Below are 144,179 nucleotides of genomic sequence, written 5' to 3' on the forward strand. Positions count from 1 at the left end.
AATGAGAAGCTGCCACATGGCAGCTTCTCATTGGCTGGCGGTCCGCGAGCCGTGATTGGTTCACGCCAGATTTTAAAAAAGCCGCCCCTTTTTTTGATTGGTGCTGCAGCCGGTCTGCGAGCCGGGATTGGCTGGCGGCCGCTGCCACCTTTGCAATGCAGCAGGGACCTGATGCTGTGGCCGGGCGGAGGCGGAACTAGTTCCGCCTGCAATTAGAGGTGACGGAACGCAGTTCCGCCCCGTTCCGCCCCACTTTAACCACTGCCCGGGACTGTAGCCTACCAGCAGTTTATTGTGACCTCTGCGTTCCGGTGAGGACTACCTTGACATCTGTGGGAAGTGATATAGAGATTCTATATGCTTTTATCCTTTTATGTGATGTAAGTGCGAATTTGTCAAAATAAAAATCTGTACACCTTTTTAAGGACGTCTGCACTATAAGTCTTTTTTTGTTCCATGTGTGTGAGCCATTGTGTTTTACCTTTGTGGTAGACACATACACACCATATATAGGTTGGAATTATGGAGAAAGAAAATTAATCCTTCTCTGAAAGTCGACATAAGAGAAAGAAATTGTGATGAGCTCATTTTTACAAGTTGCCTTGTGAGTGTACATTTGTCTTTTCAGACCCATTGGGGTAAATTTACTAAGGTCCCGATTTTGACCGAGATGCCGTTTTTTCATCAAAGTGTCATCTCGGTAATTTACTAAGCAATAATCACGGCAGTGATGAGGGCATTCGTAATTTTTTGGAAGTCCAACAAAAAAAATACGAATGAATACACCATCGGTCAAAACGCGGCTGTTTAAGTATGAATCTCGGGAATTTACTAAGAAGTGCAAAGCAAAAAAAAAACAAACACTGCCGTGAAAAATTACAACTCGTAAAAAAGTGCTAAAAAAAAACAGACCTGCTTTTTTAATCCGTGATTGTATAGGCATGCAGGGATCCATGAGATCCGTGAATGTATATCAGTGGGAAGGGGTGGGAAAGTGGTTATTTTCTTTAAAAAAATTGCGTGGGGTCCCCCCTCCTAAGCATAACCAGCCTCGGGCTCTTTGAGCCGATCCTGGTTGCAGAAATATGGGAAAAAAATTGACAGGGGTTCCCCCATATTTAAGCAACCAGCATCGGGCTCTGCACCTGGTCCTGGTTCCAAAAATACGGGGGACAAAAAGAGTAGGGGTCCCCCGTATTTCTAAAACCAGCACCGGGCTCCACTAGCTGGACAGATAATGCCACAGCCGGGGGTCGCTTTTATATAGTGCCCTGCGGCCGTGGCATCAAAAATCCAACTAGTCACCCCTGGCCGGGGTACCCTGGGGGAGTGGGGACCCCTTCAATCAAGGGGTCCCCCCCCCCAGCCACCCAAGGGCCAGGGGTGAAGCCCGAGGCTGTCCCCCCCATCCAATTGGCTGCGGATGGGGGGCTGATAGCCTTTTGTGAAAATGAAAAGATATTGTTTTTAGTAGCAGTACTACAAGGCCCAGCAAGCCTCCCCCGCATGCTGGTACTTGGAGAACCACAAGTACCAGCATGCGGCAGAAAAACGGGCCCGCTGGTACCTGTAGTACTACTACTAAAAAAATACCCAAAAAAAGACAAGACACACACACCTTGAAAGTAAAGTTTTATTACATGCATCCACACAAACATACATACATACTTACCTTATGTTCACACGAGGATCGGTCCTCTTCTCCAGTAGAACCCATGGGGTACCTGTTGATTAAATTCTACTCACCAGATCCAGGGTCCCAGGCTCCTCGTAGCATCCATTTGTAATCCACGTACTTGATTAAAATAAAAAAACGGAATGCCGAGCCACGCACTGAAAGGGGACCCATGTTTTCACATGGGCCCCCTTTCCCCGAATGCCAGAAACCCACTCTGACTGCTGTCTAAGTGGGTTTCCTCAGCCAATCAGGGAGCGCCACGTTGTGGCACCCTCCTGATCGGCTGTGTGCTCCTGTACTGACTGACAGGCAGCACGCGGCAGTGTTACAATGTAGCGCCTATGCGCTCCATTGTAACCAATGGTGGGAACTTTGTAGTCAGCGGTTGACCGAAAGTGACCTCACCGCTGACCACAAAGTTCCCACCATTGGTTACAATGGAGCGCATAGGCGCTACATTGTAACACTGCCGCGTACTGCCTGTCAGTCAGTACAGGAGCACACAGCCGATCAGGAGGGTGCTACAACGTGGCGCTCCCTGATTGGCTGAGGAAACCCACTTATGCATCAGTCAGAGTGGGTTTCTGGCATTCGGGGAAAGGGGGCCCATGTGCAAACATGGGTCCCCTTTCAGTGCGTGGCTCGGCATTCCGTTTTTTTATTTTAATCAAGTACGTGGATTACAAATGGATGCTACGAGGAGCCTGGGACCCTGGATCTGGTGAGTAGAATTTAATCAACAGGTACCCCATGGATTCTACTGGAGAAGAGGACAGACCCTCGTGTGAACATAAGGTAAGTATGTATGTATGTTTGTGTGGATGCATGTAATAAAACTTTACTTTCAAGGTGTGTGTGTCTTGTCTTTTTTTGGGTATTTTTTTAGTAGTAGTACTACAGGTACCAGCGGGCCCGTTTTTCCGCCGCATGCTGGTACTTGTGGTTCTCCAAGTACCAGCATGCGGGGGAGGCTTGCTGGGCCTTGTAGTACTGCTACTAAAAACAATATATTTTCATTTTCACAAAAGGCTATCAGCCCCCCATCCGCAGCCAATTGGATGGGGGAGACAGCCTCGGGCTTCACCCCTGGCCCTTGGGTGGCTGGGGGGGGAGGACCCCTTGATTGAGGGGGTCCCCACTCCCCCAGGGTACCCCGGCCAGGGGTGACTAGTTGGATTTTTGATGCCACGGCCGCAGGGCACTATATAAAAGTGACCCCCGGCTGTGGCATTATCTGTCCAGCTAGTGGAGCCCGGTGCTGGTTTTAGAAATACGGGGGACCCCTACTCTTTTTGTCCCCCGTATTTTTGGAACCAGGACCAGGCGCAGAGCCCGATGCTAATTGCTTAAATATGGGGGAACCCCTGTCATTTTTTCCCCCATATTTCTGCAACCAGGGTCGGCTCAAGGAGCCCGAGGCTGGTTATGCTTAGGAGGGGGGACCCCACGCATTTTTTTTCGCCGTTTTACAGTGTTTATTTAAAAAAAAAAAAAAAATGAACCCCAGCACGGATCACACAGATCCGGCCGAGATTCATTGTGATAAAGTCGGCAGTGTTTTGCTAATCACTGCCGTAAAAAAACTGGAAAAAAACACGAATGACATCGACATCGGAACAAATGAAAAATCCGAATACGACAGCTTAGTAAATTAGGCGTAATAAATTCAAAAAGTTGCAGTTTTACACTGTCGATGTCATTCGTGATTGAACTTTGACCTGTTTCCGAAAATTACGAATGTTAGTAAATATACCCCTCTGATTCTAAAAAAGGTCTCTGCACTATATTGTTCTTTTCTCTTTTTTCTGTGAATTACATCCTCTTAAATTGGATGTAAGATATATATAGGCTCTAAGAATATGAAGATATTCCTATACATGTAAGCCTAGTGAAGCGCCAGAGTGGAATACTACTTGTTTGTATTGAAATTCACTTATTGAGGGTATAAATGGCATCCATGGCTTTTTCCCCCTTATACCCTGAGGAAGGATAAACAAACCAAAACGCGTTGGTCCTGACAGGACCTCTCAGGTTTCATCCTACCACTGTTTTATACTATATTTTAAAGCTGCCAAAAGCATTCCTTTTTCCTTTTTCCATCAACTCTTTCCCGGGATAAGAATGGAAGATATGGTATAAGGTGGAACAAACCATGTATGTCAGGGTGAACTCTTTTATTGATTGAATGTTTTATTCATGTTTTTTTAAACTTTTACATTCTCATTCTGATGATTGCTGACAGTGTTGGAACCATTATTTTCTGTAAATAAAATCTTTTTTTGGGCTACCACGAAGGACTGCATTTCTATACCTGGGTGAGGATTTATGACCATCTGGTGTGCGGTCCCTGACTAAAGGTACCTTTTGATGAACACAATACCTTATGTATTGGTGAGTGTATTTCTGATAGCTGAATGCATGATGGTATTGGTGAAGAGTACAAAAGCCCCATTAGCCTGTATTGAGGTGAGTTCTAGAGTTGATCACTGGATATAAAAAAAAGTGCTGTTAACCACCATTGATGAGACTTCTTTGTTGTTCTGCTGGAGATTTTAGAAAAAGTTTCCTGAGGAATTTCATAAAAAGGAAAAATAGGAATATTCTGTGTATTTACTAAAAGCACTTGTGGACCATTCACACTGTATATTTTGAGTATGTGGTGTTATGTGAGGTTCTGTGAGTACGTGTAAGTATATGTGAGCGTGCGTGTGTATATGAGTGTGTGTGACATCCCCCCCACCCGTACAGTGTCACCCCCCCCACAGAGCCGAATGCTTGGAGAACTACATCCCCAGCAGCCTTTGAGCCTCCTAACAGCCCTGGAGCCTCCCAGCAGCCCCCTCCTCAGAGGAAGATGGAGGAGAGAAGACTGCAAGTCGTGTAGACCATCATAGAGCGCCAGGCAGGTATCTTTTTTTTTCACGTGGTGCAGGGTTTTCATCGCTGAAAACCTGTGACCTTTTTAAAAAAAAAAAATGGATATTGTGGGTATCAGGAGTGTGCATGCCAGCGGTCATCCAAAATGGGGCATGAGGTATGCAAGTTTTTTTTACCTAGTTAAACCTCAAACCCAATTGAATCCCCCCTATGTTTCTAAAGGAGGTATTTAAAAAATCACGGAGAGAGATAAAGTGGAGACAAATAAAGTACTAACCTAATCAGTTCCTGTAATTTTTCAAACAACCTGTAAAATTATAGTTAGTAGGTGATTGTTTAGTGCTTTATATCTCTCCACTTTATCTCTAAGCTTTGATAAATACTCCCATAAATAAATTGTGATACAAATTTCTTAATTTTCTTGTTTCATTAATGACGTTAATTTTTAGGTGAAGGTGAAATCGGTTGGGGTGAAGTGAAGAAGAATCATAATGAATATGAGGAGAAGTTGGGGTAAAGAAGAGGTGAAGTCATAGTGAATATGAGGTGAAGTTGGTGAAGAAGAGGTGAAGTCGAGGTGAAATCAAAGTCCTATAACATTGCCTGGAACTGAATTGCTCCCATAATGTTTACATTTCTGCATTAGTCTTACTTGCAATTAATACATTTCGACTATTCAAAAAAAATAAAGACTATAGATAAGTGAAATATGTTATGAGAATTTGATGGCATTTGAGTGAAGATGGAGGGTATGCAATTAGCTCTGATCATTTTCGCGCTGTTGAATTCAGACTGAGATGACCCAGCATTCTGTACGGAATCCGGCCAGGATTACGGCAGTCAGGATCCCTGCAGTTGAAATACTGGTGCAGAAATCCCAAAACAGCTCGAAATGCCAGTGGCAGGATCCTGACATTGATCGCAATCCCTGAGCCAGGATCCCAAATGAGGGTTTGCCGGGCCTGCAAAGAGGTAATGTGCGGGGGTAAAGGCGGGGAGGATAGGTTTAGACTGTGGGGGAAGGGTTAGGGTAAGGCTACTTGGAAGAGGAGGGTTAGGCTCCGGGGAGGGGGAATTAGGGTTAGGCCCCCCTGGGGAGGGTTAGGTTGCAGTGGTGGGAGGGTTAGGTTTAGACTGCGGGAAGGGGTTGTTAGGGTTTGGCACCACCGGGGAGGGTTAGAGTTATGCTGCGGGGGTAAGAGGAGTAGAGTCATGCTGCAGAAAAGGTTAGGGGGTTTGGGGATTACTGATAGAATACGGGATGCCGCTATCAGTATCATGACTGCTGACATCCCAAGCGACTGGATTCCGATAATATCTCTTCCATACTAGTAATATATACTGTATATAAATCAACCCCCCAAAAATGGATAGCTAAACCATGTCTGGTATGTAATATAATGTGCTATATCACTGCTGCCATATATATAAAGAATCATAACATAAATGTTTTTCATTGAACATAATTTATCATATCATCTAATATGGAAGTACAGTACACTGTCAGCTATGGCACAGGGTATGTCAGTTGGGATCCAACACTCTGGATATTCTCCCATACATATTGAATTGGGGAATTATATTTACTACATTAGAAAGTTTGTATGGACTTTTGCAATATCAGGGATGGGAGGCAGTCAATTGACCTCCTGTCGGGATCCCGGCGGTCAGGATACCGACGCCGGAATCCCAACACCAGCTGAAATACCGGCGGTCTGAGTTCTGACCGCCAGCTGGTTACCCCTCTTGGGTGGGGGTTCACGCCACCACCCAGAGGGGAATAGAAACCTGTGGCAACCTAAGGTCACCACCAGGCCCGCGAGGGGACACGCTGCACTCGCTGCCGGGATTCTGGCTGTCGGGATCCCGGCGTCGGGCTCCTGACCACCGGGATCTTGTACTGATCCCTCAGGGACTTATCTTTTATGATGGTGATCAGATGTCAGGACACAATTTTCCTGTATATGAAGCAAACTGAAAGAAGCCTAAACATTGTATACGCCATGCGGGAGCCAGCTATCTGGGCCAACAAACGTCCTCTGCCCACACCTTATTCCAGCCCTGCGTACTCTAATCTCATCTTTCATAGGACTTTTGAAAGGTGGATGGGAATAATGGACATTCATTTTCATCAAGTGGTGAAAGCAATCACATCATTACCATACTAGGGCATGTGTACAGATACTATCTACATATGTGGGAAAAAGGGAATGAGAATTAATGAAGAGAAAGAAGATTGCAGAAAAAATATGGACAACACATGTTGGATATAATAATAAAACAGCTGAGCAGAGCAGTTTGGATTTCCTGCAAGTAGTGCTATTAAGTAAAATGTAGGCAATTTAACAAAAGAAGAATATTTACCAAAACGCCTTCTCCTTCAGACAATCCAACACAATAATTTTTTGCAGAATGTGATATTCAATGGAAAATTACTAATTCACCAAAGTTTCCATTCCACACTTCTGTTCTGTTAGATAACTGAGTTATGGAGCAATGCAGTATAATGGTCCTCAGACAGCATAAGAATAAATCATATCTAGGGCATTTCTACATATCAATGAACGTACACTACACAGTCTAATCCTCACACACTCTTTATAAGGGATACATATGTTATCTCGGCAGACGGGATGCCGGCTGTCACTATACCGACATCCCGTCTGCTGGAATCCCAGCAGCGAGTCCCCTCGCAGGCTCGCTACATTCGCCACGTATTGGGCTTGGTGGCTTACTTTGCTCACCACAGATTCTATTCCCACTCAGTATTTCACCGACTGTCAGGATTCCGGTGTCGGTCTCCTGAACGCCGGTATCCTGACAGCCAGTATATTGACTGCACCCCCCTTATACCTCCTCACATTACGACAATATTTTTTTTGGTCCCTTGTCACAACCTTTATGGGCCCAAATGTAATTGAATATGAGATGTGGAAACTGGTGAAATTGGTTTCTTTTGCATTGTAACATTGCTACTTTAAATCTTAAAGTTAAATCGCCCAAATCTTGACACTGACAAAATCTGTCCCTCTATTACATTTGGGCCATGGTGTTAAAATAAGATTTTACTTACCGGTAAATCTATTTCTCGTAGTCCGTAGTGGATGCTGGGGACTTCGTAAGGACCATGGGGAATAGACGGGTTCCGCAGGAGACATGGGCACTTTAAGAAAGAATTTAGATTCTGGTGTGCTCTGGCTCCTCCCTCTATGTCCCTCCTCCAGACCTCAGTTAGAGAAACTGTGCCCGGAAGAGCTGACAGTACAAGGAAAGGATTTTGGTAATCCAGGGCAAGATTCATACCAGCCACACCAATCACACCGTATAACTTGAGATAAACATACCCAGTCAACAGTATGAACAACAACAGAGCAACAGGTCAACCCTGATGCAACCATAACATAACCCTTATTTAAGCAATAACTATATACAACCATTGCAGAAGAAGTCCGCACTTGGGACGGGCGCCCAGCATCCACTACGGACTACGAGAAATAGATTTACCGGTAAGTAAAATCTTATTTTCTCTAACGTCCTAGTGGATGCTGGGGACTCCGTAAGGACCATGGGGATTATACCAAAGCTCCCAAACGGGCGGGAGAGTGCGGATGACTCTGCAGCACCGATTGAGCAAACACAAGGTCCTCCTCGGCCAGGGTATCAAACTTGTAGAACTTTGCAAAAGTGTTTGAACCTGACCAAGTAGCCGCTCGGCAAAGTTGTAATGCCGAGACCCCTCGGGCAGCCGCCCAAGAAGAGCTCACCTTCCTAGTGGAATGGGCCTTAACTGATTTTGGCAGCGGCAATCCAGCCGCCGAATGAGCCTGCTGAATCGTGTTACAGATCCAGCGAGCAATAGTCTGCTTTGAAGCAGGAGCACCAAGCTTGTTGGAAGCATACAGGATAAACAAAGACTCTGTTTTCCTGACCCTAGCCGTTTTGGCTACATAAACCTTCAAAGCCCTGACTACATCAAGCAACTCAGAATCCTCCAAGTCCGTAGTAGCCACAGGCACCACAATAGGTTGGTTTATATGAAAGGATGAAACCACTTTCGGCAGAAATTGTGGACGGGTCCGCAATTCTGCTCTATCCGCATGGAAAACCAGATTGGGGCTTTTATGTGACAAAGCCGCCAACTCTGACACACGCCTAGCCGAAGCCAAGGCTAATAGCATGACCACCGTCCACGTGAGATATTTCAACTCCACCGTTTTGATTGGTTCAAACCAGTGGGATTTCAGGAAACTCAACACCACGTTAAGATCCCAAGGTGCCACTGGAGGCACAAAAGGGGCTGAATATGCAGCACTCCCTTTACAAACGTCTGAACTTCAGGTAGAGAAGTCAACTCCTTTTGAAAGAAAATGGATAGGGCCGAAATCTGGACCTTAATGGACCCAAATTTTAGGCCCAAATTCACTCCTGACTGTAGGAAGTGAAGGAAACGGCCCAGCTGGAATTCCTCCGTAGGGGCATTCCTGGCCTCACAACAAGCAACATATTTTCGCCATATACGGTGATAATGTTGAGCTGTCACGTCCTTCCTAGCCTTTATCAGCGTAGGAATGACCTCCTCCGGAATGCCTTTCTCCGCTAGGATCCAGCGTTCAACCGCCATGCCGTCAAACGCAGCCGCGGTAAGTCTTGGAACAGACAGGGCCCCTGTTGCAACAAGTCCTGTCTTAGAGGAAGAGGCCACGGGTCCTCTGTGAGCATTTCTTGCAGATCTGGATACTAAGTCCTTCGTGGCCAATCTGGAACAATGAGTATCGTTCTCACTCCTCTTTTTCTTATTATTCTCAGCACCTTGGGTATGAGAGGAAGAGGAGGAAATACATAGACCGACTGGAACACCCACGGTGTCACCAGGGCGACTACAGCTATCTCCTGAGGGTCTCTTGACTTGGCGCAATACCTCTGTAGTTTATTGTTGAGGCAGGATGCCATCATGTCCACCTGTGGCAGTACCCACCGACTTGCAGTCTGTGCGAAGACTTCCTGATGAAGTCCTCACTCTCCCGGGTGGAGGTCGTGTCTGCTGAGGAAGTCTGCTTCCCAGTTGTCCACTCCCGGGATGAACACTGCTGACCGTGCGCTTACATGATTTTCCGCCCAGCGAAGAATTCTGGTGGCTTCCGCCATCGCTACCCTGCTCCTTGTGCCGCCTTGTCGGTTTACATGAGCCACTGCAGTGATGGTGTCTGACTAAATCAGAACCGGTTGGTCGCGAAGCAGGGTCTCCGCTTGACGTAGGGCGTTGTATACGGCCCTTAGTTCCAGGATGTTGATGTGAAGGCAAGTCTCCTGACTTGACCACAGACCTTGGAAATTTCTTCCCTGTGTGACTGCTCCCCACCCTCGGAGGCTTGCAACCGTGGTCACCAGGACCCAGTCCTAAATGCCGAATCTGCGGCCCTCGAGAAGGTGAGCACTCTGCAGCCACCACAGGAGAGACACCCTGGCCCTGGGGGATAGGGTGATTAACCGATGCATCTGAAGATGTGATCTGGACCACTTGTCCAGTAGATCCCATTGAAAGGTCCTCGCATGGAACCTGCCGAAGGGAATGGCCTCGTATGATGCCACCATCCTTCCCAGGACTCGAGTGCAGTGATGCACTGACACCTGTTTTGGTTTTAATAGGTTCCTGACCAGTGTCATGAGCTCCTGAGCTCTCTCTATTGGGAGATAAACCCTTTTCTGGTCTGTGTCTAGAATCATGCCTAGGAAAGGCAGATGAGCCGTAGGAACCAACTGCGACTTTGGAATATTTAGAATCCAGCCATGTTGCCGTTACACTCTTAGAGAAAGTGATACGCTGTTCAGCAACTGCTCTCTTGATCTCGCTTTTATAAGGAGATCGTCCAAGTACGGGATAATTGTGACACCTTGCTTCCGCAGGAGCACCATCATTTCCGCCATTACCTTGGTGAAGATTCTCGGGGCCGTGGAGAGACCAAACGGCAACGTCTGAAATTGGTAATGACAATCCTGTACCGCAAATCTGAGGTACGCCTGATGAGGTGGATAAATGGGGACATGAAGGTATGCATCCTTTATGTCCAGAGACACCATAAAATCTCCCCCTTTCAGGCTTGCGATGACCGCTCTTAGCGATTCCATCTTGAACTTGAACCTGTTCAGGTATATGTTCAGGGATTTTAAATTCAATATGGGTTTGACCGAACCGTCCGGTTTCGGGACTACAACATGGTCGAATAATAACCCCCTCCTTGTTGAAGGAGGGGAACCTTGACCACCACCTGTTGAAGATACAATTTGTGAATTGCAGTTAACAACACTATTTCCCTCTCGTGGGGGGAAGCCGGCAGGGCCGTCGGTGAGGGGGCATCTCCTCAAAGTCCAGCTTGTATCCCTGAGACACAATATCTATTGCCCAGGGATTCAACAGGGAGTGAACCCACTTGTGGCTGAAATTTCGAAGACGTGCCCCCACCGGGCCTAGCTCCGCCTGTGGAGCCCCAGCGACATGTGGTGGATTTTGTAGAGGCCGGGGAGGACTTCTGTTCCTGGGAACTAGCTGTGTTGTGCAGCTTCTTTCCTCTGCCCCTGCCTGTGGCAAGAAAAGAAGGCACCTCGGACCTTCTTGTTTCTTTGTGATCGAAAGGACTGCATTTGATAATGTCGTGCTTTCCTAGGCTGTGCTGGAATATAAGGCAAAAGATCAGAATTACCAGCTATAGCTGTGGAGACCAGGTCCGAGATCCCTTCTCCACACAATCCTCAGCCTTGTAAGGTAAACCTTCCAAATGCCTCTTAAGTCGGCATCACCTGTGCATTGCAAGTTCCACAGGACACGTCAAGCAGAAATCGACATAGCGTTGACTCTAGAACCCAGTAGACTAATGTCTCTTTGGGAATGTTTTATATATATATATCTAAGACAGCATCTTTTATATATATATATATATATATTTACATATATATATATATATACATACTAGGGTCTCAATCTCTGCTGATAAGGTATCTGTCCACGCTGCTACAGCGCTATAAACCCATGCCACACAATCGCCGGTCTGAGTAGTGTACCAGAATGTGTGTAAATGGACTTCAAAGTACTTTTACTGCATGCTATCTGCAGTATCCCTGAGGATAGCTGTTAAGTCAGCGCTACCTTTTGGGCAAACGTGACACCCTAGGGGAAGATTCCCATCGTATCCTGGCCCTAGTAGGGAAAGGATACTCCCTGAGAATTCTTTGTGGGAAACTGCAGTCTCTTGTCTGGAGATTCCCGCTCTTTTTCTTCATAAGAGGAGGGAAATTTACCTCAGCTTTCTTCCCCTTAAACATGTGTACCCTTGTGTCAGGGACAGATGAGTCATCAGTGATATGCAAATCATCTTTTATTACAATAATCATATATTGAATACTTTTCTGCCATTTTGGCTGTAACTTTGCATTATCGTAGTCGACACTGGAGTCAGACTCCGTGTCGATATCAGTGTCTATTATTTTGGATAGTGAGCACTGAGAGACTCTGAAGGTCTCTGCGACATAGGGACAGACATGTGTAGATTCCCTGTCTGTTCTCTAATCTTTTGTGCAATAAATTTACCTTAGCACTTAATTTTACATATCCAAACAGGTGTCGGCGTTGTCGACGGAGACACCATACCCTCCAACATTTTACACAGAAAAATCGGTACAAAAAGGGGCGTGGCCGCGGGTAAAGGGGGCGTGACCACGCCCCTTTTCCTATACTTTCAATGGAAGTTTGGAGATCCCAAAATCGGTACAGACCATAAAAAAAAGGTACTGTACCTATTAAAAAGGTACAGTTGGAGGGTATGAGACACCACTCACACACACATTTGCTCCATCTCCTCCTTAGGGGAGCCTTTTACCTCAGACATGTCGACACACGTACCGACACACCACACACTCAGGGAATGCTCATCTGAAGACAATTCCCCCAGAAGGCCCTTTGGAGAGACAGAGAGAGAGAGAGTATGCCAGCACACACCCCAGCGCTATATGACCCAGGAATAACACAGTAACTTAATGTTAACCCAGTAGCTGCTGTTTATATAGATTTTTGCGCCTAATTATGTGCCCCCCCTCTCTTTTTACCCTCTTCTACCGTGTATCTGCAAGGGAGAGCCTGGGGAGCTTCCTCTCAGTGGAGCTGTGGAGAAAAAATGGCGCAGGTGAGTGCTGAGGAAGAAGCCCCGCCCCCTCGACGGCGGGCTTCTGTCCCGCTTAAATATACATTTTCTTGGCGGGGGCTCATACATATAATATACAGTGCCCAACTGTATATATGTGTACTTTTGCCAAACAAGGTCCATATGCTGCCCAGGGCGCCCCCCCCTGCGCCCTGCACCCTTACAGTGACCGGAGTATTTGAGGTGTGTGGGAGCAATGGCGCACAGCTGCAGTGCTGTGCGTTACCTCAGTGAAGAACGGAGTCTTCTGCCGCCGATTTCGAAGTCTTCTTGCTTCTCATACTCACCCGGCTTCTGTCTTCCGGCTCTGCGAGGTGGACGGCAGCGCGGCTCTGGGATCGGACGACGAGGGTGAGATCCTGTGTACGATCCCTCTGGAGCTAATGGTGTCCAGTACCCTAAGAAACAGGACCTAGCTTGAGAGAGTAGTGCTGCTTCTCTCCCCTCTGTCCCACGATGCAGGGAGTCTGTTGCCAGCAGAGCTCCCTGAAAATAAAAAACCTAACAAAATACTTTCTCACAGCAAGCTCAGGAGAGCTCACTGAACAGCACCCAGCTCGTCCGGGCACAGTCTCAAACTGAGGTCTGGAGGAGGGACATAGAGGGAGGAGCCAGAGCACACCAGAATCTAAATTCTTTCTTAAAGTGCCCATGTCTCCTGCGGAGTCCGTCTATTCCCCATGGTCCTTACGGAGTCCCCAGCATCTACTAGGACGTTAGAGAAATCTGGAGGTTGGCAAGTACACATGAATGTTATAAAAATGTTCTCAAAGCTACTGTAGTACTTTATATTTTCTTCAAACAGGTAGTCGGTCATTTACGCTGTTATATTGACAAGCTATTTGTTTGAAATACAGTACTATCTCCTTTTGATTTGCTGATATACCTCTTAAGCATTTTTGCATATTATGTATGTCCGACTATTTTGAATAATAAAGAGATTTAAAAAAAATGTTCTCAAAGCTATGAGATTTGGAAATAAGATGCATGTCTTCCTTGCTGGGACGGATCTGCTCAGTAAGTAAGACAGCAAAATTTATTTCTCCTTTGGGCTAATTCTTGTCCTCTGATTTACTGTACTTGCTAATGCCTCATTAGATGTAAAATACAATACATAAAGCACATTGCGGAGTACCATTTTTTCTTTTGTGCTTTTTTTTATTTTGCACTTATTATATTTTATTAATACCATACTGACAATGGTTATATAGATTTAAATATAAACATCCTTTAAATTAAAATTAGTTATTATTATTAGTAATAATAATAATAATTATTATTATTATTATATGATGACATCATCATTATATGGGACAGAGACTTTTTATGCTTTTATTAGTTTAAATATTAATAATGGAACAATGGAATTTCTGGTCATATTCTTAGAGGAAATGAGAGTAAAATGCCTACACATGATTATATAAAATCAGTGGATACTTAGGGGCTTATTTACTATAAACCACTGCTTCCTGTGTCTTTAAGCTGGAATTTTAAAGGTCATTGCTTTAAATAAACTAATTAAAAGACCTATGGGGTCTGCTTTTGCATTCAAAAAGGGGGGCCTGCAGCAGATACTGTGGGGTAAATTTATTAAAGCTTCTAAAAATGAAAAGTGATGATGTTGCCCATAGCAACCAATCAGATTCTATAATTTTCTACCATGCAATGGAGAAATGATAAACAGAATCTGATTGGTTGCTATGGGCAACACCACCACTTTTCAGTTTTAGAACTTTTGGTAAATTTACCCCTGTAACTCTGATATCTACTTTGGCCCACTGTACGTATGTTGAATGTACATATGTGGAATGTAACATGGAATGCTTTATATTTAGCGGTACCCCTCTAAAAACGTCTGGTTTTATTTTTATTAAACCATTACACAGGTTTGGACTGGCCCACAGGGGTACAGGGGAAACCACCGGTGGGCCCCACTGCCGGGACCCCCACCTCCTGCTCTAAGGATCAGTTTCCAGACTGTGCACTTGAATCATACATATGTTACCTTATACTGGACTATAGTGTATTTTCTACAGTGCATTGCTGGTATTAATCTGTTATTAATCTGGTGCAATATCATGCATGAAAGCAGCTGAATTTACTGTATATATTTATGAAAGGGCCCAGACGTTGCACTCTCTAATGGTTAGTCAAACCAATGAGGTGGTAGGCCACACCTCCTCAGCAGACTGGCCACACCCCCTAAACAAAGGGCTCCCACCGCTGCATTCCCCCAGTGGGCCCTACATGCCCCAGTCTGACACTGCCATTACAGGGAAAAGGGAACATAAACTGCACAAATGACCACGTCCGGAAGTATACAATCTTCTACAGTCTTTTATAGTTTTTAGATTTTCTTCATTTTAAGCACTTATGCTAGGCTGTTATCCTCTTTTGATGTATGGTTTGCAAAAGGAAAGATCACTTTCTGGTCAGCAGATGTGTCTGACATTCCTATGCACTCTAGCAATAGGCTTGGCCCACTTGTGTGATATCACTCACTGTGAAAGCAGGACTTGATAGCACACATAACACTTAAGGTCTGTGAACTCTGCCGGTTGTCTGTTTCTTTTCATTTTTATTCTTTCAAAAACAGAAGAGTTGGTCATCGAAATCTGTGAGTTTTTTTATTTTTACAAAAGCCCATCTGGCTGCATTTCTAACATTTTTCTACTTCCTGAGACTATGTAAAATTAATTTAAGACACACAATTATTGATTTTTGCATATTTTTATTATATCGCAGGATAGGAAGAGAATGTATGAGTACATTTGATGAAAACAAATAAAATACACAGGACAGGATACATCAAGCATCAATCACATTTTGAGTGTGATGCATCCCGCCAGTGATCACACGCATAGCTGTCCTTTGCAGTGTGGGGACTTCTGGGTTTGTGACACTGGGTTTGACATCTATTAGCCAACGCCATCATTTGCAATGTATCGAATTCCAGAGCTTTGCGCATATGCAAAATGGTATTTTCGGAGGTCTGTCCACAAAATGACCTCTGATGCTAGACCATGTACTACCTGTTACACATCATGTGGAATAATTCTTTCAATTATTGGAGACAAGGGATGGAAATCCACCCCCTCCACTAACAAAAAAAACAACTAAATAAATAAAAACAATGGACAATTTTATACACAAATGTGATTCCTGCTTGAGGGGAAACTTCCATTCCAGTTAAAGAAACAACATGTAAACCGCTGCATATATGTTTTTTTTCCCCCAAAATATTTTATTGGACATTCACAAAAATTAAGCATACATTACAGTATATATCAATTTAAGGTGATAACAGCGGATCAACATGGTATAGTAGAAAAAATAAACATCATTGGTCAGGCAAAGGAAGAAAAGAGTTACAAACTATGTCAGTTTCACAATTCCTAGAAAGGGGGGCGACCTAGGGTAAGCAATTCAAGATTGTACCAAGTGGTAAGTTTTACAGCCTGTCGAAGGGGGGTTTTGATGGTATCATCGAGCGTCTGTACATATGGGAGCCAAATATCAAAGAATTTCTCAATTTTACATTCTTTATCAATAGACATCTCAAGCCGCTCCATATGAAATAGGTATGATAACCTTGGCAATAACAAAGTTAGGGACAATGAATCAGTAGCTATCCATTGTGACAGGATAGCCTTTTTGCTCGCTGCATATATGATGAGTATTCCAAAGATTTTTTTGAGACATTATTATTATCTTTATCATTATCTTTAGCGTGATACACAATGCCAGTTTTCATGTATGGTGGCCAGACCCCTGAGCAATGGACTTTAGGGACCTCAATATTATGATGTGGACAGGGTACAGTGACATCACCAGAAGGGTGTGTTGGGGATGGGGGGCATACTGGGTGACACCATCCCAGGGGGTGACACCAAAATAGTAGAGCTACTCTACTATTTTGGTGCCACCCCCTCTGATGTTGTCACTGAGCAGCTACACTGTGCAGGGAGACCAGGGGCTTGGAGTTGCCCAGCAGTTCCCGGAGCTCTGGGCAATTGTGACGAGAATGACACACCTCTGAAATCACACACACCATGAGGCGTGGCTTTGTGGGCACAAGGCCATACCTCCTTTTGCGCACATGTGAGAGAAGTACACAGTGCCACACATAGTGATGCCAGCCTTCATGACAGAAATGTTGGGAATAAAGATCAGAACAAATTGGTGTCAATTTATAAACTGTATTCCAAAAATGTGTGCCATGTATATTGAGTTGCTGTGATTGTTATGTATAGTGGGGGGGGTTTCTATTTCCAGGTGGGTCTTGGTATAGTGGAAGACATAGATGCCACTGAAATGATTGCTTAAGATGTTACCCATTTGTGTGTGTCCCCCCCCCCCGATCAGCCAGGTCAAATCCCTGATTACTTTGGCTTCTCCACTCCAACAGGGATACCCCTCATGACCACAGCACAGAGTAGTGGCCTCCCTCTAGTCCTGTCAAAACTAAATCTTAAGGGACCAATGAAAGGGGTCTAAAGAGAGAGAGAGAGAGAGAGAGAGAGAGAGAGAGAGAGAGAGAGAAAGAATCTTGGGTAAGCCAACACTTTCAAAAGAAGGACTATAGCAGAGGATATCCTCAATCCAGAGAGGGTTTGAGTGTTGTTTTCACAGAGATTGGAGTTGGGGTTGTGAATGATCCCTTCCAGCTTGTGCACATATGAACAAGGATATGCCTGACATCACTATTTTGCACTAGCTCCCTCCATCATCCACCATGACACACAGAACGCTCCTGGTTGGACTAGCCTCCTGGACCTCTTATCTAGACTCTCCCAGAGGGGAAATAAAATATGTTGGCAAGTACAAATTTCCTCAATGTCATAAGCAATGTCATGTCATTTCAATGATGTAATGATGTTTGTAATTATGTCATTTGTCATGTCATTTTATGATTGGTTTTGATCAAAATATTTTTTTTAAACAATGTCTATTTTGTCAGAATTCAGAATATGAAGGAATGTACCACCCAGTAACTTCTGCAACTTGCTGCCATCATTGTCCATCTCAGTAGAAACATGATCACCATTAAAACAATTAGATGCATACAGGGGCAGATTTAGGGGTGAGGGTGACCCAAAGCACAACAGTAATGTGCCCCAATTCCCCCAGCTGCATAATTTTATTATTTTTATTGAATGGTTATAAGATCTAATTTGACGATAGCCAATTTAATATAATAATTAAAAAAGCCACTAACTATGATATTCTTTTTTTGTTTTATAATACAGTACAGATGGGTCCACAGTTATCTTGGCTAGTTTGCTGCACCTAGGCACAACATGGTTTATTAACATAAACCCTTCATCTATTGTTCTCAGCTGCAATACAATACAGAGAACAATACAGCAGGGGATTAAGGGGGACATGTACTAAGCAGTGGTAAAAGTGGAGAAGTGAGCCAGTGGAGAAGTTGCCCATGGCAACCAATCAGCACTGATGTAACATTTATAATTTGCATACTATAAAAGTATACAGAGCAGCTGATTGGTTGTCATGGGCAACTTCTCCACTGGCTGACTTCTACACTTTTATCACAGCTTAGTACATGTCCCCCTAAATCATTACAGCAGGGGATTAAGTCCGACTGGCCAGTCTCAGTTAATCCTATTAAAGGTCAAGATAAACATGGACCCATCTGTATATACATATTTACTAAATAGGACAGCTTACAAGGGCAGTATGTCCAACCCATTTACACTCATTCAAGATGGCATATGGTGCAGTACAGTGGAGATATTTAGCAGTTACTTGTACTTTTTGGGCTGACAGTGCCAACACAAGCATCAAGTGCCGTCCCCAAACAAGTGCCGCCCCTAGGCACGTGACTCACATGCCTAATGGGAAATTCGCTACTGGGTGTATAGAAAGCATCTCTGCCAACAGCGGTATACGGTCTTTAGACTTAGGTTGACACTGTCTAGGTCGACCACTATTGGTCAACAGTAAGTAGGTCGATGTGGTTTCTAGGTCGACAGAGACTCTAGGTCGACATGACAAAAGGCTGACATGAGTTTTTAATTTTTTTACATTTTTTTAACTTTTTCATACTTTACGATCCATGTGGACTACAATTGGGAATGGTAACCTGAAGAATGGCGAGCGAAGCGGCGCACTAATTGGGGATCCCAGTCACTGTACAGAGAAAATGGCAAAAACTCATGTCGACCTTCTGTCATGTCGACCTAGTACATGTCGACCTAGAGTCTTGTCGGCCTAGAAACCATGTCGACCTACTTACTGTTGACCAATAGTGGTCGACCTAGACACTGTCGACCTAAGTGTGGTCGACCTTGCATACCATACCCACCAACAGCAATAGGAGGTAAGATAATGGTTGTATCTATCTCCCCTTCAGCTAATGCTTCCTCAGACAGGATCAAACTACATTAATCATGGGACATACCATGTGAACCATCATGGCAGAGGAGGAGAAAGGTTCAGAACATGGGACCCAAAGTGTAACATTGTAACCCAGAGTGTACCCTCGCAGGCTTGTTTCGCTCGCCACGTGGTAAACACTATCAACAGGAAATGGAATTCTGGAAATGTTCCGCAAAGAATAATGTAATGGTGACAATAATTCCCCATGATTAATATACAGTATGTGACAGGGGAAAAAAAATCATTTGAAAAAAAAAAAAAAAAGGTAAAATCATCTTTATAAAAATATTTCACATTGGTTAGCAGGCAATTCAAAATATCTTTATATATATTTTCTATCATGTCCACATACCAGTAGTAAACTAAAAAGAAAAACCTACAGTACTATTATTATTATTATTATTATTATTATTATTATTTTTCTATATTTCTTCTTTTTTTTCTTAATATGTTTATTTAGAATTATCACACATATATGACAACATATGAATAATGAAAAATGCAGGAAATCACAAAATACCTCTGTTCCAATACAGTCCACAATATACAATAATAATACAAAGAACAGTTCAACATGGAGAGGAATGAGCCTGAACAAATTAAATACGTCCAATGAGAAATATAACAAGGAACAATAAGGGACTGTTATATCACGTAGTGGGCCTAACTATTTTGCGTATATGATCTCTAGTGGGTAATGGTAGCAAGGCCGGCTCCAGGCATGTTCCAATAGAGCGGGCGAACAGGGCGCCGCACTTTATGGCGCCGCTAGCTCTGGCCGCCATATTGGAGCCTGGAGCCGTCCCTGCAGCACTGCAGTGTCCGTCTCCCCCGCTAACCGGCGTCAGCCCGTGAGCCAACCAGAGCTCGCGGTCCGGCAGCTGAGGCTGATTGGCTGCCAGACCGCGAGCTTTGATTGGCTTGCGGACCGGCGCTTAGTTGAAGCTGTACACCACCGCGGCCGCCAGAGATTGAGGGCTAGGAGAGGCACACGCTGCGCTCTCCTCCCCGCCCTCAGCTAAAAAGCAGCACGAGCAGCAGCATCAACCTCAGCAACTGACTCGCGGTGAGCAGCACGGGGGCAGGGGGGGGATATCTGGCACTGGGTTCATGTCTGGCACTGGGGGCATGGGACATGTGTATCTAGCATTGGGGGCATATCTGGCACTGTGGGGACAAGTGTATCTGGCATTAGGGGCATATCTGGCACTGTGTGGGGCATATATGTATCTGGCACTGTGTGGACCATTTATGTATCTGGCACTGTGGGGGCATTTATGTATCTGGCACTGTGGGGACATATCTGGCACTGTGGGGGCATTTATGTATCTGTCACTGTGGGGACATATCTGGCACTATGTGGGCATTTATGTATCTGGCACTTTGGGGGCATATATGTATCTGACACTGTGGGGCATATATGTATCTGGCACTGTGGGGGCATTTATGTATCTGGCCCTGGGGGCATTTATATATCTGGCACTGTGGGGGCATATATGCACTGTGGGGGCATTTATGTATCTGGCACTGTGGGGGCATTTATGTATCTGGCACTGTGGAGGCATATCTGCACTGTGGGGGCATTTATGTATCTGGCACTGTGGGGGCATTTATGTATCTGACACTGGAGGCATTTATGTATCTGGCACAGGGGGCATTTATGTATCTGGCACTGTGGGGGCATTTATGTATCTGGCACTGTGGAGTCATATCTGCACTGTGGGGTGCATTTATGTATCTGGCACTATGGGGGCATATCTGCACTGTGGGGGCATTTATATATCTGGCAGTGTGGGGGCATTTATGTATCTGGCACTGTGTGGGCATATCTGCACTATGGGGGCATTTATGTATCTGGAACTGTGGGGACGTATCTGGCACTGTGTGGCCATTTATGTAGCTGGCACTGCTGGGGGGCATGTCACATGTAGCTGGCACTGCTGGGGGGCATGTCACGTGTAGCTGGCACTGCTGGGGGGCATGTCATGTGTAGCTGGCACTGCTGGGGGGCATGTCACGTGTAGCTGGCACTGCTGCATGGCATGTCATGTGTAGCTGGCACTGCTGGGGAGAATATAATGTAGTGTTCCCGCTAGGTGTCTGTAGCTAGGCAATGTGTCTCAGTGCTCTACCTGGCGCAAAGTGTCTAATGTGCTGTGCCTGGCGCAACGTGCTTTGCCTGTCGCAAAGTGTCTAACGTGCTGTGCCTTGCGCAAAGTTTATAGGAGGTTCTACCTGGTGCAATGTGTATTAGCTGCACTACTGTGTGGTGTAATGCGAATTGCCACTATTATGTGGCCACGCACCTTCCCCATGAAGCAACGCCCCTAAATTTTTGCTGCGCACGATCCATGCTTTAGCATATAGGTATGGGAACAACAGGCATAGTAGTATGTACATAATTTTGCCCTCCTAACTTAAAAATGTGCCCTCCCTGTGATCAGCACCCTGCCCTAAAAAGTGAACACTATCATGTGTAGCTGGCACTGCTGGGGGGCATGTCATGTGTAGCTGGCACTGCTGCGGGGCATGTCGTGTAGCTGGCACTGCTTCGGGGCATGTCATGTGTAGCTGGCACTGCTGCTGGGCATGTCATGTGTAGCTGGCACTGTTGCGGGGCATGTCATATGTAGCTGGCACTGCACATTATGTGTATCTGGCACTATACTGGAGACATTATGTGTATCTGACACTATACTGGACACATTGGGTGGGATTCAATTATTTTCACCCCTTTTCACACCTGTTCTGTTTCTGCCCTCAGGGATGTTGTATCATTATTTCAGCTCGCTACCCCCAGAGTAGCGAGGCACCCAACCCTTTACACAGCTAAACCTGATTACTATGGGCGCAATATGCACAATAACAGAGATCATTTTAGAAAGGAAAATGGGCGTGATATATCATTTGAATCTCACCCATTGTGTGTAAGGAACACTACTGTGGCTGTTATGTGTAATGCCGCTAATTGTGTGCGTAGAGGGGGTGTGAAAATATATGTATAGTTTGATGATATAACGTTACAAGGCCACACCCACTCTTCCAGAGGCCACGCCCACTTTTCCAGGAGCGCGCATATGGGGGGGGGGGCACTTTTAAATCTTCTCGCTCAGGGTGCTAGTAGGCCTGGAGCTGGCCCTGAATGGTAGGGTAGCAATGTTAGGCAGCCAAATTGAAAAAAAGGTAGAGGAGCGAGATTCTGCATCTAGAGAGCACTCTACCCAGTCCATTGGGTAAAGGTATGACAATCAAGGAAGCATAAGAGAGATAGGCACCAGGTCTTTGTGTATCCATTGAGACAATATAGTCTTCTTCGAAGCTGCCGCAACACAAGCTAATAGTCATTTAGTTCCCTTAGGCAATGTAGAGAATTAAGTGTCATAACGGTTCTAAAAGGCCCAGGGTAGAGTTCAGTGAAAGGAACATTCAAAGTTACAGTAACATAATCGCAGACATCTTTCCAAAATACTTGAATAACGGAGCAGGACCAAAGACAATGAACTATGGGGGTCATTCCGAGTTGTTCGCTCGGTAAAAATCTTCGCATCGCAGCGATTTTCCGCTTAATGCGCATGCGCAATGTCCGCACTGCGACTGCGCCAAGTAAATTTGCTATGCACTTAGGAATTTTACTCACGGCATTTTCATCGTTCTGGCGATCGTAATGTGATTGACAGGAAATGGATGTTACTGGGCGGAAACAGGCCGTTTTATGGGCGTGTGGGAAAAAACGCTACCGTTTCCGGAAAAAACGCAGGAGTGGCTGGAGAAACGGGGGAGTGTCTGGGCTAACGCTGGGTGTGTTTGTGACGTCAAACCAGGAACGACAAGCAGTGAAATGATCGCAGATGCCGAGTAAGTCTGAAGCTACTCAGAAACTGCTACGAGGTGTGTAATCGCAATATTGCAAATACATCGTTCGCAATTTTAAGATGCTAAGATTCACTCCCAGTAGGCGGCGGCTTAGCATGAGCAAATCTGCTAAAATTCACTTGCGAGCGAACAACTCGGAATGACCCCCAATATCAGCATCAGGTGTGGAACATTTGAAGCAATGGGTATTATCAGCTATACCTGTAAGATATTGAAGGCGGGGAGTGTAATATGGCCTGTGTAAAATTTTTAGATGCATCTCTGCATACAAAGAAGAAACTGAACATTTATTAAGCAATGTGTACCAGTTAATTACAGTTTGGCGATCAGTTCCCGGCAAAGTATCCTTCCATTTAGCCAAACCAGTAGTAAGTCTGGGTAGATCTAGCCTGCGCCTGGTATACGTATATATTGATGTAGAGTAGGGAGAATGAAGGGTTAATCTCAGTTGGTTGTCTAGGGGAAAAGTGAAATCAGCTGGCTGTAAACGTGTAATTAAACGTGTTGCATAGCTTCTCATTTGAAAGTATGCAAATAGAGAGAAGTGAAGATTCGAGAATTTAAGTTTCAGTTGGGACAAAGTAAGGACTTCAGTACAGTTAGTATTTAAAAATTGGAACACTAAGGGGGTCATTCCGAGTTGATCGCACGTTTCAACTTTTTGGTGCAATCAACTAGACGCCGCCTATGGGGGAGTGGATTTTTGCATAGCAAGGCTGCGAACGCTTGTGCAGCCCTGCTATGCAAAAAAGTTTTGTGCAGAAGTAGACTAGGGTAAGAGTTACTCACCCTGTGCGATCACTTCAGTGTTGCAGGTCCCAGAATTGACGTCAGACATCCGCCCTCCAAACGCCTCGACACACCTGTGTTCAGATCTCCACGCCACGAAAACGGTGAGTTGACACCCGGATCCGCTTTCCTCCTGTCAATCTTCTTGCAGTCGCCGATGCGACCGCTTTCTTTGTTGGAGGTGTCGCTGCCCGGCGACGCCCAACGCCGCGCCTGCGCAATGCGGCTGCCGCGCATGCGCAGTTCCGACTCGATTGTTTGGCTGCGAAGAAGCGCAGCGTGCGATCAGGTCGGAATGACCCCCTAAGCGTAAGCCTTGAAGATACCAGCTTCAAACAATTGCATCGGCTTCCCTACCTTGGAAAGCAGGATTATATAGAAGAGGCTGGAATAAGGAGTACGATGCCGTAAGTCCCATACGTTTACGCAGCAGAGTCCATGCTCTACATGGGTGATATAATAGTAGATTCGAATGCAAGGAAGTCGATGCTGATGGATCAGGGAAGTGCAAGATAGAAGGCAAATTACCAAGTGGCAACATGGGGGGTAATTCCAAGTTGATCGCAGCAGGAAATTTTGTAGCAGTTGGGCAAAACCATGTGCACTGCAGGGGAGGCAGATATAACATGTGCAGAAAGAGTTAGATTTGTGTGGGTTATTTTATTTCTGTTCAGGGTAATACTGGCTGCTTTATTTTTACACTGCAAATTAGATTGCAGATTGAACTCACCACACCCAAATCTATCTCTCTCTGCACATGTTATATCTGCCTCCTCTGCAGTGCACATGGTTTTGCCCAACTGCTAAAAAAATTCCTGCTGCGATCAACTTGGAATTACCCCCATGGATTGTTCTAGTGCCGTATTAACATAGTTGTCAGATCCCCCAACCCAGTCAATAGCGTACCTATAATTGTCCACTAAAGAATAATCCTCTGGACAGGGCAAATTCACACCTCCTAATAAAGTTGGCTGTTTTAATTTGTACAGGGCTATACGTAGGTGTTTATTCTCCCAAATAAAGTTTGTAAGGGCTTTATTAATCACATGGATATCACGTTTAGTGAAAAAAAAACGGAAGCATTTGGATTGGGTACAGCAGGCGGGGGAAGGAAATCATTTTGTATAAATGGCATCTACCCAAATATGAAATCGGTAGGCGGTGCCATTTAGCAAAATCATCTTCCATTTTTTTTATAAAATAAGAAGAATTCAATGAATATAGGTCAGAAAGTTTACACGAAAACACAATCTCAAATAAGTTATAAAAAATGGTGGCCCACTTAAAGGGGAACACAGAGCCCTAATCCTATTTTGCCTGGGAGCCTATAGCCAATGCCTCCGTTTTATCAAAACTAACTAGGAAGCCCGATACCAAGTTAAAGTTCTTCAATATAGTCAATAAAGAAGGAAACGCTACAAGGGGGTCATTAAAGTAAAGCAATAAGTCATCAGCAAAGGCAGGCACTTTCACAGAATATGGGCCTACACCTATCCCTTCCCAGGATACTTCATGTATGCAAGTACGAATCAATGGATCAAGGGTCAAATTGAAAAGTAGGGCAGAATCGGGACAGCCCTGGCGTATGCCTCGGAGTAGTGAAAATTAAGATGTGTTCAGTCCATTTATTGTAAGATGTGCCTGAGGATTAGTATAAAGCAGATGGAGAACCCTAATAAAATCCTCTCCAAATTGTTGTGTGTGAAGAACCCGAAGCAAGTGAGACCACGAAACACGGTCAAACGCTTTATGAGCGTCACAGCTAACCACAAGAGCTTTATTAGCCTTTATTTCTATGGCGCAACAAGGGATCCAGAGCACCCAATTACAGAGTACTTAAATTAATAATCAAAACAGGAAAGCAGTGACTTACAGTTGAAGACTATATAGGACAAGTACAGGGTATATAACATAGCTATAATAGTACAGCGCATCAGTAGACAACACTGAAATAAGTATCAGGGTGACAGAAAACCGAGGGATTTGGTGCCATCGAAAGGGAGTATGAAGTAGAAGATAGTTTAAGTAAGAGAAAGATAAGCACATGAGGGAAGAGGGCCCTGCTTGTGAGAGTATACATTCTGAAGAGGAGGGGTAGACAGACAGGGGTGACACAGATGGGGTAGACAGAGTGCGTGGAACAGAGGGTTAGGATGAGATTTGGCTGGGTTTGGGTTTTCGGGTCACAGGTGCCTGAGGCGTTATTTGTATACTATATATGAATAATCACATATCTATGACTTACTTTGACATATAATTGAAAAGTCCATTTGCAGTAGATTGCCCCTGACCCTCATAAAATATAAATCAGCTTTTTGTACAATAATATTTACAATTTTTAATCAACAGGTTCCATTCTATATAAGGCATCTTCTTGTTACTAAGGGCATTTGCATCAGAGTATGTAAAATATTGTAGAAGTATTTGTGTTCTTCTATCCTGTGTTTCATAGCACTATTTATTATATATTGCATGACTGTTGAACCCCTGAACACTACAATTTTCACAAGGAATTTGGACAATGTGGAAAGGGAATACATTTATATTACCAAGGGGCTTTTGGAATTCAATCATCTGTTTGAAATGCTTGGAATGTTGTACTGGTACCAGACCTGTGGCTAGATCCTAGAGGAATGCAGCCCACATCAGTTGACTGATTGTGTGCTCACAAGCTTGTCCCAAAACACAGAGATCAGGTCATCTACATCAGTGTAAAAATGCACCCAGGCCTCATAAAATGTAGCCAAAATGTTGTGTCAGGAAAAGCTAATTGAGTAATCATTTTACTGAATAATGGCTCTACAAACCTAAATGGTATTTTTTCTAGAATCATAATTAAAAATTCATTCTCATTAACAAATATTGGTCAAATTACAGAAATAAATTATGTTGAACATGTCTTAGTGTGATGTCAAACAAGATCTCAAATATCTAAGTGATGAATATTTATTATGTGTTATTATATTATTCTACATAATATTTGTGTAAGGCTGTACCATCTCCTCAATGCTTGTGCCCCAATTGCTTCACTGCAAGGGAGACTAGATAGCCTTGGGAGAGGAGGAACGGCCACCAGTATAGGTCAGGGAGCACATGAAAGAGGGGGGGGGGGGGTTGGGATGAAGCCACAACAGGGGGAGAGGGGTGTGATCGGCATGGAGCTACAGTAAGTAGAGGGGGTCAGATTTGAGCCTCAACAAGGGAGGGGGGCCAGAACAGAGCTGCAATGGGGAGGTGGAGAAGAGCAGCAGAGAGAGGGTTGACCAGCCAGAGAGGGGCAGATGCTAGCGGTTGGCGGAAACTGGATAAAATATATTTAATATTAACTCTGTCCAAAAATGAACCATCACATTAAAAAAATGTCACACACATCCCTAAGGGGTCTATTTACTAAGCCTTGGATGTCGATAAAGTGGAAGGAGAGAAAAGTAGTACCAGCCAACCAGCTCCTGTCATTTCTCAAACACACCCTGTAACACGTCAGAGGAGGTGATTAGTTGGTACTTTATCTCTGTCCACTTGATCTCTCTCCAAAACTTAGTAAATAGACCCCTAAGTGTTCTATTGGATTAGTATGAGAAAGTAAAATACCATTACAAAAGAATACTAATAATATAAAGGTAAATAAATATGATTTAGTGAAAAACGAAACACAAGAGATTAAAAATTAGACAATGATGAATAACAAAATCCACAAAATTAAGGGATTAAGGCAGATTTTAACTCAAGTCACCAATAATTGCATGCACAGAGACAACTGCTGGCATTTGCCTGTACAGAATGCATGGTTATCGGTATCTGTGCAACACCACTGCTCCTATACCTGCATTTAGTATCATAGCAGTTATAATTAGCAACGTGCACTTACACAAGTTCTAACCTTGGCGCAAGAGATCCACCTGAAAATAGGCATGACTCTGGCAATTCCACTGACATGCCCTCTGCACGTCCTCACTACACTTTCCCTACATGTGATCGCTCAATAACACCTTAGGGCCCAAGTAGAGTTGACACTGAGTTCTGTATGGCTCAGCATCCCCCATATGTGTGCGCTTGATGAAAACATGCAAGAGCTGTCTGTAAGACTTTGCACGTAGAATAAACATGCCATGAGCGTACTGGGGTGAGTACACAGAGGTGTGTCCTATTCTGGGATGAGTGTATGCAGAGAACTTTCTGATTTGCCCAATGATGGGGCTGGAGCAAATGGTGATAATAGTGATAGTTGCTCTAGTAAGTGGTATTCTGCGGCAGTGCAATTTGCATAAATGTGTCAGAATACCGGTGGATGTTTGCATGAGATTTCCAATCACGAGAATTTGATAGAATTGCGACTCAGAATCAGGCCAACTTCATGCATACGAAATCTGTTCTAATCACTTGGTAGACACCAATAAAATATAGTGATGACTTCACCTTTTTTTGCACGGGTCCGAGCAACTCGGATCCTCCCGTCCTTGCTCGGTTAACCCGAGAGCGCCCGAACGTCATCATCCCGCGGTCGGATTCTCGCGAGATTCGTATTCTATATAAGGAGCCGCGCGTCGCCGCCATTTTTCACTTGTGCATTGGAGATGATCGTGAGAGGACGTGGCTGGCGTCCTCTCAGTTTCTATGTTCAGTGGGCTGCAAATTGTGCTGCAAATATCTGTGCTCAGTGTGCTGCAAATATCTGTGCTCAGTGTGCTGCAAGTGCAAATATCTACATTCTCTGCATGAAAAACGCTCCATATCTGACTGTGGTCAGTGTGCTGCAAATATCTGTGCTCAGTGTGCTAATTGCTTTATTGTGGGGACTGGGGACCAGCAGTATTATATAGCAGGAGGACAGTGCAGAGTTTTGCTGACCAGTGACCACCAGTATTATACGTTCTCTGCCTGAAAAACGCTCCATATCTGTGCTGCATTGTAGTATATATATATTAGTAGGAGGACAGTGCAGAATTTTGCTGACCACCAGTATAACTATATATATAGCAGAAACGGTACAGTAGTACACTGCTCTACCTACCTCTGTGTCGTCAAGTATACTATCCATCCATACCTGTGGTGCATTTCAGTTTTGCACAGTTTGCTGACCACCAGTATATACTATATAGCAGTACGGTAAAAAAGGCCACTGCTCTACCTACCTCTGTGTCGTCAAGTATACTATCCACCCATACCTGTGGTGCATTTCAGTTTTGCACAGTTTGCTGACCACCAGTATAACTATATATATAGCAGTACGGTACAGTAGTCCACTGCTCTACCTACCTCTGTGTCGTCAAGTATACTATCCATCCATACCTGTGGTGCATTTCAGTTTTGCACAGTTTGCTGACCACCAGTATATACTATATAGCAGTACGGTACAGAAGGCCACTGCTCTACCTACCTCTGTGTCATCAAGTATACTATCCATCCATACCTGTGGTGCATTTCAGTTTTGCACAGTTTGCTCCCCACCAGTATAACTATATATATAGCAGTACGGTACAATAGTCCACTGCTCTACCTACCTCTCTCTGTGTCGTCAAGTATACTATCCATCCATACCTGTGGTGCATTTCAGTTTTGCACAGTTTGCTGACCACCAGTATAACTATATATATAGCAGTACGGTACAGTAGTCTACTGCTCTACCTACCTCTGTGTCGTCAAGTATACTATCCATCCATACCTGTGGTGCATTTCAGTTTTGCACAGTTTGCTGACCACCAGTATATACTATATAGCAGTACGGTACAGAAGGCCACTGCTCTACCTACCTCTGTGTCGTCAAGTATACTATCCATCCATACCTGTGGTGCATTTCAGTTTTGCAGTTTGCTGACCACCAGTATATACTATATAGCAGTACGGTACAGAAGGCCACTGCTCTACCTACCTCTGTGTCGTCAAGTATACTATCCATCCATACCTGTGGTGCATTTCAGTTTTGCAGTTTGCTGACCACCAGTATAACTATATATAGCAGTACGGTACAGTAGTCCACTGCTCTACCTACCTCTGTGTCGTCAAGTATACTATCCATCCATACCTGTGGTGCATTTCAGTTTTGCACAGTTTGCTGACCACCAGTATATACTATATAGCAGTACGGTACAGAAGGGCACTGCTCTACCTACCTCTGTGTCGTCAAGTATACTATCCATCCATACCTGTGGTGCATTTCAGTTTTGCACAGTTTGCTCACCACCAGTATAACTATATATATAGCAGTACGGTACAGTAGTCCACTGCTCTACCTACCTCTGTGTCGTCAAGTATACTATCCATCCATACCTGTGGTGCATTTCAGTTTTGCACAGTTTGCTCACCACCAGTATAACTATATATATAGCAGTACGGTACAGTAGTCCACTGCTCTACCTACCTCTGTGTCGTCAAGTATACTATCCATCCATACCTGTGGTGCATTTCAGTTTTGCACAGTTTGCTGACCACCAGTATATACTATATAGCAGTACGGTAAAGAAGGCCACTGCTCTACCTACCTCTGTGTCGTCAAGTATACTATCCATCCATACCTGTGGTGCATTTCAGTTTTGCACAGTTTGCTGACCACCAGTATATACTATATAGCAGTATGGTACAGAAGGCCACTTCTCTACCTACCTCTGTGTCGTCAAGTATACTATCCATCCATACCTATGGTGCATTTCAATTGTGCGCAGTATATATAGTAGTAGGCCATTGCTATTGATATATTACTGGCATATAATTCCACACATTAAAAAATGGAGAACAAAAATGTGGAGGGTAAAATAGGGAAAGATCAAGATCCACTTCCACCTCGTGCTGAAGCTGCTGCCACTAGTCATGGCTGAGACGATGAAATGCCATCAACGTCGTCTGCCAAGGCCGATGCCCAATGTCATAGTAGAGAGCATGTAAAATCCCAAAAAATAAAGCTCAGTAAAATGACCCAAAAATCTAAATCAAAATCGTCTGAGGAGAAGCGTAAACTTGCCAATGTGCCATTTACGACACGGAGTGGCAAGGAACGGCTGAGAGCCTGGCCTATGTTTATGGCTAGTGGTTCAGCTTCACATGAGGATGGAAGCACTCATCCTCCTGCTAGAAAACTTAAAAGAGTTAAGATGGCACAAGCACAGCAAAGAACTGTGCGTTCTTCTAAATCACAAATCCCCAAGGAGAGTCCAATTGTGTCGGTTGCGATGCCTGACCTTCCCAACACTGGACGGGAAGAGGTTGCGCCTTCCACCATTTGCACGCCCCCTGCAAGTGCTGGAAGGAGCACCCGCAGTCCAGTTCCTGATAGTCAAATTGAAGATGTCACTGTTGAAGTACACCAGGATGAGGATTTGGGTGTTGCTGGCGCTGGGGAGGAAATTGACAAGGAGGATTCTGATGGTGAAGTGGTTTGTTTAAGTCAGGCACCTCTTTTTTTCTTTGCATCATGTGCTGTTTGGGGACTATTTTTTAAATCTGCCATCCTGTCTGACACTGCAGTGCCACTTCTAGATGGGCCAGGTGTTTGTGTCGGCCACTTGGGTCGCTTAGCTTAGCCATCCAGCGACCTTGGTGCACCTCTTTTTTTTCTTTGCATCATGTGCTGTTTGGGGACTATTTTTTGAAGTGCCATCCTGCCTGACACTGCAGTGCCACTCCTAGATGGGCCAGGTGTTTGTGTCGGCCACTTGGGTCGCTTAGCTTAGTCACACAGCTACCTCATTGCACCTCTTTTTTTCTTTGCATCATGTGCTGTTTGGGGACTATTTTTTGAAGTGCCATCCTGTCTGACACTGCAGTGCCACTCCTAGATGGGCCAGGTGTTTGTGTCGGCCACTTGGGTCGCTTAGCTTAGTCATCCAGCGACCTCGGTGCAAATTTTAGGACTAAAAATAATATTGTGATGTGTGAGGTGTTCAGAATAGACTGGAAATAAGTGTAAATTATGGTTATTGAGGTTAATAATACTATGGGATCAAAATGACCCCCAAATTCAATGATTTAAGCTGTTTTTGAGGGTTTTTTTGTAAAAAAACACCCGAATCCAAAACACACCCGAATCCGACAAAAAATTTTCAGGGAGGTTTTGCCAAAATGCGTCCGAATCCAAATCACGGCCGCGGAATCGAATCCAAAACCAAAACACAAAACCCAAAAAATTACTAGTAAAATATCCTGAATTATGAGCTCTGTAGTATATATTCATGTATGAGTGCCATTGGCAGGACAGGAAAAATAGGATTTTGATAACCTACCGGTAAATCCTTTTCTCCTAGTCCGTAGAGGATGCTGGGGACGACATCAAGACCATGGGGTATAGACAGGATCCGCAGGAGACATGGGCACTCTAAAGACTTTTCATTGGGTGTGAACTGGCTCCTCCCTCTATTCCCCTCCTCCAGACCTCAGTTGTAGGAACTGTGCCCAGGGAGACTGACATTTCGAGGAAAGGAATTACTTAACTAGTGGTGAGATATCTACCAACTCACACCCTCAACCATGCTGCACACATGGCATTCAACATAACACACGCCAACAGGCATGAACTAATTGCAGCAACATGCTGAAACCAAGATAACACAACTTGTGTAACTGTAATAACTAAACTGCAGGTAAAGTACACACTGGGACGGGTGCCCAGCATACTCTACGGACTAGGAGAAAAGGATTTACCGGTAGGTTATCAAAATCCTATTTTCTCATACGTCCTAGAGGATGCTGGGGACGACATCAAGAGTGCAGATGACCCTGCAGCACCGATTGACCAAACTTTAGGTCCTCATCGGCCAAGGTGTCAAACTTGTAGAACTTAGCAAATGTGTTTGACACTGACCAAGTAGCTGCTCGGCAAAGTTGTAATGCCGAGACCCCCCGGGCAGCCGCCCAGGATGAGCCCACCTTCCTAGTGGAGTGGGCCTTTACCGACGTCGGTAACGGCAATCCAGCCGTAGTATAAGCTTGCTGAATCGTATTTCTAATCCAATGTGCAATAGTCTGCTTGGAAGCAGGACAGCGAATCTTGTTGTGATCATACAGGACAAACAGAGCCTCTGTTTTCCGTATACGAGCTGTTCTAGCAACATAGATTTTCAAAGCTCTAACCACCTCTAGAGATATTGAATCAGTGAATGTGTCAATAACTACTGGCACCACAATAGGTTGGTTTATGTGAAAAGCAGAAACCACCTTTGGAAGAAAATGTTGGCGAGTTCGCAACTCTGCCCTATCTTCATGGAAAATCAGGTAAGGGCTCTTGTGAGACAAGGCCCCCAATTCTGACAACCGCCTTGCGGGTGCCTATGCCAAAAGCATCACCACTTTCCAAATGAGAAACTTCAACTCTATCTTTTGTAGAGGCTCAAACCAATCCGATTGAAGGAACTGCAATACCACGTTAAGGTCCCATGGTGCCACTGGAGGCACGAATAGAGGCTGGATGTGCAGAACCCCTTTCACGAAGGTCTGAACCTATGGAAGAGAGGCCAATTGTTTTTGGAAGAACACTGACAAGGCCGAAATCTGGACCTCGATTGATCCCAATCGTAGGCCCGTCTTCAAACCATCCTGCAAAAAATGGAGAAAACGTCCTAAGTGAAACTCTTCCGTAGGAGCTTTCTTGGATTCACACCAAGACACATATTTTCTCCAAATACGGTGGTAATGTTTTGACGTTACTCCCTTTCTGGCCTGAATAAGGGTGGGGTTGACCTCCTTAGGAATACCCTTCCTGGCTAGGATACGGCGCTCAACAGCCATGCCGTCAAACGCAGCCGCAGTAAGTCTTGGTACACACACGGCCCCTGCTGCAGCAGGTCCTCCCGAGGAGGAAGAGGCCGAGGATCTCCTATGAGTAACTGCTGAAGATCTGGGTACCAAGCCCTTCTTGGCCAGTCTGGGGCAATGAAGATTGCTCGAACCCTTGTCTTTCTTATGATCCTGAGTACTTTAGGGATCAGTGGAAGTGGAGGGAAAACATACACTGACGGAAACACCCACTGGGTCACCAGTGCATCCACTGCTACTGCTTGAGGGTCTCTCGACTTGGAACAGTATCTCTGAAGCTTCTTGTTGAGACGAGATGCCATCATGTCTATTTGAGGAACTCCCTAAAGTCTTGTCACCTCTGCGAAGACTTCTTGGTGGAGGCCCCACTCTCCTGGATGGAGATCGTGTCTGCTGAGGAAGTCTGCTACCCAGCTGTCTACTACGGGAATGAATATTGCCGACAGAGCTTGTAGATGTTTTTCTGCCCAGCGGATCATTTTTGTCGCCTCTGCCATTGCCGCTCTGCTTTTCGTTCCGCCCTGCCTGTTTATGTATGCGACTGCTGTTACATTGTCCGCCTGGATCTGTACGGAACGGTCTTGAAGAAGATGTACCGCTTGTTGAAGGCCATTGTAACTGGCTCTTAGCTCCAGAACGTTTATGTGAAGGCAGGCTTCCTGTAGTGACCAACGTCCCTGGAAGTTTTCTCCCTGAGAGACTGCTACCCAGCCTCGGAGACTTGCATCCGTGGTTACTAGGACCCAGTCCTGAATCCCGAACCTGTGTCTCTCTAGCAGGTGAGAGCTGTGCAACCACCACAGGAGCGAAATCCTGGTTTTTGACGACAGGATTATCTTTCTGTGCATGTGTAGGTGTGACCCCGACCACTTGTCCAACAGGTCCCACTGGAATACTCTGGCATGGAACCTGCCAAACTGTATGGCCTCATAGGCCGCCACCATCTTCCCCAACAACCGAATGCACTGATGGATCGAGACACTTGATAGTTTCAATATCTGTTTTACCATTTTCTGGATTTCCAGAGCCTTTTCCAGCGAAAGAAATACTCTCTGAACTTCTGTGTCCAGAATCATCCCGAGGAAAGACAACCTTGTCGACGGTTCCAACTGTGACTTTGGGTAATTTATGATCCACCCGTGTTGTTGGAGTATTGACAGGGAGAGGGATATGTTTTGTAATAACTGCTCCCTGGATCTCGCCTTTATCAGGAGGTCGTCCATATAAGGGATTAAATTGACTCCTTTCTGACGAAGGAGGACCATCATCTCCGCCATCACCTTGGTGAATACCCTCGGCGCCGTGGAGAGACCGAAAGGTAACGTCTGGAATTGGTAATGGCAATCCTGAATCGCGAATCTTAGATAAGCCTGGTGAGGAGGATAAATGGGAATATGCAGGTAAGCATCCTTTATGTCCACACTAAGTAGTCCCCCTCCTCCAGACTGGCAATCACCGCCCGAAGTGATTCCATCTTGAACTTGAACCTTTTCAGGAAGAAATTCAGATCTTTTAGATTTAGGATCGGTCTGACCGAGCCGTCCGGCTTCGGAACAACAAAGTGGCTTGAATAAAAACACCGGCCTTGTTGTGACAACGGTACCAGGACTATAACCTGGTCTTGACATAATTTTTGGATTGCCGCTGTTACTGCTTCTCCCTCTGGCGGAGAAGCTGGCAAGGTCGATTTGAAAAATCGGCATGGGGGAACGTCTTGAAACTCTAGTTTGTATCCCTGGGATACTATTTGCAACACCCAGCGATCCAGGCCAGACAGAATCCAATCCTGGCTGAAGAGTTTGAGACGTGCCCCCACCCGAGCAGCCTCCCGCAAGGGAGTTCCAGCGTCATGCTGGGGATTTGGCAGAATTAGGGGTAGACTTCTGCTCTTGGGAACCTGGAGCCGGTGTGGGCTTTTTTCCCCTTCCCCTTCCCCTACCTGCAAAGAAGGGGGAACCTCTCGCCTTTTTGTATTTATTGGGCCGAAAGGACTGCCTTTGCAGGTGATAGGTCTTTTTTGCCGGTGCAGGCACAGAGGGCAAAAATGTTGACTTACCTGCGGTAGCCGCCTAGACTAACGCATCCAGGCCATCGCCAAATAAGGCCTCACCTTTATATGGGAGAGCCTCCATGTTTCTTTTGGAATCTGCATCCGCGTTCCACTGGCGAATCCATAACGCCCGCCTAGCCGATACTGCCATGGTAGGGGCTTGTGAACTCAAGAGTCCAATATCTTTCATTGCTTCCAGCATGTAGGCGGCAGCGTCCTTGATATTCCCTAACTTAAGGAGTATCTCATCTTTATCAATCGTGTCAATTTCTGATGACACGCTTTCTGACCATTTTTCTATAGCGGGACTCACCCATGCGCAGGCAATAGTGGGCCTGAGCAGTGTACCATTGGTAACATAAATGGATTTCAATGTCGTTTCCATTTTGCGGTCTGCCGGCTCTTTAAGAGAAGCCGTGCCAGGAGCAGGGAGAATTACCTTCTTTGTCAACCTGGAAAGTGCACTGTCTAACACAAGGGGTGACTCCCATTTTTTCCTGTCTTCAACCGGGAAAGGATAAGCTATGTGAATCCTTTTGGGAATACGAATTTTTTTTATCAGGATTCACCCACATCCCTTCAAACAGAGCATTTAGTTTGTGTGAAGGAGGGAACGTGACTCTGGATTTCTTTTCCTTACATAAATAAGCTTTCTCCTGAGGTACAGGAGTGCTTTCTGTAACCTCCAACACGTCCCTTATAGCCATAATCATATATTGTATACTTTTTGCCAATTTATGATCTATCTCTCTGGATTCACTATTGTCGACACAAGAATCAGAATCCGTGTCGGTATAGTGTTTACAACATTTGCAAATGGTCTCTTATGTGACCCAGAGGGGCCGCCCGCATAAGGAATAACAGCATCCTGAAAAATCACATCTTCCACAGATTTTCTCCAGCATGCAGCCTTAGATTCAGACTTATCTAATCTACGGTTAATCAGATGCATACTGTCACGTAGCTCTTTCACCCATGCAGGCTCTTGGTGTGCCGGTAGCGCCACCACATTACAACTCTGTGTCCCTAAAATGGCTTCCTCCGGGGAGGAACTCCCTGCCTCAGACATGCCTCACACGTGTACACCACACTCACAGACACACTGGGACTTATTTTGGGGACAGACCCACAGTAAAATCTGTCAGAGGGACACAGGATAGGAGCAGCCAGTTCACAAACCCAGCGCCAGTATTGCCTGTGAACACAGTATGTCCGCAGCTCAAAAGCGCTTTTAAATAGTAATATACACTATCAAATGCACCACAATCGCTTTGTGCCCGCCCCCCCCCTTTATAGCACCCTGTACTTGTCAGAAGTGGAGGAGAGGACCAGCGTGTTCTATGCAGCCTGAGGAGAGAAAATAGTGCTGAGTAGTGTGCTGGCTGCCTGAGGAAGAAGCTCCACCCCTCAGTATCCATGACAATATTTATACTGGCGGGGGTAGGGCTGTGCCAGCGGCATCTTATGCCCCCTTTTAGCCAGTTTGGGGTATTTTTCTTGCTGCCCAGGGCGCCCCCCCCCCGCGCCCTGCACCCTGCAGTGCCTGTGTGTGTGGGCAGCAATGGCGCGCTGCGCTCCCGCCAGCCGCGCCGCACCTCAGCTGTCACTTACTTGATTGAAGATCATTCTTTTCATACTCACCTGTCTTCTGACTTCTGGCTCTGTGAGGGGGTGACGGGGTGCTGTGGGAGTGAGCACCTAGACACAGCTAGCGTTCAGTTCCCTTCAGGAGCTAATGGTGTCCTGTCAGCCAGAAACAGAGCCATGAAACTCTGAGGAAGTTGGTTCTGCTTCTGCCCCCTCAGTCCCACGAAGCAGGGAGTCTGATGCCAGCAGATCTCCCTGAAAATAAAAAACCTAACATAAGTCTTTTCAGAGAAACTCAGTAGAGCTCCTCAGAGTGCATCCAGTCGACCTGGGCACATTTCTAAAACTGAGGTCTGGAGGAGGGGCATAGAGGGAGGAGCCAGTTCACACCCAATGAAAAGTCTTTAGAGTGCCCATGTCTCCTGCGGATCCCGTCTATACCCCATGGTCTTGATGTCGTCCCCAGCATCCCCTAGGACGTATGAGAAAAACTAAATGACAATGAGTACCAGAGAGAGTGCTGGATCCACCAGTGACTGTCCACTGCCCACCACAATACATCTGGGGTTAGTGGAAGTGTTAAACCATAGAGTACTGCATCTGATATGCTTCTATTGCATGCGTTGGCCTCACTCTGACTGTTGATATATAATGGAGTCACACTAAAGGCATGGATATATAGTCAATAAAGTCACTGACTGACGGATACAATAAGACGGTGTAAGGGCTAAAACACACTAACCGGCTTTTGCCGGCCGGGAAAAAGCCGGACGGCTTTTTCCCGTGCCGGCATTGTAGTTAACAGTGTGAGGGGTAGGGTCCCTTCACACTGCACGGCCCCGGCCCAGCTGCCGGGTTGCAGCCGGGTCTCACCACTGAAAGGTCAGGCGGCCGGGCGGCCGCCGGGCCGTCTTTGCAGCCAGTGAACCGTGTGTGTGAAGGGGAGCTTTCACACACAATGGTTTTTTCGGAAGCCGTGTCTGATGCTGCGCATGCGCACAGCATCACACACGGCTCAAAGCCGTCCTGTGTGCGAGACTCTGCCGGTTTCTCCCAGATGGCAAAAAGCCGGACAAACTTTGTCCGGCTTTTTGCCATCCGGGAGAAACCGGCCAGTGTGTTACAGCCCTAATGGTTAGCATTACTGCCTCAGAGCACTGAGGTCATGGGTTTGATTCCCACATTGGCCCTAACTGTGTGGAGTTTGTATATTCTCCCTGTGCTTGCGTAGGTTTCCCCTGGATACTCCGGTGTCCTCCCACAATCCAAAAATATACTGATAGGTTAATTGGCTCCCTACAAATGAACCTTATCGTGAATGTGTGTGCATGTACATGTGGTAGGGAATACAGATTGTAAGCTCCACTGGGGTAGAGACTGATGTGAATGGCCAAATATTCTCTGTAAAGCGCTGCGGAATATGTGCGCGCTATATAAATAACTGGTAACAAATAAATAAGGGATAGGGGACCTGCTAATAGGGTGTGTGCTACAATCAGTGTGTGTGTGTGGGGAGGGGAGTCAGGGCCCTAAGCAGCCGCTTTGGTTGCCTTGTGGTAAATCCGCTACTGGATAGATTTGAAGAGAGCTGTCCATTGCCACTCACCACGGAATTTGACTGAACTTAATTTTGCAAGGAAGAAAGGGCAAATATTCCCCAATCTAGGTGCTCAAATCTGGTAGAGACATTTCCAACCAGATATTATTGCTGTAATTGCTGCAAAAAGTGGCTCTATAAAGTATAAACTACTTGCCTGGAATGGTCAGATGCAGCCACACCAGCAAGTGCTTTATCTGACCAGTCAGATACACAGTGTTTGCAGCTGCAGGAAAGAGAAACTTCCCGATGCTGCTGCTGCTGCTCTCAGAGGGACCGAACAATAGCAGCTGCTGGGAAAGTGTTAATTAATCCCCCCGACTCCCCTCCACCCACCCACTCGGTGTACCTGCTGGCTGTCCCTGGCTTTTAAAATGAAAGCCACAATGGTCGCCACATTTCCGATGGTCGCAATGTTTCCGATGGTCGCAATGCTCCGATGTTGGCACCTGCTTCGTTGTGCATACTTGTGCTGCTTGAAAAAGGGTAATAAACCCGAAACGTTGCTAATGAAGCCGGCTGTTTGCATTTATTGAGGAGACCGCTGAGTGCCATACACGGGACAGTATATATATATATATATATATATACATTTTTTTTTGCAGAGTTTAAAAGAGTTTTTGCAGAGTACAAGAGAACCAGTGAGGATCTGATGGAGCAATATTAGAGATACTATTCAATGTATCTGTTTCATATAAATGTAGAGATTATACAACTGTGGGTCTTTGTGAATGTCTGTAGAGAAGTTACCATCCTTCATATAGTAAACACAGGAGACCCAGTTGGCAGCATGTATGTCTGGAGACACTGGGATATACAAAAACTGTAACAGTTTAATCTCCGAATGTAAACAGTCTTCTTTAGAAATCTAAATAGTGCAAACTGATTTCAGCCATAAAGCTTAGGTGCTTAGTGAAAACTTTCCATGATGCTGCGTTATTACATTATCCTAGCAGATACCTTGCTGTAAAGATTCAAGTTCTCTGGAGAATAGAGAATCAAAATGTATTGCTACATACTAATATATACACTCCCATAACAGACCCTGCATACGCCGGGTCTCCTTAATCTCCGCCCCTTGCTCAGTCCCGCCCCTCTATGGCTGTCTCAGCATCCTCTTTGCTGTCTTTTGTTGTGTTACCACGTCATCCACCAGTGCATTCTTTTATAATGCCTCTTGCATGTTCTGTACAACACTTGATTGTTGTATACTTAACCTATTATAGTTAGGTACATTATTATGCTTTCATTTCTTGCATGAATCATTTTTGTATATGATTTGCTGATATGGTTTGTGTTGTACTTTGCCTGTTAGTCCTGTATGTCTTTGTAACACAAAGCCACTGCTGAAACTTGTGCCATTTTAAATAATACTATGTGAGTGTCTTTTGTCTTCAATTATTTTATCTATCTTATTCTAGAACACTTAAAAAATTAGTCCTATGATACAAGCACGCCTCCTACTTCAAAGAGAAGTTCCTCTTTCAACCCAATGACACATGTCTATATTTCCTTTCAAATTGTAATGATCATTATATTATATCATTATAATAATTATTATTATTGATATTATTATATTATTATTTATATTATTTATTATTTAATTATTAATTATAATGGATTTGTATTAATCTGGATCCGTTCTATAGGTTGACATACATTAGGTCGACCCCATGTGGTCAACAGGCACAAGGTCAACAAGGACAAAATGTCAACTTGTGAAAGGTCGACACTGGAAAAGGTTGACAGGCTCATATGGTTGACACGTTTTTTTGGGGGGGTTCATGTTTTGGGACTTTTTCCATCCTTGGCTCTCCATGTCACATACCATAACCTTCAGTAACCTTGTGGGGAGTGAAGCGAGACACCGTGCCCTATGTGTACCTTGCAAAGCGAGCCCATGAGGGCATACGTTTCTACAAATGGTGGTCCCAGAAGAAAAAACAATCCACACTAACCCCAAAAATGGCAGAAAAGTGCATCAACCATTTTTCTCTTGACCACTGTCATGTCGGCTTTTTGAACATGTCGACCTTTTGTACCTGTCAACCTTGTCCAGTGTCGACTTTTCATATGCCGACCTTTCATAGGCCGACCTTTTGTCCATGTCGGCCATGTGCCTGTTGGCCACATGGGGTTGACCTTATGGTATCCGGACTCCAGGTTGACAACAAAAAGGGCGACACACCTAAGGTCGACACCAATTGGTCAACACACCTTAGGCCGACATGGACAAAAGGTTGACAGGGACAAGGTCAACATGGAAAAAGGTCGACGTGAGTTTTTCACAAATTTTTTCTTTTTTGGAACCTTTTCATACTTAACGATCCACATGGACTACGATTGGAACGGTAATCTGTGCCGAGCGAAGCAGAGCGAAGGCACCATGCCCGAAGCATGGCGAGCGAAGCGAGCCATGCGAGGGGACGCGGTGCACTGATTGGGGTTCCCAGTCACTCTACGAAGAAAACTACACCAAAAAGACATTAAAAACTCCTGTCGACCTTTTTCCATGTCGACCTTGCTCCTGTCGACCTCAGGTGTGTCGACCAATTGGTGTCGACCTAAGGTGTGTCGACCTTTTTGTTGTCGACCTGGAGTCCCAGACCCGACCTAATGACTGAAGACCTACTGAATGTATAGCTTGTGTACCACAAATCATAGTCACTGCCAAGGCCCTGTTTCCATCATTAGAACATACAGGGTTACATCTATAGCCCAAGCATTTGAGGTGTATAATTACCTTGCTTGCTACAAAGAGTCACAAATCATTTTCCAGCACCATTTGGATAAATCACGTTTCCCACATAAATCCTATTACCTAAATCTAAGTACTTATCAGTTTACTATCACATCCCCCCAGTTTACATAGCTTATACCGTCTTTATCCATTTGATACTTCAGTGGTTTGGTTAATGTAGCATGGTTTTGTTCACTTAGCTATAGATCCGAGTAAAAAATGGCATGTGATTCCTGTTAGTTGGCTAAACATTAAATGCTCCATAGCTCCCAGCAATGCAGGAAGGTCAACTGGAAACAGGACAACAGCCTGCAATGAATGTGAAGCATTTTAACCATTTATTATGCTATGTTGTCAATGCATTGTAAGAACATGTCGCTACAATTCTTGTTTTTAGCTTAGATGAGGCCCATAAAATGACCAGAATTGTTAGGTTCAATTTAAGAGCAAGGTATACAGTTACAGAAAATGATATGGAAATTTACAAGGGTCATTTAAGTGGCCTACTTTGGTGGCCTCTGTTCACAGCTGTTTCACATAATTGAAGGGAACCGTCTATGACCTAGTCCTGACAGGTCCTCTGTATGTTATGCAAAGGGGAGTGGCACATTATTTTAGACATGAAAAGCCTGCAAATGGCACAGGGCATTCCCTGAGTGTATTAGCCGCCTTTGTTAGGGCCAGACAATTCAAATGTATTCCTAATATGCTAGCACTATTTGTGAACAATGTTCTAGATTTGATATATTAATTTGTAGTAATGTATATTTATATCACCATAATGTAATGTATATTTATATCTTGATATTTACACTGGTTTTTTTTTGGTTTTTTTAATGTACCGTAAAAATAATTTGTTGTTGTTACCCCTAGCTGGATATTGTGGGATATTGCACATGATAACATAGACAGAGCTTCTTTCTAATATCCTTCATACGTCACAGGAGGTTCTATGTTATCCTATATAATAAAAGTCTAAAGCTGCTCCTCACCTCTGTGGGGGAATTCAAGTGTTTTGCACGCTGGGGGACACTAGATGGTGCTCAATGGAGCAATTCAAGTGTTGCTCCGTTCAGGCGTGCACAGACGCTGGTGCTGATATTACTGTTATGTTGTCCCATCATTTTGACGGGCTGGTAACTATAATATAATGCAAACCCATTGGGTTCACGTGCAAACATGAATCAGGCTCTTTGTGCAATTCGGAATCAGTGAGAATATGTGCGACCTAGATGATACTCCAGAACTTATTCATGTAAATGATTCTCTGAAGTTTGGGGTACTGTATGTTATTTAAGAAAGAATGGTGTTTTAGGGCATAGATACAAGTGATTTCACTTTTATTTATTTATTACATTATTTTTAAGTTATGGATCTGGTCCCTTCTCTACATTAAATTTGTACAGATTAAATAAGTAAAGGAATAATGTTTCATGTTCTTGCTTGATCTTAAAAACTAATATAAAATATAAATGGATCTATTCTGATAGGCTACCTCAGGAAACAACTGTGGGTTTAGAAAAAATATTATCAATGTACTTGAGTAGACTAATAATTAAAATATTATTTCCAGAAGATTAGTCAAAGTACTAAAAAGTACAAACCCCACCTAAACATTAACAGGCTTATACCGTAGGATTTTGCAGCAGAATTCATACTTGGGAATTTATACATTTTTATTTATGGGTCCAAATTTACTGTCATTGACCAGGTCGGTTTATTTGAAAATACCCAGCTAGAAAATGGACAGTTTCAGTTTATTGCTAAGTACTATGGGGGAGATGTATTAAACAGTGCAAAGAGTGGAGAAGTTGCCCTTAGCAACCAACCAGCTTCAAGGCAGAATTAATCAAGTATCTATAAATGATAGGTATAAGCTTGGTTGCTATGGGCAACATTTCCACTTGTCCACTTCTTCACTCTCTGGGCCTTATTCAGGTTTGTTAGCAAACTAAAAAAGCAAGCAACTGGGCAAATCCATGTGCACTACAGGACAGGTGGGGCAGATGTAACATGTGCAGAGAGAGTTACATTTGGGTGGGGTGTGTTCAAACGGAAATCTAAATTGCAGTGTAAAAATTAAGCAGCCAGTATTTACCCTGCACAGAAACAATATAACCCACCCAAATCTAACTCTCTCTGCACGTTACATCTGCCCCACCTGCAGTGCACGTGGTTTTGCCCAGTTGCTTACTTTTTTGATTTGCTAACAAACCTGAATAACCCTCTTTATACATACTATACCCCCCAATGTGTAGGTACAAGTTGATTTAAAAAATAAATAAATCAGCTCTTGAAATAATAGATATGCCAATTTTTTGTATTTTATGCAAAGTCAATTTATTTATTTATATATTTAACATTTCCTAAACATAAGAAATGTATTTAAATCTATAATGCAAACAAAATTACAAGTGCTTTGATTTGTGTTCATAAAGTGGCAGAGTTAAGTCCAACAAACACTATTTACTGTATTGCAGAGGAACTTCATAAGATTGTTTGTATTCTTAAAGGGAAACTGAACCCTAGAATAAATAAGACACCCAGCTGTAGGCTGATATGCACACAGTAAAGATGCCACGCCCCTTTAATTAAAAGTGGATCTCTCCTATATTTGTGTGATCTATATTGCAAACAATGCAGAATAGAACCTTGCAAATAATGGACTATTGCGGAGTATTTTTTGTATTCAATAAAATGGTCCACTTATTCATTAGAGTACAGTTTCCCTTTTTCTCCCTAAAATCTATAAATACTGATTTATATTTACATTTTAACCAAAAAGGTACGCATTTATCCTATGTACTGTATCAATGTGAGAAACCAGTGCTCTGTTAACAAATAGAACAAAGAAGTTTAAGCATCTGAAGAACTTAGATAAGTAAAACAAAAAAAAAAAACTATGATACACATTTTCATGAACACTCACAAAAATATACAATAAACCTGCAATGCAAATCTGCAAGCAATAAAAATGGTGATGCCGTATGTAGAAAATACAAACTTTGCTGTAAATACAAAGGCACATAAAAGGATACTGAACATAAATAATTTAATTATCATCATTGCAATATTTTGTGTAGCTTAAAGCTCGGTATCAAATTGTTTATCAAAATAAAAAAACGTAAAGACACATTACGGAAGCTGATGAGGTCGGCATCTAAAAAAACAGTATATAATAAAAAGTAACATTCCACTAGTAGAAAAAATACAAGTAGGCAAAACAGAAATATCTGCAGTCACAAACAGATATTCAAACTGCCCTCAATTGTACAGTATAACATGTATACTTTCCTTATAAGGGTCTACATTTATAGACCTTCTTGGTAATAGCACAAGAGCTTGTTGATAGCACAAGAGTGCTGTCCGATGCTTTATAAGGTGGGTGATGATATTGCATATCTGGAACCCACACATAGAGGGCCAAACAAGTAATATGATAAAGGTTATGGAGTTCTTAGGTATACTGTCACATAGAAGCCCTTGAGAAATTACTTGGGTCTCTGGATCTGCAGGTTACCAAACAATATCCACATAAATTACCATTCACAGAAGGTCCATCAGCTTTGAAAAAGAATCATTACCACTGTACGTTCTACTAAATATAGTAACTTCAAATGTACAATGGTTACATATTAGATATTTAAGTTTTATACTCCAGTATTGCTACTAACCATGAAAAAAAAAGTATTCCCGGTGTAAATAAGATACACCCAACAAATGAAAAAGAATATTGAAGTTTTGCTGATTGTTATGGTTATCGGATGTTATCTGTGTACCATATGTACCATAAGCACTGTCAATAAATTGGTTTATGGCTTATTCTTGTCCATTACATGAAGAACCTCGTCCAAAAAAGAAGGACCCAAGTCAAGCTGCAGTGTTAGGAGAGATCCGGCCAAGTCAGAAAGAGACTCGTCTGATTTTAAATCAGTATTTTCAATTTCACATGGAATATGGCTGTCTTCAAATAAGTCAATTCCTTGCCAGTCACTGTACTGTTCAGAGAGGCTGGAAGAATGGCTTGACCTTCCATTTGTAGAGCATGATGTGGAACCGCTGACCTTCCATGAGCTTCCACTGTCAAACTGATGCCGGTTTTCATAAGGCTCACACTTCTCCAGCAACTTTTCCTCTAACACTGGCTCACAGCTAAGTCTGGGTGATTTAGAAGGGCTGTAGGAGTCCCTTTTGGAATTAAAAGTCACAGCAGATAACAGGGGAAGGACTAATGCTTGTGATCCGCCAATTGTTGGTAGGGATATTGCATTTTTAAGAACAGGTGAAGATGTTTCTGAAAACATTGAGTCACAAGTGCTATTTGCCCTAAAGAATTCATTGTGGCCATTCAAATGTCCGTTTCTTGGTTTCCCTTGGTTACCAGGCAACAACTCGTAATTACCTTGAAGAAAAGAGATATCACCAAATACATCATGCTGACCATCTTTTCCAATGTGTATCGTGTGCCGAAAATCTCCTAAGGGTGGGCTGATCAAGTCTGAGGACAACACATCTCTTAATTTAAATTTTTTACCCTTTTTGTTGTTTCCAGCCTTCAGGTAAATTGGTGTCTTAGCGGGCATACTGATGAGGTTTAAGCGGACAACACACAGTGAAATAATCAAACTCAAAGATTCTGTTGCAGTAAGATCACATTATTGGCTCCTCTGCTGCTGTGTATAATCTCCCCAACATGCTTTATTTTTGTTGTGTAGATGTGTGGTTACGCCCCTTCAAAACTTGCCAACAATATTTCAGACTTGTGGCTGCTTCCAAAACAAGAGAACCTGTAGAGGAAAAGAAAGGTTATCATTAACAAGTTTTTCACAGGTCAACTCCTTCAACACAATAATTAGTAACAGTACTGACAGTTCCAGTCTGCAGGTTTGCCCTATGATGTGGACTCCCTCTGTTACACAGCATTAAAGTAAATGGTTTAACAAGGTCGTGTTGGCCTTTTTATGACTTGACCAATTTTGAAGTCATTGTGCCTGCTTTGCTCTCTCTGGTCATATTTAATGTGCCAATTTTCCTTCTGCGTCTTTATTGTTGGGGCTTTATATTACCTTCCATGCAGTTGTTACTAATAATTATACATATTAAAAATACACATCTGCATTCATGTTAACAACAAAGGAATATGTGTATTTTAAATTTTAAAATCTATAAACTAGCTTAAGAAAAAAATTGTACTAATAATTACAAATAAAAACTTCTATTTTTTAATATTACATTTTAAATTTAAACTTGGTACTCAAGACACCCTAATAGCCAGTTTTAAGGATATCCATGCTACAGCACAGTTGACTTAATAAGTACCTCCATTCATTTTATTATACCATCTGTGCACAATCATGGATAGTCTTAAAATCTGGACTGTTAGGGTACATTGAGGAAAGAGTTTTGGAAACGCTGGTGTAGGCATTTGTGTATAAGAAGGAAATATATATATAATTAATAGTAATTGTGTTTTATTTGTTTAGGGAGGCTGTCACCATAAGGACTGTCTAAGGCACTTATAATGGCCACTGTGAGCTGCATTAGATACAGTACTTTAAAACAGCGGTTCTCAACCTCAACCCTCAAGTTTTTCCAACAGGTCATGTTTTGAGGATTTCTGTCTGTGAAAGAAGGTGGAAGACTTACTGATCCAGCAAAATAGATTAATGCACCTGTGCATGATACAAGAATTCCATAACGCATGACCTGCTGGTGGTACTTGAGGACTGGAGCTGAGAACCCCCTGCTCTAATTTTTGTGCAATTTTTTAAATTTCTTAGATACTATGGGGTATATTCAATTGATGTCGGATCCTTTCCGACGGAAAAGATTCGACATTTGAGTCGGATTTGGCCGTTCCCGACAATGCCAATCCGACTTTTTTTAAGTCGGATTGACATTGTTGGAAATGAGGCTAAAACCTGTTGCAATTCCGACAAAACACGTGGATCCACGGCTATTCCGTCGATCCACGTGTTTTTTCGACAAGTCGGAAAAACAGCAGCCAAATTGAATAGGTCGGAACAGTTTCCAAACTAAAAAAGTCAGAAACTGACGTCTTTCCGACAAGACGGCACTTTCGACTACAACTGAATACACCCCTAAGTTGTATACATTTAAGCTACCAGGTAAGCAACAGCTGGAAAAGGATATTATACCAAGTCATACACATATCAATATTGGATGATCTGACTCATTGTAATAGCATAATCTGTTTGTGGTATTGGACTGTGACAATGTTTTAATAGCAGAGATCATACAACAACCAAGGAATGGTATGCATGTACATCACACATGTTATCACAAACAGTTTGCATTTATTTCATGTTACCATCCCTTACTAGTTCAATCCCAAATAAAGCTGTACCAGTTTCTAATGCTATATCGTTCCTTGTCCCAAACCCATTGAAGAGATGAAAGGAAAGTACACATTGAGCAAGAATTTGCTCAGTGTGTATGGGTGCTCACCGATCTGATAACCTGTCAATTGGATTGAACCATTTACCCGATAGGTAGCACCCACAGGGTAGTGTGTACCTAGCTTTACTTGAAAGCAAATCTCAGTGGAGGTTCATGGTAATCTGGTCTTTTTAATGTTACTACGGCAACATCCAGCCAGTAAGTGAAATGGCTGCAGTATATACTTCATCCAGCAAACTATAAAGTGACTGTCTAATATATTTCCTCAAAAATGCTCTGCACTATGTCTGATAGATGCTTTTTGTCATATCTCCTATATATGGAAAGATAAATGTTTCCTGAACACACATCTCTTCCAGGAAGCTTTTCAAGCTTTCTAACTACTCTGGTCTCCGTTTCTCTACTGCAAATAAGTAACCCCCTGTCATATATCTCACCTCTCGCCTCATAACATCTTTACACTATACTCCACCACCAAAAGTTTCTTTTACTGTCTAAACTAAATGTAAAAGAGACCAGCAACCTACTAGTAAAGCTGGGTACACACTATACGATATATTGTGCCATCTTGGAACTTTGGATCAATCTGCACAACCGTCTTCATTGTACCATCCCACTGGACGTTCGTCACATCCAATGGGCAAATTCCACAGACAATGTGGTGTTGTTACATGAAGCATGCAATGATAAATACTGTACTGCTTCTTCATATGATGCATCTGTCGTATGCATGGCAATGCAATATATTATTATATCGCATCACCGATTCGCTGGGTTGTACCTTCGTTTAGGTGTGTAACCAGCTTAAGCAGTGCTAGGCAAGAAAAGGAGTTCAGGACATCTGAGCTAGGAGTAATTAGAATCCATTGTTGCATGCTTAGGGGTCTATTCATGAAGCAGTAAACAGTGTGGAGAAGTGAGCTAGTGGAGAAGTTGTCCATGGCAACCAATCAGCATTAAAGTAACATTTATCATTTGCATACTATACAAATGTACGGAGCAGCTGATTGGTTGCCATGGGCAACTTCTCCACATGCTCACTTCTCCACTCTTTTCACTGCTTCATGAATAGACCCCTGAGTACTGCTAGATGTACCAGGCGTTCAAAAATTAACAGCAACCACAAGACTACAGGAAACAGGTTTCTTACATAATTCAGTTGCTACAGTATGATAAATTAAATATTGTCCATAGAAAGCAATATTTTATAATTGATTGAACAAAAGAACAGTCACTGTTTTACAGCACTCCCGTAAGTAAAGTTTTAGAAATGTATTATATATTATTATTGCACCCTGAAGACAGGACTCCAAGCAGCCCAGAAACGTTGGTGACACGTGTGCCTATATAGGATGCTTCTTAAACATGCTATAAATTACCATATTCTGGGCAGTATGCATCAATGTAAAAAATGCTTTTTTGGAGGTTTGACTAATTCCTCATAAACAACAATACCTAATAGGCAACGCGTATAGGCTTCTCTCCACATTGGGCCTAATTCAGACCTGATCCCTGCGCTGCTAATTTTGCTGTCCTGCGATCAGATAGTCACCGCCGAAGGGGAGTGTTAATTCGCCCGTGCAAGTGTGCGATCAAATTTGTACGTCGTGTGAAAATGTCCCTAAGTCAGCAGACAGCTGCAAATACGTTCGCACCTCACTCACCATCGAATGGTTTTCCCACTGTGTGCAGTCTGTGTGCAGCCCTGGACTTAATCCTACAGTGCGAAAAGAACAGGCTGATCGAAGCTGGAGCTGATGTCACACACGTCAATCGATAATCGCCCGCTGTGCGAAAACGCACAGCAGTGGTCAGGTCTGAATCGGGCCCATTGTTCCATGAGAGGGATACAATCGGATTCCTCCCAGTGTCCCCCGCGGCTTTTATCGGAAGTGCTGTCCTTTGAGATCTTACAGTGTACTTAACACCATGCTTGCGATCCAGTGGTGGGATGTATCACATGCAGAATTCGATGCTTGGTGCATTCCCCCTCCAACAGATCATCTCAGCGCTGCTTTCACCTCTTAAGGCCCATACACACTAGCCGATTTTGAGCTCAAAGTAGCTCACTTTTGGCGTTTTTAACTACTTTGAACTCAAACTCGGCCAGTGTGTATGGCCGGGCAATGGGCCTAATTCAGAGTTGATCGCAGCAGGAAATTTGTTAGCAGTTGGGCAAAACCATGTGCACTGCAGGGTGGCCAGATATAACATGTGCAGAGAAAGTTAGATTTGGGTGGGGTGTGTTCAAACTGAAATCTAAATTGCAGTGTAAAAATAAAGCAGCCAGTATTTAACCTGCACAGAAACAAAATAACCCACCAAATCTAACTCTCTCTGCAAATGTTATATCTGCCACACCTGCAGTGCACATGGTTTTGTCCAACTGCTAACAAATTTCCTGCTGCGATCAACTGTGAATTACCCCCAATGAGTGGTTAGTGCTGATGCGCGCTCCCACATCATCGCTGGCCGCCGCTATCCTTTGGGCTGTTTTAACAGCCGAGTGAACCACTTTCCACAGTCTACTACTGTGGAAAGTGGTTCACCCCCGTGAACATCGCTGGGCACAGTGAAAGTCGTTCAGTGTGTATGCACTGAGCTATTTTCCTGCAAGCGATGTTCACATCTTCGCTGTGCATACACACTGGGCAAAAACGCCCACTGTGTATGCACCTTTAGACCTCTGACTTTGTCTGACGTCTGTAATGTGCAATCTGTATAATGCTGATTTGTTACGTGGACTGTTTGGTGATGTGGAGCTTTGTGAGATCTGATACCTCATGCGCCAATATATATTTCTGGGAGGCACCAGCAAAGTTTTTCCAGGAGGCTCAAGCTCTATATAAGCGAGAGGCACCAGTGATATTTATTTCCAGGAACCCATAAAATTTGAACATGGACCCAGAGGGGTATATTCAATTGAAGTCGAAAACTGCCGTCTGTCGAAAATACTGCAGTTTTCGACTTTTTAAGGTCGAATCCTGATTCGACCTATTCAATATTTTGCTACATTTTTCGACAAGCACGTGGATCGGCGGAATAGCTGCCGATCCAGGTGTTGATGTCGAAAACGGGGCCAAATTCGACAGGTTTTGGCCCCCTTTTCGACCATCTCAGTCTGACATCAAAATTATGTCGGACTGAGATGCGGACCCAGAGGAGGCGAGGGGGGCGCAGGGAGACGGGGGGACAGCCGGCGGGCATACAGGGAGATCAGCGCTACAGTAGCGCTGCAGCTGGATGTCACTCAGCCGCCCGACCTCACGGCAGCTTCCACCCGGCTCCAGCACGCTGCTGGAGCCGGGTGGAAGCTGCCGTGAGGTCGGGCGGCTGAGTGACATCCTGCTGCAGCGCGATCTCCCTGGATGCCCGCCGGCTGTCCCCCCGCGGCTCGCCCCCCTTCTCCTCCTCTGCATTCCATCTAAATTCGACATGCAAAAGTCGAATTAAGATGGGATTGAATAGGGGTTGTCGGATCCATTCCGACAAATACATGTCGGAATGGATCCGACTTTAATTGAATATACCCCAGAAACTCTTAAACCACCTATTATGTTACACAAAGGCAAAAAAAAAATCCTTAAAAAAACAGATTAAAGCATGATGCATTAGCGTTTGGTATAAATGAGTAAATATTAAATAGTTTTTAACTAGTGTGCCAAAGATTAATAACAATATTAAAATGAACACAGCTATTTGGAAAGATAAAAAGATGATTTAAGAAATTGTCTCTTTGACTGATCACTATCTGTATGGATTGAGACATTACTGATTGACCCTGGGTAATTTTCTGGTCAATGTGTGTACAAATGACAAGAGAGAGCAACTGACTTACCAATCATCCATGACTGACGAAAATTGGATAAATTACCTAATACGCATGTGACTGAAAACGTGTCAAAGACACATGACGTGTAACGTAAAAGCCTTGTAAACAATAAATGGACATACACAGTTTACATTGGTCACACTGAAAACAAAGCAAAATATATCTACAGGTTGAGTATCCCATATCCAAATAGACTATTCCGAAATACAGAATTTTTTGAGTGAGACTGAGATAGTAAAACCTTCGTTTTCTGATGGCTCAATGTACACAAACAATGCTTAATACACAAAGTTATTAAAAAATATTGTATTAAATGACCTTCAGGCTGTGTGTATAAGGTGTATATGAAACATAAATACATTCTGTGCTTAGACTAAGGTCCCATCGCCATGATATCTCATTATGGTATGCAATTATTCCAAAATACGGAAAAATCCAATATCCAATTTACTTCTGTTCCCAAGCATTTTGGATAAGGGATACCCAACCTGTACTTATACTTCCCTAGAAAGGAAGGCGATAATATGGGCTATAAGGATGCTACCTCAGACCAGAAGGTCATTACTGTCAATAAGACTGTTCCTTTGTATCCATTTTACTGTGGTAGAAAATGGAAAACAAATGAACGCTGACAAAAGGACATTTCCCCTAAAAAATTGCTATCACTAAAGTGCTTTATATCCAGTTTATATTCGAGTACATCCCCTAGCCATGTTTGATTATTTCAGATCTTCTGTAAATAAAATAAAATATATTAATTCAATATTTCTCTCTACTTTGAAATATCTGCACTTTTCAAGCCATTCCATTGTACAGAAGAGCAAAATGTTAAAAAAGATATAGGGCCTAATTCAGATCTGATCGCAGCAGCAAATTTGTTAGCTAATGGGCAAAACCATGTGCACTGCAGGGGGGCAGATATAACATGTGCAGAGAAAGTTAGATTTGGGTGGGTTATTTTGTTTCTGTGCAGGTTAAATACTGGCTGATTTATTTTTACACTGCAATTTAGATTTCAATTTGAACACATCCCACCCAAATCTAACTTTCTCTGCACATGTTATATCTGCCCACCCTGCAGCCAATATTTACCCTGCACAGAAACAATATAACCCACCCAAATCTAACGCTCTCTGCACATGTTATATCTGCCCCCCCTGCAGCCAATATTTACCCTGCACAGAAACAATATAACCCACCCAAATCTAACGCTCTCTGCGAATGTTATATCTGCCCCACCTGCACATGGTTTGGCCCATTAGCTAACAAATTTGCTGCTGCGATCAGATCTGAATTACCCCCATAGTAACCAGTATATTTACCATTGGTGACAATGTGACAGCATTGACTCTCATTATTTATCACTGCATATTGTAGCAATACATAATGACGTACAGCTGCAATTTACCATTCAGCGGTTCCACTGGGGGACTCAGCAATTTACCATTCAGGGGTTCCACTGGGGGCCTCAGCAATTTACCATTCAGGGGATCCGCTGGGGCCCCCAGCAGTTTACCATTCAGGGGTTCCGCTGGGACCACAGCAATCAACCATTCCGGGGTTTCTAGGGGATTATTTTGTCCGTCAGATAAGGAGGCAGTTATGCACAAAGTGATTTGACCTGGAGGGCACTAATGGCAAATATACAACATTCTGAGAAACATTTTGCCACTTGATAAATCGACTCTGTCCCTTCTAGTGAATCAGCGATTTCTATGGGTTTAACCTCTTGATAAATGGTGTGTAGGGGTTACAGAGCCTAGACTCAGAGTTTAGACTTATCACCACTTCATAAATATACCTCTGTGAACTATTCACCTTGTTCTGTATAGGAATGCTACTGTATTCTAATTTAAAGTCTATAAATTCTGCAAAGCAAAACTGGAACTTTACACCCTGATGCAACCAAGGGCAGATTAAGACTGGTGGTGGCCCAGGGACAACAAAGTTGTGGACCCCCCCACATTAAAAATTGCCTTTAAATAGTGCACCCCCTGCCCCCCCACCCCCCACCCCATGACAGACAGACAGACACACCACCCCCCACCTGTACCGTCCACACAGTGCAGGAGCTTCTCACGCTGCCGCATCACGTACACTGTGTCACAGGATTATACCTCACCATCCCGCGATACCTCCTCGGCGGCTGCACTACTCAGACACCAGAGGAGGAAAACTCCACTTAAATCCTGCTGCATGTGGGGGCCCCCAGGACAACCGGCCCGGTCGCCCCTCCCTTAATCCGGCCCTGGATGCAACTCAAAATTTTGCAGCTACTATACAGTAGTTTACTCATTGTTGGCTTGCTTGTATGATGATGAGCAGTGTCAATTTTTAAGTTTATTCCAAAAAATGCAGCATAAATATCCTTCATATGGTTAATTATGATGTTCTTCCTTTTGGGCAAGTGATTCAAATAACAAAAATGTTTTAATAACTTTACTTGGCAAATGTTGGCAACTTCTTATAAATAACAAGGACTGTAATTTCTGGCATGCAGACAAGCCAGACTTCAATTACTGCTTTATTTTAAATACTTTACGGAGATGAGTCATATTCTAGTTTCCACCTTCCTAATTCATTCATATCAAAACATAAAACACTGTAAATGCTCTACTGCTTATTATACAAAGGGAAAACAAAGTTTGGGGACAATATGTAACATAAACTTCAATGGAAGATTAAGGTTATACAGTAGAGCTGCAGATATTCTGCAGATGATTTTAGGAGCAACGTTAAAGGGAAACGATCTGCAGAATCACTAATGAAACATAAAGGATGTCTTTGGGCTCAATCCAATTAGTTGCGTGTATGTGATTGCGAGTTTCTTTCACAAATCTCGTAGACTTCGCACAAATGCATAAACCCCAGATCCAATCATATAGAATCATCTAGAAGGCTGTTAGTGGGCATAAATGAAGTACTAGACGCTTTTAAGTAAAAAGACAGAAACAAAGGCACTTTGGGGGTAATTTGAGGCCACTAACATTTTATTTTTTTAAATGAAAGAAAAAAACAACAACAAACAAGTTATTTATTGAAATACATTTTTTTGATTAAGTTTGGTGTCCATAATAAAAGGAAAAAAAATAAATTTGGGTAATTTGAGGCCATTTTTTTTTTAACCGCCAAATGACATGTAATTATTTGCCTAATTAAGCTAATTGAAAATTTCAAAATGCCTAATTAGTGTTTAGGGGTAAGGTTTTGGCAAGGGGTTCTGCAGCAAGTCCTGACATATTTACTGTATAATAAAGCTTTTCCCTACCTTTTCACACCTTCAGGTGCAAATGTCCTCTATAAAACCAATGCGAGTTTGGAATTGGATTGCAAGTGCAATTCGCAATATGAACTACACTTAATCGCAGTATTGATTGCACCTAATATTGACTGCTAAAACTTATTTAAAATAAGACTGGGCAGAATTATACGTTTCTGGATGGTAAAAGTGTCTACATCTGTACAGTGGACCTGATGCCAAAGAGAACTAAGAAAGTTGGAATGGGATATTCGCAGTGAGCAAGCGCATATGCGTCTTAATAGGCGGAATGCGGCCGCTCTAACATACAGGAGTACAGTCACAGTGTGTTCTCGCAAATGTAAACACAAGCAAACCAAGAAAAAAATGCATTTATTAATTAGAGAACCGTATTTCGAAGTGGTCAGGTGATGATAAAGATGGCATTAGTTAGTTCCTGCTACTTGGTGATTTCTTTTGTTGATTGGGTTTAGATTATATATATCTGATTGCATATTTAAGCAAAACATTTTTTCAGGGAACAGTTCTAGACAACCCCACAATAGCCACAGCAGGGGTGTAACAAGAGGTGTGCGGGTGGTGCTGTTGAACAGGGTGCCCCACGGCCGCTGCATCTAGCTGGCATTGTGCCTGGAACAACACCCTACAGCCACTCCAGACACGCACCCTGCAGCCTGTAAGTCATAATGAGAGCATTCCGGGCAGTGCTGTACCTCCTGATGCTGACAGCCCAGCACATCATCATGCGCTCAAGGGGTAGTGCTATCACAGGGTGCGCTTCTCCCCTATTACGGCGCTGAGAACCAGTATGTTTAGTTACTGTCGGAAAATAAAATAAAATTGTACCCCTGATTCACTAAACACTAGCACATAAATACCCATGTGCTGAGTGAGGCCTACGGTGTACATTACTAATTCTGGGCCGGGTAAAGCTAAAGTACACATTCATTGTAAGAGGCAAAGGAAATCATTGTTCCAGGATATGATTGTATTAGCCAAATGTCACAAACTTCCTCCACTAAGCACAATGCTGTACTGACAACTGTATTAGATGTTTCACCGTTAGTCAGTGCTTGCCGCTGAGCAGCCAGGAAATGACCAGTAACGTTGTATACTAATGACCATTACACCACTCAGGCAACAGAAAAAGAAAATAAGAATTAGATGATTTCCTTTCCCCAGGAGATTTTTTAACAGAGACCACAAAATTCTCTCTCAATTTAGAGAGTTTGGGATTCTTTTATGTATTTGCATATCTGTGCTGTTTGCAGGACATACATGGGGCTCGTACATCAGGCAGCTATTGGGGTAAGTCCCCGTTCTCCTGCCGATACCTGGGTCGGGGGACTGGGGAAATCCAACATGGTGGAAATCTTCGATTTGCTGATTCCAACCAAAATATGATCAGGATCGGTGAGCCAGGGATTTTTAACATGCTTTGTGTCTGCTGATCAGCATTTTTGATGGCGGATCAGTGTAGGCAGAACGGGGAATCAGCCCATAGATATATATAGGCCCCCATTACATGTACAATCCTTATTTCAAGCTAGTTCAATGGACATACAAAGGTAAAATATAAAAAAAACATTTAATAGGTGAATACTAATGCAAGCCTTTTATTAATGTCAAACAAAAGTAAAAATTAAATTGAAGGAAATCCCAAACCGCATTCAAGTTGCGAAGGCTTGCAATTGCTAAGCACTAAACTGCACGCACTATGCAGCCTGTACTGACTTCCTCCAGCACAAGGAGTGTAATAGGCTCCGATTATGCCTAAAATCATAGGGTTTCACCAATTAATCCAGACATTTTTATAACGGCAATCTTATAAAAGGCAAATCACAGAGGCTTAGTACATTTCCTCAAAAAGTATGCAGGTCTCCCTACAATGGCTAATGGCATCAGGTTAGACAGGCTGACATGTTTAAACACTACTAGCAGAGAGTCAGCAAGTATTTGTCACAGCATAAAACAGCCCAGCTTGTTCAGCATCAGGTTCTGTCCTATAGGCGGCATACAAAAAACACGGGGCCATGTCACCTAGACAGTACTAGAACAATTGTGATTATCACTAGGCCCATCCTGGTATTCCTGGTCATTGGGTACCAACATAAAGGCCAGGATGTAATGAAGTTTGAATTCAGCAGCCATGCAGGAGGGCGGCCGAACTCGAGCATTTTTTTAAAGGGGCAATCAAGTACAAGGCATGGTTTGGCCTTGTAAATGATTGCCCCTTTAAAAAAAACGTCCGGGTTCGGCCGGCATCCCGCACGGCCGCTCAACTTGGACTTCATTACATCCTGGCCAATAAGTGTAAATTCTATATTGATAAACAACTTTGGCACAACAAGTGACAGCCAATATATTCCAGAGCTAGTAGAACCACAAGCATCAGCATGCACACAGTGCTAATCATGATAATAATTGTGGAACTACAGCGCAAGCATGCACACGGGAAGCAATGCATGCTTGCACTTGTATTGTCCCAAGAGCCTTACAAAAATACTCAACAAAAAAAAAAAAAAAATCTCTTACAATCCAAGGGCTGCCGTATTTAAACGAAATCGTAGTTATGAAAAATGTGTATGGCAGTGGTTATCAACCTCAACCCTCAAGTTTCCCCAACAGGTCATGTTTTAAGGATTTCTATCTGTGGAAGCAGGTGGGATAATTGTCCGAGCCAATGACCCCATCCACTCTGTACTTTAGGTGGACTTGTCCAGAATTTACTCCTAAAAGCCCATACACACTAAACGAGTCCCCGCCGACGCCGATATTGGCGGTGGTGGGTACCCAGCGGGGTGCCGGCATCGGCAAGTGCATACACACTTGCTGATGCCAGCGGGGAAAGGAGCAACGGCGGGGGGGAGGAACGATGCCCATGCTACATATGCAGCATGGCTGCCATTAATGAGGACCTCCCTCGTCTGTAGATGTTGAGACGAGGGAGGGGGGCGTTAACGATGCACGGGAGCGCGCATAGTTAACGACATTGAGTGTACACATTAGACGAGATTGTAAAAGATCTCGCTCAGATTGGTCCTTCTGAGCGAGATGTTTTACTTTCTAGTCTAGTGTGTATGGGCCTTCATGTGAAAGGTTTGTAAGTTTGCCTGATAGCCATTCACTAAAACATTGTTTAAAGTTACATTATTACTGACGTAGAGTGTATTAGAATCCTAAACAATACATTGACAGCAACTGTTAGCAGAGTAATGCAGAACAATATAAAAGATGAAACCTGATATGTAAGGTTTGCCTATTGCATGATATATAAGCATATTTTATTGTTTAACTATATTCCAGACTGAACAAATGACATAATGCCAAAAAACTGTCAGTGGTCTGGCATTCAAGAAGGAGATCTCCGCCCATTTCTTTTTTCCCCAAATTATTAATACGTTTATATGAAAATCCTAGTTAATAAGTTTCTGCTGTGTTATGATTCAAAAACAAAATCTAAACGTATCAGTTTTTCTGCAGCGCGATTAAAGGTGGCCACACGGACACTCTGCACTGCTGCAGCCAACACTGGGAAGCAATTTCCAATAATGATCAACATTGAGAGGGTTGTTAGTCGCGATGGGGGAACGATATTCTTCAGTTCTCAGTACCAGGCTGCGGTGGAACCATAAATGATCCAGACAATATGCTGGAAGTTCTGAATGGTTACTTTTTATTTGTTTTTGACAAATGCCCTCATACATCTAAGCGCCGATTCACTGACTTTGCCGCAACCACAGATACACCGACTAGATCTGCCAATCAGCGCCCAGCGATGATTGGCAATCTGTTGGGAATCAGGTAAATATAACATGTTACAAATGGCCGCTTTAACAACCCCAATCTGGGAATCAGGATTTTTAAACATGTTTAATATTCCAGAATCCCTGACCCGGCTGCTGGATAATCAGGATATTTCCGTAATTTGTCTGTAATGTATGGGGGCCATAACAAGTTACCTTATTATTTGGAGGAAATTAACCTTAAAAAAATGGGTTGGGTTTGTGTGACTGGTGGTCTCCATACTGATGCCGGGATCCCGGCAGTGAGATGGCCGGCGTGGACACCCACAAGTGGAAATAGTCCCTGTTATTCAGCATGCCGACTGTCGGGATTTTGAGGGGGCCGGATGCAGGCATCGGTATTCCGCCAGTCACATAACTACATCCCAAAAAATAAGTGTTTAATAATTACTGAAACACCTGAACCTGCATCTACCAATCTTTAAGCTCAATTCAGCCATTCATTTTATGAAAACTAGCAACATCTACAACCCTTCTTGCAATCGACACACTAGTATAGAGATTGTGGGCGTGATTCAGAGTTGATCGTAGCTGTGCTAAATTTAGCACATCTACGACCAGGCAAACTGACATGTGGGGGGACATGCCCCGCATGTCAGTCCCTGCCCCGTCGCACAAGTACAAAAGGATTGCACAGCGGCAATGCTTTTGTACTTCAGGAGTAACACCCGGCAAGCGCAGCTCCTGCGCGCTGGCTGGGAGTTACTTGTTGCTGCCAGGGTCGCAGTGGCTGCATGTGACGTCAGGCAGCCACCGCGGCCCGCCCCCGGCACGGTCTGGCCACTCCTGCGCTGGCGCATGTGCAGTTCAGGCCCGTTCGCTGCTGTGAACAGCACTGACCAGCACTGACCAGGTCTAAATTAGCCCGTGTCAAAAATGAACATGAAAAAAGCAGTAACATTGAAACAAGTCTAATAAAAGCCTGAGCAGTTTAAAAACAAGATTAGCGATAACATTTATAGCATTTGTGTTTCCATAGAAAAAGAAAAACACTTACAAGACCGAGCACAGAAAGTATAATTTACAGCTAAGCTTCAATAACCAATATAATCTCCAGCCTAACGCCCCCATAATTCTTTTGAAACTTGGCAGGACAAACCTGCAGAACACACATTTAAACAATAGCAATAGACCGAAGGCATGTTGTCTTTTAGTCTACTTACATTTTACAGCCTGGTGTTACTGCCAAAATATTTTCTATATAAAACAGCTAAATATATTTTGGAAATATTTAGTGACTTGCAGGCAGTACGTGGAGCACAGAGATTATGGGCCAGGATTTGTGTAAGATTGTGACATGTTCCTTATCAATTATTAATCACTAGGTGCTTCATCGCGCCCTACGGGCGCTCTTCACACCGTCGCAAGGGGCTACGCCCCCTTAACCCTTGCATGCCTTTCTGAGGTTTAATATTTGTATTATATGGAGTATTACCTGCATTCCTTTGTTAGTGGTTAAATATTGCACAATGAAAGGGCGTGCGATGGTGAAGGAGGCGCAGCCCCTTGCGACGGCGTGAACAGCACCTGCAGGGCACGATGTACAGAATGTAGCGGGTGCGGGGGGGACTGCGGATGGTGTCTGTAGATGCTGCGGGTGGAGGGGAGGCAGAAGTGGGGGTGGGGCCCGGATGGGGAAGGTTCGGGAGGTGCTGCACGTGGGGGAGGGGCAGAGGAGTGGGGGATGCAGATGGGGGAGGGGTCCGGAGGCACTGAAGGTGGGGGAGGGGCAGGGGTGCCACGGGTGGGAGAGGGGCAGGTGTGGGGATGTTGTGGATGGATGAAGGGTTCCGAAGGTGCTGTGGGATGGGAAGGGACGGGAGTGCCGGGGGTGGGGTAGGGGACCGCAGGCACCATGGGTAGGGTAGGGGCAGGTACGGGTGTTGCGGCGGATGGGAAAGGAGGTCCGGAGGCACTGCAGGTGGTGGAGGGGCAGGTGCGGGGGTGCCATTGGTGGGGGAGGGGTGGGTGAGGGGGGACCGTGGATGGAGGAGGGTGTCTGCAGATGCTGCAGGTGGAGGGGGGCAAGTGTGGGGGGAGACATATAAGGGGGGTGAATGGTGGAAGGGGCCTGGAGGTGCTGTGGGTGGTGAAGGGGTGGAGGAGTGGGAGCCACGGGTGGTGTAGGGGGTCTGGAGGCACAGCATGTGGGGGAGGGGTGGAGTGCTGCATGTGGTGGAGGGGAAGGTGCGGAGGTGTGGTGCATTGGGGAGAGGTCTGGAGGCGCTGCGGGTACTGTATATGCCATAAAAGGTAGTTGGAGGGTATGCAGTAACAGGGCCAGGACAGGGGTGACAGGGTCAGTACAGGGTTGACGGGGCCAGGACAGTGTTGACGGGGCCAGGACAGGGGTGACGGGGCCAGGACAGGGGTGACGGGGCCAGGACAGAAATGATAGGGACAGGATAAGGGTGACAGGGCCAGGATAAGGGTGAAAGGGCCAGGATAAGGGTGGCAGGGCAAGGCCAGGGGTGACAGGGACATGACAGAACGCAGGGCACGGGAGAGATTGGTAATAGGGACAAAACAGTGGTGACAGACAGATGTGTCTTACCGGAGTCACTGCTGCTGGCTGCTGCTGTTCCACTCCAACCTGTTGGGATCTGCTGCTGCTGGAGACTTGGCATGGCTGACTCTCTCAGGCTGGAGTCCTGCTTCCTCTGCCCGTCCGCATCCCTCCCCCCCTCCTCAGTCACACACCGCAGACCTCGCGCAGCTGCCGGGCACTGTGGTAAGGTGAGACTGGAAATGAGCCCCCAGGAGATGCTGCGGCTGGAGGGAGGAGGGGGTCATAGCATGCACGTGGCGCGGACCTCACGGCTTCCGGGCAATGTGGTAAGGGAAGACTGGGAGTGACTGGTTAGCTCCCAGGAGACGCTGCGGCTGGAGGGAAGAGTGGGTCAGAGCCTGCAAGCAGCTCGGATTTCTGCAGCGCTACCCGCCAGCTAAAGTGTGTGAAGGAGCTGGGTGCACCTCACTGCGGGTTGCTGGGGCTGGAGATAACAGAGGCAGTATGGAACCTGCACAGCGGCAGGTGCCCCACTAAACTGCAGCTAAGAAGCGTGGAGTGTGCCAGAAAGTTACGCTCCTCCGCACCAAAGAGACCCTGCTGAGTATGCCGATGTGGGGGGTCAAGCACACAGTGAGCCGGTGCCCGTCTGTCTGTATGACATACCCCTCACACACCCCCATACCTCCCAAATGTCCCGATTTTCGCGGGACAGTCCCATTTTTTGGGGTCTGTCCCGCTGTCCCACCCGCGGGTCGCAGTGTCCGGCGGTGGGGGGGGGGGGGGGCAGTTGGAAAGCTCCTGTACTCGCTGTTCTGCTTAGCAGAGCAGCGGTGAATAGTGGAGACAGAGGGAGAGGGGGCATCAGGGGGTCCGGATTAATGGGGGGTTCCAGCAGCAGATCCGGATTAAGGTGGGGGCAGGGGATACGTACCGTTGGCCCCACAGTTTTAGGGGGCCCCCCCCCGGCTGGAGTAGCTCTGTTCCAGCTCAGAAAGCCCCCCCCCCCCCTCCGTCCTGCCAGCAACAGCGGCAGCATTGTGCTACAGTCAGCACACGCTGCTGCATATTGGCAGGTCTGTGGTGTTGCAGGGAGGCAGCAGCCTCCCTGCTTTCTTCTCCCTGTGCGGGTGTGTAGGGGGGAGCGACCACCTCCTCTGGATTTAGCCCTAGCTGAGGGGCCAAAATCCCATCATAAAAATCGAAATTTGCATAAGGGGGTGTGGCCGCGAGGTCCGCGATTAGGCCACGCCCCCAAACCCCAGCAGGCACAGCAATGAGATAGGGCTCCCCTGTCACAAGTGCCCTGGGCCCCCCGGACTCATAATCAGCCCCTGGGGGCATGACAGCAGCTCACAGAGCGCTGGGCATGCTCCCTCACTGACGAAAACGGGGCCCTCCCGTGAAGCCACGCCCCCTTTTCGCCGAGTGTATTTCCCTCCTTCTGCCTGGATAAAGCTCCTGCAGAAAGCTTGGAGGTCTGCACCCCTGCCTGTGCCATGCCCAATGCCCATGCTATCTGCCTCTGCTCCTAGTCTCCTGTAGATTTGGCCAGATCTCTGTGACTCATTTGACTAACTCCGCCCACTGTTGTGACTCCGCCCAGCGTTAGCAAATGAATCAGAAGGTCACAGAATAGGGCTATTATATAGGAGATTGTTGAATAATTAGACTGATTCACCTTTGCTAATCACAGAGCCAGTCATGGTCAGAAAAAGGAGTACTCATAACCCCAACTCCATCATCTTCTAAATGTGAGGTTGATCGGTGGCAAATTTCCCATTAGGCAAGTGCCTAGGGGCGGCACAGGCACTTGTTTGGGGGCGGCACTTAGATGCTTGTGTTGGTACAGTCAGCCCAAAAAATTACCAGTAACTGTGAAATATATTCACAGTACTGAACCATATGTCTTCTTGGAGTATAAATGGATAAGATATGCACATACTGCCCCGTCATCTGTCCTGCTTAGTAAATAATGTACACATAATCAAAAATAAAAAAATGTCATAGTTATTGGGCTTTTTTATTATTCTATTAACTTGGCTATCATCAAATGAGGGCTTATAAACAATCAATAAAAATAATGATATTAGGCAGGCAGGGGGCGGCCGTTACTATTGGGCCTAGGGGCGCCCTCACCCCTATATCGACACCTGAGGTTAATCTGTCTAAAACTGATGATCCACTTGCACAGCACTTGCCAGTATTGTCATTCTTTCATAAATTATTAGTCCCATGGCATAGTGCGTGGCAATAGTATGCCAAATCAATACAGGTAGGGATAACTGTGATGGCTACATATCAGAGGTCACTGGCACACCCAGCATTGGAGAGAAGCACACAATGGACAGATGTACCTTATGCATATCCTGACCTGTCCAACTGGACTTTTCCATATATTATCTGATTCCTCACACCTCGTTTGGTTATCTGCTGGAGCATCCTACATTTTCCATACTGTAGAGAAGATCCAATAAAAGTAGCAAAATTTACTTGTAAGAAACTGCCAGCAGGGCAGGAAGGAACTGAAGAAAACCATGGACCTAATTCAGACCTGATCGCAGCAGAAAATTTGTTCTCTAAGGGGCAAAACCATGTGCACTGCAGATGCGGCAGATGTAACATGTGCAGAGAGAGTTAGATTTGGGTGGGTTATTTTGTTTCTGTGTAGGGTAAATACTGGCTGCATTATTTTTACACTTAGAGTGACCATATTATCCCTTTTACCTGGGACGCTCATGGATTACACAGGTTCTGTGGCTGGCTGACTTCAAGCCTACATTTCAGCTGGTTTTAATCAGCCACAGAACCTGTGTAATCCATGAGCGTCCCAGGTAAAAGGGATAATATGGTCACTCTATTTACACTGCAATTTAGATTTCAGTTTGCACACACACGACCCAAATCTAATTATCTCTGCACATTATGTGCCCAATTATCTCTGCACATTATGTGCCCAAATGTATAAAGCGCTAACAAGTGATAAATCTGAGATGTCCATAAGGGGAGATAAATGACCAGCCAATCAGCTCTTAACTGCCATGTCACAGGCTGTGTTTGAAAAATGACAGTAAGGAGCTGTTTGGCTGCTTTGCATTGTGACACGTGCACTCTGGCTTACATACAAAGCACCTGACAGTTACTAAGCCCTCAGTTCTAGGCATAGAAGGAACGATGGAGGCCAATGATGAACCGATGGACTGCTCTGATGACGATAATGTTTTCAGTAGCAATTTGTCAATAGTCGACAAAGCGTGGGAGTACTTAGACCCCAACCCTAACATTGAACAGCTCTTTACTGAGTTTAATGACAAGATCTTCGGAGGGAAATTACATGGCGTGACAGTTACATGGAGTAACAGGCTGAAGAAATGTGCCGGAATGTGTGAACATCCTACCCATTACTACGGAGGACCATGTACGATAAAGCTGAGCAAACCTCTCCTAGGGCAGCTGACCAGGAGAGATCTCGTTGAAACCCTCCTGCACGAAATGATCCATGCCTATATTTATAGAAAGCAGCAGAAAGATTCAGGTGAACATGGACCAATATATATAGCGCTCATGAACCTCATAAACCACCTGACTGGCACCAAAATATCTGTACGCCACAGGTTTCATACAGCAGCGTCAAATCTGCGATGCCACCAGTGGCAGTGTGACAGGTGCTACAGAATTGTTAAACGCTGCATGAATAGAGCTCCATCACAGCGAGAGAAATGGCTAATGGCCCATGACAAAACATGTAGTGGCACGTTCTACAAAGTAATGGAGCCTCTTCGCCAAGGAACAACCAGACCACATACTTCAGTCTGTGAAGGAGAAGATGATGTCGGAAGACCACTCAAAAGAACCAAGGTATAGAATATTTAATCTTTGAGATGGTGGATACATCTTGCTAGGACTCCGTTCCTTTAGCATTTCAGGTTCAAAAAGGGTTGAGATTACCTAAAGGATAAATAAAAGGGGCAGACTAAATGGGCCAGTGGTTCTCCTCTGCCGTCAAATTCTATGTTTCTATCTTTTCCAAATGTAGACCCATTTCTCCCATTGCTTGGTAATAATTATAGACTGTGCTGCTGTGCTTAGGGAGGCTTGCAGCTGGTGCACTTAGCTAATAACACTTTGTATTCATTGTAGTGCTGATGCTGCACCATTTTACCGAGCCTCGCCTGTGACCTCTACAACCTGCAGCATAATACAGACTGGCAGCCTTTGGTTCACAGCAGCAGGTGATGGCTTACTGCACAGAGGAAGACACCTCCCAGTCCACTAATGATGCTGGCGGCTATGACTCCCAGTCGGGAGAGCTACCAGCGGATACCATTCATGCGACTGAGGTCATCTGTGCATTGGAATAATTATGCAGCATCTACGGCTGGTGTACTAATCTGGACTATACCCGAATTTACTGTATGCCCAGAATAAATTTTGACATATATTATTGTGAATGCTTTATGTGGGTATAGTGTTTTATGCTTCATTTAAATGTATCAATATATATATATATATATATATATATATATATATATTAAAATTGTGATATATATTTATGAAAACAAAGAAACAATAAGAGTATCTTGGTTCCCTAATTGGCCTGTAAAATGTCACTGCAAATGATTTGCTTAACAAGTTAGATGTTGGAACATAGCTTCATGCATGGTTGCAGTCCACCATAATCTTCCGCAAGGATTGTCAGGAACCTCTAATCACTGTTCTGTGCTCTTTTTATTGCTTACACGCTAGCACCTAGCACTGGCTATATGCTGGCCTGGCCTCTCCTACACAGGGTGTCAGACTCCGTTTGCCATGATCTCCCATTGGAGTCTTAGGCAAAGTGATACTTTGCACTTCTAGGTATTAGGGCAGGTAAACATTGCTTATTTTTCTTCACAACTCTATGGGGCACAACCAAAAATAAGTAATGACTCACACCAGCAATATCCTGCAGTCTCATCATTCCAGGTTCCCATGGACAATGCAATTAATTTAATTCGCCCCATGGACCAGTAGCGGATCTTGCTACGGGCACACGGTACTTTTACCCGGGGCACCGCCATCCGGAGGGCGCCGCCGCCGTGGCAAGATCCGCTACTGGTGGTGGCCCCCCTCCCCCCCTCCCGGTGCCGGTACTGCTGTGCGGTGCGCAATGAAGCCATCACTCACCGCACGGCATTGTGGGAGCGGCACTTAGACACTAGGGGTCATGATTGACCTCTAGTGTCTATGCGGTTCTATGGAAGAAACGTAATGACGTCTCTCCCATATATCAGAGGAGCAGCGCCAGCGGGCAGAGACGGAGGGCAGCAGCGGTCGGGAATCAGGAGTGGGGATGGTAAGTATTATTTTTTTAAATTTTTTATTAAAAAGCGGCACAAACGGGGGCAATACTACTAGAGCCACAAATGGGGGCAATACGACTGGGGCCACAAACAGGGGCAATACTACTGGGGCCACAAATGGGGGCAATACTACTGGGGGCACAAATGGGGGCAATACTACTGGGGGCACATTGACCACACTCCTTTATGAGTACAAGTGATGCAGTAGTCATTGGTTAACCATAGCAAAAACAATGAACACTCACAATGATAGATTCATTTAGCAGCTTTAAAAAAAAAAACAATTGCAGGAAACATTTATGAGAAGGTTCCAAAAGTTCCTAAACAAAAGCTGGTATTGTCTACAGTAACCTGATTGCTTCCATTTTCTAAAATGACAGAATCTGACATGTGCAATATCTACTTTTCTACACTATGATCTACACAATAGTTTTAAAAATTGCATTTATATCGCTTCACTATTAGGTTATTCCCTGCATCATGTGATAGCAGTATTCTAATAAAGGTGGCCATACACTAGTGCAATTTTGCCCGATTTCATCCTATTTCTTAGCAAAATCTTAAAGGGACAGTGTCAGGGAGAGAGAGAGAGGGGGTAGACAGACAGTGTCAGGGGGAGAGGGAGACGGAGAGAGAGATAGAGTGCCAGAGAAAGAGTTAGTGTTAGAGAGGGAGACAGCATCAGGGAAAGAGAGTGTCAGGGGGAGAGAGTGAGAAAGATAAAGGGGGTAATTCCAAGTTGATCGCAGCAGGAATTTTTTTTAGCAGTTGGGCAAAACCATGTGCACTGCAGGGGAGGCAGATATAACATGTGCAGAGAGAGTTAGATTTGGGTGGGTTATTTTGTTTCTGTGCAGGGTAAATACTGGCTGCTTTATTTTTACACTGCAATTTAGATTGCAGATTGAACACACCACACCAAATCTATCTCTCTCTGCACATGTTATATCTGCCTCCCCTGCAGTGCACATGGTTTTGCTCAACTGCTAAAAAATTTCCTGCTGCGATCAACTTGGAATTACCCCCATAGTGTCAGGGAGGAAGAGAGAGACAGTGCCAGCGAGAGATACAGTTTCAGGGCATGAGGGAGAGAGACAGTATCAGGGAGAGAGAGAGTGTCAGGGAGAGAGAGTGAGAGTTATAGTGTCAGGGCATGAGAGAGAGAGAGAGAGAGAGAGAGAGAGAGAGTGCCAGAGAGATAGGGTGAGCAAGACAGTGTCAGAGAGAGGGAGAGAAAGACAGTGACAGAGAGAGAGGGAGAGACAGTGACAGAGAGAAAGAGTGTCAGGAAGGGGATGAGGGAGAGACAGGCACTGTCAGGGAGAGAGGGTGTAGCAAGATAGAAAGTATTAGGGAGAGAGTGAGGTTGGGGGCGAGCAGGAGATACATTACCAGCTACAGCTCTGATGGAGGCAGGGCTTCACCGCATTAGACCCCACCCCTAAATCCCAACGAATCGCAGCACTGCTGCTGGTGCTCGGAGCCTGTGCCAGAAACGGCCTCCCCACCCCCTGCCTTATCCTTCACGCGGCTGCAGGGGGTGCTATCGATGGCGGCCATTCACCCAGTGGGCGGGGGTGAAAGGGGAGTGGCGGGCATTGGAGGCAGCCCGTGACTGGGTGCAGGGGGAGCTACGGGCCCTAGAAGCCCCATAGCAGCTGCACCCCCTGCACCAGCGGTAGTTACGCCACTGCATGGAGATATTTCTGAGATGGAAACGGTAGGACTGTGAAAGGTTCTGAATGTGTGGTTTGAACGAGGGGATGTTGCAAAGATAACTCCAAGACAGCACACTGTGTAAGATCTCTCTACATGGAGACCCACGAAGCAAGATTGGGGTAAGAACTCAGTCAGCAACTTCAATCAAGTGAATGTCTTGTATGCAAGTAACTTGGCCACCTAAAGGTCATATGCAAAGTTTGTAAAGCTAGGATCGATCAGCTGCAGAAGTAAAAGGATCTCAAAGAACCCCTAGTACAGAGGTTCCCAAACTGTGTGCCGTGGCTCCCTGGGGTGCCTCGGGACACTTGCAGGGGTGCCCTGGGTTGGTGGTCCAGGACCAATTCAAATTATTCATGGTTAATATAATAGGCAAAATCAGTGCTGGTGGCTGCCAGTCATAAAATATGTGGCCAAGCAGAAGCAAATCTTGTCCCTCACCACACAACTGACCCTAAGGATGACTTATAAACGCGATCTACTTAATGTAATATTTCTTTCTAAATTTCTCAATAATACATTTTTGGCCTAGGGGTGCCGTGAAAAAAATTCTGATATTCTAGGGTGCCGTGATTCAAAAAAGTTTGGAAACCACTGCCCTAGTATGATTAAACAGGATGTTAAGGGTTCAGATATTGAAGCTGCTTTTAGCACAAGTGTGTATTGGTATGTCATCAAAGTATGCATAGTGTATTGTTGTAGGCACAAGTTATGGAAAGAGTTATAACTAATGGCCAATATGAGATCAGAAGGAATAGAGAAAGATTTCCGTTACTAATCAGTCTATCCTAATTTACTAGAATCGTATCAGTGAAGAATGTACGACTGGCAACCTGTTCTCATGGAATAGAGGAGCAGATGTACGATGATGCGCTATGTGCATTCAGCACATAGCGCATGCTAACTGCTGCTGGTACCGCATCATCACGATGTATGATGCGGCACTTTAATGAATTTACACTGTGCATGGTCCCGCTTCGTCCTGAGTGCTGTGCCTATACCTTTTTGCTGCCCCCGTGACGGCGCGACTGTCACTCACTGCTCGTTAAGTCCCCTCCGTCACTTCGCTAGGTCAGGGCTGGCGCTACAGCACTGCAGGTACTTCAAAGTGTTTTGTTGTTGTTGTTGTTGTTGTAATTTAAAAAAAAAAAATATTGTTTGTGGACAATAGTCCCGCCCGCGCCTCCTCCTCTCTGAGGTTCCTGACAGATCCGGTGGCGGCGAGCGCCCAGCCTAATCGCGCATGCGCCACCGGCTGCCAGCAGCGCAAAGGGCAAAAGGCGAATGCGCAGAGAGCCAGCAGCTGCGATCCCAGCCTAGGCGATGTGGAAGAAGCACTATCGCGGGACAGGTGAGATAACGCCCTCCCACATCGGCAGGCACACATATCATACGTTGTGGCGGCTGCGGGCGTATCACCAAAATAATGTGGTGATAAGCCCCCAGGCACATAACGTCTGTTAGGACGTTTTTCATAAATCACCCACAATATCACAAAGCAAGACACAGGTGTGACACTCAGCATTATCTCAAAGGGAAAAAACAATGATGAACATATGAACTGTATCTGTATGTGGCACAATATTTTGTTTCCGTCGCAGAGGTAATACCCTGCCAATATCACAAAAAGAAACATAAAAATATAATTTGAATAAATAATTTCATTTAAAATATATATATATTTATATTAGTTTAAAACAATTTAATCTTTAAATTGTTTAAAAAATTGATTATTTTAACTTTCTTTACATTTTTTTGCTTTCCTAGTAAAGTAACCCACATTGGTTAAGAAATATGTTTGTGCTTAAAATGTCATATTGCAAAGTTAACAACAATTACAAATATCACAACAAACTACGGGCTAATAAAGACTGGATTGCGGCAACGATCGCAGTCTATATCCCTATGTGCGCGGCGCACCTCGGGAGCCCAGTGAGATGATATTAAAATGTCTCTGTCCTGATTGACAGGCAGAGGCGGTCGCGGGGCATGCAAACGGCATAAAAACGCCGTTGGCGGGACCTGGTCTGGACAACGGAGGCGTGTCTGGACCGTTGCGGGGGTGGGCAGCGGTGGCTGCATGACATCACATGTAGTAGTGGCCCGCCAGCGCGCAGGAGCTGCACTGGCAGGGGGCTACTCTGCGGGTGCAAAAGCAGCGGTGGGGGGTAGGGCCAGACATGCGGGCGTCCCCCGCACGTCTGAGAAACTGATCGTAGATGTGCTGAATTTCCCACTACATTCAATATTATAGTACCACACTGGGATAAAAATAATAAACAAACAAGCAAATTTCAAATGTATGACAACTGACTCTAAAGCTGGGTACACAAGGGGCGACAAATAGGCGGTTCGAGTGAATGGCTGATACATTGCTAGTGAATTGGCAAATGTGTATCCAGCTTTAGAGTCAAATGTTGTTTTTACTCTCTCTCTCTCTCTCTATATATATATATCTTGCTATATCGCCCATCTTCTGTGCTACACAGACATATCACTTCGCCTGTGCAGCACAGCAGATGGGCGATCATTTCTACAGATTTATCAGTGTATCTGGCTGTGTGTACGGGCGGCTGACACACTTGCTGCAGGGACGGAAGTCAAAGCTGGGTGGGCAAATTCAAATGCCCGTCCAGCTGTGACATCAGAAAGACATATGGAGTGGTCGATTGGCAAGTGTATATACTTACCTAGATATGTTGCGACAGTGGGTCCATTGATGCGTCGGTACAGTGTGTACCCAGCTTTAGACAATGAAAATAATGAACACTGTTACCAATATATACTTACGTTATAACATTAGAGGAAGATTGATAATTATTTGGGTCTTTGTTCCCCATTTGAGGTTTAAAATTGAAGGTAGTGAAAGTAGCAGAATTAGTTGACACTTGACAAACGTTAAGTTCAAAAGTGTTTTGATCATGTTTTGGGGTCTTTGAGGGCAGATGTACTAAAGCCTTAGAGAGTGATAAATTGATGAGAGTTAACCTACCAACCAATTAGCTCCTGTCATTTTTCAAACCCAGCCTGTAACATGGCAGTTAGGAGCTGATTGGCTGGTACTTTATCTCTCTCCACTTTATCTCTTTACAAAGGTTAGTACATAGACCACTCTCTCTCCACTTTATCTCTTTACAAGGGTTAGTACATAGACCACTTTATCTCTCTCCCCTTTATCTCTTTACAAGGGTTAGTACATAGACCACTTTATCTCTCTCCCCTTTATCTCTTTACAAGGGTTAGTACATAGACCACTCTATCTCCCTCTAAGGCGTGGCAAATTTTTTAAAATCCTCTTATTACTTTAGAAAAAGTCAAAAGAATTTTCCCATTTTTCCTTCACCTTACTAGGAGCCAGCTTTATTGTGCTCTCCCATTTGCCTAGAACACTGCTGACAACAAAAATAAAGAAATAAAAAGAGAATACAGTATTTGGAACGAATGTCCAGCATGACTTATACCCTTTTTACACACCGCCAGCTTCTAACATAGGTTATTGCACATGAGCGTGCATAACCGTGTTGCTGTTTGGTGCAAAAGGGCCCAGTTGGAATAATCCAGGTCAAGTGACCCGGTATTCCAACTCGGTTAGTTTGCAGGGTTGAACACGGGTTCAACCTGGCAAACTGTGCTGTGTAAACGAGAAGCCGGGTCACATCGACACAGTGTATACACGGGCGTCAATTGAAGATCACGTGATCTCCAAGCGCCGCCCACGGCGTGTCATCGGCAACGTCAACAACCCTGGCAACATGCCGGGTTGGAAACAGCGCAGAGAGGGTCCTGAGGCGGGTCGTGTCCGGAAAGCTCCCGTGTCAGGCTCCCCTCCCGAGTGAAACCCGCCATATGTGGTATAAAAGTGGTATTATATGGCATATTTCTCACACTGTGAATGATTGCTGCTATAAAACATAGGTGTGCGCAGGGGGGGTGCCTGGTGCGCACAGGCACCCCCTAATGTCTGGCACCCCTATCTCACATGGCTGATGCAGTGATTGCAGAGCAGGCTGATTACTGTCCCCTCTGTTCTGCACACTGTCAGGACTGCATTACTGACCGGATGCCTGGGTTAATAAAGGGTGCCACTGCCACCGGCTTTCAAACTCCTAGCTCCACCTCCATGTACAAAAACAGCATGATGTGATTACGGCATGCTGCTCGCACGCCCACCTGTCACACCGGCCACATGCCCACCTCTCTCCTATGCTATGCCAACGCCAGCCACTGATGAGGATCAGCATGCAGCTAGTGTTCCTCTTAGGAAGACAAATTCAATACTGGCAGGAGGTCGGCAGCAACATGGACACGTCACTAGTTTTTCCAGCAGCAGCAGTACTAGTCTGCGACTGTCAGTGTCAGTGAGTGACTGACTTGTAAGTAAGCTGTTGCAGCTTGCAGGGGAAAGAGAGGGGGAGCCAGACCAGGCTGAGGAGGAGCAGTGTAATTGCAGTGAGTGCCATCAGGAGTGTTTGTTTGGAGCACACCACAACATCTGACAATCTATCTGCTTTATTAGAATTGGTACAAGGGTGTATATTTTATATTGCGTTGACTGTCAGTAGATGGTGCTAGACACGCCCCTCCGACAGTGCACCCCCTAATAAAATGTGCTGCGCACGCCTATGCTATAAAATATGTGCTCACTCTGTATAATTACTGAATGCACTGCAATGTAGCATATATACTTAACTGAAGAATTAGTGGTAGTGGGGGGGATTCTGCAGAACAATTTCTGGGTGAAATGGGTTATGATGGAATACACAGTATTGTGAATGAAGCAATAAGTACAGTATATAGTAGTCTGGTGCAGACGAGTGAGGCGGCTGGGAATGTTAGGCATTTTAAAATTGAAGGTCCCATAAAGTAGTTGTAGGAATGGAAGATAAACACTGCGTTCAAGCTGCTATGCAGCGATTCTGCCCTTTCTAGTCTGTCACTTCACCTCGTAGATTTATTATAGGGATCACTGTTCCCAACTCATTCAATGGGGGGAATGCAAATGTTTGAAAAGTCGGTTGGGTGTCTGTTTTTTCCTGTCTATTAGATAGGAAAAAGCAGTCACCCAACTGACTTTTTAAACAATTGAATATCCCCCCATTATGTTTGCATGAAAAGTTTTACTTTTAAAAAAGTATATTTTTTTATACATGGCCCAAATGAGTAAAACAAAGATGTGTGATAACTCAAAGATACTTAAATGATATCAAACCCTGATTTTCGTTATTTTTGGGATGCTAGACTAGTATAAATATTCCATTGCTTGTTGTCATCTCAAGCGATACGGGGGTCTCCAGTGGTGACTGGGGCCTCCAAGGGTGATTCGGCCTAGGGTCAATGGCTAAGTCTTTATAAGAAATTGAATTTAAACTGAACAGGTTTATTCTAATATCATGACATGATTTCCACTATAAGTATTTCTTCACAATATCTAAAATAAGAGGCCGAGACACTTAGATCCCAATCACAGGCGCATGCAGTGCCGATGTTCACGTGGTTGGCCAATAATTTGCAAAGGCGCATGCGCAAGAAATTCAGAAAACCCCTGTGGCGCATGCGTTACACAGAGTGAATGCACCAAGATGCTGTTGCCATCCGGACAGATGGTATCAGAAATGAGGCAGCAAAGTGATGGGTGTCCGCCCTGGGCAGAGGCTAGAAGTGAATGGGCATGTTATGGGAGTGTCACACCCATGTCAGTTATAGCGCTGCGTGCCGCAAACACAGGGGCCATAGTCAGATGGAGAAACTGCACCTGGTTCAAGTGTCGATGGTGTACCAATGGGTATGGGTCATTAGGTCGACCACACTTAGGTCAAAAGTCATTAGGCTGATCACTATTGGTCGATGTGCATTAGGTTGACATGGCCACTAGGTCGACATGTACTAGGTCGACATGGAAAAGGGTCAACATGAGTTTTTTTTAAACTTTTTTTGGTGTTGTTTTCTTCGTAAAGCGACAGGGAACCCCAATTAGTGCACCGTGTCCCCTCGCATGGCGAGCGATTCGGGCAAGGTGCCTTGCTCCGCTACCGCTGCACTCGGTAGAGGTTACTATTCCCAATCATAGTCCATGTGGATCGTAAAGTATGAAAATTTTAAAAAAATAATTTTTTTTGAAAAACTCATGTCGACCTTTTTCCACGCCGACCTAGTGACCATGTTGACCTAATGCATGTCGACCAATAGTGGTTGACCTAATGACTGTCGACCTAAGTGTTGTCAACCTAATGTCTGTATCCCGTACCAATGGTGGCATCTACAGAATCACCAGCAGTATTACAGAGCGCAGAGACACTGAAAGTGCCCATCTCAGTCCTTGTATATTCAGACCCAGGCTGCTACACCAGGGGAAGGCTGATATTAGCATTTGAGTAATATCGCAGCCGAGTCTCCAGAAACAGACCCAAGAGCGTATGCAGGAGCAACCACCACGGAATCAGGCCCTTAGGCTGGTACACAGTACAGCAATGTCGGCATGATTTGCTATGCTGCCATGAAAAATCATCTACATTGGTATGTGTGTGCCCGTGATTTGTGCACTCCCATGGTCGCTAGTGTCATCCTCCGGTCGGCCCAGCTGCAGGCCAACGGAAGATATCTCTGGGGACCTGATGCAGTGCAAATGAAGGGTTTAGTCCTTCATATGTATACAGCCAGTCCCCGGAGGTCCAGGACAACTGGCCATCACTCAGGTGTGTACCTGGCCTTACTGTGTAAAAATCAGGAAGTTTCATGAAGAATCTGTGTCAAATTGTTTCCACTTAGCTGTAACACATGACACACTCAGCAGATTGCAATCACTTTACTGGGTTGGATATGTGTTACCATTAGGTGGTTGAATTGTTTGCTGCTTTGGTTTAGTCCAATGTGGTTGTTGCGTAAGCTAATAATATGGCATGGATTTCCTTGTATATAATAGTCACTTATGTGCCATTATCCTCATTCAGTCTGAGAATTATATTGTCTTTCGTTCAGCACATGTCAATAGGTTGTCAGCATGTTGCACTCCATAATGTCCTTTTCCACTAGCTAAGCTCTCAAGTGGCGTATCCCATCACGTACTCCCGTCACGATTATGTGGACTTACACGATACGAAGATATTTATACAGAGACAATTTCCTGTTTGTCAAGCAGCTCCGAGTGGAAGTTTTTTAGCCTTTGCCATTGAAAACAGATGCTTTTATTTCACAAAAACACTGAAGTTGCATAACAAAACAAGATAGTATTTAGGAAGAGCAGGCAGGATGCCTACAAACCCTGAAAATAAACAAGAAACTTAAAGTAATTATGGCATTTGATGTCATACCAGTGGCATTTTAGCAAATAAAGCCGCCCATGAGCATTTTTTTCTGCGGGACCTTCACAAAAAAAATCACAATGCGCAGCACTACTAGGTTGCCTGGTTAGGGTCACACTTGTGGGGCAATCCTCAAATCCCCAAATTCACAATAGAAATAGATGAAAAGGTAAGTGGTCCCTTGCCTGGCGCTCAGTCTGAAAAGAAGAAGAGATCGCTTGCATCCAATGAATGCTGATGTTGTTAATCCATCCAAAGTTCAGCTTCCCAAATGAGTATTATAGTTCTCCAATATTTCTTATATTGACCAATAGCATCCAATGTGGTCAGTTAAGTGCTCCCGTACATCCAAAGGGAAGCAGACTGAGCGCCGGGCAAGGGACCACCTACCTTTTCTTCTATATATCTGGAGATGTCTTCTCAAAAATGGCACATGTGCAGAAGGGGTTGGGTATGCGTACCTCCACCGGTATACCGGCAGCAGAATGCTGGTGGAGGGAGGGTTAACGTAACAAGCCGCTTGCGGGCTCAGTGGCGACGTTGCGACAGGTTCTATCACCACTATATGTGTGTCGTGGACAAACACGAGTGGGAATTGTCCCTGGTAGTCGGCACGCCGACTATCAGGATTCCCAGAGATAGCGGGATGTAGGGGGAGGTGTTGTGACCGGCGGTCACATAACGACATCTCGTACAGAAGATAGCAAACATGCTGGACTATTCCATGCCAGCACCAAAATTCTGAAGGCACTGACAAAAATATAGCACCACCGCCAGTCAAGTAATCTGGTAAGATGTCTGTTATGGGTTCTGGGTGTGTAGTGCTACTTGACTTAAGGTCCCATATGCATCTCACAGGATGTACCCATTATACATAAGCCACTGTGTCATACTTGTTCATGTGGAACCATGGTGCTAGACGCTTTGAACTCTGGCGCTTTTAGATCCATACTGCTACAGATCTAAGGGCCAGAGACTATTGCCAACAGTTTGATGATGAGCATGATAAGACTGTACTACTGCAATGCAATAGTCATCTTCACAAAGACGATAAGAATGATTATTTAGCCTCATCCATGGCTCTAAGGTGGTCAGATGAGGATTCACGTTTACCACAGAGCAGTAAACCTAAACCTGACTACTGTATGCAGAAAGGGCATATGTCCTCATAATCACACACCACTAGGTATATTGCACAAAAAGAGAAGAAGTGATAATGGTAATGAAGAATGATAATGCATCCACCTCTGAAAATAAAAATGTGAATGACTCAAATGTGTCAGTTTTATGCAATGTACATACTGTATTCCTGTAGCAGAGGCCCACAAACTGACATGAGATTAGTGTTAGTCTATTTCCAGAATCCATATGCAAAGTTATACTAAACATGATGATGAAGCGGAAACAGTCAGGCAATTAGGTGCATCTGCCATTAAGGAGGCGCGTGATAAACGTACAGCTTTCCCATTCCACCCACTACATCTCATGACTCCTCCTAACCTGCCCCTAACAAATATATTATACAGTGTACTAAGTATGATACCGTGAATGAGATACTTGCATTGTACACAAGGCATTATATAATAAACACATACTAGGAAAAATGATTATATCTAGTATATGAAATCTCAAATATTCAATATTCAGATATAAGCTTTAGCTTTGTCTTAAATTAAATATATTATTAATATGAAACATTCCACAACAACGACTGTATGTGTGCCAATCATTCAGCATTTGTACTGCTCCTATGGCATGTTTGTTATAACCTGGCACTGCTGTCAGTAGAGGTTACTACTAATAAAGTGCAAAAGTGCATTGATGCAATCACCTATTTGTTTCATTTAATGACTTGTACTAAATAAATCATATTTAATTTCCAATTAAGGCTCCTGTATGTTTGTACATACACTAACTCTTGTGCGATGGGTAGAAGTCTACAATGGATATAGGGCCTAATTCAGAGTTGATCGCACATGTTATATCTGTCCCCCCTGCAGTGCACATGGGGGGTCATTCCGAGTTGTTCGCTCGCAAGCTGCTTTTAGCAGCTCTGCACACGCTAAGCCGCCGCCTACTGGGAGTGAATTTTAGCTTATCAAGATTGCGAACGAAAGATTAGCAGAATTGCGAATAGACACTTCTTAGCAGTTTCTGAGTAGCTTCAGACTTACTCGGCATCTGCGATCAGTTCAGTGCTTGTCGTTCCTGGTTTGACGTCACAAACACACCCAGCGTTCGCCCAGACACTCCTCCGTTTCTCCAGCCACTCCCGCGTTTTTCCCAGAAACGGCAGCGTTTTTTCACACACACACCCATAAAACGGCCAGTTTCCGCCCAGAAACACCCACTTCCTGTCAATCACACTCCGATCAGCAGAACGAAGAAAAAAACCTCGTAATGCCGTGAGTAAAATACCTAACTGCATAGCAAATTTACTTGGCGCAGTCGCACTGCGGACATTGCGCATGCGCATTAGCGACTAATCGCTCCGTTGCGAGAAAAAAATAATGAGCGAACAACTCGGAATGACCCCCATGGTTTTGCCCAACTGCTAACAAATTTGCTGCTGCGATCAACTCAGAATTAGGCCCCATGTGCACTGCAGGGGAGGGCAGATATAACATGTGCAGAGAGAGTTTGATTTGGGTGGGGTGTGTTCAAACTGAAATCTAAATTGCAGCGTAAAAATAAAGCAGCCAGTATTTACCCTGCACAGAAACAAAATAACCCACCCAAACCTAACTCTCTCTGCAAATGTTATATCTGCCCCACCTGCAGTGCACATGGTTTTGCCTAACTGCTAACAAATTTTCTGCTGCGATCAACTCTGAATTACCCCCATAGCACAGTGCACAATCTGTTTGATGAATACAATTATATCTGTTTGGCGAACAAGATCCTGGGGTAGAAGACCCTGTGTAGTAAGCATAGACCTGCACAGGAGCCGACACAGGGGGTGCCACACTGGAACCTTCCATCTGCTGGGTCATGGACACCCCATCCAAGGACATAGGGATATGTACTAGGCAGTGAAAAGAGCGGAGAAGTGAGCCAGTGGAGAAGTTGCCCATCTAAAGTGTGGTGTCACATTTGTGCTTTATTTTCATGTTTGTAGTGCAGTCTGTTAATACTCCTAATTAAAGCCATTCATTTTTAGAGTAGAATTAACCAGGAACCCTGACCAACATTAAGACTTGACAACTAGTTAATAAGTAATAAGGACTTTAACCACTTAACTGACGATTTTTCCCTTCAAAACGGATAACATTGTTTTTTAAAATTTATTTTATTTAATAAAGTTTAAAAAGTATTTTTCTAAATATTTAAACATATTATGCACATCTGCAGAATGGATCTCCTCATCAAAAACAGGGGGACAGGGTGGGACAGCGCAGTCACATGAAATCTGACCATGCCAGTTAAGTGGTGACTTGCTTATGGAGAAATTAAAACTTTTCTATGTAAAAGTAGTAGTAATTCTATTAGAACACTGAAACTTATACAGTATTAAATGATGGCGGCAGACTAAATGATGAGCTAAGTTAAAGCCGACAATGTAATACAATAATAACTAACATAAAACAATCAGGGAGATTATACCACTCATCCCTGCGAAACATGGTCACCGACGGCAAAAAATGTTTTCCCCTTAATACTTTTTCTTAAAAGACTGGACCCCCTTGCAGGTGATATCAGCAAACCCCAAGCTTGTGATATTACCAAAATATATCCTCCCCTCTGCTCTAATTGGTTGGCTATATTACAGCACCTAATCTGGCCACCAAAAATGTACTCTACGTTATCTGGCCCCAGTGTCGGACTGGAGCATGATGGGCCCACCAGGGAAATGCAGTGGTAGGGCCCATGTTTAAGGGTGTGGCCAGTCATCAGAAGGGGTGTGGCCAGCCACCACATTGGTTTTCCTAACCATTAGAGTGCACGGTGTTGGCCCCTTGATAAATATATACAGTAAATACTGTTTGTGCATGCAGGATAATGTACCGTATTAATAACAGGAACGCACTGTAGAAATTATCCCATAGTCCTGTGCAGTACAATGTAATATACTGTATGTATAATGTATAATTCAAGCGCACAGTCTGGAACAGGATCCCTAGAGGAGGAGGTGGGGGTCCGGGCAGTGCAGCCCACCGGGTGTCCCTGTACCTATGTGGCCAGTCCAGCCCTGTGTGGCCCTTATTGTGAATCCAACAGATACAGCCTCAGGGTTTAATTTTATTCTGGTTGTATCAACCTTCAGTATTCTTGAAGGCCTCTATATTAATGCTTAACAGTTAAAACACATTATATGTTAGCAGACCCTGTCACACAGAGCGTTTTAATCACAGTGGGGTCTATTTATGAAATAAACATAGGGCTTTTCTCCATACTTTTTGTTGGAGAAATTAAAACTTTGTGTTAACCAAATGTTAAACAGCACAGAATCAATAATTTCTTCCTGTCTCTTTTATTATTGCATCCTTGTGCCAACACCATAGTGTAAAATGGGGACTGAGCCCTTTGTCAAGTTACTAAGGGGAGCATTTTGCAGCTTTTGCTAGACATTTAATGCCATTTGGTGTTAAGTTTATGATCTTTTCCCGTTTCAATCCATGGTACACCGGTAGCTCCTCCCCTCTTCAGTCTGCCATTAGCAGCCGCTGGGTGATTACTATACATCAAAACAGTATTCTCTTATTACTATACTTGTTTGGGTATCCGGACTATAGATCTACACAAAAAAGGTCTACATTCAATAGGTCTACCACTAACGGTAGACATGCATTAAGTTGACAGGGTCAAAAGGTCTACATGACAATGGTCGACATGACAATGGTCAACACACATATGGTAGACACAAGTTTTTTGGGGGTATTTTCCATTTCTTTCAACTTCTTCATACTTTACCATCCACATGGACTACGATTGGGAATAGTAACCTGTGCCGAGAGCAGCAGTAGCAGAGCGAGGAACCTTGCCCAAAGCATGGCAAGTGCAGCCAGCCATCCGAGGGGACGTGGTACACTGATGGGGCTTGTTTGTGGCAGAAAAGTGACAAACCCCCCCCCCCCAAAAAAAAAATATATATAATGAAATTGCATGTCAACCTTTCGACACAGTCGACCTTTTGACCCTGTTGACCTTTCTTACTGTCCACCTATTCTATGTTGACCTTTTGAACCTGCCGACCTACTGCATGTCTACCATTAGTGGTAGACCTATTGACTGTAGACCTTTTTAGTGTAGATCTAATAATCCACACACCTTCATTGATTACCTCACTTTAAGCACGATCAGCCTTAAATACTGGTATCAGTCCAGTCTCATGATTAAGCTGCTCAATAATATTACAGATGACAAAAGTCTTTGCCAAGGTACCGTTTATTGGAAAGAGTTATTGCAGCAGGATAAAATTGTTAAATAGCGCCGAAATCCAGAGGTAAAAAAATTACAGTGATTTCAGAAAGAAAGATGCAATATTTAATAAATAGACCCCTGAGTTGGTATACAGTATGCAGAGCTGTTCTAGATACAATAAAATACTATACTTTCTGGCATGAGCGCTAAAGAGGCTTGAAAAGCGATAAAGTGGAAAGTGCCAGTAACACATCACCCCCATTTCATGGTTAAGTAAATGCAAATTAAAAAAGGCATGATTGTTAGAATCAGTCACTTCTGCGAATACATTTTCTCCTGTAGCACGTGTGGCATAATTTCAGTGATTATGCTGCTTGCTATGTTGAGAAAAATCCAACTAAAAGGCAGAAAGCACCAATGTGACAGTACACTTACACAGAAGTGATACTAATTCCTGCAAATGTTTAAAAAAAAAATAAGAGCTGCTTCTCAAAGTGCAGCCGCACACACAATGTACAGTATAGCAGTCTATCAGACATATATAGTAAAAAGCAAATGCAAATGATTGTAAATGCCTAGTAAATCTAATTTGTCTTTACTATTATCTAGCATAACAGATAAATCTCACCCCCGAAAGCCCTGTACACACTGGGCGACACATTAGAAGATATGAACGCTAGCAAGCTTTTCTTTTTAAATCTATCGTTCCTATCGTCCAGTGTGTATGGATGAATGATGCGGGTCGTTCTCAATCATCCATGATCTACCGAACATGCAGCTCAATTTTAACTATATCTTTCAGCTGCCTGTTCGGGGAGTGCGGGGGATGACGTCACTCAACGATATCGTACATCGATATCATTCAATGTGTGTGCACTGGCGATCTCCCCTAATTAGCAATCAGTGATATAGCTCTGATTGTTAACTAGGGGAGGTCACCCAGTGTGTACCCGGCTTTAGTCATACTGAAGATAGGGTAATCTATAAAACCTCAGTGTTGTATTCTGCAACACCCATAACACCGGTATCCTATTACCTAAGGTAAATTACCGCACAGGAGAAAAAACGGATTTTAATGCAATTTTGTCCAATGGTATTATCAGGCTATCCTATTATATCCCGTTTTTACCGTGCAATAAATTACCCTATACCACACGGAACCACACAGTTTCCGCACAAAGCCCCAGACCTATGTGTTTCTGCTGCAGTGATCACGGCTCTGAAGCACAATTATCAGGGATTTGGTTTCGCCTGCCTGAGGCAGGGGGAACAAAATCCCAGATAAGTACCAGCAGTCGGGGCTAATAGGATAGATACATTAGCCGTGGTAATATACCGTGACTAATTGTATACCCCATATATTTCTGGTTTAATAAATTACTTCTGAAGCATAGAAAAGTATGAGAATAGGGTGTACATTCATAATTAATTTATCCTGGCAGAAAATGTGCCATGTTCATGGAATATTAATTATTTTTCTATAAAATATGTATCAAATTCATTATCCCCTCTCCACTCCCCAAAAGAAAAAGGATAATAAACTGCAGATGGGATTTCTGATTAGCCAAGTGAATGTCCCAAATAGAAAATGCAGCATGTCCAATATAAAGCAGCCAAGATATGTTATACTGTGTTATAGCTGAAGTTTGTCCAGTGAAATTTCCTTATATAGTAGCTGTACATGGAATGATTTACCTAGAGTCTTCGCTCACGGGTTTTGTAACGCTAACAAATCCCAGGTGTTGCCCCTACATAAGTAACACTCCACTGTTTCAGGTCTGGATTGTTGGGTAGAATTCCATACTTTCATTAATGACATCTGTTGAGAGAACACTCATTCCCTCTCATTGTAACTTGCCTTCCTTATGGACAGAAAAGCAGGGGTTGTGTACAGAGGAGCAACAGCATGCATTGCATCCCTAGTTTGTGAAGATTAGATACAAATCAAATATCCCATGAATCTGATTAATCCAATCTGGAACATGTGACATTATAACCTCTGGACATTATGAAAGATGATTTCTAGAAAAAATAAAAGTGCATATTATTTTGACACATACTGAGGGAAATAATATATCATATTATTTATAGTACGGACAGATGCAGTCAGAAAGCCAACTGAAATATTTGAACTATGAGCTGAAGAATTGTAATTTATTTGCACATACGTCATGTTTTTGTGCACTACTTGGCTGATACCATTAGGGACATGGGATGTAGTTATGTTGATCCAATGTGAACAGTAGTAACAGTAGTTTCCCTTAGCATGGCATAATCCATATCTGATCGTTCTATTGCCAAATTTCAGTTATTGTCCTCTATTCTCAGCCAGTCACTTTAGGCTATATAAAGGGCTCATTCCCACAGGGCCAATGGAAGGTTTCTTGACACCCTAGGCAAACTTCAGCGTACTGCATTCCGCCACCATAAAGTACCCTCTTCCCAACCAGTAAAGTGAAAGTGCAGAGACAGCGCCTTATAAGTTCCCCAGGTGCCTGCCTGCATTGAGTACAACAAGGATGTTTCCCTCAGAGACATCCTTAATAATGTGATGGGCAAACTCAGTGTAGCCCCCCATATTGTGGTGCCCTAGGCAGCTGCCTAGAGCTGCCGAATGGTAGAGCTGACCCTGGATACCCACTGCTATTCCTTTAATGTGTTGTAAATAGCGTTTAGTGCAAGTAAAATGTATGTAAGTGGCTCTGACACTAGCAACCACTGTTTATAGCGTCACCTTATGCAGTACTGCTGTAACTAGCATTTGCTTGTATCACTGTAACGTTCCATTTGCATTACAGTTTTAAGAATGCATTTTGTTCCATATTCTGCAAGTAATAGCGACGACTTCATGCCGGCTCACCTGTGCAGACATTTTTTTTTTTATGCCATTTCCGGCTGTCATTATAATTTCTACGGCCCCCATTCTTATCTCTGCAGAGTAGAGGTATATGAACTAGTACAAGAGAAGGGGGTACAGCACAGGCACAGTGAATACTCTACCACGGATATGTCAGCCAATCAAAGACAATAGGGCACAAGCTTCATTGCCTGCTTGGTAGGAATGGCCATCTGGTGCACGGGTGCAGCTGACATCGGAAATTCTCTAGTGTTAAAAGGTGCTGTGGACACTGCTTATGGGTGTCTGCAGTTACATTTAAGTAATGCGTCATCAGTTGAGTAATGTAAAAATGCATGAGATCATTGGCGACCATCACAATCCCGGCAATAAGTGGAGGAAAACATTCCCATTGGGTTGGGCACATTGATGGTTGCCAACCATCGTCTTCTGATGTCCATTTCTACTGCTGAAAAGTTGCAAGGTATGTTGCGCTCGCCTTTCATGTGCACAGCAATTTAAGGGTTTTGTTTGGCAGCAGTCCAGTGCTTTGGAAGTGGCAGGCGCGCACTCCAGAAATGTGACACACCCCTATGTGGCATGACAACACCCACTTTTTGTGCATAGTGGCGGAATACAAGATAATGACGTTAGTGCACTAGAAAATAATGAAATCAGGGTGGCACAGCATGGCTTCAGTCTGGGATTGGCACTGGGACACTGCAATTTAAAAATAACTGGATCAGCTAAAAAAATGGATGTTTCCACTATGTACTGGTGACAGATGGCCTACCAGTAACTTGGTGTATAAATATGGTATTGCTAACACTTTGCTAATAAAACTGTGACATCATTAAGTGCAGCATACACATAAACCCTGCAGGAAATGGATTCATCAATGGAATGCCAGTATCCATCTTAAAATATATGGAAGCACACAGTAAAACCCAGTATTGCATGGTGCATTTAAAATCAGGAAGGATGTAAATATGACTCCATTGTGACTGGTCTGGTCAGGTACTGATACGTCAGCTTCACTTCCCATTCACAGCATTTCTCCAGGATGTTGTTTAAACTAAACAACATCCCCCAGGAAATCCTGTGTTATGTTCACAAGGCTCAGTGTTTACTGAAAAATAATGTGATATCATTCCATAATCTGTCAGTGCTGCAATTTTTTTTTTCATTTGAAAGTACTGCAAGCTGTTAGGTGACAGGTGTATTACAATCTAGATTCATTTATTACACAGTCGAGTCACATTATTATGGCCACCTCCTACATTTGACGTTGGCAGCGCATAGACCATGAAATACGTCACGTGTTGTGTGCTGGCTTGGTGGGTATATAAGGCGTTCGACTGTCATGGATAAAAGGGGCGATGTATCCGAATTGCAAAATGGGATGATTATCGGCTTTCGGGACAAGGGTGGCAGTATTTCTGACACAGCGCAGTTTGTGAACTGTTCGCGTGCTGCTGTGATGAAGGTTTATCGTTACTGGACAAATGCCACCATTGCGAGTAACTGACGTGGAAACTGCAGAGCGCCACGTGCCATTGATGTGAAAGGTGAATGACGGCTACGAAGGTGCGTGAGGGCCGACAGACATACTACAGTGGAGCACTTCACTGTCAAAATGTACCTGTGCCAACCTACCAGCACTTTGTTGAGTCACTCCCAGTCTGTCGAGCTGCTGTCTGCGCTGCACACGGTGGTTACTCTGGCTATTAGCTGGTGGTCATAATAATGTGTCTCCTCATTTCAGACACTTCTTCTTACTTCCCACTGTTATTTACTAAAACCACGTGTAGTAGCATTACATGAAACATCTTAACCTAACTTGAATTTTTAATTACCTTCGGCTCATTTCCTGAATCTAGCTTATATAAGTGTAACCTTTACACAATGGTAAGCTTTGCTACCTCACAGCCCTAGGGCCATGGGCTAGATACAGAATAAGGAACTATCTGTGTGGAGTATGTATGTTCTCCTAGTATCTGTGTGAGTTCTCTTCGTGTGCACTGCTCTTCTCCCCAAAAAACTAACTGGTAGGGTAATGTCAGTGTATATGTGTTTATGATTGAATTTAGACTGAAAGCTGATCTGTTACAGGGATTTATGTGACTGTACACATTGGCCCTGATTCAGAGATGGACAAAATGCAATGCAGCATGCAAGCAACATTGTATTTCCGTCCGATCTCCAGGAGCCTCCTGCATGTAGCTGCGATCCCAGCACTGCGACCGACGGTGCAAGCTGAGATCCAACATCAGCCGACCAATGGAAGTGGGGTTGTGAGACCAGGAAGTCTGCGTGATGACACACAGACCACTGGCTTTCCCCGCCAAGTAAATGGGGGCAATATGCCCCCATTTCTGGGAACGCAGGCCTCTACCTTGCACCCTCGCCCCCCCCCCCCCCCCCCCATCCCCCCAGCGCCACTGTCTGTCAATCAGGCAATGGCAGAGGGGAAGTGCAGGTGAGATTGCAAGGCCTGTTTTGCGCCCGGGAATCAGCATGCTGCAGCAAACCTGTTGTCAGGTCTGAATTAGGCCTATTATCTATAAAGCACTGTGTATTATTTATGTCGGTGAAGACCCATGAACTTTGGGCAGTGGGCCGCCTTTCCAGTTCCCATTAATTATATATTGGAAAATTTGTGGTAGGGTTGGGACATCAATGATTAACATTGCTTCCATCACTGATACCAACATCGGCCATGACTCACATCATTGCGCAGGAGAAGGCCGCCGTGATGATGGCAATCATATCCTAGCCCCCCATAGGGTCCAAAAAAGTAGTCAAGTTTGGTTGGTGCTACTTTGTATTTTAAGTTTATTGGATACTTAAGGGCAAGCAACAGGTAATTCTAACCTTCCTCTTAATACATAACCTCCCTAGCACCCCCCACCCCCACCGCTCTGCAGCCACCCTTACCTACCTGCAATATAATCCTAATAAAAACTTGCAGGGTATAACCACAACCTTATTATGTATCAACCGTCTACCAACACTGCAACACCCTAATAGTCCATGGACCAAAGTACCATTACAAGGATTGTATAGATGTAAGTAATCATGTATCTTTCTATCATCACCAGTAAAACATTCCATAGATTTAGCTTAGTTAAGTCTTTTCCTCTTGCAATGTACTAATAACTAATACAGTATCTCCTAATAGTAGTGAGCTCATAGAAAAATGTCACATGAGCCTCCATGTGTTTTATCAGCTTTTCCAAGATGTTCCCCGTGTCTCATCTTGTAAGCCGTAAAAATTCGATAATGGGTATGAACAGTTGTTAAAAATAATACTGGCATAGCTTCTACTTTCCACCCTCTGATCAGCAGCACGCATCACCGTACACACCTACCCCTCCCTTCACACAATAAATAATCACAGGTACAAGCACACTAATATAGTTACAGCACTGGTGAAGTCACAAACATAATGATATAAAGTAAGTTATTAGCTAATTCCACGTGGAGACATAAGCAATGTAGAAGAGCAAGTCTATGGAATAGAAACAAAGACACTATGCTTACTTCCATACTGTATATTTCTGTTCTGCCTTGTCATGAATGCAATGAACGTTTACTACTGGTGCTTATTGTGTCTGCTGACACGTTACATGAAACAGTGACCTATTTATCAAGGGTAACAGTTGGGGACATGAAAATATTTATTCCTTATCGCTGCAAATCGCGGCAATAAGGAATTTATTTTTGGGTCTATTTCTCAACTTGTTCTTACCAGGATAGTGCCTACGATAACAGCCCTTCCCGGCGAAGAGTAAATAGCATTATGATAGCGTAAGCTATTTCTTTACTGCCTGTTTCAGACCAGGCTGATTTACTGCTTAGACTACCAGAAATTGATTTGAAGATACTTCACCGCAAATAAATGTGATATTGTAGCCTATATGATGGCATTAACTGCCAGGGGATCAAGCTAGAAAAGCGAGGTTTTTCAAAGCTTGAAAAAATCGGAGAAGACCACAGAACTTATAGAAAAAATATGGGCACTGCGGTTTTCTGTGTTACATAGCTGATAGCAGAAGATACAGTATGTTTTATATCTTCTGTGTTCAACCTTTAGCAAATTTCAGAGATACCAAAATCATGCTGATTCCTCATTATCTAAGTTACCGTACAGCTTGATAGATAGACCCTACAGCAGCTAAACAAAGTATGGTACATGGTGGATGCATTACAAGACATGGGGCTGGTTTATCAAAGCATACTATAGATAGAGGTAACGTAGAGAGATAACAAGCACTAACCAATCAGCTTTTAACTCTCATTTTACATGCTGTGTTTAAAAAATGACAGTTAGGAGCTGATTGGGTGGTGCTTTATTTCTCTCTATCTCTACCCATGCTTTGATAAATACCACCCATATCATATCTCCCAAATGTCCTGATTTTTGGTGGAACAGTCCTGTTTTTTGGGCACTGTCCTGCTGTCCCACCCGCGGGCTGCTGTGTTCTGCAGAGGGGGTAGAGGGGCAGAGTTGGGAGGCTCCCTGTCACTTGCTGCTCTGCTTAGCAGTGCAGCAGGGAAATAGCTGCTGTGCACATTCTATTCACAGAAGAGACGGACAGGAGGCATACCAGCATCTCCAGGATCAATAGGCATGCCTGTACAGTGACGGTAAATGGAAGGCATCGCCTGCGGTATTCCTGCAAGACCACCTCCCCTTTTGCCTAGGTCACGGCCCCTTTTTGGTGCGCGCAGGAGTCCCAAGTTCTACATGCAAAATGTTGGGAGGTATGCCATAGTAGTAGGTGAGCAGGGCCCTCTTCCCTTGTGCTCCCCCCCTGCCCACATTGGCACCAACGCTTTAGGCTCAGTAGGCAGCGGTACCTCTGTGGGTACTGTAACTGCATATGAAACAAGGTTTATATATCCTTTATCCCATGTTCTGCAATATTTTTTACTGTAATACCGCTTTCACATCGCAAATGCCGGATCCCACCCGGTAAGAGAAACGTGTCCTTACCGGGTGGGATCCGGCATTTGGTCTCCTTTGATGGCTTTCCGACCCGGCAATATACCGGGTCGGTTGCCATAGCAGCGGGGGGGCGCAGCAGCAGCAGGGGCGGGGGTGGAGGCGGCGCTGGGAGATGAGCTCATCTCCTGCGCCGCCTCTCCCTATGCTGTGAATGGGAACCGTGTCGCATCGACGCGGCTCCCATTCACACTGCGCCTGACCCGGTATTCAACCCGGGTATAATCCTTCTTTTATACCGGGTTGAATTACCGGGTCAGGCGACCCGCTAATTCGCCAAAAGTGCTTTCACATCGCACACTGACCCGTGTCGACACGGCAATATGCCGTGTCGATACCGGGTTATTTGTGCGATGTGAAAGGGGTATTAGTCTTCTATCATTTTTTTCCATCTTGTCTTGTGTGCTCTGCTTGTGCTTTCATACTTTGTAAGGTGACGCAGAACCCATATGGCGCCATATAAATAATGGATGATAATAATAGGTTTACAGAGGGATAGTATGTGGCAATTTGAAGGCACTGGCTATACTTCCTAACAGGACATTTCACAGCATCACTGTAATCCACATTAATGAGTTCCATATATTATTAGCTGAATGAAAACTCCTTTCATTTATACGCCTTTCAGACTTGCGAATCGGGAAATTGCTGGGTCTAGCAAACAAGCAAATTCCTGGGTCTCAGCCCATTTCTGATAAAGAGAGTTTGCATTCAGACATACCAAAATCCTGGGGTGATGCGTGTTAATGTGCAAAAACCTGGGATTGTAAGTATGTGTGAAAGAGGTATTACTCATGAACTAATTGGGACTAAAAAATGAAAACTGCAGTAACAGACAAAGTTTATAGGAGTCTCATGTTCCTGGGACAAGTCGCTTCTAAATGATACAATTGTCTGTCTGCAATTAGTCAAACATTAATAGATTAAAATCAAAGATAAAAGCTATACCCATCTATTAACTTTGAACACAAAGCTTTCCGAACATAAACCAAACGATTAGAACAGATCATAAGACAAATGCCATTCTAAGATGAATATATATGTGAACTTATACTATCTTAATGCTAATTACATATCTGCATGAAGATGAAGGAACATGCTTTGTATATAGATAGGTTTTACAATGCCATTGAAGAGTACTGACGCTACCTCATTATACCATTCATGAAAAATGCAATTATACATAGATAAAATGATGATGACATAGTTGTACATTGACTGTACAATGCAGAACGCATTGCAGTATGCCATACATTTCCTATAGTCACCTACAGTAGCCTCCAGACTGGATTCTTTGCGTTTCTGCTGCAGTGTAATTATGGCCAGGCTCAGTACAATTCAGCACTAAATTATTTTACTCTGCTGAATCTATTAGCAGTTGTTTCCCTTGGATGTTCTATATGCCTGTATCAGAGCTGAAGCCTGCAGTGAAAATCTGAGCTCTCAGCACAATTTGCCAGTTAGAATGTGAAGCAGTGCATATGCTCAGTGTAGCATGCAGATAAGGGAAGCCAGGATCTAATGTGTAGTTTCTATTCCTGTCCTGCACAGGCTCCTTAATTAAACAGTCATTACAACATCTGCAATATGTGAATTGCTGTGTCATCTCTGCTACATATTCCTAATCATGAAAGCAAGTGTAAAAAAAAGAAGCGCAAGCTTTTCTGGTAGAGTAATAACCTTTTATTCCATGCTAGAGGGCAACACAACACACATCCAGTACTTATATGGTGTTGCTGAACAGCATTCTGCTCTGTTTGCAGGTCACCGAGCACAAATGACTACAAAAACCCTGTGCCTAATCAAAAGATAATAATGTACTATAGTATATAGTGAGCTGCATCGATCTAAATAATGTCTTATCATGAACACATCTGTTGTTTTTTTGCAAAAGGAGGAAAGAAGAGGGCAATGTCAAATCAGACTAAATACTCCCATTTCAAACACCTTCCATCCTGCTTTACTTCAAATGTTTCATTTACATTAACATAATTGCACTGTAAATAGTAAATACATCATATATTGATGGCTTGTTCGCACCTGTCTGATTTTATTTATTTATTTTGCACTTTTCACAATGCAGAAAAATGGTGGAATAATAGTCATGGTGCCATTCCCAGTATTGCGCTCTATTGTAAAATGTTAACGCAACGTTTACAAATTTAGAACGTGGTATGACCTACTTGTTAAGCATCAACATGCGCTGCCAATACAAAGTATAAGGCGTGAAAAACGCATCACTAAACGCGACTAAAGCCTGCGTTCATTTTCATGCGTTTTACCCATTTTCCCAGCACATGTGTGAGCAAGACTTAAGCCCTATGGCATTCCAGCAGAACCGTAACATGGCAATATTCCATTATACCCTCTACGGAATTCTGTTGCACAAAATTTTAAATATTTGTTGAACACATTTCATTTAAAAATATTTACATAATGTAACCTACATCTGGAAACAATGTGAGATGTAAAAATTATAGCAGTAGTGGAAATAGTAGTGGTCTCACCAATAAAAGAACATTCATTTCTCTGTAATTTTTGCTGATCGGTAATAACATGGATGTTAAATGCAAGTACTGTCAGCACTGTGTACATGTAGATTTATGCTGAAGAAGATCAATAGAAAGGGGAAACATAGATGTGGTTTAGCAGAAATCCATCAATACACAGGGAGCAATGCACAACAATCTCTTCTATCTTATTTAAAGGGGTCACACACACACACACACACACACACACACACACACACACACACACACACACACACACAATACAGGCAGATGTCATCATTATTCTCAGACTCACTTACAGACCTCTAGGCGCAGTCTGGAGATAGTTAAACGTCCCTGGTATGTCTTTAATCACCACATGCAAATCCTGCAGCCCCAGTGCAGATCTATAGCCTCCTTTCACTGTGGCTATCCGGGACATAAAACGCATCCAAGTGTAGCAGCAGCAGCAGTCTCTCTGCTTGTCTGGCAGCAGCGGGTGAGGCTGGAGGAAAGAGGGCAGCTGCTTCCTTCAGACACCTCCCTTCTCTACACAAGCCATAGGCACAGCAGCAGCATCTCTCCACCTGTGACAGCTCTTCTGAAGCCACCTCCCAAGACGGCTCCCAGATGACTCCTGCTCCGGTCAAGATGTGTGGGTTTTGTCTAGTGGGAGGGAAGCTGCAGAAAACTCATTGACATTAATTCATTAAAGAGGATGTGTGCACGTATCTGGATGCGTCCTTTGTGTGAGGCTGCAGGGATGGAGTATGTGATGGGGATTGTGGGTGTATCAGCAGCAGCAGCAGCATGTCACTGGGATGTATAGGGCTTTGGTGTTTGGGTTGGATAGTGATGCTGTACTGATTGCTTGCTTGTGGTGGCAGCCAGTAATGGGCTTCTTGTTTGGTGGGGTGTCTGTTTTAGACATTTTCCAGCAGTGGTAAAAGACTGATGAGTAGTGATAGGGCCAGAATATGTGTAATTGCCTGTCCTTCTGTTCCATGATTGTAGTAGCGGCAGATTCTGACAGCACTTTACCCAATCAGTACTACTATGTCTATGCTGCAAAATAATAATAATAATAATAATAAAATAATAATAATAATAATCAGATTTGGCTTTTACTTCCTTTACGTCATGTGAGATGAAAGTATTGCTTATTTTGCAGTGCAGATTTTTTCTTGTTACATTGGTCAGAACAGCATCTGAAACAATCCCTGATGTTGTCAGTGTACATCAAAGGAAATGCTTTGGAAAGAATGTCTAAGAAAAGAGCTTTGCTCACATGCAAATAATTTCACCAACCCAAAAGGATTTGCTTATGAAATTCAAGCAGACATTTTTACAAGCATAAATTAAAATTGCAGAAACGTTCCTTTGATGGATAAGTGATTGGCGCAAGGCTACAAGCTTACAGAACTGCTTCAGAAGCTTTGTTACAAGCCGTGGTGGATGTACAGTACTAGCTGCATGTTGGCACAATATAGGAACAGCAGCACCTAGAGTAGCGGACAGTTGGAACTACTGTAGCATCAGTTCCTGCCGATTAAGTGGTCCTCTTTGCACCCTGCACTTACTCAGGAGATGCTGGTTACTGCGCCTTAAGCCGGGTGTTTAGTTGCGGTAACCAGCATTCTCTGACTTAAGTGCTGGCCGCAATGCTGTTTGCAGAAAACTGCATTACATCACTAGTTTAGTCGGATTTCTGCTTGCACCTCAGGTGGGTTGCGAGAAGATAGTCTCTGGTCGGTCTTCACAGTGGTCAAATGGGGGGGGGAGGGTGTTCCCTCCTCTTGGCAAGTGGCTCAAATTATGATATTATTAGCATTGGTATGTGGTACGATTACTAGAGCTGCCGCCGCATCATCATGCAGTTTAAGGGTCAGAGCAGAGCTGCTACGCAGCTTCTACCAAGTTTGTTGTGTGTGTGTGTGTGTGTGTGTGTGTGTGTGTGTGTGTGTGTGTGTGTGTGTGTGTGTGTGTGTATCTGAGGGGCTAATTCAGTAAGGATCGCTTATGCCTTTCCTAATGTTGAGGACCCGTTCTGCACATGTGCAGAATGGTTCCTGCAATCACATAGCAGGGATCAGGGCCGGCTCCAGGCCTACTAGCACCCTGAGCGAGAAAATGTAAAAGCGCCCCCCCCCCCCCCCCCCCCCATGCGCGCGCCTTCGGCGCGCGCGCTCCCGGAACAGTGGGCGTGGCCTCTGGGAAAGTGGGCGTGGCCTCGTAACTTCATATCATCAAACTATAAATATATTTTCACACAATTAGCAGCCTTACACATAGCCACAGTAGTGTTCCTTACACACAATGTCTCCAGTATAGTGCCAGATACACATAATGTGCAGTGCCAGATAGACATGACATGTCCCCCAGCAGTGCCAGCTACACATGACATGCCCCGCAGCAGTGCCAGCTAGACATGACATGCCCCGCATCAGTGCCAGCTAGACATGACCTGCCCCGCAGCAGTGCCAGCTAGACATGACATGCCCCGCAGCAGTGCCAGCTAGACATGACATGCCCCCCAGCAGTGCCAGCTAGACATGATAGTGTTCACTTTTTAGGGCATGGTGCTGATCACAGGGAGGGCACATTTTTAAGTTAGGAGGGCAAAATGATGTACATACTGCTTGTTGTTCCCATACCTAAATGCCAAAGCATGGACAGTGCGCGCCGAAGGCGCGCAGCAAAAATTAAGGGGAGTTACTTCGTGGGGAAGGTACGTGGCCACATAATAGTGGCAATTTGCATTACACCACACAGTAGTGCAGCTAATACACACTACACCAGGTAGAACCTCCTATACACTTTGCGCCAGGCACAGCACTGAGACACATTGCACCAGGGAGAGCACTGAGACACATTGCCTAGCCACAGACGCCTAGCGGGAACACTACATGACATGCCCCCCAGCAGTGCCAGCTACACGTGACATGCCCCCCAGCAGTGCCAGCTACACGTGACATGCTCCCCAGCAGTGCCAGCTACACGTGACATGCCCCCGCCCCCCCAGCAGTGCCAGCTACACGTGACATGCCCCCCAGCAGTGCCAGCTACATAAATGGCCACACAGTGCCAGATATGCACCCACAGTTCAGATACATAAATGCCCCCAAAGTGCCAGATACATAAATGCCCCCACAGTGCAGATATGCCCCCCACAGTGCCAGATACATAAATGCCCCCACAGTGCCAGATACATAAATGCCCCCACAGTGCCAGATACATAAATGCCCCCACAGTGCCAGATACATAAGTGCCCACACAGTGCCAGATCCATAAGTGCCCCCACAGTGCCAGATACATAAGTGCCCACACAGTGCCAGATATAAAAATGCCCCCACAGTGCCAGATATGCCCCCACAGGGCCAGATACATAAATGCCCCCAGTGCCAGATGCATAAGTGCCCACACAGTGCCAGATACATTATTGCCCCCCACAGTGTCAGATACATTAATGCCCCCGCAGTGCCAGATACATTAATGCCCACCACAGTGCCTGATACATTAATGCCCCCACAGTGCCAGATACATTAATGCCCCCCACAGTGCAAGATACATTAATGCCCCCCACAGTGCCAGATACATTAATGCCCTCCACAGTGCCAGATACATTATTGCCCCGTGCCAGATATGCCCCCAGTGCCAGATACATTAATACCCCCAGTACCAGATATGCCCCCACAGTGATAGATACATTAATGCCCCCAGTGCCAGATATGCCCCCACAGTGAGAGATACCTTAATGCCCCCAGTGCCAGATATGCCCCCACAGTGCCAGATACCTTAATGCCCCCAGTGCCAGATACATTAATGCCCCCAGTGCCAGATATGCCCCCACAGTGAGAGATACCTTAATGCCCCCAGTGCCAGATATGCCTCCACAGTGCCAAATACATTAAATGCCCCCAGTGCCAGATATTCCCCCACAGTGCCAGATACATTAATACCCCCAGTGCCAGATATGCCCCCACAGGGATAGATACATCAATGCCCCCAGTGCCAGATATGCCCCCACAGTGAGATACCTTAATGCCCCCAGTGCCAGATATGCCCCCACAGTGCCAGATACATTAAATGCCCCCAGTGCCAGATATGCCCCCACAGTGCCAGATACCTTAATGCCCCCAGTGCCAGATATGCCCCCACAGTGAGATACCTTAATGCCCCCTGTGCCAGATATTCCCCCACAGTGCCAGATACCGTAATGCCCCCAGTGCCAGATATGCCCCCACAGTGCCAGATACATTAAATGCCCCCAGTGCCAGATATGCCCCCACAGTGACAGAAACATTAATGCCCCCACTGTGCCACATATGTCCCCTGAGTACCTGATGTGCCGGGCGCCGGCGATGAGGGAGGGGGAATGCAGCTGCAGGCAGGCGCGCTGTGCGGCGCCTTTGCCCTAGTGATCTGTGCGTGCTGTGCGGCGCCAGTGTCTTACATCAGACGCCGGGGCCGAACAGCGTGGCGCGCGCAGGGCTAGGACAGGGCCAGCTCCAGGCTCCAACATGTCGGCGCCAGCGTGCGGCGCCCTTTAAGAGTGGCGCCCTGCGCGGGCGCTCGACTCGAACATGCCTGGAGCCGGCCCTGGCAGGGATGCGAACGCCTTTGCCTGTTTGACAGCCAGAGGTGTTTGCGGGGAGGAGTGGGACTGCAGCGGAAACGGGGTGGCACAAGGGGAGTGGCAAGGCCAAGGACTGCAGGGGAAACGGGGGGAGTGACAAGGCCAAGGACTGAGTCGCAAGATGCAGTGTCTTTGACCTCACATGCCTCCCTGCGACAGCAAGGAGGCGTAAGCTCAGGCTTACTCAGCCTGCCGTTGCAGACGAACTGTTCATCTCAGATGCGATCGCATCGCAAATGCAGGAAGGAGGTGCTATGCACCTCCTCTTGCATTTTCGTTGCAAAGCTTTGCAATTGCAATCCTTACTGAATTAGGCCTTGAGTCCTCAATCAGTGCACTGGACCAGAGAGTATATACCAGGAAAAAGAGACAGGAGCCTTACCATGAGGTGGGAGAATGTGTGCTTAGAATGTGCAATACTGGTTCAATAACGTTTGTTTATTATAGTATGCTCGACCTTTTCCTGACCACTTATCTTATTGCCTCCTACACATTTGATTTGCTGCCAAGGTGCCCGACCGCCGATACGGACGACCTGGCAGCGCAGGGGGGGGGGGGGGGGAGGGGGGTTTGCAGTGGGCGGTGATGGGGGTAGTGAAGTATCTTCACTCCCTCACGTCACACAGCCCCGTAGCCCTGCATGCTAGTATGGACGATATTGTCCATATTGGCTTGCAGGCATAAACAACCCGGCACCAACGATGAACGACCGCGGGGCCGCGCATCGTTCGTCATTGATGCCTACACAGAGCGATATGTACAATTTCTCGTTCATTACTGAACAAGATTGTTCATATAGGCCGCACATATCGGCAAGTGTGTAGGGCCCATTAGTCTATATTAGTTAAATATGTTTGATACAGTCCCCAGTATAGTAACAGATACACATAATACCCCCCAGCATAGTGCCAGATACACATAATGCCCCTACAGTTTAGTGCAGGTTACACATAATGCCTCCAGTATAGTGTCAGATACACATAATGCCTCCAGTATAGTGCCAGATACACATAATGCCTCCAGTATAGTGCCAGTTACACATAATGCCCCCCGTATTGCCAGGTACATATAATGTCCCAGTATACTGCCAGATACACATAATGCCCCCAGTATAGTGGCTGTTACACACAATGTTCCAGTATAGTGCCAGGTACACATAATGCCCCAGTAGTGCCAGGTACACATAATGCCACCAGTATTGCCAAGTACACATAATGCCCTCAGTATGGTGCCTGATGCACATAATGCCCCCAGTATATTTCCAGATACATATAATACCCACAGCAGTGCCAGATACACATTATGCCCCAGTATAGTGGCAGATATACATAATGCTCTTAGTAGTGCCAGTTACACATAATGCCCCCAGTAGTGCCAGTTACACATAATGCCCCCAGTAGTGCCAGGTACACATACTTCCCCCAATAGTGACAGATACACATAATGACCCCAATAGTGCTGCTTAAATAAAGTGCCTCCAATAGTGCTCACCGTCACCATTGATGGGCTGGGCTCTGCTGCTGCTGGCCTCTGTGTTCAAGGGGAGGAGAGCGCAGCACGTGTCTCTCCTGCCCCTCAGTAAGTCCTGTTTCCGGCAGGCATCTCAAAAATGGCGCTAGTTCATGAGACAAACAGCACGGGGTACAGCAGCCAATCCACATTCAAAAATCTGGCGAGCCATTCAACTGCTCTGGTCGAATGTGTCAAAAGCCGGCCCTGGTTTGCAGCCACACACTACATGCATTCACATACTACGTTGTTCTGCTTAACTGCAATGGTTTAAAGTAAACTAACAATAGATCACAAGTTTCATGTAGCTAGAATAACAAGGCTGCCTATACAGGAGCAAATAGCTCATGTGTTAAGTGTGACACTGTGGTGTATGAGGTTGGGAGTTCGAGCCTTGTTTATGGCATTCTGAGCATTGTATGTTTTAAATACAGGGGGATTTAATTGAAGGCGCACATTTCTCTTGTAAGTATTGGACCCAATCAAACAAGCCTGCTTACCCTCACCTTCGAATACATTGGTAGAACATCAGGAAAAAAACTTGCAATGGTGAGCAGTGGCGCACCCAGGGGGGGTTTCCGAGCACCCAGAAACCCCCTCCACTAAAAAAATTTATTTATTTTTTTTAGCTGCAAGAGTATTATTAATGGCTGTCTAGCGTCCTCTGCAGCCTGCTGTCTTCCTGGTGGCACTTGTAAGTGCAATAAAAGGTTACTTTATTTTAATTATAGTACATATATATCCATGTGCATACATATATACACATGTATATACATACATACATATAAACACACACACACTTATGATATATATACATGTACTGTATGTGTGTATGTATATATATATATATATATATATATATACATATATACACTGCTCAAAAAAATAAAGGGAACACTAAAATAACACATCCTTGATCTGAATGAATGAAATATTCTTATTAAATACTTTGTTCTTTACATAGTTGAATGTGCTGACAACAAAATCACACAAAAATTATCAATGGAAATCAAATTTATTAACCCATGGAGGTCTGGATTTGGAGTCACACTCAAAATGAAAGTGGAAAAACACACTACAGGCTGATCCAACTTTGATGTAATGTCCTTAAAACAAGTCAAAATGAGGCTCAGTAGTGTGTGTGGCCTCCACGTGCCTGTATGACCTCCCTACAAAGCCTGGGCATGCTCCTGATGAGTCTCCTGAGGGATCTCCTCCCAGACCTGGACTAAAGCATCCGCCAACTCCTGGACAGTCTGTGGTGCAACGTGGCGTTGGTGGATGGAGCGAGACATGATGTCCCAGATGTGCTCAATTGGATTCAGGTCTGGGGAACGGGCGGGCCAGTCCATAGCATCAATGCCTTCGTCTTGCAGGAACTGCTGACACACTCCAGCCACATGAGGTCTAGCATTGTCTTGCATTAGGAGGAACCCAGGGCCAACCGCACCAGCATATGGTCTCACAAGGGGTCTGAGGATCTCATCTCGGTACCTAATGGCAGTCAGGATACCTCTGCCGAGCACATGGAGGGCTGTGCGGCCCCCCAAAGAAATGCTACCCCACACCATTACTGACCCAGTGCCACACCGGTCATGCTGGAGGATGTTGCAGGCAGCAGAACGTTCTCCTTGGCGTCTCCAGACCCTGTCACGTTTGTCACATGTGCTCAGTGAGAATCTGCTTTCATCTGTGAAGAGCACAGGGCGCCAGTGGCGAATTTGCCAATCTTGGTGTTCTCTGGCAAATGCCAAACGTCCTGCACGGTGTTGGGCTGTAAGCACAACCCTCACCTGTGGACGTCGGGCCCTCATACCACCCTCATGGAGTCTATTTCTGATCGTTTGAGTAGACACATGCACATTTGTGGCTTGCTGGAGGTCATTTTGCAGGGTTCTGGCAGTGCTCCTCCTGTTCCTCCTTGCACAAAGGCGGAGGTAGCGGTCCTGCTGCTGGGTTGTTGCCCTCCTACAGCCTCCTCCACGTCTCCTGATGTACTGGCCTGTCTCCTGGTAGCGCCTCCATGCTCTGGACACTACGCTGACAGACACAGCAAACCTTCTTGCCACAGCTCGCATTGATGTGACGTCCTGGATAAGCTGCACTACCTGAGCCACTTGTGTGGGTTGTAGACTCCGTCTCATGCTACCACTAGATTGAAAGCACCGCCAGCTTTCAAAAGTGACCAAAACATCAGCCAGAAAGCATAGGAGCTGAGAAGTGGTCTGTGGTCACCACCTGCAGAACAGCTCCTTTATTGGGGATGTCTTGCTAATTGCCTATAATTCCTACCTGTTGTCTATTCCATTTGCACAACAGCATGTGAAATTGATTGTCAATCAATGTTGCTTCCTAAGTGGACAGTTTGATTTCACAGAAGTGTGATTGACTTGGAGTTACATTGTGTTGTTTAAGTGTTCCCTTTATTTTTTTGAGCAGTGTATATATATGTATGCATGTTTAATATGCTATATATATGTATGTGTATATACACGGTATATATATACAAGTTGAGTATCCCTTATCCAAAATGCTTGGGACCAGAGGTATTTTGGATATCGGATTTTTCCGTATTTTGGAATAATTGCATACCATAATGAGATATCATGGTGATGGGACCTAAGTCTAAGCAAAGAATACATTTATGTTTCATGTACACCTTATACACACAGACTGAAGGTCATTTTAGCCAATATTATTTATAACTTTGTGCATTAAACAAAGTGTATCTACATTCACACAATTCATTTATGTTTCATATACACCTTATACACACAGCCTGAAAGTCATTTAATACAATATTTTTAATAACTGTGTGTATTAAACAAAGTTTGTGTACATTGAGCTATCAAAAAACAAAGGTTTCACTATCTCACTCTCACTCAAAAAGTCCTTATTTCGGAATATTCCGTATTTCAGATATTTGGATATGGGATACTCAACCTGTATATATATATATTTGAAAAGATATAAGACATTTATCGCGCTAAAGATGTGAAAGCTTCAACTTAGGGAAAATACCCCCTGTTAGATGGGGTATAAACAACAGATAGTGAAAAAAGAGACTTCCCCAGGGAGCTGATGTCGTACTTTGGTATGTACAAGTTTTGTATAATAAAATAATCTTCAAAAAAAAAAATATATATATACACACACACACAGACACACTAGTTTTACGGACCCAGCATATACTGGGTCAGCTCAGTCCCCACCCCCGTGATTGGCTCCACCCAGTTCTGGAAACCCCCCCATGCAAATCCTGCGTTTGCCACTGGTGAGGAAACATTGGATCCTCAACATTGCATAATTAGTCATTGTAGATATGGAGACAAAGGGGGATATGTAATACCCTTAGTGATGACGGCATTGGCAAATCTGACAATCATTTACTGTAAGTTGGTTTTGCCTTTTAATTTAACAAAAAACTTTTACTGCTTACTAGAATAAATATGTAATGTTAACATGTTTTTTTTCTTTTTTTTTTAACGTAATTTTTAGTAGTTAGATCACAGAATAATACAGGAACCAAAATATATTGGCCATAACATAACAATTTATATGCAAAGTTGACATTTGGCATATACACATGAAAACAAAAGTATGATCCATTTGTAACCCATAAGTCAGGTAAAGAATAAGAGGAAATTGTTGGCCAATAAAAATAGACTAGCGGGCTAAATATAAAAAAAGGAGAGACAAAAGAAGGGAAGAGGAGAGAGAAGAAAAGAAGTAAAGAAGAGAATAGAATAGAATCCCCGGGAGGGGTCTACCAATTAAACCTAAAGATATTATATGTAACTCAAGTCATTACAAATCGAAAGGCGAGGGGGCATTTTGGGTGGTTAGCCACGGACTCCATATTTTATCAAACAACTTAGAGGAACGGTTAATTATACCAGTCATATATTCCATACGATAAATATATCAGATGCAAGATATTATAGACTGTATGGAAGGAGGGGCAGGTTTTTCCAGTCCGCTGCCAGCTGACATGTCATAGCAGAGACAACGTGGCGCAGCAGTTTATTTTGGTGTTTTGTCAGTGTTGGCAGGTTCAAGGGAAGGAGGATATATTTAGGATCATAAGAGATAGGGGTCTGTAGTAAGCTGGAAATAAGATTAATTACATCCTTCCAGAAGTTCATTATTTTAGGACAGGACCACCATATGTGTAGGAAAGATCCCTCAGCGTCACACCCTCTCCAACATCTGTTTGATGTACCAGGGTACATTTTGCTCAAACGAGATGGCACATAATACCATCTATATAATAGTTTATACATATTCTCCTTGATCTTAACGAAAATTGAGCTTGAGGCCGCGTTTTCCCAGGCTTCAGGCCATTCCTCATTGTCTAAAGCTGACACCAGATCCGCCTCCCAGGCTTTCTCGTGAAGATCGCGTTGAGAAGGGGGCTCCCCATTAAGTGTTGTGTATAGACGGGAAATTAAACCCTTAGTCGAATGACGCCTGAAAAATAAGGACTCAAATGTTGACAGAGATCTGCTGGAGAGGACGCGCCTCGATGAGGAGTGGACGTGTCTAAGTTGTAGAAATTGGTAGAAATATCTGGAGGGAATATCAGTGTCCTCTTGTATCTGAGAGAATTGAGGGAAATTTGAGTCACTAGTGATATCGTTCAGGTAGAAAATACCTCTATCTTTCCATGAAGCGAATAATGTCTTGTGTCTACCGGGGGGAAATGCTGGATTATGGAATATCGGGATAATAGGGGACGGGCTCAGGGCTAAGCCATATTTCCTGTTGTCAAAGTCCCAGACCACTAAGGAGCGGGATTCTATAGGGTGGGAGGTCACAGACACAGGGCGGCGGGGCCTCGGGAGCCAGATGAGAGAAGACAGAGTAGAGAGACATCATCTTCCATAGATACCCAGACCCTCTGAGCACTTGACTTACACCATTGTATGCAGTGTGCAAGCTGTGCTGCTAAATAATATTTTTTAAAGTCCGGTATACCCAGACCTCCTGTGTATGTGAGGCGCTGTAACAATGTCAGTCGAACTCGAGGATGTTTATTCGCCCAAATAAATCGTGATGTGTGAAATTATAGAAATTTAAAAACATAAGGGGGGATGAAAATCGGGAGAGTCTGAAAAAGGTATAGGATCCGAGGGAGCACGTTCATTTTTACTGAATTTACTCTACATATCCAGGAGATAAAAAGACTAGACCAGGAGGATAGGTCCGTCTTAATTTGGTCTAGAAGTCGGGGGAAGTTAGCTTGAAAGAGTTGGTGGTGACGATGTGTTAGGAAGATGTCTAAGTATTTAATCTTTTGTTTGTGCCATTTGAATGGGAATGAGTTTTGCTTGCATTAATTTTATATCCCGAATATTGAGAGTAAAGGTCAGAGAAGAGTGGCAGCAGCGATTGGGCCGGAGACCCCAGAGATAATAGAACATCATTGGCGTATAGAGCAATTTTATGCTCAGAAGTTCCTATCTTCACCCCAGATATGTCAGCATTAGCTCGAATCCTTGCTGCCAGCGGTTCGATAACTAGGGCAAATAACAGGGGGGATAAGGGGCATCCCTGTCTGGTGCCATTAGTGATTCCGAAAGAGGAGGAGGTGAGGCGATTGACAGAGACCGTAGCTGTAGGGGATCTATAGAGTGCCGAGACACCAGCCAAAAACTTGCCAGAGAAGCCCATTCTTTGGAATACAGAGAAAGCGAAGGACCAAGAAATTCAGTCAAAAGCCTTCTCGATATCCAGTGCAAGCATCAGAGAGGGTAGCTTCTGCTTATGAATGGGAGGGATAAAGTCTATGGTTCTCCTGGTGTTGTCGGAGGCCTGACGGCCAGTAATGAAGCCCACTTGATCTGGGTGGATCAAGTGTTTGAGAAGTGGGGCTAGGCGATTGGCTAGTATTTTAGCATAGATCTTAAGGTCTACATACAACAATGAAATAGGTCTATAGTTGGAACATTGCGTGGGGTCTCTCTCCAGTTTCAGAATCACTATAATATCGGCCTGCACGGATGCTGGTGCAAACGACGCCCAATCCATAAAGTTATTAAAGAGGGAGGTAAGGTAAGGGCCAGTTCTGTTGCAAACGTTTTGTAGTATTGGGCTGTGAAGCCATCTGGGCCGGAGGCAGCTGAGAACCGCATAGAATGGATAGCGGCGACCGTCTCTTCTAGTGAGATGGCCTCATTGAGCCTAGAAAGCTGCTTGTCTCAAGCATGGCAGGGGGGCGTCTAGTAGGTATGAACATGTCCCCTCTGGTCCGTTGGGAGAAAGAGGAGGGACAGGGAGGTTGTAGAGGGAACAATAGATATCTCTGAACTTTTGGGATCGTAGGTGAGTGCATTTAATTTGTGAGAGTATAACTTTTCTATCATGCCTGCAGCCCTTTTGCTCCTCAGCTTGTTAGCTAAGAGACTATCAATTTTATCCGATTTATCATAAAACTTTTGTCGTAGCTTCTGCAATATAGCTGCTGCATGTCGTGACAGGAGGGTATTTAGCTGTCCCCTGAGATTATCTATCCGAGAAAGCAGGGAAGCATGCAGGGCAGTTTTATGTTGAGCTAGAAGCGCAGAGATTTGAGACTCTAGTGAAGAAATTTCTAGGGCCGTCCTTTTACATATGGCTGAAGCCTTTGACATGAAATGACCACGGATAGTGGCTTTGTGTGCTTCCCAGACAAGGTCGGGGGAGACCTCAGGGGAGGCATTTTCTGTTAAAAAGTATTGCAGGGCCAGTTTAGTGTCTGAAAGGGTTGAAGGATGTGTTAAGAGAGAGTCGTCTAAGCTTCATTTACGCGTCCCACTAGAGATCCTGTAAAGATCTATGAGAATGAAGACTCCTGCATGATCGGTCCATGAACAGGGAGTGATGCCTGCATCAGATACTAAGGTCATGAGTGATTGGGACATGTGGATCATGTCTATGCGGGAGTAATGCTGATGTGGTGCAGAGAATTGGGTATAATCCCTAGCAGTGGAATGTCTAAGGCGCCATGTATCGTATAAGTCGAGCTGTTTGAGGGAGGACGATAAGTAAAGGGAGGCGCCAGTTGGAGTGGCTTCCTTTTTATTTGGGGGGGGGGGGGGGCTAGATTTATCTAAGAGAGGATCAGTAACAGTATTAAAATCCCTGCCTAGTATAATGTGTCCCTGTGCTACCCTGCTTAGGCACAGAGAATGGGTGCGAAAAAAACGTGATTGATCTTGATTTGGGGCATATATTGACACAAGAGTAAGGACCTCTGTACGGAGGGTACAGATTACTATTAGATACTGTCCCTCGGGATCTGCTTTCGTTGAGGTACCTGTATGTACAAATGGAATATTACGGTGTATCAGAATTGCTACTACTCCCTGTTTCTTACCGTCTGCGTAGGCAAAGAAGGTCTGGGTAAACTGCTTACCTTGAAGCTGAGAGTGGGTACCAGTAAAGTGAGTTTCTTGAAGGAAGACTATATCAGCTTTTTCTCTCCTGCAAGCGCCCAAAGCCGCTGTGCATTTCCTGTGGGAGTTAGGGCCATTGACATTTACAGAGAGTAACTTAAGAGCCATGTGGGATTAAAATTTGAAAAAGGATCCATGGAGACCCAACCCGGGGAAGAAGAGGTGAAAGGGAAAAGAAACAACAAGAAGGAAAAAACAAAGGTACAGAAACAAGTAATGTGATAGAAAATCCATACGGAAAAAAACCCTTAAACAGAGGGTCCTGATCAAGGACCGCTACACAAAAATTGATCATAATAAACAAATTTACGAATAAAGGGAGCACGGGGTAGTGGAAGAACTATGTAAGAGGAGCAAGTCCTCCTGGACCGCAATAGGTAAGTCGGCAACGGCCGAAATACTCAATTATATAACCCAAGATATAAAATTGCACTGTGTAATACTAGGAGCAGAGGAAAACAGGGATAAAAGAGGGAGAAACAGGAGAGAGGATAGGCAGAGAGAGGGGAAACAGGGAATATGGAAAGAGCAAACATATTGTAATAATGTAATACTATGCATAAAGTATAAGTAGCATTAAAGTCTAGCGGACTATATAGCAACCAATAACATATGTGTTAAGGAACCAAAATAGAGGTAAAAGCCTCTACTCGCCAACAGGTGTTGTAAAGTGTGGAAATGCATCCCTGAAATAGTAAGGACTAACTATCAGGAGGTGTTCGCTGAAGTCAGGGAGGGTCGTTGGTTTCGTTGCAATGACGGGACACCCTTGTCCATTCAGGCGAAGTTGAAGATGCCGTGGCATAGGAGAGGAGGCAGTAGCTCCATCAGATGACGATACAGGAAGAAGATTGAGTTTAGCTAACAGGTCTTGTCCTTGAGTTAGACTTTTAACGGAGTGAGTTGAGTTGTTCACTGAAACTTGGAGCATGAAAGGAAATCCCCATCTGTAACGTATTTGATGCTGTCGCAAAATCCTAGTAACGGGTTGGAGGTCTTGTCCTGAAAAATTTGTAGTTGCATATCTCGGAAATCAATCATTGGAAAGTCACGGACCGAAGTTAAGATCCGGTCTTTTGAGCGGAAATAATGAAGACAAACTATGATGTCTCTAGGTGGTTGTGAGGGAGAGGGTTTTGCCCGGCGTGCTCTGTGGGCTCTGTCGCAGAGACAATCACCATCTGAGAGATCAGGCACTACATGTTGAAAGAAGTCCTTCTGAAAAGACGGCAGAGAGGGACCAAGGATTGATTCCGCTACACTGTGGATACACAAATTATTGCGGAGAGCGGTTCTCCTGGTCTTCCAGTCTTTCTTTGAGTGTCTGTACCTCGTCATGGAGTCTGGAGAGTTCTGTATCAAGACGCTGTTGAGAGCAGCAAAGAGCATCTGTTTTAGACTCCAAAGCATCAGTATGGTTACCAAGGGCCATGAGGTCTGATTTAAATTTTCCAATAGCGGTAGTGAGTTCTTGCTTAAATGCAGATTGGACTCCCTCTAGCAAACTTGTCATTACCGCTTGAATCTGAGGGTTTATACCTGCCTCTGATGACCAAGGAGAGGAAGGGGAGTCCGTGGGTGGTGCAGGCATCTGAGGGCCCTTAGATTTTGACCCAAAGAAATTTGTTGGAACCTGTGTAGTTTTCTTATTTCTTTGCGACATTGTAAAAGACCAGTAATGTGGGCAAAGTACTACAGAGGGAAAAGGAGACACAGTCACCGTTTGTTTTAAATTGTTATTTAAAAAGGGAGTGAAGAAAAGGAAAAAGCTACTGCGGTCCAGGCAGGACAAATAATGGTGCTAGGCGAGCATCCTGCGTATCAGAAATGAGGCAAGTAGAACCCTATATGGTTGCGTGAGTTTTCCAGCAGTAGCTTTGTATATGCACAGGCGCCAGCAACTTTAGAAAGAGAGGCACTAGTAAAAAGGGGTCAAATACGTATAATAAAAGTACAAAGCGTAATGCAGCTTGTTCAAATGGTCTCAGGAGGGAGTCAGCTTAGCAGGTACAGAAGACTAGTAAATGGTTGAACAGTCAAAATGAAAAAATGGCAAAGTGCAGGTGCAGCAGCAGTATTATTAGAAGCACTCACTCTTCTTCGGGGGTGGGAGCACTTTATTGGGGTGCTCAGGTGAGGGGTCCCCAGTCACAGTCCAGCTGGTATCAAAGCATCACCACCCACCACCCAGCGGTGAATTTATCTGAGGCTTTGGAGGGGTGAGAAGTGTGGCAGTTATTGAGAGCCAGTCCAGGCGATCTCTCTCTCCCAGTGAAATGGGTCCCAGCTGTATATAATGAGATCAGCGGGGTTTGTGGTGCGGTGGTGTGCGGTAGTAGTGTCTGCAAGCAGGAGGGGTGTGGGACTCTGAAGTGTAGGGCAACACTGCCGTCCCCCGCTGCGGATCACCACCACCTGCTGGTGCTAATCTTGTCATAGGCATAGTCCAGGAAGTGTGTGAGGCAAGCTGCTGTGGGTCCTTGGCCGCCGGCGCGGCATGCGTGGGAGGTCCACTCCTGCCTCTGTGTCACTGCAGATCTGCACACAGGGCCTATCACCTGCAGTCCTATCTCTTGCAGAGGGCCAGGGTGGGTGAGCAGCTCACCCATTATAGATACAGGCGGCAGGGGGTCTCTGCTCCTATGTACGGTGTGGCTGGAGTGTTAGGATGCGGAGCGCACACTCCGGAGCTCACAGTCCAGCAGTGGCTGGCACTCGAGGTCCCGGTTTCCGGTGCTCAGCTAGGCTGCAACCCGCGGGGACCAGTGTCCATGTCCCCCGGCTCCACGGCTCACAGCGGGCGGGTGCAGGGGCAGAGGGCACGCTAATTTAACGTGCAGAGCTGTAGGGGAGTCAGGGAAACCCAGATAAAGGGGGTTGTTAGGGCAAGAAAATGGAGGAGCTCTCACAGCAGACGTCTGCCTCCCTAGCTCGTCAGGCCACGCCCCCCATTGGTTTTGCCTTTAAATGATTGCCACTTTAAAAAAATGGGCAGACTTGCCTGAATTGCACCAAATTCATTAATTTCACAGGCAATTATATTGACCCCCAAAGAGCTCTATTCATGTAGGCCCATGGAGGCGTTATTCATGGAAAGGTCTGTGTCACTCTTCGTCTGTGATAACAGGGCTTTTCACCTGTTCGATCCATTCACATAGGGGTTACCACAGATATATGTGCAGTGTCCGGATCACTGGACACTGATGCTGCTGATCGGCTGCTTCACATAGGAGGATGGATATCGTAGGACATCGCAAGATGGGTAAATATCACTGAGTCACACAGTTACTTTAACGATACAGGGCGGATGCACTAAAGGAAAAATGCGGTAAAACACCAGTTTTTGGGGTTTTAACGCATGTGCACTAAGCCCTCTATCCCTGGGTTTCGGTGCAGAGGGTAAAGGCAGCAAAAGCTGGCATTACCCTATAGAAGCCTATGGGCTTCTTTCCGCACTGTGCTGTGAGAGCGATCCGATCGGATCCTTCCCACGATCCCCCCCTGGCTGCTGTGTGACTTTGCGCATGTGTAGACGGACTTCTGGGACTGATACCCAAAAGTGCAGTGACCGGCGTGCATTACAAAGGACAGCTCTTATTGGAAGAGCTGTCCTTTGTAGTACTAATGGCATATGTTTGTGCATATGTGATTAGTACCAATGCTATGTATGGCAGGATGTATTCCGCCTCCTTAGTGCATCCCTCCCACAGTATATTGCGATCTGTTTTGAAATTTACGTTGACCCACATCAGTATCTTTATGAACAGACACCAAAGCAGTTTCAGAAAAAGAAGTCGGTCTGTGCGGGAGTATTTCTGGGTACTACTTTACTCTCTGGTTTTGAGGTGAACCAAACCTATGGTGCTAACACAGACCGTGATTACTGATAACTCTCTGGCTTCCAAGTGTACCGATTCTCTGGCATTAATCCTGACTGTTCTTGTTGGCAACTGTCTGGCTTTCCAGTATACTATAACCCATGTCTTGAAATAAACATTTTCTGGAACTGTTTTCTCTGCCAACCAACACTTTCTGCTGAGTTTTATTCTTCAGTACCCACTGGTCTTTGTTCTTCAAGCTCTGCCATAGGACTGACTGTGTGCCACTTACATCACCTTAAATAAGCCAAATGAAAGGGCGGGACAATGATTGTCCTGTTTGCAACGTCTGACTGACAGGCTTATCAGAGACACAAATTCAAATGGCCTTTACTAATTGGCTGAGCTTGAATCTTTTTAAATTCAAGCTCCCCAAAGCCAGAAGGGCCCCAAACTCAACATATGCATCTCCAAAGATGGCAGCTCCTCCAAGGATGGTTCTACTCTGGCTATGATTCCCTGGTAAGTATTCCTCGCCGCTGGGCTTCACTCTCACAGCCTGCCCTCCACCCTGGGGCTCACCTTTTTGCCCCTTACCCATCCCCAGCAATGGGCACCTTTCTATATATATTAAAGCAATCAACATGGTTTCAAGCAAGCCAGGAAGTGGTAGCTGATTTGCAGGGGAAGTAGGAGGTGATGATAATGGTCGGGTGGCCTAAACTAAGTCTGGTCGCAATATGCGTTTCTCCTATTCTCATTAATAGCATAGTAGAAAAAGATTTTGGGAAGCTAGGAGGGTGCAAATGGCAGTTGTGAAATATCGGCCAAGATTTATCAAGCCTTGGAGAGTGATAAATTTCACGGTGATAAAGTACCAACCAATCAGCTCCTAACTGTCATTTTCAAACACAGCCTATAACATGGCAGTTAGAAGCTGAGTGGCTGGTACTTTATCACCATACAATTTATCACTCTTCAAGGCTTGATAAATCTGGACCATTGTTTGCAATGCTGTGAATTTATGTGCAGTGTGGTACACTGTGGTGGTACACTGCAAGAAGCACTATTCTGAAATAAAGAAGTGCCAGAAAGGTAAAACGGCTGATGAAAGGAGATCTGCTGCTGCTACAGACAATGACCCTCCCTTATTAGTGGAATACATCTCCTACAGTATGAGAAAGGTCTGACGCTCATCCTACCAGTGAACCTTTTGGAAGGCATTTATTATTAACTGTTACTTATATAGCACCAACATATTCTTTTGCGCTTTACAATTCAGAACAAAAAAGTAATAGAACAGTAATAAAACAAGACTGGGGTGAATATGTATCAAAGCTTGGAGAGAGATAAATTACCAACCAGTCAGCTTCAAACTGCTATTTTCCCAGGCTGTGTTAAAAAATGTAAAGGAACTGCTTGGGTGGTACTTTATCTTTCTTCACTTTATCTCTCTCCAAGGTTTGATATTCTTCCCCCCAGAATAATAACAGATATAGAGGTAAGAGAGCTGGCATCAATGTGCATGACAGTAACCGGTCTCTAGCACGCCCACATGCTGGGGTGTATAGCTTTGATTTTAAACGGGATGTAACCACAGATGGTGAGGAAGTGAGTAAACCTTTTAAAAATAAAAAAATACTATGACAGCAACATGTGACTAAAATAGAACTCTTTACACTTATGTATACATTTACAGTGCCATCATTGCGGCAATCTTCAGCGACTGCAGCAGCACAATGTAGAAGAATCTGACTGCACCTACAAAGGGAGATGGGGACATCATCTTTGCCCTCCGTGTTGTTGACAGTGATTCTACACCACCTGCTGCTGATGAAAGCCAGAAAACGCAGGCTCAGCACGCAGCCACTCTTCCCCCAGCATAGAGCCCTGTTATTGATTTGACAGCTGCTGTTGATTATTTAATTTGGATCTAAAGGGACATTATACGTGACCAAAATCGTCAAATGACTGCCAACTCACAAAGGTGCTTAACATAAAGTAGCATCTAAAGAAATGATTAAAAAGACTCACATTTGTTACAGTTAGTAAGGAATTACAGGGCTCTGGGTCTGTGAGGGACCATTGGGTGAATGTATTGCTGCTGTTTCCTAGTTATGCCATAATAACGTGTAAATGTACCTCTATGCTTCCTTCAACTGAGGCTAGTACTGCCATCACACCTTCAGGATCTGTCACAGGTAAGGGTTAAAGTGAGGCGGAACGAGGTGGAACTAAGTTCCACCACCTCTAATGGTAGGGGGAACTAGTTCCACCACCTCCATTTCCCTGCACAGTAATTCCAACAGAAAAACCTGCCCACATCACCTACATCAATAGATGTGTTACTGATGAGCTGCAGCCACCTCCCCCTTCCTCAGATCCTGGTGGCTCCATGGTCCTCCTCCATCTACAGCCCTCCCCTCCTGGTACTCACAAACGCTGTGTCTGTTGGACAGCATTCATCCCCTCCTCAGGGTCCAGTAGCTTCCTTTTCCATCACGGTGTATGTGAGGTCATGCTGTCGCCGCTGCTGAAGAGGAGCCATGAAGAGGAGCAGGCTCTGTGCATCTTGAAGACAAGATGAGAGGGGCTGGAGCGACAATAGAAGTGGGGAGCTGCTGGAGGGATACAGGGCATGGAGTTGCTGGAGGGACACAGGCGGTGAGCTGCTGGAGTGACAGAGGCAGAGATGTGTATCAGGGGCACTACTATTGTGAGCATTATGTGTAAGAGGCACTACTCCTGTGGGCATTCTGTATATAAGCGTCACTACTACTGTGAACATTATGTGTAAGCGGCACTACTACTGTGGGCATTCTGTATATAAGTGGTACTACTACTGTGGGCATTTTGTGTATAAGCGGCGTTGGCCAGACCGCACCCACAAAACGGCGGGCAAATGCCGCCGTGCCACACCCTCCTGCCCAGCGACCGCCTTTACCTGTCAATCGAGCAATCAGGTCAGAATGACCCCCTATGTTGTAGTAAATACACAGTTGTACATTATGGACCCTAATTCTGAGTGGGGCACAATGAAAATGTGGATGATTTTGCAGCTTTCAGAATACTGCGCATGCACCAAAGATAGACACCGTGCATGTGCCAGATCAATTATACACACACACTAGTTCATTAGTGTGATCCATCCATCAACAGAGCACTGTATCCATCTATGGGGGGTCATTCCGAGATGATCGCAGCTGTGCTAAATTTATCACAGCTACGATCATTCACACTGACATGCGGGGGGATGCCCAGCACAGGGCTATCCCGCCCCGCAGGTCAGTGACGCCCCCCCCCCCCCACAGAAGTGCAAAGGTATAGCACAGCGGCGATGCCTTTGCACTTCAAGAGTAGCTCCCGACCAACGCAGCTTTAGCGTGCTGGCTGGGAGCTACTCATCGCTCCCCAGCCCGCAGCGGCTGCGTGTGACGTCACGCAGCCACATCGGCCCGCCCCCCCCCGTTCGGTCCGGCCACGCCGTTCCGCCCCCGCCCAGCGACCACCTCTGCCTGTCAATCAGGCAGGGGCGATTGTAGTGGCCCGACAGCCTTAGGCCATCTGACATGCGCCGGCACACTGCGGCGCTGGCGCATGCGCAGTTCTGCAGCATGCGATCGGGTCAGAATGACCCCATATATCCATAGAATGGGCATTTGTGAGCAGGAACTGGGCAATGACCATGTGAGGGTACGGGACTGTTAAGTCTTGGGGGAGTGTAGTGTATGGCAGCTTCTGTTCTCAATTGTAGCATGCAGACTCCGTGTTTCAGACATATCTCCTGCGCCCAACATGGGATTAGTAGAAGTTCAGGTATTAAAGATGACAACTGTGGACGTAAAAACAGTGTGTGGAATAGGCTTCCACATGCAGATGTACGGACTGTTACACAGGCGGATTCTCCATTGTCATAATGAAGTATGGAGGCAGCAGATGTGTCCCACTCACAATTTGGCACTACACCTTTATAAAGCCATATTAAAGTTGTTCTTCAAGGCATATGTTTACCCTTGGGACAGGCCCTCTGGGCAACCGGGGTGCATTGCAGTTACTGCTATAGCTATAGTTATGCTCTTGGATTAGAAGGCATCAAAATGAGTGGTACAGTACAATGGCCCTCATTCGAGATGATCACTCGCTAGCTGCTTTAGCAGCAGTGCACTCGCTAGGACGCCGCCCTCTGGGAGTGTATCTTAGCTTAGCAGAAGTGCGAACGAAAGGTTAGCAGAACTGCTCGTAAAATTTTTCATGTAGTTTCTGAGCAGCTCCAAACCTACTCCTACCTTGCGATCACTTCAGTCAGTTTAGTTCCTGCTTTGACACTCCCTGCGTTCGGCCAGCCACTCCCCCGTTTCCCCAGGCACGCCTGCGTTTTTACCTGTAACGCCTGCGTTTTTAAGCACACTCCCTGAAAACGGCCAGTTACCACCCAGAAACACCCACTTCCTGTCAATTACTCACCGATCAACAGAGCGACAGAAAAGCGTCGCTCAACCTTGTGTAAAACTGCATAGTTTTGTGTGAAAGTACTTCGCGCGCGCGTACTGCGGCCCGTACGCATGCGCAGAAATGCCACTTTTTCACCTAATCACCGCGCTACGTCCGAAAGCAGCTAGCGGTCAACTCGGAAAGAGGGCCAATATTCAAAAATGTTCATTGATTCATGTTTGTAAGTAAACCAAATCATCAAGCAACTGGGCAAAACCATTTAACCCTGCAGGTGGGACAAATGTAATGTGCAGAGAGAATTGGATTTGGGTGGGATTTGTTCAAACTATAATCTAAATTGCAGTGTAAAAATAAAGCAGCCAGCATCCACCCTGCACAGAAACAATATAACCCACCCAAATCTCTTAATCACTCTACACAGGTTACATCTGCCCCATTGGCAGTGCAACATGGTTTTGCCCAGCTGATAATTTGCTTTACTTACAAACATGTATCAGGCCCATAGTTCCATAGCTGACAATACGAAAAGTGAAAATATATTGGGTTTGCATAAGACAACCTAGGAAAAAGTAAGTAAGTAAATGCACTGGGGGCACTCAGTTCATAGTGGCATAATGTGAACTGTAGATACTTAGGGGTCTATTCATAAAGCAGTGAAACCTGTGGAGAAGTGAGCCAGTGGAGTAGGACCAGCATTGAAGTAACATTTATCATTTTCATACTATAAGATTATACAGAGCAGCTGATTGGTTGCCATGGGCAACTTCTCCACTGGCTCACTTCTCCACTCTTTTCACTGCTTCATGAATAAACCCCTAAGGGGTGTATTTACTAAGCCTTGGATGGAGGTAAAGTGGACAGAGATAAAGTACCAGCCAATCGGCTCCTAACTGTCATTTTGTAAACCCAGCCTGTGACAAGGTAGTTAGGAGCTAATTTGCTGGTACTTTATCTCCCTCCACTTTAACTCCGTCCCAAGGCTTAGTAAATAGACCCCTTAATTCTATGTGGCATAATATGAACTGTGGGCAATAACAACAGATGTTTGATGTTGACGATAATGTAAAGAAAAGTTGCAATTGACTCAAAGCTGGACAGAGTGGCACAAGTTCTAGAGTCGGGTTGAAACTGGTACCACCCATTACTAATGTCTAGTTTAGCCTAGTTCATGAACATGGGATGTGATGTTAGTAAGGTGATTTATACCCCTTTCAGATGTAAGACAAAACCCTGGGTTTTATGTGGTGCATGTGCATTATTCTGGGTCCAGTTTATGACTAAAAGGGTCTGAACCGTGTTGACAGTCCGTGCCCTTTTAATCGACCAGAGCTATTCCTGGGAGCTGCAACCCAGGTCAGTGCCCTGGCTTATGTGTGATAGGTATGACCCAGTCATGCCTAAAAGAAATATATTGGCAGGGAACAGTAGTGCTTGGAGGTGACATCATCTCCAAGCGCCCACTTTAAAACAGTAGACTTGGGTCACTTCACAGCATGTCCGGTGTGAAGAGTAACGGCCCGAGAATAACCCAGGCTGTCACCCATGTATGAATGGGGGTAAGTACAGAAAACCCTGGCTTCAAACCCTGCTCAATGTCAACTGGGGTTTCAGTCTAAAAGGGGTTTAATTTACTTTCAATTACTTTTATAGCAGTGTGCACACGGGTGGTCTTCAGGTTGCCGACTGTCGGGATCCCGGCGCCCAGTATCCCGGCGCCGGAATCCCGACAGCCGGCATACCGACAGATTTTCTCCCTCATGGGGGTCCACGACCCCCCTGGAGGGAGAATAAATAGCGTCACCGTGCCCGCAGCGTGGCGAGCACAGCGAGCCTGCAAGGGGCTCATTTGCGCTCGCCATGCTGTCGGTGTACCGACGGTCGGGCTCCCAGCGCCGGTATGCTGGTCGCCGGGAGCCCGGCCGCCGGCATACCAAACTACACCCGTGCACACCATTCTTTCCCATTGGTTTCTCCATACACAAAAACAGGTTTTTCCACTTTTAGTATTATGGCAAAGCAATGATTCCAATAAGACAATATGTTCCCACATGTGTGAATAGCAATGACTAACAACTTGTATTTTTAGTTTGCTTTGCAATGTGACTTGATTTTATTACAGTAGGCAGCCACACATGTATAATTGAATCGTGGTAGAAACTATGAAAAGCTGTAATGGTACAGTGCTGACTCAAAGGTTATAATTTATGTGATGTCAGTTTGGTATTTTTAAATTCTGTTATTCCTTAACTTCCTGAACATGCATAGCAAGTGATGGGTGGAGCGGCCTTTCACTCAGCGACTGACTCTTTTTAGTAGAATACATATATTAAAATCTAAGGATATAAGTAAAATGTTCTGGTATTTGTACATTTGTTGTGTTCATTTGTAAATAATAAGTAGTCATGAAATATCTTAATTGGAATAAAGTTGAGCTATGCATCATTTTATTTAATATGTATAAAACTATATGACAGTTTATAACTTGTTTAACGCTCGTGACAGTTTGCCTGCATTTTATAAGACATATATGGGACACATTATGGGCCCGGTTATAAGTTGAATGCTGTAGCATCTAGGCGCCAAATATCGCTACAAGTTCTTCCTTGGTGTACATCCATGCCTCTGCATGTGCAAAGACTGAGACGCCTGCTTTGAGCGTCCTCAAATACTACTTGTCCTCAAATAGACGGCACGGCGGCCATTTTTCCGGAGTTTCACGCATGCGCATTAGCAAAATCTTTGGGAAAATGGCCGCCGCGCTGTGTTCCCGGAGGTTTGCGCATGCGCAATAGAGTCTGTTCTCAGACTCTATTGCCGCTGCCGCGGAGAAGGACGGCACCTCCGGGGGACTCCGGAGAGGTCAGTATTAAATCCTGTGCACAGTCAGAGAGGAGTGGGCCCCTGGAGCAGAAGGCTGCACACGGGCCTCCTCCTCTCTTAAAACGCCCATGTGTGGGGTATGGGTTGGTTTAAAAAACTTACCATGATCTTTGAAGATTTTGATGCTGTTGGTAGTGGCATCACAAGGTGGGTGCAGGGGTTCGGCCCGCACCCGGGTGTCATCCGCCGAGGGGTGACACCAAAGTACTGGCTCCTGCTCAGTGACAGGAGCCGGGTGCTGCACTGTAACATTACGTGCAGCAACCCGGCTCCTACTACCATGTAGGAGCTGGCAATGCAAACACGTGGGGCAGGCCGCAGCTCCCGGACCCCCGGAGTGACGAAAATGCGGGTCGGGGTGCTTAGCCACGCCCCCTCCCATGAGCCCACACCCATCCCGTGGGTCACCCACGAGGCCACGCCCCCTGATGCACTGGGTACAAAAGAGGTGAGTGACGCCTCTGGCTGTTGGTATCCTGACCGTCAAGATTGTGAATACCAGGATTTCGGGCCAAACTCAACCATCAGTGGCACCAGTCCCATTCTAGGTGCAGATTCTCCATCAGAGTTCGGCCTCCAATGTGAACGATTATGTGTCTGAGTTCACAACCACTTCAGCGACACACTGGCAACACTGTCATAACATGCCTTTCAGATGGACCAGATCTATGCATCTAAATAGCCATCGCCCACAAACAATACCAATAGATTTCTGAGAACCATTCATCTCAATCGCAGCTGTGGCTTTGTGCATACACACCATGTGACACATGTGTGACTTTTTAGCATGTGCAGTAGGAAAAAGTTGCTCTACTCCGTAAACATTGCATTGCGTGCAACTTACTGTATATGTCAAAAGTGCAAGCAGAAAATGCTTCCAGCTCTGTAACAGTAACATATGCACCAGGTTTATGCCAGGGCAAGTGGCTTGCTAGTACTAGTACTAGGTACATCCTAAAGTCAAATTAAAAAAAAACAGGCAGACTCGCACATCCGAAATTTGGAGGCTATTACATTTAGCTGAGTCAATCAGAAGTGTCTGCCAGTCATCTTCATCAGTATGTATTTTGATCCAGATGTCGAATACTGTATCTGCAAGAAAAATAACTCCAGATGGGCTCAAACTGTCCTTTGTGTCATATACATTTCTTTCCATGTCTACCTCAGGAACACATACCATAGGGCTGAACTAAAAGAGTGGATGGTGGTTGATGTTATCCCTACTTTATATTTGAACTTTGGAGATGAATTGTGGGCCCCTTGCACAGCTGGATGATTATTGGGAACCATACCTTGGATGGTCGGAGAGAATACACATCTATTCATTTGGGTGCAATGTCTGCTTTAATGTTGTGCAATATCTTCAACAGAAGGGTATAAAGGTATATTGGAGAATAAGGTCTGACCTGGGAAAAACACTGCAACCCTTTTATATGCCTCTGTTTACACACTCTAGAAAGGTGGGAAGCTGAGTGCTGGAAAGGGGGTGCAAAAAGATATATTGCAGTTGCCCCTAAAGGTTTAAACTACTGTATTGTTTGAAATATCCATTTTCAAGGCCACATTTCCACAGTTAGATATTAGCAGGAGAGAGAACTGGCCAATTCAATCAATTCTCCAAGACTGTACCCTGTTAGTTGAGTAGTCTACTGAATACTGCATCCCTAAATCTCTAGGACTACTGTGCACATGTATAGAGAACAAGAGCATTCTATCAAGTTAACGTGTGATACCAGAGTTATTTTGTCCAGAAAAAATTAAACTGCAATGTCCTGAAGGAGTAGGGTTGGATAGATGGTGTAATGGTTAGCATTACTGCGTCACAGTTCGATACTCACCATGGGCCTAACTTTGCGGAGTTTGTATATTGTCCCCATACTTGCGAGGGTTTCCTCTGGGTATTTCAGTTTCCTCCCACAATCTAAAAATATACTGGTACTGTAGGTAAAGTGGCTTCTGACAAAAAAAATTTACATGTGTTTTGGACAGTCTAGATGGGCCAAGTGGTTCTTATCTGCCATCCATTCTATGTCCAGGGTGATTGGGAGCTAAAGCTCTAAGGGCTAACTCAAGCAGATTGATATACTCCCATGTGTAGCCGGGCAGAGTCCGGGCGTGTCCAAAATCCGGCGCCCAGGTCATGTGCAACCCTAGTTCCCCCCCCCCCCCTTCCTCCCCCAGTTGCGGCCATGGCCTCCTAATAGGTGTATTTTAAGGCAAAACCAATTTCTGGGCAAAAGAAAATGGTATGCATTAGGTGCCTTCACATTTAGTACTATTCTGAATGACCCATTCCACCATAGTATAGCCTCTTATGCACATTACACCACAGTAGAGCTCATCCTCCTCATTCCTACTCCTCTGCATTTCTCCTCCTTCTCATTATTTATTTATTTATTACCAGTTATTTATATAGCGCACACATATTCCGCAGCGCTTTACTTCTCATTCCTCACCATACCCGCCAGCTGCTGTGCATCATCATTATCATCATCATCATCATCATCATCATCATCATTTCTCCTCATTGCTCCTCCTCCTCATCATTCCAACTCTTCATTCCTCATCATCAATCCTCCTTATTCATACACATAATTCCTCCTTCTCCTTCTCCTCATTATCCCCCACCCAGCTGCTGTGAATCATTATCATTCCTTCTCATCATTGCTCCTTCTGCTCCTCCTCATCATTCCTTCTTCCACAACCCCCTCCTTCCCCCCTACCCTCTGCTGGGACCTGCTGTGCTGCTTATAGTATCTTCCCTGTTGTGCCGAGCCACAGAATGGCTTCATGCTCACTATTCCTGCCGGCAGTCACTCTAGTCTAGTCATGACGTCTCTCCCTTCAGACTGCAGGAGACAGGAGAGCTGGGAGGGGGCAGAGCACATGGGCAGGCAGCTGCAGTGCTGCCCGCTGTAATGTTTGTAGCACTACATACATTACAGCACACAGCTGGTGGCTGCGGGTGGAAGCAGGTGCCGGCTTAAGGTGAATGCAGGGGAGTAGCTAGTTCTCCACCAACAGGGCATATGCGATGTGTACTGAATGTACTCGGCATCACCCTAGTTACGACCCTGAAGGTAGGGTCTGACAACTCTATCTTCCCCCTACTGCCAGCTAAAGACAAAACTTCATCTAGTAAGTGGCTGCAACTCCTTCAACAAGGATATTTTTGGGAAGGAAAGTGATTCAGGGGATGGCTCAGTCTGTAATTAATTTTAGGAGCAATGTATTACAAACGTGATAAAGTCCTAGGTGCCTTGTAGAGAGCCTTGACCTTGCTTATGAACCCAGAGATCTGCATCTACCAGACCATTCATATCAAGTGGCCTTCAGCTAAACCCTTTACTCTAGCATTGGTCAACCAGCAAACCCTTCTACAATAATAAGTCTCTCTACAAAATGGCATAGAGTTGGGCATATTGGAGGTTACTGGATATTTTAATGAGCATACTGATTTGCTCTCCTTTTTTGCTCTTCCCAGAACAGTATCAGCTAGTTAAATTAACCTTTTCTTAACTTCATGTCTGTGGGGTCACTGATCCCTATACACCACAGGTGGACACAAAGATGATTAACTTTAAAGGCAAATAGTACGGGTACATCTGGAAGTCCTGTATGACTCCTTACAACCCATTTGTCCTCTCTGATTAGATTGCTTTAAAGGCCAGCTTGACAAACCTTTATATATCAGAACTCTCATTTATAGTAACTTCCAATGGGACTGATGAATCAAGCAGTGAAAACAGTGAGGTGAACCTCTGGAGAAGTTGCCCATAGCAACAAATCAGTTTTTACCTATAATTCAATAAAATGTACTTGATAAATGTTACATTGAAGCTGGTGGACAACTTCTCCACTGGTCCACTTCTCCACTCTATTCACTAATACCCCTTTCAGACTGCCAGCTCGAACACGGGTTATTGGCATATAAACGCGCATAACCCATGTTCATGTGCAGTCTGAAAGGTGCCAGGGTTGAAATACTGGGTTGAGCGACCCAGTATTCCAACTCGGGTAGCGATCAGGGTTGAACATGTTTTCAACCCGGCTCGCTGTGCGGTGTGAACGGGAGCCGAGATCAACACACCCTGGGAGCTCCTGTGTAAGGCTCCTGGGTGCAACCCGCCTCAGGCGGCCAGAAAGGGGTATAATGAAACCAGGAACATGATACTAGACACATCAGCAAATATAAATCTGAATGAGTCAAGCTTTTGAAATATCCATGTCAACCCTGTTGAGATGCTTAGGTGGGACCGCAAAAGAGCTGTGCATACACTAACACCCTCAATCAATAAACTGATACAGTGCTTTATGGAGGAATGTAATAAAATCCCTCAATTATGTTGCAAAAGACTGATAAACTCATACAGGAAATTATTACTTCAAGTTATTGACTTTAGTGCTGGTTCTGTAATTACTAAAGTATATCTTCTTCATGTTGAGGCTAAATTTTGTTTATAATGTTGAATAAAGTTAAATCTGCTATTTGCAGAACGTAGCAAATGAGCAACATGTTTTACTCTTAATTGTCCCCACTTTTTCGTGCTTGCCATTATAATCTGTCTGTGAACACTTCACTGGAAAGAACAATGTCAGATAAAAGTAAGAGGAACACCTTTAAAATTGCAAATAGGGATGAGGCCTTAATGAGTGTTAGCAGAGCTGCCGACAGGATATGTATTGCACACCTATGCAATGCTTTAATATTATGCAATTGTTAGAAATATTTGGAGAGCCGCTTAGCACACTTACTTCACAGTTACAGTCATGAAACATGCCAAAACAGAATACAAACCCTTTATATGCCATGGGGGTTTAACAGTTTTTATTTCTTGGCATTGGCTCAAATTACGTATGAACATATGAATCAGCTGTAGTAGCTATGATTTGCATTGCACTCATGTTGAATAGCTTTACTGTTGTCTACAGATTATATAATTGTTGAAAAATATAGTTAAAAACATCATATACAGGTTGAGTATCCCTTATCCAAAATGCTTGGTACCAGAGGTATTTTGGATATCGGATTTTTCCGTATTTTGGAATAATTGCATACCATAATGAGATATCATGGTGATGGGACCTAAATCTAAGCACAGCAGGCATTTATGTTACATATACACCTTATACACACAGCTTGAAGGTCATTTTAGCCAGGGGTTAAAGTGGGCCGGAACGGGGCGGAACTGCGTTCCGGCAGTTCTAATTGGAGTTCCGCCTCCGCCCACCCACCTTAACTACACACAGGCAGCCTATATTAAGTACTAGTCAGCAATCAGAGTACAGAGAACAAACACTATTATCACACTGCTGCTGCTATCCCGCCTCCGCCGCCCGCCCACAACATCTATTACGCTGCAGGTTGTCACTCACACTGTCCGTGCGACCCCGCTTGGCTCCCCCTCACGCTGCTTCAAGTTCCGCGCCGGGCTTCCGTATGCGCCACCCGCCGATGCCGCGGACACCCATTTGTATCAATGATGTGGTGGTGGGAGGGCGGTGCTGACGGGAATGATTGACAACCCGCCCCGCCTCCTCCAGAGCCTGTGCCGCCGGAGGGAGTGAATGACGTCATGGCGCGTCTGCAGGGAATAGAGTAGCCGCCCTGACTTGAGTTTCCAGCCACGCGGATGTTGAGGAGACTGAGACTACATCAATCACGCATGTAAAGTAATTTAAAAAAAAAACCCACCATGCAATATTTATATATTTCACTCTCAGCTGTCTATGTAAATATGTTTGAAGATAACATTGACATGACTCTCTGTTGGTGATTAATATCATATATGGCAGAGTGAGTGATGCTACATTGCTGTCTTCCACCCAATATTTTACAAACCTCATTGCTGCTGTGCGTTTTCACACAGCTGTGATTATCAAACTACTGCGCATGCGTATGTACCGCAATGCGCATGCGCGACGGACAGCAGTGACAGGATGGTGCAAAAATTTCAATTGCACGGGCGTTCGCAAGGTGATTGTCAATAAGTGAACATTTGTGGATGGTAACTGCCCGTTTTCAGGGAGTGTCAGGAAAAACGCAGGCGTTCCTAAGCGTTTCCAGGGAGGGTATGTGACGTCACCGCCGGCCCCGATTAGCCTGATTTCTTTGCACTGGAGGGGTAAGTATTGAGCTATGCACAGACTGCACACACAGGATGTCATTCCGACTCGTTCGCACACAGCGGTTCTTCGCTGCGGTGCCGAACGGGTCGGAACTGCGGCTGTGTGGCGCCTGCTGTTGCCGGGCAGCGGCCAGAACAAAGAAGAAAGTGATCGCTAGCGCAATCGCAAGAAGATTGACAGGGAGGAGGCATTCCGGGGCGTCTACTCACTGTTTCCAAGGTGTGGTGAGGCGAACGCAGGCGGATCCAGGCGTTTGGAGGGCGGATGTCTGACGTCAATCCCGGGACCTTCGTCGCTGGATCCGTCGCACAGGGTAAATAGGTCTGACCCTGGTTTTGTTTTGCAGGAAACTTTTTTAGCATAGCAAGGCTGCACAAGCAATTGCAGCCCTGCTATGCTAAAATACACTGCCCCATAGGTGGCGTCTAGTTGATCGCACGAGCAGTAACTCGGAATGACCCCCACTGCACAGAATGTGAAAATCATTAGATGGTGAGTGTGATGAGAACGGATTTGCAGCTGTCCGCTGACTCGGGAATTTTCGCGCAACGTACACATGCATTCGCACACTTGCACTGGACGAATTATCACTACCCCTGGGCGGCGACTATCCGATCATAGGACAGTGTATTTTGCAGCAATGCGATCAGGTCTGAATGAGGCCCCTTGTTCCATCTGTTTAGCCAGCAGAGCAGACACATTTAATGGCAGACCTAGAAGTTTTCTATCGTACAATCTGTATTACGCACTAACAGTGATTTAAATAACCAATATTAACAGATTTCAAGCTGCCAGTTGCCTACTGTAATACCATGTATATTTATTATATAATAGAACCATAAAGAAATTAAATAGTGTTATATGTAATTTTCAGCGTTTTGATGTACCTGTGTCTTCAAACTATTGTTTATGTGTGCTAGGAATCGCATACACTATAGTCATGTATTGCACCTGTTTCTGACTGTCTACTTTGTGTAAGAGTGCTCTGCAGGTCTCATACAGTATACAAGTCTGCTTCTTTGTTGTGATTAATGAAATGACAATTGGATGTGTATAGAGCAGATCTTAGGCCAGGTAGTGAGTGACAGACACAAGGCAGAGGTAGTCTTACTTGCTGGTGGTACCTGAGACCAGGGGCGGATTGGGAACAAAAAGCGGCCCTGGAAAAATTTGTACTAGTGGCCCCACATGGGCAGCCCCAGAGGTGTAAGGTCTAGCCATGGGCCATGGCAGCAGCACCCTCCCCTGAAGACTTTCCAGATAGTGGGCATGTCCAGCATCAAGGGGGGAGTTAAAAGGAAATAAAATTAAATATTATGAGCACATTATATGATACACCTTCAGAATTAAGGAAACTATATCATTCTTTAGAAAGATATATTTTCTTGCTTATTACACCAACCGTATCCCAATCACTATTCACTCAATCTTATATGTCAGCCAAGCAGGCAGACAGAGCATACACTAGATCATCTGCAATCACAGGATAAGTGGCAAAGTCATTTTCATATATGCAAATTATTTTGGAGCTTATTCATTATATCTATAAATAGGACCAGGGCCGGTGCAAGGTCTCTCTGCATCCTAGGCAAAGCTTCAGCCTAGCACCCCCTAACCTGCAATCCCACCACCAACTCTCGGAGGGGAAAGGCAAGAGGCCACTAGGTGAGCTGGGGTGAGTTGCATCATTATACATATACAGAGAAAAGAAACGACACTCAAGGACTTTTAAACTGATAAATATATTGTAAACGGTCACAAAATTTTGTGACTTTGTTTACAATATACTGTCACTGTAAAAGCCCTTGTGTGCCATCTATTCTTTATATACAGTATAATACTGTATATGGGATCTTGTAGTGATATTTAATTGTGGTCGACAGCAGCATCCCGACCACTCTAATACCGACATTCTGAATGAAATTAATTAACCTTACCCCTAACCCTAAACCTCCCCGCAGCCAAACCCTAACTCTCCCCGCAGCCTAACCCTATCCCTCCCCGCAGCCAAACCCTCCCCGCAGCCTAACCCTAACCCTCCCCACAGCCTAACCCTAACCCTCCCCGCAGCCTAACCCTAACCCTCCTCGCAGCCTAACCCTAACCCTCCCCGCAGCCAAACCCTAACCCTCCCTGGCATACAAACATTCAGGATCTTGGCTGTCGGGATTCTGGCGTCAAATATTTGTATGCTCCTTATTGTGTTCCATGCCTTCACCGACGCCGGGATCCCGGTGGGGAGGGGAGAGTGCAGCAAGCTCCTTGCGGGATCGCTGCGCTCGCCACTCTGCGGGGGTCAGTGGCGACCTACGGTCGCCACGGGTTCTATTCCCACTCTATGGGTGTCGTGGACACCCACGAGTGGAAATAGTCCCTGTTGGTCGGCATGCCGACCATCGGGATAGTGAGGGGGCGGGATGTCGGTGGAGGTCATGTGACTGTCGGTCTCCCGACCGCCGGTCACATGAATACCACCCATCTGAAAGTTCATTACTGACCCGCATACAGGGACATCCATCAATTTGCTGGATGAATTCTGTGGTGCCCTCCAGTGGCCGGCGCCCCTAGGCAGCCGCCTAAAGCTGCCTAATGGTGGAGCCAGCCCTGAATAGGACCACATGTCCTCAAACAAAACAGGCCCCACGGGTGCGTCGGCCCACCGGGAATCTTCCCTGAAGACCCTATGCCCAATCCGCCTCTGCCTGAGACCCCCTATTTATTCAGAGCCCTCACTAGACCATTCTCTACAAATGCTTAATTGCTGTCTGTTGTGCTGTGAAATGGCTGAAAGTATAACCTGTAATAGAGTACACATTAGAAACACAGAATGTGACGGCAAATAAGAACTACTTGGCCCATCTAGTCTGCCACTTTTTTTACCATATTTTTACCTCAAACCTTATTTGATCCAGTAGCTCCACACTTGCATATTTCCAGTGCTGTAATAACTGAGACCCCAGGCTGGTAACGTCACTATTAGCTGCCGCGTTATGGCACCAGTAGATAGTGTTAAGTGGGAAGCTATGAAATTTCACTTCACATCCAAGAATCTCATCAGAGGCCGATCCTGAGAAATGATCAGTGGTTTCCGGTTTTGTGGACATGTTTTAAAATATGCGTTTTCTATTTTAATTTGCATGCCACAAGGAGTTTTGCGGTAAATGTAAGATTAGACGTTTTGTAGGAGAAGTGGTGTGCGTTGATACCACCACCCCCTTCCCCCATGTATGAAGGAGGACAAGTGTGCTATGTGCCCCATCTAAGGGGTGTGGCATCTGCCAGGTGGGAGGGGCTAGGGGTGTGGCATCTGCTGGGTGAGAGTGGCTAGGGGTGTGGCACCCATGGGGGGGTGAGTTCCACCACCTCTCTAGGACCACTTTAAGCACTGATTTTAGCCAATATTTTTTATAACTTTGTGCATTAAACAAAGTGTGTCTACATTCATACAATTCATTTATGTTTCATATACACCTTATACACACAGTCTGGATGTCATTTAATACAATATTTTTAATAACTTTGTGTATTAAACAAAGTTTGTGTACATTGAGCCATCAAAAAACAAAGGTTTCACTATCTCACTCTTGCTCAAAAAAGTCTGTATTTCGGAATATTCCGTATTTCGGAATATTTGGATATGGGATACTCAACCTGTATCAACATGAATTTAGTGAAAATGTACATCTATATATATATAAATGTGAAAGCCCTCACTCACTCACTGACTTAATCATCACTAATTCTCTTACTTCCCGATATGTTAGGAAGATGACATTTAACATAGGTATTCTAAAGATGGGAAATAGGAAAACTACGTAATTAGAATTTTAATAAACCTCCCCTAATGGGATGAAAAGGGGGTTGACATAATGGCATCATTATCGATGCATGGCTAGCATTGTGTGAACAATAACGCCCAAACTGACAATTGGGTAAAAATTTTGATTGTACCCCCAGTGTGCAGAACTTAATAAACTACAAAAATGGTCCCGTCACTTTGTACCGTATCTGCTACGGGTGCTCCTCGGGTAACGCCAAGAACCATTGATTAATATTTACTTAAATTAAAACGTCTCAAATTTACATCTCTATAGATTTACCAAATATTTAAAATTAATTTATATTTACAAACGTGAAAATCAGAAACTCCTGTGCCAAGAACGTGTAGAACAGCTAGTATTAAATGAAACATGTTCAATAAATACTTTATTTTGTGTTACTGCACACTAGATTAGGAGAAAAAAGCAGCAATCCAATCTGTGTTTTTAGTCCTGATCCGTAGGTACAGTATTCTGAATGCACTGAGAATCATAAAAAAAAGCCTAAAGGAATACAGTTGGACAATATATACTGTACGCATGATTCCTATAATTGACTATGAAGTGTAGCCAGTACTATGAAGGAAATTGTGGGCACAACAAAGAATATTCTGAATACTATGATTAATCATCAGACTCGAGTTATGTTTCATGATTAGTTCAATCCAGTTTCCAAATTAACAAATATATGACCATTTTAATTATAAATAAATAGAGTGCACAGCGCATCCGGAAAGAATTCACAGTGCTTCACTTTTTCCACATTTTGTTATGTTACAGCTTTATTCCAAACTGGAATAAATTATTTTTCCCCCTCAAAAATCTACACACAATACCCCATAATGACAACATTTGCAAATGTATTAAAAATAAAAAACTAAGAAATCACATGTACATACAGTAAGTATTCACAGCCTTTGCCATGAAGCTCAGAATTGAGCTCAGGAACATCCTGTTTCCACTGATCATCCTTGAGATGTTCCTACAGCTTAATTGGAGTCTACTTGTGGTAAATTTAGTTGATTGGACATGATTTGGAAAGGCACACACCTGTCTATATGGGTGGTCTTCAGGTTGCCGACTGTCGGGATCCCGGCGCACAGTATACCGGCGCCGGAATCCCGACAGCCGTCATACCAACAGTTTTTCTCCCTTGTGGGGGTCCACGACCCCTCTGGAGGGAGAATAAATAGCGTGGCACGCGTAGCACACCACCGTGCACGCAAGGGGCTCATTTGTGCTCGCCACGGCGCCGGTATGCTGGTCACCAGGAGCACGGCCGCCGGCATACCACACCACACCCGTCTATATAAGGTCCCACACTTGACAGTGCATGTCTGAGCACAAACCAAGTCAAAGAATTGTCTGTAGACCTCCGAGACAGGATTATCTCGAGGCACAAATCTGGGAAAGGGTACAGAAAAATATCTGCTGCTTTGAAGGTTCCAATTAGCACAGTGGCCTCCATTATCCGTAAATAGAAGAAGTTCGGAACCACCAGGATTCTTCCTAGAGTTGGCCGGCCGTCTAAACTGAGCGATCGGGGGAGAAGGGCCCTAGTCAGGGAGGTTACCAAGTACCCGATGGTCACTCGGTCAGCGCTACAGCATTTCTCTGTGGAAAGGGGAGAACCATCCAGAAGGACAACCATCTCTGCAGCAATCCACCAATCAGGCCTGTATAGTAGAGTGGCCAGACAAAAGTCATTCCTTAGCAAAAAGCACATGGCAGCCCGTCTGGAGTTTACCAAAATGCACCTGAAGGACTCTCAGACCATGAGAAACAAAATTCTCTGGTCTGATGAGACAAAGAATGAACTCTTTGGTGTGAATACCAGACGTCATGTTTGGAGGAAACCAGGCACCACTCATCACCAGGCCAATACCATCCCTACAGTGAAGCATGGTGGTGGCAGCATCATGTTGTGGGGATGTTTTTCAGTGGCAGGAACTGGGAGACTAGTCAGGAGAGAAGGAAAGATGAATGCAGCAATGTACAGAGACATCCTGGATGAAAACCTGCTCCAGAGCGCTCTTGACCTCAGACTGTGGCGACGGTTCATCTTTCAGCAGGACAACGACCCTAAAAACATAGCCAAGATATCAAAGGAGTGGCTTTAGGACAACTCTGTGAATGTCCTTGAGTGGCCCAGCCAGAGCCCAGACTTGAATCTGATTGAACATCTCTGGATAGATCTGAAAATGGCTGTGCACCGACACTTCCCATCCAACCTCATGGAGCTTGAGATGTGCTGCAAAGAGGAATGGGAAAAATTGCCCCAAGATAGGTGTGCCAAGCTTGTGGCATCATATTCAAAAAGACTTGAGGTTGTAATTGCTGCCAAAGGTGCATCAACAAAGTATTGAGCAAAAGCTGCAAATACTTATGTACATGTGATTTCTTAGTTTTTTATTTTTAATAAATTTGCAAAAATCTAAAAAAAACCTTTTTTCACTTTTTCATTATGGGGTATTGTGTGTAGAATTTTGAGGGGAAAAATTAATTTATTCCCGTTTGGAAGAAGGCTGTAACATAACAAAATGTGGAAAAAGTGAAGTGCTGTGAATACTTTCCGGATGCACTGTACCTGTTCATGCTGTAAGCCAAACAGCCAGATCACATGTCTTCAGATAATCAGATTTCTCTAAGCTGATCCAATCAGATTTTAATTCTATAGAACCAGGATACTTAGGCTGCAAAATACTAGGCCAATTTATCTTAAAGCTGTGTTTGGAAAGCATAAGGTAAGAAATCAATAATCTCATGTATTTGTTCTTTTTCTATTAGTCTGCGACCACCTAACTGATAACAGCTTAGTCTGCACATTCTTTGTTTTACTAGTTAATTATCAATTACAATTAGTGATAAATGATCTTAAAGTATAGTAGAGACAGCCATTTTGTGGAACGAACAAATATTTATGAGAATGCAGCTTATTGAAGCACCTTATCCCTCGCTAATATGAATAGTCCCTAATGTTCACAGTATACTAAGCAGACCCTTATTCACATTTGTAGTTTTAAAATGTCTCAATTTAGCTGGATACCATCAGGGCCATCTTAACATATAGGCACACCGGGCAGCTGCCAGGGCCCGATAATTCTTCTAGGGGCCTTTGAGCAAGGGCAAGTGATGGTCACACAATCAGAGCAGTGAGGCAGCATTATCTACCTGCCTCCCAGCCTGCACTCAGACAGAGAATGCTGTTAACATGCTGACTGCTGAATAGCTGGAGCTATCGTCCCATCAGAGTGCTGACAAGCATTCAATATATGGAAGCATGTGGAGAGACAGCGCAGGAGGGACATGTTATGATTTTTTTTAAATTGGTTCCTGTGAATGGGTGTGTAAGGGCCCTAGTGCATTGATTTGCTCAGGGCCTACAATGTTGCTAAGATGGCTCTGGATACCATAACGTTTGAGCAAATGTGTAAACCAGTTCAAGCACCGTCAAATAGGTTTAATTTTCTTGAATGTAGCTTTTTTTTTCTTTTTTAAATCATTCTAAATTAAAATTGTAAAATGTTTTCATTAATTCAACTGATCACTTCAAGAGATGATTTGTAGATAGTTTACTTATTTCTACTAATGTTATGGAATGCTGAAAGCTGGGTATGTCCAAAAAATTACTGCCACGGCTTGTATTTATGTGTAGCTGACAGGTACTGTACATTAAGGACCTAATTCAAGGTTGATTGCAAAATAACATTTTCCCCTAATGGGCAAAAACCATGTGCACTGCAGATGGGAGAGATATAACATGTGCAGAGAGTTAGATTTTAGTGGGGTGTATTCAAACTGAAATCTAAATTCATGTGTCAGTGAAGTCATGTGTATGTCCATGGGGCAAATTAAATTAAGCGCATTGTCCATAGGAACCTGGCATGATGAGACTGCAGGATATTGCTGGTGTAAATCGTTACTTATTTTTGGTTGTGCCCCATAGAGTTGTGAAGAAAAATAAGCAATGTTTACCTGCCTTAGGGGTACATTTACTAAGCAGTGATAAGAGCGGAGAAGTGAGCCAGTGGAGAAGTTGCCCATGGCAACCAATCAGCACTGAAGTAACATCTATAATTTGCATACTATAAAATGATACAGAGCTGCTGATTGGTCGATGGGGAAATTTCTCCACTGGCTCACTTCTCCGCTCTTATCACTGCTTAGTAAATGTACACCTTAATACCTGGAAGTGCAAAGTATCACTTTGCCTAAGACTCCAATGGGAGATCATGGAAAACGGAGTCTGACACCCTGTGTAGGAGAGGCCAGGCCAGCATATAGCCAGTGCTAGGTGCTAGCATGTAAGCAATAACAAGAGCACAGAACAGTGATTAGAGGTTCCTGACAATCCTTGTGGAAGATTATGGTGGACTGCAACTATGCGTGAAGCTATGTTCCAACATCTAACTTGTTAAGCAAATCATTTGCAGTGACATTTTACAGGCCAATTAGGGAACCAAGATACTCTTATTGTTTCTTTGTTTTAAAAAATACCGTATATATCACAATTTAAATATATAGACACATATAAATTAAGTATAAAATACTATACCCACATAAAACATTCACAATAGTATATGTAAATTTTTTTATTCTGGGCATACAATAAATTCGGGTATAGTCCAGGTTAGTACACCAGCTGTAGATGCTGCATAATTATTCCAATGCACAGATGACCTCAGTCGCATGAATGGTATCCGCTGGTAGCTCTCCCGACTGGGAGTCATAGCCGCCAGCATCATTAGTGGACTGGGAGATGTCTTCCTCTGTGCAGTAAGCCATCACCTGCTGCTGTGAACCAAAGGCTGCCAGTCTGTATAATGCTGCAGGTGTAGAGGTCACAGACGAGGCTCGGTAAAATGATGCAGCCATCAGCACTACAATGAATACAAAGTGTTATTACCTAAGTGCACCAACTGCAAGCCTCCCTAAGCACAGCAGCACAGTCTATATTTATTACCAAGCAATGGGAGAAATGGGTCTACATTTGGAAAAGTTAATCCTGAATTGCTAAAGGAACGGAGTCCTAGCAAGGTGTATCCACCATCTCAAAGAAGATTAAATATTCAATACCTTGGTTTTTTTGAGTGGTCTTCCGACATCATCTTCTCCTTCACAGACTGAAGTCCGTGGTCTGGTTGTTCCTTGGCGAGGAGGCTCCATTACTTTGTAGAAGGTGCCGCCACATATTTGGTCATGGGCCATTAGCCATTTCTCTCGCTGTGATGGAGCTCTATTCATGCAGCGTTTAACAATTCTGTAGCACCTGTCACACTGCCGCTGGTGGCATCGCAGATTTGACGCTGCTGTATGAAACCTGTGGCGTATAGATATTTTGGTGCCAGTGAGGTGGTTTATGAGGTTCATGAGCGCTATATATATTGGTCCATGTTCACCTGAATCTTTCTGCTTCTTTCTATAAATATAGGCATGGATCATTTCGTGCAGGAGGGTTTCAACGAGATCTCTCCTGGTCAGCTGCCCTAGGAGAGGTTTGCTCAGCTTTATCGTACATGGTCCTCCGTAGTAATGGGTAGGATGTTCACACATTCCGGCACATTTCTTCAGCCTGTTACTCCAGGTAACTGTCACACCATGTAATTTCCCTCCGAAGATCTTGTCATTAAACTCTGTAAAGAGCTGTTCAATGTTAGGGTTGGGGTCTAGGTACTCCCACGCTTTGTCGACTATTGACAAATTGCTACTGAAAACACTGTCGTCATCAGAGCAGTCCATCGGTTCATCATTGGCCTCCATCATTCTTTCTCTGCCTAGAACTGAGGGCTTAGTAACTGTCAGGTGCTTTGTATGGGAGCCAGAGTGCACGTGTCACAATGCAAAGCAGCCAAACAGCTCCTAACTGTAATTTTTCAAACACAGCCTGTGACATGGCAGTTAGGAGCTGGTTGGATGGTCATTTATCTCTTTTTATGTGTCTCAGATTTATCTCTTGTTAACGCTTAATACATTTGGGTCTGAGGCTTAGTACAATAGACCCCATATACTGTAACATGGCAGTTAGGAGCTGATTGGCTAATACTTTATCTCTCTCCACTTTGTCACTTTCAAAGGCTTACTACATAGGGGGTAATTCAGACTGGACCGCAGTCTGAAGCCCTTTGTGGAGTGTGCTCACATATCAGGGTTGCGATCGCCTCTGCCTGATTGACAAGAAGAGGCGGTCACGAGTCGGGAGGGGGCGACGTCACATGCAGCCACTGCGACCCGGGACGTGGAGAGTAGCCACCTGCCGGCGCAGCTAGGCTGCGCAGGCAGGGAGCTACTCTGCGGGTGTAAAAGCAAAAAGCATCGCCACCGTGCAATGCTTTTGCACCCTTGGGGTGGGGGGTGGGGGGGCTGACATGCGGGGCAGACTGTCCCTGTGCTGGTCCCCCCCCCCCCCCCCCCCGCATGTCAGAGAAACTGATCGTAGATGTGCTGCATTTTAACATCTACGATCAGATCTGAATTACCCCCCCTAGTACCCCACAGGGTAAATATTTTAGATGTGTTTATTTCAGTCATGAAGACCTTGTTATAGCTGATCTGAGATATCATTTATTATGGTAGACCGGTCAACTTTTTTTGACGCTTTGTCAGTAAATAGTGATGTGCAGGATGTTTGTTCTATGGGCCTGATTCAGACCTGATCGCAGCTGCAAATTTGTTATCTTATGGCCAAAACCATGGGCCTAATTCCGAGTTGATTGCAGCACCATGTGTAGAGAGAGTTAGATTTGGGTGGGGTGTGTTGTAACTGAAATCTAAATTGCAGTGTAAAAATAAAGCAGCCAGTATTTACCCTGCACAGAAACAAAATAACCGAACCAAATCTAACTCTCTCTGCACATGTTATATCTGTCCCACCGGCAGCGCACATGGTTTTGCCTATTAGGGGAAAATGTTATTTTGCAATCAACCTTGAATTAGGCCCTAAATCGGTTATGGACCAATGGGCCGGCCTGATAAAGGTCGACAGTGTCTAGGTCGAGCCCAAAAGGGCGACATACACAATGCTGACATGGGAAAAAGGTCGACAGGACAAAGATTGACACAGAAAAAGGTTGACGTGTTTTTTTTTTATTGGTGTTGTTTTATTCAGAAAAGAACCGGGAACCCCAATTAGTGCACTGCATTCCCTTGCATGGCGAACGAAGGTGCCTCGCTCCACTACTGCTGTGCCCAGCGCAGGTTACTATTCCAAATCGTAGTCCATGTGGATGGTAAAATATGAAAAAGTTGAAAATGAACACACACAAAAATAGGATTTTAATTACCTACCGGTAAATCCTTTTCTCGGAGTCCGTAGAGGTTACTAGGGATACATTTAGTACTATGGGGTATAGACAGGTCCACTAGGAGCCATGGGAACTTTAAGAATTTGATAGTGTGGGCTGGCTCCTCCCTCTATGCCCCTCCTACCAGACTCAGTCTAGGAAACTGTGCCCGAGGAGACGGACATACTTTGACAGAAGGATATAAAAGGATAGTGGTGAGAGTCCAAACCAGCACACACAAACAAGAGGAAAGCTAAGCTAACCAAACTTGAAACAGGAACAGCAACAGCTGACCCAAACAACAATACTTAACCAAGTAGCAGTGCAGGAAGAACGAAGCACCGGGCGGGCGCCCAATATCCTCTACGGACTACGAGAAAAGGATTTACCGGTAGGTAATTAAAATCCTATTTTCTCTTATGTCCTAGAGCAGGGCTGGCCAAACCGGTCCTCGAGATCTACCAACAGTTCATGTTTTCCAGGCCTCCTGGAGATCTGTAGAATTGTCAGTTAGGAATGAATGCAGCACATCTTAATTAGTAATGACTACACCTGTGCACCAGCTAGGTGGTCTGGAAAATGTGTACTGTTGGTAGATCTCGAGGACTGGTTTGGCCAGCCCTGTCCTAGAGGATACTGAGGATCCATTAGTATCATGGGGAAGTACCAAAGCTCCCAAACCAGGTGGGAGATTGCTGAGGTTCCTGCAGAACTGATTGACCAAACTGAAGGTCCTCAGAAGCCAAAGTATCGAACTTATAGAACTTTGCAAACGTGTTCGAACCTGACCAAGTAGCTGCTCGGCAGAGCTGTAAACTTGAGACACCGCGGGCAGCTGGCCAAGAAGAACCCACCAACCTAGTCGAGTGGGCCTGTACAGATTTAGGAACCTGCAATACTGCCGTGGAATAAGCATGCTGGATAGTGAGCCTGATCCAGCGCGCAATTGACTGCTTTGAAGCAGGACATCCAATCTTATTGGGATCGTAAAGAACAAACAGCGAGTCCGATTTCCTGTGACGAGCTGTTCTCTTCACATACATCTTCAAAGCCCTCACAACAGCCAAAGACTTTGAAGTAGCAGAAGTGTCGGTAACAACCGGAACCATAATAGGTTGGTTGATGTGAAACGCAGACACCACCTTAGGAAGAAATTGCTGACGAGTCCTGAGTTCAGCAACATCCTCAGAGAAAATTAAATAGGTGCTCTTGTAAGACAATGCCCCCAGTTCCGACACACGTCTTGCTGAAGCCAAGGCCAACAGTGTGATGGTCTTCCACGTAAGATATTTTACATCTAACTTCTGTAACTGTTCAAACAAGTCCGATTGGAGGATTTGCTGCACCAAATTGAGATCCCAAGGTGCCGTGGGAGACACAAAGGGAGGTTGGATGTGCAAAACACCTTTCAAGAACGTCTGGACCTCAGGAATAGAAGCCAATTGTTTCTCAAAGAAAATGGATAAGGTCGAAATCTGGACTTTTATGGAGCCCGAACGTAGGCCCACATCGAGACCCAACTGCAGAAAAAGGAGGAAACGTCCCAGGTGAAATTCCACTGCAGAATATTTTCTGCTCTCACACCAAGAGACGTATTTCTTCCAAATACGGTGGTAATGTTTAGACGTTACCCCCTTCCTGGCTTGGATCATAGTCAGGATGACCTTCTCAGGGATGTCTCTCCTGGCTAGAATCAGCCGTTCAACTTCCATGCCATCAAACGTAGCCATGGTAAGTCTTGATAGATGAACTATTACTGTTGCAGAAGATCCTTGCGAAGTGGTAGAGGTCACGGATCTTCGAGGAGCATCTCCAGAAGGTCCTCGTACCAGGCCCTTCTTGGCCAGTCTGTATCAATGAGAATTGCTTGAACTTTTTCCCTTTTTATTCTTTTCAAAATTCTTGTGATCAGAGGAAGTGGAGGAAACATATACACCATCTGATAGACACATGGAGTCATCAGAGCATCCACTGCCACTGCCTGTGGGTCTCTGGACCTGGAACAATACCACTTGAGCTTCTTGTTGAGACGAGAGGCCATCATGTCGATTTGTGGACATCCCCATCGACGTGTCACCTGAACACCTACGAGTGAAGGCCCCACTCCCCCGGGTGCAGGTCATGTCTGCTGAGGAAGTCTGCTTCCCAGTTGTCTACTCCCAGAAAGAAGACCGCCGTCAACGCCGCAGCGTGTTTTTCTGTCCAGAGGAGAATTCTTGACACCTCTGACATTGCTGCTCTGCTTTTCGTTCCGCCCTGTCGGTTTATGTACGTCACTGCCGTCACATTGTCTGACTGGATCTGAATGGCCCGATCTTGAAGAAGATATGAGGCCTGCAGAAGGGCGTGGTATATAGCCCTGAGTTCCAGAATGTTGATTGGAAGGATGACTTCCTGACTTGACCATCTTCCCTGAATCTGCACCCCCGGGTGACTGCTCCCCAACCTCTGAGGCTTGCGTCCGTGGTTAGCAGAATCCAATTTTGAATCCCGAACTGTTGGCCCTCGATTAGGTGAGAAGTCTGCAGCCACCACAGAAGGGAGATTCTGACCTTTGGCGACAGACGGATCCTCTGGTGCAGGTGTAGATGTGATCGGGATTTGTTCAACAGGTTAAGCTGAAAGGGTCTTGCATGAAACCTTCCGTACTGAAGAGCCTCATAAGAAGCCACCATTTTCCCCAGAAGGCAAATGCACAGATGCACTGATATCCGGGTTGACTTCAGAACATCCCGAACCAACGGAAGAAAAATGTTCTGCGACTGTGTGTCCAGTATCATTCCCAGAAATGGAAGCCTCCGAGTTGGCTCTAAGTGAGATTTCAGAAAATTTAGAATCCACCCGTGTTCAACAACCTCTCCCTGGACGGAGCCTTTATCAGAAGATCGTCAAGCAGAGGCAAACGCAGGATCTAGTCGGCGGGGTTTCCGTGTGTATGTGTGAGTATGTATATATATATATATATATATATATATATACACATACACACACGTACGTGTGTGTGTGTGTGTGTGTGTATATATATATATATATACACACATTTGTGTATGTGTGTATATATATATATATACAGTATATATATATGTATATATATATACACACATATACATATACATATATTGCACACACATTCATTCATACAGACACACATATATACATGCAAACATACATACACAAGCACACACAGAAACACACATACATGTATACATTCACACAAACTTCACATACTGTATACACTACATATTTAAATATACTGTACAGTACTGTACCGTCCATCAGGGGCTGGGAGGCGGAAGCAGAATGGTGGCACTGTGTGGACGGAGGGAGCTGCTATGGCTGAGCATGCGCAGCCAGCAGCTCCCCCGGGACACTCTCTATACAGAGAGCTACATAGCTCTCTGCTGCAGCAGCTCCGCTATCGCGGTCGCGTACGCGATCACGGCTTTTACTGAGACAGCAGTGTTGTTAAAATGTTGGCTCATCAGGGGGGGTTTCCAGGTACTCGGAAACCCCCCCTGCTTGCGCCACTGTCCAGGTATGGAATTATGGGGCAGATGTATTAACCTGGAGAAGGCATAAGGAAGTGATAAACCAGTGATATGTGCAAGGTGATAAAGGCACCAGCCAATCAGCTCCAATATGTAAATTAACAGTTAGGATCTGATTGGCTGGTGCCTTTATCACCTTGCACATATCACTGGTTTATCACTTCCTTATGCTTTCTCCAGGTTAATACATATGCCCCATTGTTCACTCCCTGCTTGCGAAGGAGAAACATCATGTCTGACATCACCTTGGTGAACACCCTCGTGCCGTGGAGAGACCAAAATTCAGGGCCTGGAACTGGTAATGACAGTCCGGCAGTGCAAATCGTAGATAAGCCTGGTGAGGCGGCCAGATCGGAATGTTAAGGTACGCATCCTTGATATCCAGAGACACTACGAATTCTCCCTCCTCAAGTTCAATGATTTTAGATTCAAAATCGGCCTTACCGAACCGTCCGGTTTCAGTACTACAAACAAGTTGGAATAATATCCGTTGTTTTGGAGATGAGGTGGAACTGGAACAATGACCTGTGGTGGTCATTACGAGTTGTTCGCTCGCTAGCAGTTTTTAGCAGCCGTGCAAACACTAAGCTGCCGCCCTCTGGGAGTGTAATTTAGCTTAGCAGAAGTGTGAACGAAAGGATCGCAGAGCGACTACAAAAAAAAAAGTGCAGTTTTAAAGTAGCTCCAGACCTACTCCTAGCTTGCGATCACTTCAGACTGTTCAGTTCCGGATTTGACGTCACAAACACGCCCTGCGTTCTCCCAGCCACGCCTGCGTTTTTTCTGGCACGCCTGCGTTTTTTCGAACACTCCCTGAAAACGGTCAGTTGACACCCAGAAACGCCCACTTCATGTCAATCACTCTGCGGCCACCAGTGCGACTGAAAAGCTTTGCTAGACCTTGTGTGAAACTGCATCGGCGGTTGTGAAAGTATGTCGTGCATGCGCATTGCGCCACATACGCATGTGCAGAAGTGCAGATTTTTTGCTTCATCGCTGTGCAGCGAACATTTTCAGCTAGCGATCAACTCAGAATGACCCCTTGAGTCTGTACCAGTTTTTGAATGGCATCCTGTAAGGTTATACTTGCCTCTTGTGAAACTGGTAAGCCTGATTCGAAGAATCTGTGAGGTGGGAGCTCCTGGCATGATGTTGTCCAGATGTGAATTCAATTTTTTAGTCGGGCTCCCACATGCCAGTCTTCCAGGCATCGCGGTCCACCGTCATCCGTCATACTGAAGGCTTTGAGGAAGCAGAGCTGGAGCTTTGTTCCTGAGAACCGGCAGTTGCTGGTTTGCGTGGTTTACCTCTAGCACCTCTGTTGGCTGTAGAAGATGCTCTGACTTTGCCCTTAAACTTGGCAGCCCAAAAGAACTGTAGAGTAGGTCCTGAGTAGGTCTTCCTGGTTGGGGGAGCTGCAGAAGAAAGATATGTGGACTTACCTGCAGTAGCTTTGGAGATCCATTTGTCTAGTTCATCTCCAAATAAGGCCTCTCCTGTAAAGGGTAGGCCTTCCACACCTTTCCTGGAGTCCGTGTCCGCAGTCCACTGGTGCAACCATAAGCCCCTGCGTGCTGACACTGCGTGCATTAAGCAAACCTTCTTCTTTTATGGCTTCCACCATAAAGTTCGCAGAGTCCTGTAAATGTTGTAGGAGTAAAACAATCTCTCCCCTAGATAAGGAATCCAACCCCTCAATTAGGCTACCTGACCATTTAGCAATGACTTTAGTAATCCACGCACATGCTATAGTGCAGCAGTGGCCAACCCACAGCTCTTTCATCCACCGCATGTGGCACGGCCGGCTCCTGGCCACCACTGCCCGGCACACACACTTGTCTTGTCTCCGGCGGCGGTGTCTCTTCAATTCAGCGCTGGTCCATGAGCCGATCAGAGCTCAATGACTGGCAGCTGAGGCTCCTGACTGGCTGCCAAACCGCGAGCTTTGATCTGATCACGGATTGACGCCTAATTGAAGAGAGATACTGCCGACGGAGAGTGAGCGGCAGGAGAGGCGCGTGCTGCGCTCTCCTCCCCTCACAAAACAGCAGCAGCGTGGTGAGCAGCATGGGGGGAAAGGGAGGGGGGGACATGTATATCTGGCACTGGGGTCATATCTGGCACTGTGGGGACATATATATCTGGCACTGGGGGCATTGCTGGCTCTGTGATGAGATGTATATCTGGCACTGGGGGCATATCTGGCACTGTGGGGACACTGGCACTGGGGACATAGCTGGCACTGTGAGGACATGTATATTTGGCATTGTGGGGCATAGTTGGCACTGTGGGGACATGTATATCTGACACTGGGGGCATAGCTGGCACTGCGAGTATAGCTGGCACTGGGGGGACATGTATATCTGGCATTGGGGGCATAGCTGGCACTGTGGGGACATGCATATCTGGCACTGGGGGACATATCTGGCACTGTGGGTACATATATATCTGGCAGGGGGGGCATAGCTGGCACTGGGGGCATAATTGGCACTGTGGGGACATGTATATCTGGCACTGGGTCGCATATCTGCTACTAGGGAACATATCTGGCACTGTGGGGACATATATATTTGGCATTGGGGACATGTATATCTGGCACTTGGGGCAAAGCTGGCACTGGGGGGACATGTATATCTGGCATTGGGGGCATATCTGGCACTGGGGGCATAGCTGGCACTGGGGGGACATGTATGTCTGGCACTGGGGGCATAGCTGACACTGTGGGGACATGTATATCTGGCACTGGGGGGCATAGCTGGCACTGGGGGCATAGCTGGCACTGTGGGGACATGTATATCTGGCACTGGGGGGACATGTATATCAGGCACTGGGGGCATATCTGGCACTGTGGCGCAGATATGTATTTGGCACTGTGGGGCATATGTGTACTTGTCACTGTGTAGCATTTGTGTACTTGGCACTGTGGGGCATATGTGTATCTGGCACTGTGGGGACATGTGTATCTGGCACTGGGGGCATATATGTATCTGACACTGTGCGGACATATGTTTCTGGCAGTGTGGAGGCATATATGTATCTGGCACTGTGGGGACATATATTTCTGGCAGTGTGGAGGCATCCATTTATTGGCATTTTTATATGTATGTGGCAGTGTACTGGGGCATTATATGTATGTGGCACTGTACAACTTGACTAAAAATAGGGTTATGACACAAGGTCATACTCCTACAAATGTCATACCGAAAGGTGTGTGCACGAAAATGGGGTGTGGCTTTGTGACCCCCATTTTTGCGGGCGCACCTTCGGTGCACACATAGTAGTTGCTCTTTCCCTTGTCTACAGATCTTTTCTGGCTCTTTGCCTCTGACTGGTTGGCCACCCCTGCTATAGTGGGTCTCTGGGCCACCCCAGCAGCCATGTACAAGGATTTGAGTGTAGTCTCAGTTTTACGATCAGCCGTATCTTTCAGGGAGGCTGCACCAGGGACAGGTAATACCATTTTTCGTGACAACCTGGACACTGATGCATCCACTATCGGTGGACTTTCCCATTTTTTCCTATCCTCAGAAGGAAAAGGAAAGGATGAGAGTAACCTCTTAGAGATTTGAAATTTCTTATCAGAATTAATAGAACAAAGCAGAGGCTGCGCTCAAGATGAAATAAAACAGTGTTAACTAATTTCCAAATATGTCAATTAAAAGAGACAATTTAATAAAAAGCCACAATGATATACATTCAACAACATACAGTATGAATTCATGTGATTTAAAAAGGAATATATTACCGTAGATACTGGGTCAGGACGTACATTTTAAATGCAGGAAAAGGAATCTGTTCCAAAGAACGCCATTTGTTACAAGGAAGTCCAGTAAGCAAGAGTCTCTTGTGTATATAGCAAGAGTCTAGTGGATAAGTACATGTACCGCTGGAGGAGTTGCCAGTAAAAGTAGTACCTTTGAAAAGCTGCAAGCTACATGCAGCAAAACGCGTCAGATGTTACCTATTAGACCAGGACGACATTTCTATTTGGATCCGAACAAGCCTTTGCCAATAGCCAGCCAACCAGAAGAGTTTCAGAGAGGCTATATATACTTCAAACACCGTATTGCATGAGGTACCCACCATTAAAACGATACTACTTTTACTGGCAACTGGTGTCCTGTCAGCAGGGAACGGGACCATTAACCCTTCAAGAGGTTGGGCCGTCCCCCCCTCCTAAGTCCCACGAAGCAGGCAGGCTGATGCCATCCAGTCCTGCCTGAAAATAACAAACAGAAAAATAAATGCAGAAAACTCTTCAGGAGCTTCCATAAGCGTGACCGGCTCCTCCAGGCACATTTTCTAAACTGAGTCTGGTAGGAGGGGCATAGAGGGAGGAACCAGTCCACACTATCAAATTCTTAAAGTGCCCATGGCTCTTAGTGGACCCGTCTATACCCCATGGTACTAAATGGATCCCCAGTATCCTCTAGGACGTAAGATAAAGTAAAAAAAACTCCTGTGTTGACGATTGCCATGTCAGCCTTTTGACATTGTTGTCTTTTTGTCCATGTCGACCAAATGCATGTCGACCAATTGTTGTCGACGTATTGACTGTTGACCTTAATACTGTCAACCTATCATCCAGATCACACATTGATCAAGTATCTGTGTAATACTCCAATAGTTAAAGATATGAATAAATTATTATTCTACAGGCTAAATGTTGGAAATTAGATTTTCAAAGACATGATATGGATCAAAACAGATTGATTTGCATATACTGTATAATCCATGTTTTTGCCTCTAAATTTATTATGGTAAATAGAAACTATAGTGCAGTAACTGAATCAAATGTAATGCATTTTGCTGCCTTCTGTGATGCAAATTTATACATAGAATTTAACGGCTAAGCAAGTCATCCTCATTGTTTTAGTCACTTTTAGGTTTTTGGGCAACTGTTTAAAGCATTAACAGTAGGATAAGGAAACTTTTAGCAATGCATGTTTAGTTTATATGAGATTATTTAATTGCTGTTATAGCAAATTTTGGCATAATTGAGTTATTCTCTGTCATTCTTTCTTGCTTTGTGCAATGTCAATATGGTGCCTTATGCCTAGATACCACAGAGTGTTGTCATGGCAGCACCGTTGGTATTACAAACAGGGGAACACTGTTTACTTCTATGTAAAATGGAGAATTGTTTTGTCTTCCTGCTATTTCCGTGTTTGGTAGTTTCATAAATATTTTCCTTTTTTTTTTCCAGAGAGTATGTTAACATTGAAGTTTAAGCAACCACTAATTAAGATGAGAAGCATCTTTAAAACATCACAAGAATTTAATTGTTGAAAACTTTTAATAACAATAAGTCTGTAACCATTGGGTTAATGACTGGCTTACAGTATGTCTCATTCTGTAGTTCTAATTTTATTTTAACTTGCATTTTTTGCCCCTTTCAGTTCTAATGCAGTGGAGAAACACCAAATAAAGCTGCCCCACCAGTCTCAGCAAATTGGTTCCAAACTGTTGAAATTTGTTGACATTTCCAGACTCTTAAAAACAGTTATACTGTATATGAGAAGAGGTTCAAATGTGTTTGAGTCAGAGCCACCATATCCTATTAAACAGTGTTTCTTTCATCCAGTTCACAAATGTAGAAGCTGTCTTGAATGTGTTTGAGTTACATTTTAGTCATTTTGGAGTTTTTCAATTACAAACTAGCGACCCACCCCAGCTTCTCATAGAAACAATTTAGAATTTTCAGCGATAGGCTTTTTTAACCAACATCTATAAAATTTCCTTGTAGACGACATCAGTCATTTTTCTTCCTGACGTCAACACAAAAAGATTTAATTTTTACATGAAACGCGAAAGGAACTCGTAACGTTGTCTATGAGAATAACATTCTCCACTTAGGTCGATTCCAGCCACGTTAAATGTCTGTCCCTGTGCTTTATTTAATTAAAGAGCTCATCAAATAGAGACGTGTTGACTCGAAAACACAAGCATTTACTATGGGCAAGCACCCGCCCATCCTCTGCCAGTTTGTCCTTCACCCTTTAACTTCCTTCCTATTGACTTTAACTGAAATGTTTAGAAAAATGTAAAACATAGAAAAACAAACATTATAAATTAATGTTGCTTTGAGAGGAAAAAAAGAGTAATTTTTCAAATAAATGAAAAAGGAACAGAATAAAAGGGAAAAACTAAAATTTTGTATCAGTAAACAGGGTTTGCATCAATTTTTCTGGAGAAACTGGATAATACATATTAATCTCTACATAGTACAAAATAAAATCCATTGTTATGATATGTCTTTAACGGTTTAGGCAGCGTAAGCCAAGAAAGCACGTGGATGGCCATTTTTTCTTTGACTTGCATCACTAAAATCATCCTGTTCTGCTTCCTTTTGTCATAGATTAATGTTTCATACACCTAAACCTTCTTTGACAAATGCTCGATAGAATTCTGGAATCCGAATCAAAATCCATCTAGTGGTTCTCAAGGGGTGGTATCCATGTGACCGGCGGTCGGGTGACCGACAGTCACATGACCTCCTCCACCATCCCGACCGCTCACTATCCCGATGGTCGGCATGCCGACCAACAGGGACTATTTCCACTCGTGGGTGTCCACGACACCCATAGAGTGGGAATAGAACCCGTGGCGACCGCAGGTCGCCACAGAGCCCGCAGCGTGGTGAGCGCAGCGAGCCCGCAAGGGGCTTGCTGCACTCACCCCTCCCCGCCGGGATCCCGGCGTCGGTATGCTGCAGGGATCCCGGCGTCGGTAAGCTGACCGGCGGTCTCCTGACCGCCGGTCAGCCGTACTACACCCGTTCTCAAGATTAGCCCGAACAAATAGACAGACACCTGCCAGGGACTTTATTTTATACTACGTAGAGCTATTAATTGGTTTGGCGGAGGATGGGAATGCCTTCCTATGGTTAAAATAAGTAAACTCGGGCAAAAACTAAACTTTATTTTGCATGGTAAGATTATTGCTACATTTTCAGAAGTTATCCATGGTGTGAACTTGGGGCACGCTGCTCAGGACAGGTGGAAATAGTGAGCTGGTACGCTCTTGGATGTGATGAAAAATACATGGACCTGACAGTTTTATTGGGACCCTACTTTTAGCATTAGGACCCTACAATTACCCCATTTTGTGTCATCTCTTCTAGGGGTAGACTATTCCACCCAGGGAATCCTACGCAGTGTGGCCACGATGGCTGCCTCACCTAGTACACTGTGAGGGTGGAATACACAACCCGTGGAAGTTATTATCCAAAATGTCTACACCAATCCTGCATTATGCTTACTGTCCAC

The 144,179-nt window shown here is 44.7% G+C and overlaps 2 protein-coding genes across 3 annotated transcripts; both read right to left on the reverse strand.

The window, feature by feature from the left end:
* Positions 1 to 43,877: 43,877 nt before the first annotated feature.
* On the reverse strand, positions 43,878 to 92,259 carry CDC42EP3 (CDC42 effector protein 3). 2 transcript variants are annotated; one of them, XM_063918053.1, is made up of 2 exons: positions 91,730 to 92,259; positions 43,878 to 46,313 (listed from the first exon to the last, which is right to left on the reverse strand). In XM_063918053.1, exon 2 carries the CDS (start codon positions 46,107 to 46,109, stop codon positions 45,339 to 45,341), a length of 771 nt encoding a protein of 256 aa, XP_063774123.1. In that variant the 5' UTR covers positions 46,110 to 46,313; positions 91,730 to 92,259; the 3' UTR covers positions 43,878 to 45,338. The 2 variants fall into 2 exon arrangements, with proteins under 2 accessions (XP_063774123.1, XP_063774124.1); XM_063918054.1 differs by having other exon boundaries at positions 91,726 to 92,259.
* Positions 92,260 to 130,713: 38,454 nt separating this feature from the next.
* Positions 130,714 to 131,847, reverse strand: LOC134911718 (DNA-dependent metalloprotease SPRTN-like). Its single transcript, XM_063919782.1, has 2 exons — positions 131,160 to 131,847; positions 130,714 to 130,963 (listed from the first exon to the last, which is right to left on the reverse strand). Exons 1-2 carry the CDS (start codon positions 131,844 to 131,846, stop codon positions 130,958 to 130,960), a joined length of 693 nt encoding a protein of 230 aa, XP_063775852.1. The 5' UTR covers position 131,847; the 3' UTR covers positions 130,714 to 130,957.
* Between the last annotated feature and the right edge of the window lie 12,332 nt (positions 131,848 to 144,179).

Source organism: Pseudophryne corroboree, chromosome 4, assembly GCF_028390025.1.
Source record: "Pseudophryne corroboree isolate aPseCor3 chromosome 4, aPseCor3.hap2, whole genome shotgun sequence".
Taxonomy (NCBI): Eukaryota; Metazoa; Chordata; class Amphibia; order Anura; family Myobatrachidae; genus Pseudophryne; species Pseudophryne corroboree.

Bases quoted from the DNA above. Each gene is read 5' to 3' on its own strand.
- CDC42EP3 (XM_063918053.1), bottom strand. From the start codon at position 46,109: ATGCCCGCTAAGACACCAATTTACCTGAAGGCTGGAAACAACAAAAAG.
- LOC134911718 (XM_063919782.1), bottom strand. From the start codon at position 131,846: ATGATGGAGGCCAATGATGAACCGATGGACTGCTCTGATGACGACAGT.